The sequence below is a fragment of the Peromyscus leucopus genome, chromosome 3 (assembly GCF_004664715.2).
Source record: "Peromyscus leucopus breed LL Stock chromosome 3, UCI_PerLeu_2.1, whole genome shotgun sequence".
Lineage (NCBI taxonomy): Eukaryota > Metazoa > Chordata > Mammalia > Rodentia > Cricetidae > Peromyscus > Peromyscus leucopus.
The window spans coordinates 22,305,658-22,449,836 of NC_051065.1; the positions used below are offsets into that span (position 1 = coordinate 22,305,658).

A 144,179-nucleotide genomic window follows, 5' to 3' on the forward strand; every position below is an offset into this window, starting at 1 on the left:
TTATCCTTCTCTTACTAAAGAAAATGCAACAAAACACAATGAAGAGGAGATTTTTTTTCCTCACTTAAAACATTTTTTCTTGGAAAAACATTATGTGTAAGGTCAGTGCAAGGATTTATTGGCATGCCTTAGTTGATGTGATCCATTACCTAGCATTATGCATTATCTGTCTCCATATTATATTCTAGTATAAGGGGAAATAGAAGGATCACTTTTTAAGGCCACGTTATCTTATTCAAGCTTTGGAAGTGTTCATGCATATTGAAGAGAGAATTTAGAATCCCTAAAGTTTTAATGCACCCACATTAAATAAAGAAGAATCTCTATTTTTTCTAGTTGATTTAAAGTGGGAAGAAGAAAGACAAAAATACAAAGAAAGAAAATTCAATAACACACGCCACACTGACCTTAATACAGAACATGTCCACTTATTCTTAAAAAGCACATTTTGATACTGAAAAATTATATGCAACAAAGCACATATACAAATACTAGGATCATCTCACTGCAGCCCTATTTTCTTTTTTGACATAAAAGGAAATGTATAAAAAGGTATATATAAATATATAAAAAGGAATATGCCTTTATTACCAAGTAAAAGATAGTGACAGGTTATTTGCTGTTTTTGCCTTTGTACAGACTCAGATAGAAATATGACTTATTTTGGATTTAAACTTTTATATTTAATAAGACTAATTTGGTTAAATCTACTTAAATTTTACCTACTTATTTGGCAATTAACATTTACATCATTTCATGCCCCATTTGTATCATGCACTATAATGAAAGCTACTTTAAGTCATAAAAATACTAGGTAGGTTTTGCGTATAAGTAATCTGGGTAAAAAAAATAGTTTAACACAAACTGGGCTTTAAATGTCTATGCTACTGGAATATGGGTGCAAAAGCTTGTAGTAGCACTGGTTTGTTTTTTTATTTTGTTTTGTTTTTAGAATAAATTAAGCAAATTTAGTCAAAGATAGCATTAACAATTGTAATAGTGCTGAAGTTAAATACTCTCAAAAGAAAACCTGGGAGTCTGAGAGTGAGTTGGAAGCTGAAAAGGCTTAATTATTTCAGTCCTAAAAACAGGGGGGAGTTGAATGGCATGGTGAGGGGCTGTATTTGGACTAATATCATTATGATATTCACTCTAAATATGCATCAACTGTTGTGTGATAAACTTAGCAAGCAGCTACACACTCAGAAACAGATATTCAGAGAAAAGTTACCATATACACACAATCTGAGTAGGACGGAGCTTTTTGGTTTAAAAGTTTTAAATTAAGTACAACTTTTGACATTGAAAAGATTGGATATCCAAGTAATTCTTGGAGTTGAAGTTTAGAAGACCACTTAAAATTTTGTCAAATAGGGGCTGGAGAGATGATATGGAGGTTAGGAGAGTGTGCTGCCGCAGAGGATCTGAGTTCTGATCCCAGAACCCACACTGGGTGATTCACAACTACCAGCCTCAGGGGAATCTGATATGGTCTTTGGGCCTCTGTGACATCTGCATGTAGTGCATACCCATACACAAATACACCTAAGTAAAAATCAATAAATCTTTTAAAAGATTTGTTGAATGAATAAGTATTTCCTGTAGGCAAAGAAATCTAGCCATGTAAAACTATGATGTGTTTGGAGAACTATATAGAACTTATTTTTGAGTCTTCAACCAAGTGGCCTAAACCCTGCATGGAGCTGGAACAGCTTCCGCAGGTAAAATTATTAGTGAAAATCAAAGGCTAGTGTTTTCCAGAGTCAGAAAATCCTCAGTCGGGGGTCAGGGGCAAAGCATGACAGAACGGGGTGAGGTGACTGGGACATGAACATTGATAAGTATAATTTATTTCACTGTTATTTCTTTTTTTTTTTTTTTAAGTATCCCTAAGGAAGTTCATCTTCATGTTAGAAAAGGTTTTAGTAGCAAAAAACTAATGTATTCTACTAAATATTTTTCTGTGTATTCCACAAATATTTATTCAGCATCTATTATATTCTAAAGTTAGGATTTTCATTCAAAGCCCAGGAGCAGGATTCAGGGAGAGGTAAGGAGCAGGGACACAGAACGTGAGCCTTGCTCAGGGGACTGACTGATTTGTCCCCCAGGAAAGCTTTGGAGCACAGATACTGGCATCAGAGACATGACAGATTCCCTTAGGTGTCCAAAGCTTTATAAGGAAAACCAGGGGACAGTTTTTCTCATTGCTGTGATTAAGCATCTTGCAAAAAGCAACTGGAGGAAACAAGGCTTCCATTGTGTTTACAGATTGCAAAGGTACAGTGCATCTCCCTGGAGAAAGCATGACAGTGAGCGTGGAAAGCTGCTCTTACATCTGGTTATTCAGTCTGGGCTCCTAGTGCTGCAGTGGTCCCACCCACTTCAGGGAGGGATTTTCATATTCATTTAACCCTCTCGGGAAACATCTTCACAGACATGCCCAAAAAGGTATCTTACTAGTGTTTTAGGACTTATTTATCTAATTACAATTAACGAGCACAACTAGAAATTTCTCTCAACTATCTATTAAAATCTATGTGATTGGGTGACAACCTGAGAAAGCTAAAACCATCTGTCTCTGTCTCTCTCTATCCCTGTCCCTGTCTGTCTGTCTCTGTCTCTGTCGCTCTTTCTCTCCCTCTCTCATTTTCTCTATATTACTCCTTTCTGTATTATTTCTCCAACATGACTATTGCTCATTATTAATTTCAGTCTGGAGCTCAATTTTAGAATATGCTGATTAAAACACCTTCTTAGCTTGTAAATTATTTGCACAAGACAAGCAGCATTGAGAGCATAAGTTGCTGCTTTTATATTTGGTGATCTTGATCGATTCTACAGATATTTAGAGATCAGTTACATCACTTACATAGGTATTCTATCTCATGTTTATGCTGACATCTGAAACCACAAAACTTAGAATACATGAAACACTGCTCAAGTAGTTAATTATAGCTATAGGAAAAAACTCTCCAAGCATCTTTTAAATGTTGTGACACTGAGATTTGAAGAGTCAGGGCTAACTGGATGGCTTGTTTCTATCCCATGTGGCTATATGTAGTGGCATTTGGCTCTCCATGTGTTTGTGGTCAGCTGGCAGTTTGGCCAGGGTCTGTCCTGTTTTGGTGGCTTAATTCACATAGATGTAGCCGGCTAGGGCAGTTAGCAGAGGCACTAAGTCCAGCCTCATCCACTTGGTCATTGCACCACAGCCTGTATCATGGATTCTGGTGCTCAATGGGACAAAGTAAGTCAGGAAGACAACCCCAAAGTCAGTATGGAAAGGGACAAAGGGCACAGATGGTTAGGGTCATAGCTCTTTGGTTTTTATTAATGTAAAAATATGCCCCTGTGATGAAAATAATCTTTTTTGTGACAGTGAAGAATTTACAGCGGTCCAATGACTTTTAGTCAAAGACACATAAGCACATAATAAAATAACCTTGGTGAAGGAGGCTCTCATGAGCAGGAAAGAAAAAATGCTAAAGGAGTAAAACTTGCATTATAATTCTACTTTAAGGAAAGAATGATATATTTATGAGTAAAAAAGCCTACACCTAAGAAAGTTAGTTTGCCCTGTTCTGAGGAAATATGAACTTTCTTGATAATTAAAGGGGTTAATTGCATTAATTGGCCTGAAGTACCATCCATTTCAGTGTATTTCACTGACAGGTAATTATAATTTGACAGAAAGAAGCATTGTCAAGGTAGAAAAGGGACAATATGGCAAATCCTTGACTTGCAGTGGCCCTGGTATTAATGAATGTTTTATTTTACCTGCTGAAACTCCTAGAGAGGTTATTAAAATAATACAAAAGTATCGCAATCAAAGTGTGTCCACAAATTTTTTTATGGCACTTCTCTCACGTGGTGAAGTTCTACTTCCCTATCTTGAGAGTGAGCTGGATATACTGACTCACTTTTGAAGGGTAGTGGTGCATGGCAAGAGTGAAGGATTGTCGGAACATATGAGGCATCTTGTCTTAGCTTTGGCATTTCCTTTTGGGTTGCACACTCCAGCTGACAGCATCAGGACACTCAGGTTGTTGTAGAGGGTCTAGTGGATTGACCGAAGCCTCCATCCAGCAAACATCAACTGATTGTCATGAAGTTCAGCCCTCCATCCAGTTAAAGTTCACAGAGACCATGGAACTAACTTAAGAATAACCTTATGAAAAGCTCAAAACCACAACTATCCAGTCTTGCCATTCCAGCAAGAAATTGTGTGAGGAAATAAATGCTTTTGTTTGAAGTTTCTGTGCTCTATGACCATTTGTAACCCAATAATATACAATTAATATAGATGATAGCTGCCAGTATTATTAATACCAATTGCACAAAACAGAGCGCCAAAAACAAAACACCCTTAATGGTTCAGGTACAAATTACTGATGTTGCTAACATCTTCCCTAAAGAGCAGGTCCACTGATAACAAATGAGGGCTCTCATGGCCCAGAAGTAAGAGAAGAAAGATAAGCTGGAGCTGAAGTTCAGTGGTAGGGCACTTGCACGCTGGCGTCTCTGAAACCTAAGTTTAATCCCTGATACTACATGGATACCAAATAGAAAAAAGTACCTTTTCTGTTATGTTCATCCTACCTACTAGAGCTTTGCATGGGGTTCTCCATCAAATCACTGGAAAAGAAGAAACTATCATTTTTGCTACAAATGTGCTTTGCTTCTTTGCATGTCTATATAAGTGTGTGTGTGCGTGTGCATGTGTGTTTGTGTGTATGTGTGCACAAACATGTGGGTGTAAGTGTGTTCATTTATCTCTTGGCATGTGCAAGTTCCAGGACTCCCTATAAATATCAAAATTTGAGGATGTTCAAGTCCCTTTTATAAGATGGCATCATATTGTTATACAACATATGCATTATCCTCCTGTACCCTTGAAATCATTTTATGTTACTTATAATACTTAACACAACATAAATTATATATAAATAGTTATTATACTGTACTACTTAGGAACAATAAGAAAAAAGTCTGTGCATGTTCAAAATAACACAATTTTCTTTTTAAATAGTTTTAATTTAAGTTTTGAGTGAGCACTTAATAAAGGAACCACAACTACAGAGGGATTACTATATGCATGTGTCATACACAGAGCGACACACACACAGACACATGCCGCCACCACCACCAACACCACAACTTTACTGCTTCCAGAAGGTCTGAAAGATTATTGAGATGATAGCTTGTTCTAAGTGTCTTCTCATTTTATTGCTGCTAATATGCAAATATTATATAAAATGTTAGAAATGTTTCCTTGAATTAATTGATAGATCTAGTTAAGAAATAGATACATTGCCAACACCCTCACCTACCTGATTATCAAATTGTCAGTCAAGCTAATGCCCTATAAAATGTGAAGAAATGCAAGATTATTCCAAGAAAAAATGTGCTCTAATAGCAGGAAAATTATTTGGGCTCAAAGCAAGGCACATTGGAATAGCAATTCAGCATCCTTTGTTCCAGTTCTGCAGGTCTGTATCCACCTCCCTTTATTGGAGAAGGCAGTTTTGCCAGAGTATGAACGCTGGAATTGGATCACAGCTGATAAACTGTGAAATAATTTAACCACTTGGAAAATGAAGAATAAAAAAATAGTTATCATTCCCATGACAGCTTAACGAAGTCTAGTGTGTTGTGTGAAAATTACTTTAGAAAGCAAAACTGTAGCCAGCTTAATGTAGTGAGTATTACACAGCAAAAATATGCAATGATAGTCTGATCTATGCCAAATTCATTACATGATATTATTTGATTTTCACTTTAAATACCTGAAGGGGGCAGGTATTCAAAATTATTACTATTTATTAGCTAATAGATTCAAATCATTACTACTATCTCTATTTTATGTAGAAGGAAACTGAGGCTTATAGATCTTGAATCAGTCCTGATTACATGGAAATGTTCACTCTTTACTACCTTACTATAGTACCACTCACAAGACAGATGACTGAAAATACTAAATTATTACTAAAAACCACTACTAAATTCTTATGAAGGGTTGTGAGATTTCTCTCATAGAAATATTCAGGCTGTAATGATTTCAAAGGAGAAAGTCAGAGAACGTCGTTTATTTTACTTGTATTTTCTGAGTTATCATCCTGGTAATACTCATCATTTATTTTTTGTTTCTCTTCCCCCTCTCCTCCCCACACAATTTCCAGTCCTCTCTTTGTCCAAGTCCAGGGATGTAGAAGACATTCTTTGTGTAACCTTGAAGTGCTATTATTTCCATCTGAAATGCTATTATTCCCATTCAAAGCACCAGATTACAATGGTCTCATGTCTAAACAATAGTATTCAGCATCCTGGAGACCATAAACTGTGTCCATTATGCTTGCAAGGGAGGCCATTGTAAGTCCTCTCTTTTACCTGCCTCCCTGAACAGATGGTTTTCCCATCCACTTCAACTGCTCTGGTACAGATGGACAAAGACAGCAGTGCTCAGAGTCCTCAGTTGTGTACAGGAATATCAGCGACATCTGCTGTTTGCCTCTGTACAATCCCCCTTATGTACCGTTGACCAGTAGCCCGAGGGAGCTCCACTAGTCATCTGAGTATCATTTCACCTCAACAAAATGAAAATGTGCTCTGCTCTCCTGGGACCATGGACAAAATGCCATGGAGATATTTCCTATCCACGTTGTCATGATTACCAAGGGCAGGGATCAGGGCTGCTCCTCAGCCCCAGAGAGACCCCTGCTCTCTCCCCAATAGACTCTACAGCTCTTGATGAAAATAGCTTTTGGTAGGTCTTCTGTCACAAGATGTTATGGGATTTCTAAGGAGTCACTAATTCTAAACCTATATGCAGTATGCAGATGAACACGTATTTAAGGAATGAAGACTGAAAACTTCATGTGTAAATGGACCAGAAACTGATGGAAGCAGATTAGAAATGATGGTGAAAATCTAAAGGATAAAAGCACAAGTTGTGGTGGAAGTCAGATGAAGTGGGACAAGTCCTACCCAGTGAGAAATACAAGAACAGATGCCCGTGAGCGTGGGTGAAGCATGTGTTCAGGGGAGTCAGTAAAGGCAATGGACTTGAAAGATTCATAAGTGAGTAACGCATTTGGACAGAGGAGTTGTTTTTCTAAATGTCATGATAATGGCTCCTTAAACAATTGGGGACGTTTGCTATATTAAGTTCAATAAATGCTTTTATTTTCAATTAAATGGCCTTATAGCTTATGCTATACTGCATTTCTGCCATTGGTAAACTGAGACCTACTTGGTTAACAGATTTAAATCCAGAAGTATGAAGTTGCAGAAATTCCCATCAGTGGCTTGGAAAAGGACTTAGTTTACTGTTAAATACTTTATATTGAGACAGCAGTGGATCATGTACTGACTGTGGCAAGGTCAGTGATTTCCTCCCCCTGCAAATCCATCTTCTCTTGCTGTCAGTAACAGAACACAGTTGTATTTAAGTGAACAGTTCTAGCTAAAAGACCAAATTGTGCAAATTTTCTTACAAAAAGAAGGGACTCCTGTAACATGAAGTAAACAGAAGATTCATGTGAGACTCTGGGAAAGTATAGGTTGCCTCCAATAACTCTAATGACATCAGAGTAGACAGAAAGGGGAAGGCTGGGTTCCTAAGAGCCCAGTAGGTCATCACAACAGCAAAATCACCTTGCCTACCTCTGACTTCTCCATGAGGAAATTAAGACCTGCCTTGTGTATCTTACTTTGGGATTTTCTCTGCTTGTGTGGCAAAGCCTCAACATGCCCCAAATGGGGATGTTACATTGAATAATCATTAGCTTAGAATATTGTTTAATATTCAATAATACTGTTGGAGGTGAAGTGTAAATTGATGCAAATTATTCAAATACTTTTAAATTAATAGATGGAGTTTATCACTAAATTTGGTCTACAAATATCAAATACTTATTTTATAGCTGAACTAGGAAGAATGGACCAGGGTTAAGTGACAACAGATAAAAATTGCCATGAATTTCTCCATGTTTCCTGGATTTTGTACCAAAAAGACAAATGATGCTTTATAAAAAATGGAAGCATTCAAATGTAACAGAAATCTAGGAAGCCATTTTAATTTCTCATTTTCACTGACATGTATATAATTTTCTTTTAAATTACATTGCTAAGGAAAATATGCTACTCCCAAAAGTAGTATTCTTGAGAATAACTCTAATGGTAATCTGCTATATGTAAAATTAGTAAAGGGAATGCATTGTGAAAAGGCATATGTGTTTGTTAGAGATACTTTCCAAACTAATGTTCTATTTGGTCTTCTCTCCTTTCTGGTGACTGCTGGTCAGTGCCCATAGTACACTTTCTATGTGGGGCACCATGTAGCCTTTAAAAATTCTCTTGTGAACTAGGGAAAAAGCAAATGTGATCAGTGATAAAATGTAAGTTCAATTTCTGTCAGGGAATGGGAAAAAGAACCCCACACAGAAACTTCCTTGGCCTCCAAAAGAAATAAATCCATTTGAATGTCACTCCAGTCAGAAAGTGCCATTCATGCTCATTAGTCTGTATTGATAAGTATCAGCAATTTCCCTATCATTACCTATCTAGGATGAGTCCCTCGGGCTGGAGACTCCTCAGAAGTTTAGATCACGCACTTCCCTTCTAGAGAACCTAAGTTCTGTTCCTAGCACCAACACAAGGCAGCTTAGAACTGCCTAAAACTCCAGTTCCGACCAATCTGACACCTTCTTCTGGCTGCTTTGGACACAGACAGACATACACATACCCACACAAGACCCACACAATTACACATACATAAAAACAGATAAATGTTTTGAAAAGCGGATCACCATATCTATCTTCAGGCCCCATTATCCTCATGTGGGTGTCAAGTAGACATGAAGTATGAAATTAAATATAAAACATGACCTGAAAAATTAAATATGAAAAAGAATTTTTTTCCCCTGGCCAGTTTCCACCTCACAGACTCATGCCCTCTGACATGGAGATGCCATGATCAACTGTTACCCTGGTAACAATTATCTTCCTCTTTATTCTCTCTCTCCTCCTCTTCCTTCTCCTCTCCCACTCCCCACTCTTCACCATCCCCGATCACCAAATGGATTTATTTCTGCAAAGTAAACAAAAATTCACCTCCTCCTTTCAATGGTCTTTGCCAATAATTGAAATTAATCACTGCCACACACATGTCTACCCCAGCCACTGCATATCCTTTAACTGCATTTTGTTCTTCTGATCTCACTCCCTCTCAACTGAAGATAGCTAAAACCCAGGTCTGACAAAAATGACTTTCTCTCCTTTTAAAAGTCTTCAATGATAATCCCGCTCTGACGATCTTTTTATTTTCCCATCTTCTCACTTCTTTTCAATAACCTTATACTCTACCGACATGAAGAAATTCATTTTGTTTTCAAACAAGATGTCCACGAGGCTTTTGACTTGCCAGGGACTCTGCAAGGGGTGCACTCTCTACTTACCTTACCTGGTCATCGAAGTGCCATCTGTGCCTTTCTGGCACCTCCCATGTCTTGCACATCTGTCAGGACACTTGTATCTTTTGATAAACTTAACTTTTTACTTCTCTTCCTATCCCTACTAGTCTGTGAGTTATTTGAGAGACTGTGTTTTACATATTTTCACATCTTCGGTATGTAACACCTGCCTTTTACACAATAGATGCTTGATTTAAAGAGTTTGGAAAAAATTATCCCTTGTTTGTTTTATTCTCAAGATAATGACTTGGAATGAGTGAGTAGTCAAACCTGAGAGGTATTGATAATAATGTGAAATTTTTATATCACATATTAAGAACACTGCAGCCTTTAAGAGTCATCCTAAATTTTAATTAAAATGTAAACCTTTTTTTCAGTTAATTAAACTTGCAATTGGTAAAGTAATCCAATTTTGGCAGATAAACAGCTTTTACGCATATATATTATATGTGTATATATTGTTAAAAGACAATGATATAATTTTTAAAGCAATTGAGGTTTTGAAATTCCTTCTCTCTAAAGTATACAGCCACATTAATTTTCTAATATAGGAATGCTCCCTTAAAGGAACAATGAGGCTTTTCTTATTGTCACTAAAGTGGCAAGTCTTAAAAAATTTAGAGAGTTATTTTCCCCTTTACACATCAAGTTGTTTATAGATTACAAGCACCCTTTTGAAAAAGTTTAAATATTAAAAAAGTCTATCACACGGCTTTGGGTCTTCCTAAATAATTTACTCCACTATGAGTAAATGATCAAAATTGATGCCAAAAACAACAGTAGAAACTACAGAGCTCTTATTACTTCAGATGTTGTCCTCTCTGCTTTTGGATACAGGGGCTATTTTTGGAGTCCTCTAGCAGAGGCAGTCACAGTTTACAGATGTGCAGAGTCTCTGGAATTGCTGATATGATTCTGAAGGGTCAACCACAATAATCTCACACTGCAACAGGAGCAGCCTGTTCAGCACGCTATTCCAGAAGGAGCTTCCTTCCAGCATCCGAATTAGAATAGACTTGGATCTCTTTTGGTTTTAATTTTATTTTAATATTTTTGTTTTGAGAATTCCATACATGCATGCAATGTAATTTGATCACATTAATCTCTATTCCTCCCCTTAACTGCTCCCAGATCCAGCCCCATCCTCCCACCCCCTCCCAGTTGTCTTTTTTTTTTTTTTTTTTTTTGGTATGGTTCTCTTAATCTGGTTTGTGCTACCTACATACTCACAGGTGTAGGTGTAAGACCATCAACTGGAGCATACCAGGTGCCACACCCTTAAAGAAAACCCACATTTTCTCCCCAGGAAGCCAAGAGCTCCCCAGCAAGGCGTGGGGCTTCCTGAATCTCTCTCTGGTCCATGATGGAATGTTGAACAGCTCTATTCTGTGTAGGCAACCACAGCTTCTGGGAGTTCGTTGTGCATCACTTCTTTAATGTCCAGAAGGCTCTGTTTTCCTTCGCTCTAGTCCTCCCTAAACTCTGGCTCCTACAATCTTTCTGCCTCCTCTCCTATGTGTGTTCATATATGTGTATATGTGTGTGCTTGTTCAGTAAATGCATGTGTATATATGTAGAGGCCAGAGGTCAACTTTGGGTGTCATTCTTCAGGTATTGCCCACAGTGTCATTTAAAACAGGGTCATTCACTAGATTAGGCTGGGCCAACTGGTCAGAAAGCTACAGGCATTGGCCTGTCTCTGTCTCCCTGGCAATGGAGTTATAAGTTGTGCAGGGCAACACCCCATGGTTTCATGCATGATTTCTAGGGATTGAAATCTCATGTCTTCAAGCTTTCATGGTAAGCACGGTACCAACTGAGACATCTCATCTCCCCAGCACCATTTTTGGATTTTGATTCCACTTTTTTGAAATTATTTTTCAGAGAAGCCATGTATTTTTGTTTTAAATTCTTAAAAATCATTTAATTACAGAATATTTTTCAACTTCCCAAAGAAACAGAGAAAATAGTAGACTTTCATAAACCCATGACCTAGGTTTGACAGGTTCTTATATTTTTTTCAAAAACTCTTCCAATTTTAATAATTCAAACTCCATTTATATTTTTAGTCTTACATATTGGCTTTTCATCATTGTTCACCTAATTAGTAATACATAAAATGCTAGGATGTCTTATTATAGATGCATCTCAATGTAATAATAATTCATAAAGAACTTCTTTTAACTAGTGACTTGACATGTTCTAAAAGTGGATTAATTCATTATTTATGAAACTGTAGTGTTCAGAACAGGAGTCCATGAAGTTTTTTCTCTATAAGGTGAGTTGTAAATATTTGAATTCACTGCTGCAGCTACCTCACTCTGCTTCTGTGATGATGGAGCAGCCACAAACAACACACAAATGAGTGAGTGTGACCGTATCCCCACACAACCTTATTAACAGAACAGACGGCAGCTGGACCTGGCCCAAAGGCTGCAGTCTGCTGGCTTCTACACCAGCCATCTGAGATTGTACTATTTAGTTTCACTAAACAGCTACATACATAAACACAGATACATACAGAAGAAAAATAAAATATTATTTGTAGCAGCTTTTAATAATCTCTCTGGAAAAGATCAAGATTGCCTTCCATTGTATCTTTATTTTATAAGGGTATAATTTATATGCATGGTAACTCAGATAAAGATAAGATTTTCCCTATTCTTTTGCAAGTGAACATAACCATATGACTAGAGTCCAGGCATGTTTCTTTTTATTATCTTATTATATGTATGCCTGTGTGTGTGTGTGTATGCCTGTGTGTGTTTGTGTGTGTGTGTGTGTGTGTGTGTGTGTGTGTGTGTGTGTGTGTATCTAGTGAAAATCGAGGCCAGAAAAAGGTGTCATATCTCTTAGAACTGCAATTACAGACAGAGGTCAACCACCATGGGGGTGCTGATAATCAAACCTGGGTCCTCTGCAAGAACAGCCTCTGCAAGAACAGCCAGTACTCTTAACCTCTGAGCCATGTCTCCAACTCCATCTAACACATTTTAAGTAAAAGAGAAACTGGGTAGCTTCTGGAACTTTCTTTAAAAGAAAGTTACCGTGTACCCATTGATGCTTTTCCCTCTGACACCCATGTCCTTTAACTTGAAACGTGGCTTTTGGCACCAGAACTATCTTTTCACCCATATGGACCTGGACCTTACCCTAACAATGGAGAAGAAGTGAACTGGAAGCAGCTCAGATCTTTGGGGACTTTGTATAGGCAGACCCTACTAGCAAGATTTTCTCTTAAGTACCTATATCCATATCCTTCTTGAAGACAAAATTAAACCTTAATATTACTAGTCTATTATTATTTGTAGTTCTTCTGTTACTTGAAGCCATACTTAAATTCTTGCTAGCCCTTTAAGGGTTCACAGAGAAGGCAATAAGGCAAGACACTTAAAACCAGTTAGCTTCACTATTCTGGTCTAGCATGATTCCCCATCTTTTCAATAGATTCTGCATTCTCACTTTTTTTCATAATGAACATTCTGGGAAAGTAAACCACTATTTGTATAAATTAAGAAATGTATATAAAAATTTAAGGAAGTATTCCACTGTCTACACCTATTCAAAGCAAAGCCCTGAAGTAGCTATAGAAATGTACTTATTTGCAGTTTCCAAAATATGGCCAACATGAATGCCTATGAGCAGATTCATGCAAATACCAAGATTTCCTGTACGTTTTACTTTAAATGCTCATGCCTGTTACCCTGGAGAATGGCTCTCTTTCACTGTACTGGCAGAAGCGATCTGTGCACAGGTGTCTGTAGTTATTTGTGCTGCTGCGGTTCCAGCTGGAAAAAAAAGAGACTGCAGAGTGAGAAAAATCTGAAGAGTTACCAAATGCATGGGAACCTCGTATCGCACACCTCGTTGAGTGTCTCATCAAATATACAGATAGAGCAGTCTGGGTTCAGTGTAGGTCATTTCACACCATTTCATATAAAGCACTTTTATTTACTAGTTCCTGGACGATAACTGGGCTAGTTGCATTCTAAAGGGAATTGCAATCTCAATTTAAATGTAATTTAAGAAAAGAGAAAGATAAGCAGATACCATTAATATTTCTTACATGGAAAAAGTAATGGGAGAAAAGAAACAGAATGTTAATGTTGCTTATCACTGACTAGTGAGGTTACAAGCAATTCTTCCTTTTATTTTCCAAATACCCTGCAATGTGTATCATTCAATTTCCTAAAGCACTTGATTAAATAAACAAAATAGATACGAAAATGAAAAATATTAAGAAAATCACCACGGCAAAAAAAAAAAAAAAAATTCCCCAGTAATTCTCACTTATCTGCATTATAGGAAGAGAGAAGGGATACAGTTGCCTCAAAGATCAAGTGAGCTCACAGTCTATTTCTGCTGGTGGGCTTGGAAATAACTGGGTGTTTGAGGTTTCTTCCCCTCAGTTTCCTTCTCTGTGCAACTATACCTGGCCATCAGAGCTATGAGAAAACTGACCGCGGATGTGAGAGAACCTGGAACTCAGTTTCTAACTGATGAATAATCATTGCATATCGTTGTTATAGCAGATGTTCAATCAATGAATGTGCACTGTATCAGTGTGGTGTGTGGGGGGAGCAAAGATGAATGAGATAAGCCTCTGCCTCTACAGAGGTCACAACTCAGCTTGAGTGGTAAGAATCATATCAAAATAGTGACAATGCAATATTCTCCACTAAAGAGGTACAAGGGACTTCAATGGCAAGCTTTGAAGTTTTACAAGGCAGATTATTCCAATGTAATGAAATAAAAAATATTCTGATAAAGAAAATAAAAATGCTGAATTCCATAGATAACTGTCCCAACTATGTGACCCAAGATACAAATTTTCCCTGTGTTACAGATTCAACATTTTTCAACTAGAATTTTCCTAAGAAATCTGCTTCTATAAATTGATTTAACACTTTGTGCATGAACTGATCTAACTTCTTCATTAGCTCTAGATTGAAGCTTATAAGCATGATCGCATGCACACATATGAGCATGTGCTTACATGAGTATGGGATATAGCATAAAATAGAACATATTTAATTATAGATCATTTGTATAATACAAAAAAAACAGTTATTTTCTTTTCTGTTGAGGAATTGAGGCACAGAATGAAAAAAGAAGTTTCCTAAAGTCATATGAATATGGATTTGAGTGAAGCTTTGCATAGTTTTGTAGATTTTACATAAAACAATAAAGTATGTAGTTCATTTCAGAATGAGAGTCAACCATGAGCAAAAGTACAGAGGTAGATAAGCAAGAAAGTATAGGAGAGGCAGCATATGACCCTAGAAATAGAAAGTTCTACATACATGAGCTGAAGTTGCAATAGATTTCATGACATTGCTAAAAATTCTTAATTATTATAATTGTCTACAAAATAAGGCCAATAAAATATTCCTTTCAGGGTTGATACAGAGATCAAATAACATAAAGCATGAGACCTGCTCAACAGTGTCTGATAGGTAGCAGATCAATATTTAATGAATTGATGCTATTATTATTACTGTGTAAATGGCCTAGACTGGCCAAATAAAGTGTGTGAGGAGGTAAGAAGTGGACAATAACTGACAATAAGGGCATTTATAGCCCAATCTTGAAGAGTCCCAGGTACCTGGCCTGGAAGTTTGGAATCTTATAAATGTTGGAACATCTCAAGGAGACTTCATCTCCATCCAATATTAACTGTTGGAATTTCTTGAACATTCACTTGGTAATTAGGAGGAAAACAGTACCGCATGAGGATCATTGGCTAAGATATAAAAACATATAGAAACAATCCATATTCATATAAATGGATACTGACTACCCAGTTAGCAGACTACTGAAAATTCTAGAAGGAAAAAATGAATTATTAAATTCTAGAAGTGTCGATCTAGCACTGAAATTATGTATGAAGAAATTTTTAAGCAATAAATGTTCGAACTACCTTCACTCATTTAACATCTAAAGGCTAATATCATATCTATGACCTCTAGTTCTGAGCTACTGAAGATATGTCCAGAAAAGAAAAAGACAGAAAAATATGAACTAAATTTTTAAAAGTCTGAATTCAGCTCAGCTGGACACCTACAAGCTAAGAAAGGAAGTAGAGTCAAGCACTTTTGTCAATAAATTATCAGCATATGTTTAATATGGGACGTGTGTTTTCCATTTTCCTAAGAGCTTTACGAACTTTAGTTCATCTCTATAGCATAATCACATAATTATTATTCTTGTTGCATTTTCAAATGAATAAACTGAGGCTCCAAGAAACTGAGCAATTTGTCAGCATACACAAAGATAGCAAACAGCTTGACTCAAGAGTGGAAACTGATATGTGCTGCTCTGTTGTTTACTGAAAACTGACAATATAATCACCAGTACCGCTGCAGCGCCCTCTAAGCACAGCTCAGGAACCATGGCCACTATTGCCACCACTGAGCTGCCACTAACACCTATGATCAGCATGACCCGAGTCTCAAACTCTGTTACCATCACCACAGATGACAGTTACCACAAACACACACCACCTTCAAACTCCAGAAGTACCAAACCTACTCTACCACCTCTATCAATGCCTTGTCAGCATCATCTATCTTCTCTCCAGCAGGTGATTCTTCCCTCAGAAAGACTAGCTTCTTTAGAAACAAAGCTTCTTCTAAGAAAAAAAAAATTCTATTGATTAAAGCCCCAAGAATAAATTTCTTTCCCTGCTTCCTGTAACAGGAAGCTGCCTCTATTCAAAGCAATTGTCATCACTATTTTTTTTAAGATTAAACCAGAAAGAAAAAACAGAATTAATCCCATTTCATGGGGCCATACAACATTGAATCTCATAGAATAAAACATACTGAAAACCTAGGAATGCATGCAATCTACAAAACAATGCATATATCTGAGGGGAATAGGCAGAATCTGCACTGCCTAAAAGATGAGCTATAAACCAGCATCAGAAACATGTGACCTCGGTAGAAATTCAGAATCTTGTGTCTGTTGCACAGCATGAGGACCTGAGTTCAGATCCTTGGAACCCACATAAAAGCTTAGGTCTATTTGTGCACACAGGTGATCCCAGTACAGGGGGGTAATAGACCAGAGGATTCCTAAGGCTGGCTGGGTAGCCAGTATAGCAGATTCTGTGGGTTCTATATTCATCGAGAGAGACTATCTTAAATAATTAAGGTGGATAAGTACTAAAGAAGGGTCCAGTGTCATCCACTAGCCTTCATGAGCACACACACACACACACACACACACACACACACACACACAAAGAAAGAAATACAGAATCTCAGGGCCCAATCCTGAGGTATCCAGGAGAGTCCACCTTGCATCAAGATGCCCAAGTAGTTTAGCACTTCAAAATTTGAGCAGTACCACCATACATCCTTGAGTTAAATCTGACATTCTGTACATAACAGCAGGTGATTTTTGTCTAGCACCTCACATGACACCTTAATTCAGATTCATAAGAAACAAACATTTCCTTTCAAATAATATTTAGACTAGAGACAGTTTCAAGAAAGTGGGGATCTAGCTGGTCCATCACTGACAGACAACAGCACAGGAAAATGTGCTTTAAGAAAGGGGAAGACAGAATCCATCAAGTAAAGATTTTGAAACCTGAGGGGGAAAAATCATCTAAAAAGGTTTAGGCAACAAGGTGAAACGAGACAACAGATAGAACACGTTCTGTAAACAGAGAGGTAATGAAGAGGACGTGGGAAAACACTGCCCCCTTTGAAGTGGAGAAGGCAAAGCCGGAGAAGCTGCCACCGAAGTGGCAGAGGCAGGTAACGAGGTTCTGAAGGCATGATTTCGCTCTCCCGACACATACAGTCATCTGTAATCAATTTATTTCCTGTAATCAATCTTGAAGAACGGCACCCTGGGGACAAGATGAGCACAGGGTCACCCCAGGGAAGAAATGCATGCTCTCCCCTCGTCTCCTCTGCCATGCAATCCTCTCCGTATCCCCAGTCCTGTGCTTTCTTGTAACACTGGAGGTTTCTTTGCTTTTTGCAATTTCTGCCTTTGAAAGATCTGTACACCTTCGTCACCTTCTCTGAAAACGTCTATAATTAAAATCTATTTCTGAAATATTTATAGATGCCTACCATGAGCCTCTCCTGCTATTTAGAATCATAAGATTGTGTTTTTTGTTTTTTCCTAATTAGGGAAGCAAGCCTATGGGAAGCAAAGCAGTCTGACCCTGTGCCCTTACAGCCCTGTGTATTTCTCTCTCCCTCTGTTCTCCTACCAGCCAGGACTGGAATTGAGGGGACAGGTGATGCCCATTCTTGCCTTGATTGAAACACTGCCATCCAGTATATGTACGAATTAATCATCCTGCAATCGAGTCTTCATTATTTTGTCAAAACACATTTCGCATCTGCCTATGCACCTGCACAACCATAATGAAATATGCCTGCATCATAGAATTAAGATAAGATAATGCTATCGATGCTTGGTAAAATACAACAGTGCAGAGTAAGTTTTCAATAAGGAAGAGACGATAAAACTCTTGGTTTTTCACTATAAAACAGAGAGTTAGGAACCACAGCTATTACAGACAATTTAAGTTTTTGCTGTAACTCTAGAGGAAGTTGTATCTACCTCTTAGCAGTCTGACAAGAGACCCTGACAATTTAAGCTAAAAGGTTAGTACCATGTGCGAGTTTTCTCTACTAATATAACTTAATATGAAGCAGCCTCAGAAGTACAGAAAATCGTGGCTACTCATCCCACACCTCCTATCTTCCAAATTCCCGAGCACAGACCAAATACAACTAAATTACAGAGAGCCGTTTACAGAGACACACATGCCCACACATGCACAATCCCAAGATGAGTCGATTCCTGACCAAATGGCATCTCTAAGAGGGGGTGAGGGGCAAGCAAATCGTGAGGATTTTCCTGGTGAGTGTGAGGGTCTCAGCTCAGGGACAAGCTTCCCTGACATGTGGAGCAATATTGCCGTGCTTGTCTCTCCCCGATGCTGCCAGTGCCTGAAATTCACCACTGCTCACTCTGCGTGTCATTATTTGCCTCCCCCCACCCAACTAGGATGTAAACCCTCAGTGCCCAATTATTCATGTTTTTTTTTTTAAATGAATGAATGCATACATTTGTTTTTGCAGATTTCCCCCCCCTGGCTCCTGGGCTTCTCTCTGGAATTCTCTTTATAAAACAGGAAGTATATATTCCCAACTTCATCAGACATGGAATAATTAGTTTTCATTACTGCCCAGTAGGGTATGGCCTGCCACCATCTCCTACTCTGGGTTATTTATTCACGGGGTTAACAGTTAACCCAAGTAAAGTTTATACTAAGTATAATTAGGAAAGACATTTCCTAGTTCATGTGGAATTTGTTGTTGAGCTTTGCTTTAGTTTGGTGTTTTGTTTTCTGCTGCCAGGAGCTGCGTTCTTCTGAGAAATATCACTGTGCGGCCCCCTGTGAGATGTACCAGCCCCGTTTCAGAAACAGAGCCTGAAAATCAAAGCCGACTTTCTTCCAGAAAAGCATGATCTATCAGGTCAAAGTTCAAATTATTTCAAGGGAAAAAATTTATTTTTCACCAAGGTGAATTATTATTCTTGCTGTCATCCTGAGGTCTGTAAATCTGAAGGGTAATTACATACAGGATAACCACCAGCTGCTGTGTATGGAAGGCTAAAAAGAAAGAGATACATGTCCTTATAGAGACGGTGGGCTTCCTGGGGGTGGGAATTGCATATTATACTGTTCAGGTCCCACAGGGGTGGCTAACCTAGTAGTGTATTATAGACCCACGTAATATTAAATATGCTTTAAATGGTATATAACGGCCTGGAATGTATTTCAATGCCAGGAAGCTTAAAAGGAGAAGAAACTCAGGGCTAGAGAAATGACTCATGAGGACAGTGCTCGCAGTTAAGGATGAGGACTTAGTCCGGAGCCCAGTACCCACCTGCCCAGCACCTCATGCCTGTAACCCCAGTGCTGAAGGGCAGATGTGGGCAGATCCCAGGGTTTCACTATGCAGCCTAACAGCAACCTCTTTACCTCAAGCGTGGCAAGACTCCACACTCTGGGCAATGAAAATTGAAGAGTTTTAGACAGAGGTGGAGTTTGCTTCTAAAGCAGTTAGTTTTTCAGGCACCAAACAAGGGAGACAAGATTTATAACTGAGTCTCCCTAAACTCACAGCTGTCTGAAGGACAAAATGTTTAAAGAGGGACCAAAGAACGCAAAGCCTCCCATAAAGCTGCAGCATTTTGAAGTCAAAAGTAATTAGTGACAATTCCAGAAATGTAGGATTATCAGTTTTAAGGTGCTTATTTCCTGAATGCTCCCTTGACAAACTTCTTTTATTCAAAGGTTTGTTTACACATATGAGGCATCCAGTTTGAAAAGCAGCAGCTCGGCACAAATCAAATTTATGCCACCTTAGATTATGACCCCCAGGAAGAAATCTTTTTTTTTTTTTTTTTTTTTTTTTTTTGCAGTACAGTCCAGGCATAGGGAAGTGATACTGAACTTTAAAGAAACAGCATCCATACTTCCCAAACACACTCCATTCTGCCATTTTCTACTCCATTTCACTAAACTGATTGTAGGAAAAAGCAGTAACTCTCAAAAGGTCAACAAAACCATGCAAATCCTTCTTAATGGTCCCCACATCAACATCTGCCCTCTGGAGACCACACAGAAAATATTTTGGAAGCCTTAAGACAACAATAGAGTTACGCTTCTTATGACTCCAAGTGCCTCCAACAGGTGCATAGCAATTTTGGTATTAAAGGAGCAGGCAAAGTTAATTGAATCCCCCTGAGAGACATCCCAGATCTTACCCCAGCTTCCCTGAAATCTGGCTACAGTGACTTTTTGCTTCTCGAAGATTATTTCTGACACAATAAGCACTCCAATTAGTCGAGGTTGCCAGTGCTTACACCACACATGGTTTGAGACTGTCTAGCATACGTGTGCTGTTCTTTTTTTTTTTTTTAACTAATTCTTAGACATCCGAGTCAAGTGAACTTTACGGCTTTACAGAAACAAATCCAATATGCTCTTAAAATACTACTGTTTGTTACCAATACGGTGAGATGCCCAGGGGTCAGCCAACAGCAACAGCAGCCAATCCCTCTGCACTTGCTGCATCACTCAGTGCCAGAGCAGGGACACTATCGTTTCTCTAATTAATTGATATTTTGATGGTTTGAGCTAGGAAAAGGAGAATTCTCAACATTTGACCCCCAGCAGTTGCTGTAAGAGATATGTGAACAATTTTAATAATAATAATAAAACCCAAAGAAGGCAAATAAAGTTTCAAAAAGAATTTTTAAAGGCAGCTCTGATCAGATGTCAGATGGCCAGCAGCAACTGGGAAATCAGAGAGCTTTTGAGCCGAAGACAGATGTTAAAGCATACAGCCAAGAATTGCATCTAAAGCCTGAATTTAGAGGGTCACTTTTAATTTTTTACATTAGCACAAATTAATTGTATAAATAGACAGCTTCACCTACAGGTTTTGTTTCTGTTACTCGGCATGTTTCCTTGCAAACCCCCTCCTCACCCGAATTCCAGTCCCTCTCCTTGTCTCACTTTATACTCTTAACAATATTATTGCCACTTAGACCCGGGAAATGAAGAGGATGAAGACTCTCCCCCTGCACTGGGGTGGTGCTTTAGGTTTGAATGCATGATGGGTCACACTCAGCCCTCTGGGTCCCCAGACTGAAAGTGGCAGGGAGCTATACAAAAAAGGGAGCCTGCAAAGACGCCCCCCAAGGAAGAGCTGATTTGTCCCTGGACTCTGTCTTCCCCTAAGACAATAAAAGTCCCACACTACACAAATTAAGGACCCCTGTAGTCTCTCTCAGTTGAAGAGTCAGGGTTCAAATTAGGACAGAAGCACACACACTTTTGCCTAGTCACTAATCTCCAAGAATGGATGAGCAGCAAGGGGCTGTAGCCCCTTTCAAAGACACCTGCATCTCTGACACCCAGAACTGCCCAAGCGCTTAACCTCTGAGTGCCTAGGAAAGAGTTTTGCATTGCTCTCTGGCTTCCCCCCACCCCTATCCTATTATTACTATTGCTTTTGCTCAGGTATGTTAGTAACCTGGACGGCTACAGCCACCTTGCATTCCCGGGACAAACAGGTAGCTGCTTTTCCGAGCTTTTCCTTGAATAGGGAAAAAAAAAAAAAAAAAAAGTGTCCGCTGCGCGTCCGCTGCCGCCTGAGTGCACGCAGCTCCGGACACAAGGAGGTGGGGGGCAGCCCGCCCTTAGAAACAACTTGCCTGCCTCGCAGGGTGCGCCTGCCGTCCCCGCTGCGCCCCGCCTGGAATCGGATTGTCCCGGGCTCCTGCCGGCTTTCTGTGGGGAAGCGGAATTGTCCTCCACAAGTCAGGCACCTCAGACTCCGCTCCTTTCTAGCTATCCTCACTTCTGTCACTAAGATATCAGCAACGTCCTCTTATGTGAAGAGAATGTCCCTCCAAATCCGACCTGCCCCTTAGATTGCACCTGCCCAAATCCGGAGCGGTCCGGGGCTTGCAGGACCCTCTGTCTTCTTACCCTCTGCCTCCCGGCTCCTTACTCAGCACTCCCGATCTCCGTCTGCTGTTTTCTCACGCCCCCACCCCAATTTTACTACCGCGCCCCACTACAGAGCACACTCTCCGCCGCGTCGCTGGCGCGGTCCTCGGAGTGACCGCTTTCAGAACTACATACAGTACCACTCTCTCTGGGTTAGCGTTCTTTGGGAAACTCACCTCCCTATGGAATTTGCATCCTCGGGGAAGGGGCTGGATTCCCAGAAAGCTGCCTCCCGGGACCCGTTACGGATCTCTCTCTGCCCAGTCTGTCGACCCCCTAGTCCCTCCCACTCATAAGACTAACTAGGGACCCTCTCCGGCTTCCCGGGGCTCGGAGCGCAACGCAGGGGTTTCGGGACCCTCGGGGGGTAGAGGGGGGTGGGGTGGGGTGGGGTAGGTGGGGAGGGGTCGACCCTCTCCCGCCGGGGGCGAGGGGGTCTCGGGGGCACTTGGAGGGGCCCCCAGACCCCCCCTTGAAAGGCTGGAAGGCCTAGAGTGAAGGGAGGGGCCGAGCGGAGCGGGCTCTGCGAGCGTCCGCCCCGCCTCGACAGCGCGTCTCGCGAAGGGCGGGGGTGGAGCGCACCGAAAAGGACTTAAGTCGGAGAAGTTTGCGCACAGCCTCATCTCGGGGACGAGCAGAGGCAGGCTCCGCTTAGGTGAGCGTCCCGCGCTTCTGGGAGCAGAGAGCAACGGGAAAGGGACCCTTGCCTTCAGGCTAGCTTACAGCCTTGGACTTTGAACCTATCCTTTAAAGGAGGCTTAAAGTGCCTGGAAATTGGGAGGGGGGCAAGACAGCTTGCAAAAAGACTAACCCAGTTTGCTCTCACATTAAACTAGGAAAGCGAGCCACCCAAGCCCCTGGGTGGGCTGCGCCCAGCCGCTTGCAGACCCTCCTGGCTGGAGAGGTGCGCACCTCACCCTGAGGTTGGCATCCCCTTCCCGGGAGATGCCCAGTGAAGCCTGAGTTCCTGAGAACGCCTGAGCTGTGCCCAGACACTCAGAGAGAATTGCTGGTAAGAAGGGTTTGAGGGTGAGTGGGATTTAAAGATCTGGGGGTCTCAGAAATAGCTAGAGGTGGTGGTGAGATTGATACTTTGGGTTTTTATTGCAAAATTGTGATTTGATTGTGATGTTAGAGGTGCTGATGCAGTCTTGTTTCTTAGTCTCTCTTGCTTCACTTTACCATGATTAAAGAAAAAAATAGGCATCTTTGGAAGGTGTTACAGCTTACAATTTTGTGTTGAGGAGCTCTTCATAATATTATGCATATGAATTTTCTTTCAAAACTTTTAGTCTATATTTTATTGAGTATTAACTCTTAGACTTAAAGTTGTGGGGTTTTTTTCCTAATAGGTGTTTAGCAAATAGCTTGCAGAGAATATCAGCATCTAGATAATGTGTTGCCTTGTTCTTAGTCTTGGAATGGTCTTGGAATTGAGTACAGTAGTGAATGGGGTTGCTTGTTTGGTCATGTTTTACAAAGAATTATTTTCCAACAATCATTTATGCATAGCAGCCATTCTTCACACCTATTAGGAAAAATCTGTTGTGTGCATAGTTTCCAAAAGAGCCCTCTTTTTCATGATGCTCTTTCCAAGCCTGGGTGAAAGACATCAAGAAACATTTCAACAAATTAATTCCTCTTCTCAAAACAGTCATTTTCCCCGAGGTCCAAGGAAATCCAAAGTCAAAAATTAACAATGCAATTAAATTTGTCACCTATCATGCCAGCTTTGCTTCTGGAATCTGCCTAAAAGCTCTATATCTTTAAATCTTGATATCTTTAATCTAACAATATATAGTAAATCAGAAAAGGAAGAAGTGATCTGTAGGAGTCCATGACCACCTCTGTGGTTTAAGTGGCTCTGAGCAAGCCCATCTAGTCAAGGATATTTGTTGAAATTATCGGGCAACTGAGACTAAAATGTTCAAAATAAAATAAAGATTGACTATGTTCCTGAAGCTAATCTTAAATAGCCGAGTGTCCAAGTTTAAGTGTCTGAAATGATTGTAGAAGACAAGTATTTTATATAGTCAAGCCGGTTGACTTGCCATTAAGGATGAAGAGGGAATGCTTTTAATGCTATGATGTTTGTTAAATATAATTTGTAATAGCTTGTTGTTGGCCTAATACATGTTCAGTAATTAAATAATTAAGCTTTGGAAAGCTGGAATTGCTGGTTTCATATGCTTCTGTTATGAGAGGAACTAGGATGGCTGGGTTTGCAAAGTCCTCAGTTTGTCAGTATTCACATTCATTTCTATTCTGTTTTAAAAGAGCCCCAAACAACCCTCACCTGGGATTTGTTTTGGTTCAACAATGACTCTAAGCCTCCGCAGTTAATTTTAAGAACTAAAACCATGAGAATAATACTTACCATATTGTAAAATTGTTTTGTGTTGTTTATTGCTTATTGACCAACACATTGAAAATAGTAAACATGAACTCTTCATTATAACTGATCCACAGAAGCTTATGACTAATCTCAGAGTTGTTGCTTATATGGAAATCTCAGGTGCTTATATGGAAAAATTAATTTAATTATATTAATTAATTTAATATACATTGGTTATTTTGAGGGTAGCGGATTAATAAAGATAGCCTCTGTTTCAAGCAATTAAAGAAATGAAGCTATATATTAGTACAATCATGCCGTGGCATCTCTGTTCTCTGTGAAAACCCCCTAGACTTTTTCAATGTTGATTAGAATAAAAATGCTATCTCTTGTTGCTGTTTATTAAAGTAAAGGTAAAGTGAGGATAAAGGGCCAGTGATGTTTCATTGATAACTTGATCTGGTGTTCTCAACTTGAGCCACAAATTAGAATCCCTGAGATAATTTTTATTTAATGAAAGAACGGGGAAAAAAAGCTTGCCCGACCCTACCCAACCTAATTAAATGAGGATATCTGGGGAAGAGGTCTGTATATTGATGAACATCTTTAGGAGATTATAACATGTAACCATGACTGATAAGAATCAGCTGGTACAGTTTTCCATAATATTTGATAAAATCTATTAGTGTTGGAGGGTCTTGGTGAACATAAATGCCACTTATTGAATTGCTGGTCTGATCTTTGGATTTCATAGATTAATGAATGTTGAAGGATCATGGTGAAAATAAATGTCATTTGTTGTATTGCTGGTCTATCCTTTCATTCCATGTATGTGATGCATATAACTTGATTTTCTAATTGGAAGAAAGATTTTATTCCTTGATGTTTAAATCATAACAGATACCAAGAAAAGATTTTTCCCAGCAAACAAGCTATCTGACCATCCAGAAAATGATTTAGTACATGAACTCTATCTCCAAGAAATGTTAAAAAAAACAATGCCTTATGAAGCAAAGAATCTGATTTCCTTTTGCTAAGACCTATATGATATACAATGTGCAAACACGCACCTTTTGAAAGAGGAGAAGGAAAACAATTAAGAACCATTCTCCTTGGCATACCAAGTAACATTCTGGGTGCCAACTGTGTTCTGGTATCTTCATACAAATCAGTTTTGTAAAGCTCATAATAAGCTTTTGAGATTAAAAAAAAATACTGCCCTGATTTTATGTATGATAAAATTGAGGTTCCATTATGCTAATAAACTTGCTTAATGCCACAAATCAAGTAAACTAAAAATGTGCTCAAACCCATACCTTCTTATTGTGAGTTCAATTGCATCATTAAGAACATACATTGGATGGATATTTATGTCCTTAAAGTTTTAAAGACAGTGTCTATTTGCAAGTGATATAAGGTAAGAGCAAAGATTCTGACATAGCTGTGCTCGGGCAAGACTCCTGGCTCCATCACTTTCGACTGCGTGAATCAGGCAAGTAATTCAACCTTTCTGGGTTAAAAAGGCTAAATCTATTTAAAAGATTTTATTTAATGTGGATTAAATGAATTAATATTTGTAAAGAATTTGGGTAGTTACTTTGTGCATAGTAGGCTCTATGTGTTATATAATTAAATATCATTTATTCATAAACATTTTGATTATTTATTAAATGCCAACTATTGATTTAAGTCTGACAGTACATAAAAAGTCATATCCTTGTCCTCAAGGATTTCTACTAGATTTTCATCTAGTAGAAAATAAGCATAAATAAATAGAGTGATTACTTCACTCAGAAATTGGCATTTCTTCCATCTTAAGTATAATTAAAAGCATGGTTTGGTATGACAGCTATGTGTTATTCAATTGTTGATTTGATCTTCCAGAGTTCCAGCTGATGAAAACCCAAATGGTAATACTTTGTGTTGTTAAAATGGTTATAGGTTGTTTTAAAATTCATCAGTACACAAAAATCATGTGCTTCTGGCCTCATTGTATAAGGTTAGAAAACTGATCTATGACGAGGTTACAGATCTTGAAATTTGTATTTTTCAAGAAAATCATGGGATTGGAACATTAAGGACAAATCAGTAGAAATGCCATTGCTTTATGTTCCTTAATACTGTTCAGTGCAATTTTCATGACTCAGTTTCCCAAAGCAGTGTGGATGTGTGGGTTTAGAATGTAGTTCTGTCTTTATTCCTAAAGACAAAAAAAAACAATTTTTTAGAAAAGGAAATGTCTGTCAAAGAGCACAGCAAAAGTCCCTGGTCCCAGGCTGGTTTGGAAGCCCCCTTCCCTCAGACCCCCGCTGTGCTTGCTAGCCTGTGTCTGCAGCTCCCCTCAGCTGCCTGACACCGATGGGCACCTGTGGACACTTGAAACGTAAAGCTTTGCCTTGTTCCGAAGGAAGTTTCTCCTTATTTAAAGAAAGCATGTGCAACATTCTGTAAACATGGGTTAATTCTCCAAAAAAAAGTACGTGGTTCAGGGCAATGCAATCAATATTTCTGTAAACAATATTTAACTATGTTGTTGCACTAAAATTTCTTTATGGCAATATATGCCTCTTTTACATCTTATCAAGTCTCAAGAGTACTTTGAATTTCTAATGGATGCTATGCTTTCTTAGCAGCTCCACAGTCACCCCTTATTACTATTATCAAAATATTTTAATATTCAACCACATTCCAGTCCCTGTGTGTTGAATTCAAAACATAGCCAGAATAATTGCAAGCTCTGGTCTTGTCACCCTCTGTTCACAATTATTGAGTGCTTTCCAAGGGTATAGCCCCCCTCTTCAGAATGTTATTTAAGAAGTTTCATGATATAACCCATCTGACTTTTCCCCCATCAATGATAGGGTGAAAATCTCAGCAGCCCCTTAATTCCAGTTCTGGAGTTGCAGTTATACTAGAAAAATTGACTCCAAATTTAGAGTCCATCCTTCACTTTCAACCTTTTGCCCTTGCCTGTCAACCTCAGTTTACATTCTATTTCCTCAATACTGGTGTGTGTGTGTGTGTGTGTGTGTGTGTGTGTGTGTGTGTGTGTCCATGTCCATTTATAATGGTTCAGCTGATAGACTGCTTTGCTTTGGTTTATGTTTCTCCCAACAGCTCTTATCCCAGAAGCTGTGCATTATTTGTCTGGAGCCTCAAAATCCAGCATTTCAGACCTAACATGTCCATCCTTCAGAGAATGTTAATTATTCCCCCATAACATAACAAATTTTTGCCATGATTTCATCACTCAGATTTTAATACTAAATAAGATTTTACTAAATTTTTATTATGTTTTGGTCAGAGACTATTATGATAAATTTTAGTCCCTGGTTTGAGGAAACTAGAAAGACAACCCAACAATTACCCAACCAGGGGTATGCACTGCCATAGTGCTCTGAAGTGGGAAGCAGGAACAGCTTCTAGGGAGGTGATCCTTTTAAAGAGGACATGAGTTGGCATTAAAATGATAACACAGAAGAAGCTGAATAAAGAGAGGAAGACATGAGTTGTGTTACAGAAAGGAACTAGATTGTTTATTAAAAACAAATAAAAATATAAGGCTTCAAAGCTTGAAGCAATGTGGTGATTTGGGAAACTGAAGATGCATGGGCTGCACCCATCAGGTTGGCAGACCCCCAATAACTTACCAAGAAGCCCATGTGCCAGCTGAACTAAAGAGATTGCATTTTATCCTGAAGAAAAGGGTGGGGGTTGAAAGAACTAATGTAAGGGACAATGATCAAATTTCCCATTTGAATGAATCACGTTGAAAAAAATATTATGAAAACCAGTTTGAAAGTGGGGTGGATACAAATTAATGGAAAGCCAGGAGTCTTATTAAAGCAACAGAAAGAGAATCAATTAGGGCCACTTTGTTGGGGATAGAATAGGAAAAAACAGTCTGGAAATTATTTTAAAGATGATATTTTAAGGGTTTGATCAATGATAAAAATTGGAGGTGAGCTGAATGAAGGTACTGCCCAGTAGTATGAGGAATTCAAGGTTTCCTTCACAGATAGCACGAGACTTGCAGCATCAATCACCTAGCGTGGACGAGAAGTATTTTGAATCAGAAAGATTTAGAGTTAAATTTGGAAGAAAAAAAAGAAACATGATGTATTTTGTTTTATCTACATGGTGGTATTCCATAGAAGTAGATATAGACAGACATTCATGCCTCCAAAGACTTTGATACTAGATTTAAACATTAGAATAACTTCAGTGCGGTTTTAGCAGCTAACAGTACAAAGGAGTTAAAAGAAAGAGGAAAGAAAGAAATCAAAGATGGAAATTAAAATGGAAAGCTAATCATCTAAGACAGAGCCTTTGGGAACACCAAATTTTAAGGGACAAATGGAAAAGAAGCCTTCTGAAAACATGAGAGGCTAGTTGAACAGAAAAGTACAGAGCCAATAGCCCCTTGGAAGCCAGGAGGAAAGCCAAGAGGTCTGAAAGAGTAAGCAGAAGCTAGGGAAGGAAGAGAGCTGGCCACGGCTACAGCCTGGGGTGCCTGCTTCAAGGGATGGAAATGGAAGTGTGAGTTGTACAGTCATTTCAGTCAGTTTGAAAAGCACTTATCTCTCATTTTTAAAAACTGTACAACCTCAACTTCAGCTTAAGTGCTGCTTCCTTTTTTCAGTCTTCACTGACAGCCACTGACCCCTCAAACAAAATGCAGTCTCACAGCCTTATATCAGTCTTTTAAAGACTCCACAGGATCTGTGCATGGGAGACGGTGAGTGTATGTACATGTGTGTGTGCTGGTGTGTGTTCACACATTTAATATGTGTATAGTATGTTTCCTTTCATACAGTGCATTCATTCTCTTTTGACAATAATTAATCTCTTTATTACAATAACATATTGGGGAAAGACCAATAAAGGCTTTATAAACCCTACCCTTCTAGGAATTCTAGTATTTCAGCATATACAAACTATTCTCAGAATGATTATATCCTTGGAAGTTGTATAAAAAAGGTTTTAGAACAAATGTTCTATCTAATGGATGATTAGATGAAATCTTTTCTGGTTGTTTCATGACGTTTCCTTTTTAATTATGAATACATGTTAACTTCCCTTCTTTCCATTCAGGATTACACAGGACAGTCATCCATTTGTCCCATCTTCTCAGAAAATCCAGACAGCTTTCTATGCTCATAATGGGATGAGTTAAAACTTACTTCAGTTTAGCTATAGTGATGCTAACATTTTTTTTTCCTGAAGGGATTTTTGTTACTGCAAAGCTTAAAGTTTTATTTTGAAGCACTAATTTGTGATTGTCCCAAAACTTTCAGACACTTCTCTGTGATACTCTCTCCAAATCAATCATCTGTTTTCATTTTGAGGCTTATTCCACCCATTCTCCTGCTTCAGGCTTCAGTCCGTGTTTGCCAGTGCATATGTAGAGGAGCTTCTGGGCCACCACTCCGGCTAAATAGCAGAACCCCTGGAAATCACAGAGTGAAGCAGACAGTCTTTGCCTATGGGGTCTGCAGACTTGGATTTTTGCACCCATGCTGACAACAGCTTTTTGAAAAACTAAATCTTTACCGAATATGGGCAGGCTGCTTTTTCCTGTCACTGTCTCCTAAACAGTCCAGCCAAGCACACATTTAAATGGCGTCTACAGTAGCTGGAGAGATGGCTCAGCAGTTAAGACCAAACACTGCTCTTTCAGAGGACCAAGTTCAATTCCCAGCATACATGTCAGATGACTCACAGCTGCCTGTAACTCCAGCTCCAGGGGTAGCTGATGTCACTGGCCCCCATAGGCACCTGTACTCATATGTACAGACTACTGACATGTGCACATACACATAATTAAAAATAAAAACAAGTCTTCGAATAGCATTTACATTATAGCAGTTATTACATGTAGTCCAGAATAATTAAAAGTATACGAGAGCATGTGATTTGGATTACAATCCAATACCGCACCGTTTTCCATATAGAAATTAATTGTCCACAGTTTTTTGGTCCTGAAACCAATCTATCATTGATCTTGAAGAATAGTTATACCCCTGCTTCTTGCACTAGGATGAAGCTAACTGGGTGCTATTTATACATTTGTGGTCAAGGGTTTTCTTATTTCCCCAGTACAGACTAGAATCTGAAACAACTCATACTAAAGAAAAAAATCTATCTTCTTTAAGATAAGCCTTCTGACTTTGAGAGATACAACAAAATAGTAACATAAGCAATGACAATACATTGTAGCCTACTGTGTGTTGGATGCAAAAGTATTCAGTCACTTCTCAGGACACCCTTATAGTATCCTGTGTCCTTACAGGATATTATCAAGACCAATCCAGCAATGAGGAAGCAGGATTAAAAACTTGCTAAAATTCCTGGATTCCTAAATGTGGCAGAGCTACAACTCAAGTCTAATGTTGACTAGCATTGTTCTCTCTGCTACTCCAATTAATGACATTTGGTGGTGATTTCAAGACTTTAAAAAAAGTATAATTAGAATATTAATCATTGTCAGTGGTCAAGCTTTTGCAACAGATGGAATGAGGAGCCTCTCTCCACACACATGCTAACTTGTCTACCTGAAGACTTCAAGCCTAGCATTCCATCCAGTGGGGCTACAGGCACTATGACTGTAATTATCCCCAAATTCCAACTTTTTGACACAGCTAGGAATAGTCCAAGCCCCTCCTATATTGATAGAATGTTCTAGATGCCTAAATATATAAGCAGGACATTTCTTCACAGCACCCAAAATGTGAAATGTAATATTGATTTTGAATTTTAGGCTTTTATTATTTAACCAACTCCTTTTTAAAGCAGTAATCAAATGAATTTACTAATATTAACAGCAATTTGATGACCACAGAACATGAAAACTCTGTTTATACTTCCCTGAAGCTCTAAAACAAAAAAATACCTTACCCTATGAATATAATTAGGGAAATTCTCACTTTGTAGTAAATAATAGCAACTCCTAAAGAAAAGCCTGGTTATTTAAGGAGCTTTTTCTCTCTAGAATGATCCTTGTGAAGCCATCTCAGGCAACAAGGGTAAAAGAAAAGACAAATTGTATTGCTGTCAATTTTAATTTTAAATTGACTCAACTCATATATTAATTAACCCAACTTTCAGTGTAATGATTTTTCTATTCTTATGTGGGACAGGTAGAATTCTGGCAAGCATAAGGGTGTCCTGCAGAGAATATTGATGTTTAGGGGCATCTGGATGGAATCTCTTTAGTCCAAGATACAAGGAAGTTCATGGCACAGAGCACACAATAATGCAAATTGCTTCAGCACCTTCTTGCCTGGGCCTACGACAAGGTTAAAAGGTCAGGACAATATTAGAACACTTTTTCATCCCTAACATCACATAGACTGCAAAGATGGCATTAAGGCAAAACCCCAACCAAGCAAATGATCATAGCTCGGGGGCCAATTCAGGAAAAATAAGAATTTACTAGGTTGCTTCTTTTCCCATTGAAAATGAAAATAATTTTGTTGCATCCCATGAGGAAAATATATATTCTTACAAATTAGATATGTTATCTTAGTGAATAGCAGGTCAATGAGAAACCTGGCTTTTCTTTTTAGCTACTAAAATATTAATACCTAGGCACAATTGAGGAGTAGCAGCTTGATGTCCAATTTGATTGTTATAATATCATTGAGCTGCATTTTAATTTGTTAAAATGGCACTTCTGCCTTTAAGGTGGTGCCATATGTTTTCTTGGTAATTAATATTTGACCTTTATTAAGATCAGGAGTCCAATGCTTTCATTAGGGAGGAGACCACAGTAGAAGTGTCATAGTTCCCCCAGCAAAAGGCGAGATATCTGTGGGGAGAGTCCCATCCCCTGACTCCATGTCAGTGCTCTCTCTGAGGAGCTGACAAGGTGACTGGAAGCCATGAGCATTTGCAGGAATCCTCGGGCACCACTACCCTCAGGTGAACAGAGAATGAAACATGTGAACAAGACTGGGCTATCTTAGTTAATCTGTCTATTCTCCTGGTATGCCCAGTCCTTTCAACTCACTCAGTAAGCCTGTGTGGTCCGGATGTATAACTTCCCAAGGAAAAGCGCCTTTGCTTGAGCATCCCCACGTCTCTTTCTGTCTCTTTTGATACCCTCCCATGCTCAAATCAACTATATGTACCCTATTCCCACAAATCCTGCTTTCTGCATGCAGGGAAAACTGTGCTTAACTCCCTTCAGGAAAAATATATATATATTCAGCAATAATGATATTTCCTTTGTATATTAAGTCTGAGTGTTAATTCCAAAATGCTAATCTTTACACTATGGTTAAGAATATTAAGGACTTAAGAGCCAATGTAAAACTAACTAAAAGAAGAAGGTACTATATCATTATATCCAACTTGTAAATGATATGTTTTCAAACTTAAGAATGATTTTAGAACTAGTTAAGAGCTTGTAAGAAACCATGTATACAAAATGGAGATGTTTATTAAAAAATCTCAATAAAAAATAATAATGGTAAATATATCTACCACTTTATTAAAGCTCACTATGAGCCTATAACATTCTGTACTTTTTACTGATTTTAATGCATTTTATATTTGCAGTATCCACCTAAGGTAAGTGTCATTAGAGCGCCTTCCACACAAGAAGAAACTAGACATCACGGCTTCCACACACCAGATTTGAAAATGATTCCAAGGAGAGCCAGAGTGTAAGTAAATCAGAAAGGAGAAATGTACTTACTATTAAATTCATGACAGCCAAAGTTATCTTAATGTAAAATGTCTTTCACTTTTGCATTTTGTTTGTTTTTAAACAGCAGATCCATGAATTCCTGTCTTGGAAAATATATAGAAATAATAAAAGTTTTCCTTATTCTAAATATTTCCTCTGCAGCTGCCATGCTTATACCCAGGCTTATAGTATTCCACTGTGCACTGTGGTTTACCAGAAATGGAAATTGTACTTTTCCAAGGTGACAATTTCATTCATAAAAAAGCAAAATCAAATGGAAAAAAAAGTTGATTTATTATTTCAAAGATGCAATTTCTCTCAAAAATGTTAAACACAACTCAGTATAACAGGATTTTTAAAAGAATATTAAAACTATATTTTGCCTATTTCCATTAAAACTAGTCAGAAACCCATGGTATCTGTGGTTTTAATGATGTGGAGGGGAAAATAAATGTGTGGGCCCAAAATGGCAAATGAAAATACATTGAATTTTAATTAGTCTAAAAACAGTCAATTTTCCTATTCACTCAGAGATGATAAACTTTCCAGGCTCTATTTTGGAGTGTGACAGCTCTTTTCCATGTTCCCTGAACAGTCTCATTTCCCTATCTGATGACTGCCTGGGCACTCTGTGTACTTGGACCAAATGCGTGTCAGGAGGGGGGACAGGATGGGGATGGTCCATTCAGAAACTCAAAGAAAACTGTGTGTCCTTCAGGCATGGTCAGGCTACTTGGTCTCATGCAAGTGATTTTTATTTACTATGTCAGCTTTTGTTTATTTACCATATCTACATTCATATTAATTTCAACTCTTTCATTTATTTCTCTTACACATTTCTTATATTCTATTGTAAAAACACGTTTAATCTAAAGTTTTTTCCTCTAGTGTTACAGCTCAATTTTAGAATAGTAAAAGAAAAACTATTGAAGTAGAACTTACCTGCTTTACATCAAATTATTCAACTTCCTCAAGAATTAGGAAATTACTGGGTCATTATTAAGAAATTATTAAGATCACAATAATGCAGGAGGGTTTGCCTCTTTGTCTTACTCCATCATCAGAAATGTCTAGCTTGCAAGAGATAATCTTAATATGAAAAGGGTGTGGTTTCAGACTTAACCATAGTGCTGATGGTAGGCAGAAGGTGTGGGAGACAAGGGCACCTTGAGGAGACTGGGCAGGCAGCTGAAGTGCAGGGTGGGAGAGAAGCTGGGACTTGCATACTATATATTAAAGGTATTCATTAGTTTTATTTCTCCTTTCTCTCACAATATTTCTAGGCAGAGTTCCAGAACAGACAGTGTGTATTACAACTCAGTTTCAGATATATATTTGCCAAATAGTATATGAACATACATGGAGAGGGAAACCTTTGTTACCTCTAGTTCACAGACACTAGGACTGAAAAATTAAAGAATATAATAAGAAGAAATTAGAATTAAGATGTTAATTCTAATCATTAGTAGTGTGCCAATGCAATCATTTTTAACTAATATAAGGGCTTACTGTAATAGCTATTGGAAGAATTACCCTCATTTAATTCATGCAGTAGTCACAGGTGGTTTCATTTTTCTCAAATAAGTCCAGAGGGTAATGAAGCTTACAAATCTGAAGAAAGATCATATAACTAAAAGCAGAGGCAAGATTTGAACCTAGACTCAACCCACCACACTATGGTCTGAGTCACTATGCTGCACTCATACTGAAAGCAGAGCTTATATGCTTGATCACATCTGCTTGGTACTGAGTTTGTGGCTTTTCAGGGTTCCATGTGGCTTTTAATTGAAAACAATTGTTCTCAAATGTGATCTACTAATCCATGGCAGAGTTTCACTGTCTAGTAGCAAAATGAGAAGCTCAAAGACAATGTCAAGAGCTTCCCTAACTACTAGAACCTTTCCCTACAAAGGACTGCACTTTGTTCTGGGAACATAATCTTTCTTTTGCAGAGCAATAATATCCCTTTTTAATCTAATCATGGTCGGACTGGCTGATATTTACATTTGAACACATTCATTAAAAATTTGTCAGTCTTATGCCCTCTGCCTCATACTTGGGACATTTGGAGAGAATGGCACTAATTCATATACAATAAGATTCTGACCTCTAAAAATAAAAAGGCAAAAGAATGCAATAATGAAAGGGGTTACCAAAAATACATTTCACAGGTTTCCCCAAGACTTAAGCTTTATGCTTAAAATGCACATCACTTCTGACTCTTAAAGACATTGAAGAGACGCAGAATAGATGTGAATGAGAGTGACACTACCCCTATCCTTCGATAGGCACTCATCATTGCAGAGAGCAATGCTCCTCCAGCAGCCATGGTGTCATCCTGAGAACACACACACACACACACACACACACACACACACACACACACGCAGATTTATGAAGATTTGATTTAGATCTCTCTATCTCTATCTCTCTATCTCTATCTCTCTCTCAGGTTTTTTTTGTTCTATTGTGGTAAGTATCAAACCTATCGCCAAATACATATCAGGATAGCACTCTGTCACTGAATTACATCCCTGACCCCTTATATATTCTTGTTATTTAGTCTTCATTTTACAATTGAGAAAAGTACAGTTCAGATTAAAGTATGAGCTGAAACACCTCATCTAGTTAGGTGATGGAGTTAAGGCTCGACCCTTTCTCTTCTCATATTCCAGTTTCTTTCATTATCCTCTCCCACTTCTATATGCATCATGACCTTTGTTTTCATGGTAGCCCACTGCGCAGTTCTGCTGATGGCAATCTCAGACTCATGTGGTTTGAATGTGCCTTCATCATTCTGAAAGTGTGCACCTTATATGTCCTTGTACATATGGACACAGCATGAGAGCTTCTCAGTAGGAAAAGCAGAAGAAATCTAAAATGATTTATTGTACATATCAGGCCAGTGAGAGATGCTTTAAAGCAGACTCACAGAAATTGTATAAGATCATCAGACTACACAAGGAAGACCCTTCAGTGAATAAAGAAGGTTGTAGCCGAAGGTCATAGATTTAATGAGAAAATAGACTCGAATGTGAACCAAATGGTTGTGTATCTGTAAAAGAAGGTTCACTAGATGACCAGGGCATATCAACAGATCCCTTTTCCTAAAGTGCAGATCCTAAGTTTTGTCAGGAATCTTTGCTTTGTGGTTAAGTTACCTATACAGTGACCTGCTTTGTCTAGAGTACAGTATAACTTTAATTGTAAATAGGAGATTAAAATAGTTGCATACATGGATTTTTTTCTACCCTAATGCTAAAGAATAAGAGGTTTCTGTCTTTTTAGTAAGAAAGCAGAAGTGTGCTCTAGTTCAGTCCTCGGGAGAGACAAATGAGGAAGGAAACCAATTCCTTTTCCTTTCTTCCACGGGGCTTGTTTTTGTTTCTTAGTGAAGCATTCTACTTCTTGTTCAAGTCCCTCACACATCTGGAACTGAAATAGCGGCTTCTCATATATAGATGCAAGCCAATATCGAGTATACCCCATGTTGTGAGAATGAGTAGCTTAAGCTTTTTTTTTTTAACTGTTATCAATTAGGTTTCATACTTTCTTGTAATTTGGGTGCAAAATTGCAGCAGAGAAGTTGTCACATGGTGTGTCAATCACCAGATAGGGATGTAGCAAGACTGAGTCCCCGAGGACAGTTAGCATTATACTAGAGAAAGACACCAGTGCGAAGTGTGAGCAAGGCAATGGGAGATAATTCTGAAAATTTCAGTTGTTATACTAATTTATGAAAATGGCTTTAAAATATTTATGCTAAAAGACAAAAATATTCTTCAAAGATTAACTTTGTTCCATTAAAAATTAGTGAGTAGAAATATTCAAAATGCTTTTTCAAGTGCCTGGGTACTTTGCCAACGCCTCCCCACCACCACTCAAAGTGAAATAGAAGAGACATTATGGTATCTATCTTTGTAACTACAGGTTTGTTGCAGAGAGTGGGAATAATTTGTATCCAATAATAGTCTTGATTTTTAATATAAATCCTTTTGCTGGGCCACAAAAGGACAAAGGCCTTAGCCTGTATCCCAAAAGACTGTGGAAGACCCCTCCTGATAGACAATCTGGAAAAACGCAATCAACCCAGCTTTGCTGGAAGGGAATGATGAGGAACTGATTTATGCCTTAGCAGATGGGGGTGGAAATAGAAGAGTTTGTCTCATTGGTATCCAATTAAGAAGGTCTATCCTTAGGATATTATTCACTTGGGAATCCTTGTAAAAGATTCTATGGAAACTTGCCTAACTTTCACCAAATTTTAAAGTTACAATTTATTAACAGTCTTGCTAAGTTTTTCCCCCATGCTTTCAACTTCCTTTTTATCCTTTTGACATGGAGGTTGATGTTTGAGGCAAGGATTTTAATATATGTCTGATGTTTTAACCTCCCAAATAATTTCAGCCTACCCATCGCCTCGTTGAACCAAAGCAGTGTTTCTAAAACTTAAGTCCAGAAAAGCATCAGCTGAAGAGTCTGTCAAGTATCAGCATATGGGCCCCATTCCCAGAGTGTCTGATGTCGGCTAAGGTGGGCTGATAGTCACAGTTTTTGTATCTGACACACGACCAGGTCTTCTCGGTGCTCTTGGTCAAGTTATGACATTCACAAATAACCCCAGGCATGTGTTTTGACCTGCATGCCTCCCTGCCTTCCAATAGTCCCAGAAGTTTCAGGTTGGCTGCTGATGTCCAGTGCTGCTCAGCCTTCTCCAGACTCAGTATTTTTCTGCACAATGAGAAGGTCAGCAAAACACTGATAGAGCATGGTCACTTCTGAGGGAAGCCTGCCTGGAGTGGTTTGCTTTGCCATTACTCAGGCTTATAGTATTTCCTGTGCTTCCAATATTCCCAATTTCAATATTTCTCAATTCACATCAGGAAAAAAAATAGGTTAATTAAAAAAGAAATTGACACTTGTTCTACTTAAACATCGATTAATATAATTTAAAAGTTATATTTACAAGACTGTGAAGTGCAACAAGACACAGGAAACTGAACCGCTCACTGTCCACATCTTTCTGAGCTTCAGGGAGGTACAGAAGGAAAACAAAGCTCTGTTTACTTCAAACAGCATTCATCTAGATCTTGAAAGATGAAATTTTCAAGAAATAGTTACATTTTTCTCTCTAAAACAAATGGCAGTGTAAATGATTTTCTTTTAAATAGAAAAAAGAAAAAAATAAGCACTACCAAGCCACAGTGTGCAAAATAATCACAACCTAGCAATATGACTGCCTTTGAAACTAACTGCCACTGACAGAATACTTACATGAAAAGCAAGAATTACTTTATTTCCTGCTAAAATTAGAGGTAGGGCAGTAGTTACACGAGTTTCTGTGCCTTTTGCTTTGTTTATTCTCTTCGTGACTAGTTTAACAATGGATATATCTAAAGTAATAGCAGAAAAGTCCAAGTCTAAATTAGATTTCTTTTGTTTATTCAAGTTAGTCACTGTTTTAGGCAGTGTGGCCCAGTGATAAAGAAAATTGAGGCCAGGTATCCCTGCAAGTACATGAAAGCTGAAGATAGGCAGTGAGTAAATGCATAAACACATTACATAAATAAATAATAATTAAAATAAATTGTTTAAAAGTGAGGGCTTTGTTTTTGAAGGGCCAACATGCCCTGAAGCTGAGGAGAGAATACCAATGGTATTGATACAGAAAGGGACAAGTCAATAAAACAGAATAAGGGTCTAGCTACACATTGGAGTTTAGCTTGTGACAGGATTATCAAATAAAACCACTGAGAAAATAGCAGACAATTATCAAAGAAGTATACCTTCTACAGTATCACAAATCAATACTGGTATACTAGGAGAAATATAGAAAAATATTTTTTATAAACCAAGACCTAAGCATCCTAAGCAAAACACAAAAAATGATGACTGTATTCTACTAGTGATTGTTTCTTAAAATAAAAAGAGTATTACCTATACATAAAGCAGACAGATTTCATTTAAATGACACTCTACACACACAGATGTATAGACACACACACACACACACACACACACACACACACACCATTCTAAAACTTTACAATCATTGTCTTAATTTTAGCACTCAAGGGGGAAAAAGCTGATCCTTTCTTCCTACATTTTCATTAGCTTAACTTAACCATTCCGTAGTATATGTACACATTAAAACACCACTTTGTAAAACACTGGCATGTATAAGTCTTACTTGACAACTTTAATTTTTAAGGATATTAGTAAGTGTGTGTTTTTATCATCATTTGTATATACATGATCTGAGAATTAGCAACATCAGGGAACTCCCAAAATCGCTGTCAGAAATTAGGCAAACCGAAATCTGAACTCAGAACTCCTCGAATCATAGATAAATTATCAAACACGGGGGAAAGAAAGGTTCCTGTTCTTAGAAGAAAGAGGAACAAGCATTTTAAATGGAAAAGTTATAAGCAGGGAGTTGCAAAAGAAGAGAAAAACAGCCAAAGTTATTATCGTAAAGGGCTTGACCTCTGTAGTTATCAGGGAGAAGCAGAAAATATTATTACTAACCCAATATTTCTACTTACAGTCTCCTTAACAAAATTATAAATCTTTAGTCCCTGTCTCTTAGTGTCTCTAGAATGTTCTTTCTATTATTATCTGTAATTCTTCAAAAGTGGATGCTGCCTAAACACAGAGGACCCTTCAGTATGTTACAGCAGGCACTGAGCTGCACTGGAAAGATGCCCATTGCACATTAGGAAAAGAAATCCCCAGAAAAACACATCTAAATGGGTTAATGAGTCTGTTTACAGTGTTGTACATTCTATACACAAAAGTACAAGGAATGTTAGAGTTGTTGATTTGTTTTACTTCTGAGAAGTTATATTTAAGAACTGGTGTCAGCCTATTTAATGTGTTCAAGTACAAAGTAAAAGTTCCCTTTAACATACATTTAAAATGTAAATTTTTAAAATTCTGTTAAAAGAATTATAAAACAGTTAATAAGATATTTTAAAATAAAACCTCTTTAAAAGGTGATGAGCACATAGCCAGGTCTTGGGATGCAATTAGAACATCCTTTCTATCTCTCAGGTAGGGGCATTCATGCCCTACAGATTTAGACTCTGCTTTCATACTGAGAGCAAAGCACCCAGGAAAACTCCATCCTTATTTTCACTGTCCAGACCTACCTTGCTATTTTAAAGCAGTCTTGCCCTATTCTTGACAAATTCAAATACCTATAAGTATCTAGTTAACTTATAGCTAGCTAGTGGATTCAGCCGTCTGTGCCATGCCAAACCCCTTTTCTCTCTAGATTTCCTTTCCATTAAAGGTAAATTTTATCCTTTTTACACAGTTGAAAAAGACCACAGTGGATATGGAATGTTTTAACTAAAATTAAAATAGAGCACAAATATGATTTAAAAAACAAAACAAAACAAAAAACAAAACAAACAAAAAAAACACCTCAATCTACCAGCCAGGCCAAGTCTAGTTCTCTTGTCACCAAATTCTTGTATTCTAAAACTCACTTTTTAAAGATATGATTTGGGAATATATATTATTTCCATTTCTGCCTGTTTTAATAAACTTGGTAAGCACTATGCTGTGCTTCATCAATGATTCTTTGATATTGTTGCTTGCCTACATCAATAAACACTTTAAAAAGTTTGGAATTCAATATCTTCACTTGGACAACTGTTTGAAAGGATTTTCAAACAAGTTGAAGACAGGCACCATCCAAACTGTTGCTTTTAATTCTATTTCATAAACGACTTTTCCACATGAGAATCATATCCAATTTATTTGTACCAGCCCTGTGACCCCAGGAGTGTGAGGCCCTGCCATTTCCTCCATTGCCACTTCCTAATGAGTTAGCCTTCCACTAGCTTCTCCAGAGACCCCCAAAGGCCTGAGTTAAGTGGGCCTGCTCTGTTTTGCAGTACGAACATGGTGGGCCATAGCTGAAACCTGATTGCATCAAAATCCCCTTCTGACAGCTCAGACTCCTGACCACCTACTATTTCTCAAAGGGATTTTCCAGCCCCATGTGGGGTTCTGGCAAAGGAGCAGTAGTCCTGCTTGCTCTGGTCAGGACTGCTCATACAGAAATTCCTAACACCCATCAAGTCCTAGGGAGATGGAGCCTTGAAGTTCCCTGTAGCCAGCTTCGCCAGGCTGCTTCGTGCGGTAGTTAATTATGGGGACTGTGATGTCAGAGATTCTCAGATCAAACATTCCACCCTATTTACTGATGAAGTGGCCTAAAGCAAGCAGCTTCACATTTCGTGCCTCAGTTTCCTCTCGCTATGTAGGGCTGTTAGTTCCTGCCTCTCTAGGTTACTGTCACTGCTAAAGGGTGTGTGACGACAATGTGGGTAAATAACCGCGCATTCCTGATAGTGTGTACTATGTGAAAGTGCTCTGCAGGCCCATGTATTATACATGCGACTTGGCAAACGGGATATCCACTGACTCTGTTTTTATAATTTTGCATTTGTCTTATTCCTAAAGAGTAGACTTCCATTTGGATTGGCGCTTGGCTTAAACTAGGGACAATATTGCTGATGGGTCATAAATTTTCTTTCCAATCAGCTATTGATGCACTCTGTACCCCTATTATCCGGCTATATCACCCCTCACTTAAATTAAAAGTGGAATATGACATTAGGAGGTTCACCTTTAATCACGAGTCACTTGTACCATCTAGCTTCTCTCTCATTCACCCTCCTCCCACCTACACCCCTTCTTTTAGAAAAGCATGTATACCCAGTGTGCTTCTAAATCTACAAAGCGAAACACAAGCAGGTCCCCTTAAAGTGTTGAAAACTTCTGTCTCTTTCTAAGAAGTGTGACTTCATGATAAATATACTGTTGAGTAAATAGAGCTTCAAATAAAGGTTATATTTACAATAGAAGCATAATTTGTACACCAACTTTCATGATTTATTAAATATTTATTTATTGCTTATTTATTAAATAATTATTATATTTTTATATAATATATTATATTTTATATAATAAATTATTATATATTTATTAAAATATACACCCTCTCATACACCAAAACCAACAGGAAGCAGTGAAGCAAACTCATGGGAATTAATCAAACCCCACAAAAAGCTCACACTATGTAAAACACAGATCAACAGTATAAAGGTTTCTCTTTTGACCTCGGCAAGTTTCAAAGTTGATGTTAAGGTACAAACTTCTTGAACAAGCTAATATAACAAAAGCAAAAATGGTTGGCTCATGTTCTTATGATTTCTGATGTTTCCGCTCTATTTTGAGAAAGACACTAGTGCCACATCTAGGCACCGTGAGAGTAAGTGCCACACTAGAAGATTGGTTGTGACCATGGAAGGGTGGAGAGGTAGACTCTGCCCTGCGTGGTTGTCCTTCCTGCTTGATCTTGGATCTCAAATATGTCTCCTTGGCCCGTCATATATAATGTACATTTTGTTGAGAAGGGATTTTGCTAACCCTGATGGAAATCTCACTCCATACTTCTTCATTACCATTACCTTAAGCTTCTTCTAAAGTTTTTGGGGAAAATAAAAACCCACAAGAGTAATTCTACAAGATGAAGTTGTAAACCTAGCACCATAAAATGTTAATTCAGGAACAGACCCTGCTGGCAATCTTAATAAAACCTCTGCCTGCTCAGGCATCCTGTCCTTAATCCTTCCTCAGAACCTCCAGGTCTTTTCCTTATTGGCCAGCTCTTTAACAAAATCTGTCCTGCGATTCACACCTGTGGCCCTTCAGAAGCCAACCTACACTCTCTTCCACAGGGTCTCGGTGAACAACTTGTCCATGGTGTATCTCCACCATTTTGCTTTAAAACTTTCTAAAAATAATACAACACATGTCAAAAGAAAAAGAAAATCAAGGTTCTGGGTTCCATTGGATAAATATAAAAACATATTCTCTTGTCTTCTCCGTTCCACAGAAACAAATGTTGTATGCATATTTTCTAGTGGGAACGAACGTCTGTGGTTTGTTCCCAGGAGCTGTCAGACATGCTACACTGAACATGGCCTATCCTGTCCAAATGAGCAAAAGAAATTCCATTTTTACCATATCAGAGGCACATTACATAGGAGATAAGAGACTCCTATTCAGCCTCTTTCCCTGTCATTTCTTCTCATAGCCTGTTATTTGAAATTTACATCTATTTAATAATAATATATATATAAATTATTATAATATAATAAATATTATATATCTATTAATATAGCAACACTTCATGTATGGAGATAATGACAAAAGATAAATAAATGCAAATATCATTCATACAAAAGCTATAGAACAAACATGATTAAACTATGCTTCAAGCCAAGAGGTTAGAATAAACCCTGGTTTATTTTAAAGCGTGTATATGTGCATACCAGTCGTGTTTAATCTGTGCCACTCATAATCTCTTCTAAATACCTGCTATGTCTGAGGTCTTGAGAAGGGTGTGTTATCTTACTTAATTCCATAGCCACTTTGTAAGTCAAACAACTCACCTTGTAGAGGAAATTAAAAGTTTGGGAGGCAAATTAACAATGGCCAAGACCACTTAGCCTTAATGTACATCTTCGCAGAAGTCAGGGCTATATGCATTCTATTTTTTTGTAACACTGACTTTCTTTGTTTTCAGTATAAATATTTAAATTTAGTGGACTTTTTTAATTAGCACTGATAAATATTTTACTTACTGCTAGTTGATAACTTATGTTATCTGTGTGCATAGAGGGCTTATAACTGTCTATTTCCTCTATCCATGAGCTATAACCCCTTCCCTGCCAAAAAAATAAAAATAAAAAATTGTTCTAAGATGTGTTTTCCCAAAAGGTCAGGTGACAGTAGCTAAGACATTGCTATAACCTTTTGAAAAAATGCCCTTCATGTTTGCTCTAATGCCTACCAATAACCTGTGATTGTGGTTATGGGGTAGATCTACAACAGCTAACACTGAAAAAACCCATGAAGAAAGGTTGTATGCTGAATGTTCTTGTTTGAACATTTTAGTATTGTTCTGAATATGTGACTCATTAGCAAAAGAAAAAAGCCTTCAATAGTAAAAGAAACATAATTTGTTACCAAAGTTTTCAGAGAGTTTTGACTACATAGTTCAAACTTCATCTGGCTGAAGCCTTGTGGCTGAAATACACATTTCCAAACTGTTGAGTGCGTTCCCTAGGAGTAGACGTGATGTCCAGCAGGTGGCACAGTGCTAACATCAGTGCCCTTTGTGTTCAAAGAACTATCTTCTTAAACTTGGTTGCAAGTCTCAGGATGGGCTTGTTTTATACCTAGAGTGCTTAAACATATACCTCAGGGCATTTAGTTTATTTTTGAAAATATATTTTAGGATCAAATGAGTTTGAGTTCTGGTATTTTTGGGGGGTGGGGTTTATATGTTAATCTGAGATCCACTTAAGCCTTCTTGCTTCAAAGATTTATACTCTGTGTTTATTTTTATTTTTTCTTCCTGGGATATAAGAAAAAGCAATGAAACTTGAAAACGGGTCTTTAAACATTACAGACTTTTTAGTAAACTTCTTGGAAATTTGCACAGCCAAGATTACTGCTGTGGAATTGGGGGTCTCTAGAGCCACTGGTATCTCCTCTGCATCTGAATTGTACTCAAAGCTAGGCAGACAACAGGCAGCTCAGATCCAACAGTTCTTCAGGCAATTCAGATTAAAGACACAGTACATTGTAACTATTTGAATATGTCAGGTAGCACTTTGTCATCCTCCCCACACCCGAGTGTGTGTGTGTGTGTGTGTGTGTGTGTGTGTGTGTGTTTAATCCAAATGGAAACCTTGTTTAATTCTAAAGTCATTCCATTAGCTTTGATTACATTAGCAGCTTTGTCTACAAATTTACTTATAAAAGGAAAATAGCATCATATAGTAGTGAACTGTAAACAACAATTAAATGTCCTATACTGAGAAAAATCAAAAGGATCTCGCCTCACATTTTGACATCTGTGATATTTACTGAAAGCAGGGCAAAGTATGCTGAACCCTGTCACTGTTCTGGAGTAAATCACTGTATTTAACTGGGTTGCTGATCTGCCTCTTTGAAAGATAAGACACTGAGTGACCGGGACGATCATTCAGCTTAAAGGCCTCTTGCTATACCAGCATATGGCCATGTTGGAGAATATAGCTCCCTTTGAATATTTTTGCCCAAGCATTGTTTACTGCCCACACGCCACAGTTAGTTACAAACATAGGCCTTTGCTTTCCACCATCTCCACTTTGTAAGGACTCCATCAAGCCCTTGAGCTATACTTGGCTTCTATAACCAGCTGGCCTGGGCTCATTCTCAGATCAGACTCTTAGTTCTCATTTTGGTTCTTACCCTGACCATAATTCTTACCCTAAAATTGTTCTCTTGGGGAACTCTCTATGAAAAATAATAACCTCATTCCTAGCCCCAAGAGTAGTGTCCTTTTCCGAAACTGGATGGTTTACAAACTAAGCAGTTTACAAACTAAGAATGCTCAAAAAACAGCTGGAAATTCTAGTACAACAGGTCTTATTCTCTTTTTTCTACCCAATACCCTCTTCTCTCTCACTCGATTTCCCTAGTGGAAAAGTAGTACAAAATTAATAATCATGAGAATCACATGAAAAGTGAGATACTGCTCATAACTATCAAAAAAGAGGGCCTGGGAAAATGACTCAGTGGATAAAGCACAGCCCAAAGTTGAGGACCTGAGTTCAGATCCACAGCACCCACGCAGAAGCCTGGCTCAGTGAGATACATCTGTAACCCCAATAGGTTGGGGGAGGAAACTGGAGTGTCCCTGGGGCTCTCTGGCTCTCCACCCTAATGAGAATGCTAAGCTCCAGGTTCAATGGAAGATACTGTCTCAAAATATAAAGCCAAGAACACTAAAGGAAGATACTCATGTCCAGCACTGACCCCTGGCCTCTACTCAGACAGCATGGCTGTGTACATCTGCATACACACAGACACACACAGACACACACAGACACACACACACACACACACACACACACACACCACATAAAAATAGATAAGTAAATGAATAATGAAGCAAGCAACAGAGGCCTAAGTGTCCTTATTCACCGTTCAGTCTCTAAGATTCTATTTGATAGAAGACTTCACTGGTCAATAAAATGGACAGCTGCATTCAGGCCCCCCACTGTGAGCATCATGAAATGAAAACACAAACCTGACATGACTCTCTGTATATACAGCCTTCCTTGAATTATTGGCAGATGTCTATCAACTAAAACTTTTACATTTTACATATTGTATTTTGATCACATGCTTTAATTTATTTCTTTTCCTCTTTCTGAAAAATAAGGAAATAGCATACTCAATGAAGTACTTTTCTTACATGGAAATAATTTTTACTTGATTGCTTTTTAATCTTACCATGAAAAGTCTCTGGGAAAAAAAGAGTATGCAAATTGAAATCTTAAGAGACTCAAAAATAAAAATTTTAATTCCTCCACTCAGGTGTAGACACATTCATAAAAAATACCGTTGGACTAAATTAGCTTTATAATTATTAGAAATTTACAACTGGCCAACACAAATACATGGATTAGCATTTTAATAATCACTAAGAATAGGAAATAAAGTCTTATAAAATTTTATCTTAATGAGATTAAGTTTTTGTTTATGGACTTTTTAAAAATGTGTCTTATTTTAACTAGTTCATGTATCCTTGGGCAAAGATTATATAATGCTAGAATTACACAGAATTCAGTATTAATCCCATTCATAAATTTTTGTATTCTTTAACCTCAATGCTGAGAAAAATGTATTTTTGTTTTAAAGCAGATGATATGGAAGAGAAATATTATGAGTGTTATGTCCTTTGATTCTGTTTGTTTGATTGCTTATTTAATTTTTTATTGGTTTTTCTGAGAATTTTCCCTTGGTTCTTTTAACTCTTCCTTAGCTACAGGTCAAATAATTGCATCATAATTGATCATTAATTAGGAATAGTATCTAATTATTGTTTAACTTAACTTATTTATACTCCCCTCCAATAAAGAGTCAGAAACCGTAATTTGCAAAAGCACTCCTTAGTTATTAAAGCAAATCACTTTACCACCAATACAATTGATTCTTAAGACAAGGAAAAATGATTATACCAGATGCAGTATGTGAGTCTGAGGAAGGGTGAGAGGTGGACTTCCATGTTTACCTATTGTTGCATGGCATCTAAGAGGAGTTTTTATGAGAAGAGTTAGAGAATACAGGAGGTGTCATGTCCCTCAAAATTTCTGAAGGAGATGAATTTTCAGAAAGAACACATACAGAGTTGGAGCCTTACCATCAGGAACTGTCACTCAAAATTATTCCTATGCCCACATTACATAGCATTCATCGGCAGAGCTGGAGCTATGTGTGGGCTCATTTGAAGAACACAAGGGTAGGGACGTCCAGAGACACTAACATCCAGGACCCTGAGGATGTCTTGAATAGACACTTGTTGCTGGGCTTACACATTAGGACAGTTCCACAAATTTTTTTTTGAAGCAAAATCTCCTCGTTCATGTTCTGAGCACTTTGATAAGACGGCTTGTCTGAGAACCTCTGGTAGAAACCGGTCGAATGGGTACAGAAATGGCTGGCTCTGTCTCATTACTTTATCGCAACCAGCTGTTTTTCATGAAATTTCTAAGTGGTTAGAAACTTAGAAACTTAGAAAACATGGTTTTCTAAGTTTAATAAAAGCCCACTGGGGTTGAGTTCCGATGGGGTGCCTCTGCTCTAACCCAAACTCTACCTGGACAACCTGTGCGATGTCTAGAAGGCCACACAACTACTCTGCCTCTTTGTCCGGAAAACAGAACAGCTACTTCGACCCTTCTTCAAGTTCTTTATTCAAGGGTAGTTGGTATTAATGTGGTTTTGTGGGGAGGAAATATCACATAAAAATATCCAAATCCAACATTTTGCTCCTGAATTTTAAGGAGAAAAAAAAAAGTAAAATTGTTAGCATAATGACAATTAAAAATAAGATTTACTTAATACTCTCCATTCATTTCTTCAAATAACCAAAAAAGCTCTCTACATCCAACAGTTGGAATACAATAAGCTGAAGTACTAATAGAGCATAGCGAACACCTATAGACTTCAAAGAAAAGTGGGTTCTATTAAATGAACACATGATGTCTTTGGGTTGGATGTTCTGAATGCCAGCTAGAATATGCAGACTAAAGTTCTGGCTACCAGCTAGAACATGCAGGCTAAAGCAGGATCTGCCTCCTTACACTTGAATAACATTTCTAGAAATTTCTAGAAGCCCTACCACTCTTCTTGAACAGGCCAGCCCATGAGATAAGACCCAGGAGGGTCATCTAACATAAAAATCCTACCATGAAGAGTAGTCCTTGTTAGAGTTAGTGAGCTAATGATGTCCTGAGAATATAAAATTAACATCTCCAAAGGTGTTATGGGCAAAAGTTCCAGGTAACATAGCATTTACTTCAGTCCTCATACTCTATGTCTGTGCACTTACAGCATCTTATTTGATATAACAGGAAGTGAAATCGAATGTGTCTGTTTGATAGTGTGTGCATTTTACATACTTTAGCTGATGAGGAAAAACTCACTTTGGGTTTTCAAAACCAACACAGAGTGTATTAAGGGGGATTCTGGTTTTCACTCCAGCCCTCAACCTTGTCATCACCAGGGTCATGTGAGGTCAGTCTGGGAACAGCAACAAAACAAAAGAACAGTAACTTCAGGGAGTGGACAGTTATTTCTGTTTAGACTTTTTAAAAGTTAAAAACACTGTGTCAAAAAAACCCAGCAAAAATAATTGGTAATAAAAGCAAAGCAATTCTAGACTCAAAAGTCCCATGAAGTCATCTCTACTCCTCTTGCCAGCAAAGGGTCTTTTTTAAAACATGTTCCCAGGATCCTTGCCAGCCTCAGCATCAGCTGCCCCAACAATGGGGCGTCCATCATTTCACTGGCAAAAACCCCATCCAAGTCCAGCTGATGGTCTTTGACCTGAATTTCTCAGCAACTGTAATCCCAGCCCTAGGAATATACCATATTTGATTTCTATTAAATTCAGCCACTTAACGAATTTACTTTGTTGGATCTTCTACATCTGGAGGCATAATTTACATAGTCTAGTTTAAATACTTTTAATACACACTATTTAAATCATTTTTCCATTCTAAATCTTAATTTAACGAAACCAGCCCCCTCCAGTGAGCAGGAGGCTAGAAATGCTCCCAAAAGAGAGCCACATACATGAGAGTCATGTTTTATTAAAGAACCAAATAGGTTCTTTCAGTCCTTATAAAAATATCAACAGGAATGGCCTGTGCCCGCATGGGGTCTCCCGGTTACAAAGTACACCAAGAATCTCGTGTGTGTGTGTGTGTGTGTGTGTGTGTGTGTGTGTGTGTGTGTGTGTGTGTGTGTGTTCCATTCTACCAATTTAACACACAGCAGATCCAACTGTCCCTAAAGAGCATCATAAGGGAAAAAGTGCCGGCAACAGTGGCGTGTTTTCTGCCCTTCTTGAAGTCTGAGGGTAGTGTGGGACAGCTAGCAGGAAAGATGAGCTCATGTTCAGCCTGGGAAAGCCGCTGCAACGCCCTTCCTCCTGTTCTGCGTGAAATGAGCCCCAAGCCGCGTGAAATCCCTGACCGCAGGTGTGGAGACGCGCTGTGACATAAATATCTTTGCTGCTTAGCAGTTGGAGAACGGCTGTGGGAAGATTTGTCACAAGCTTCCCTAGCCAAGTCTAACTCCCTAAAGAAATGGTCAGTTAGGCTACAATGCTGCCAAGGCTCGAATCCCGCTCCAGCTTCCAAATAAAGGACCCATAAAGCAGAATTAGAGGAAGGTGCAGGTGAGGGCCCAGGTCTCCTTCTGGAAAGAAGAAAGGGTAGGGGGAAAGAGTATACAGCAAACTGGTCGACCACATGGTCGAAAACAACTCTTTTGTATGCTAAAATGAAAACACCTCCATCAATAAATGCATAGATGAAGGCTAAATTACATGTATAGGACAAACTATTGCCCATACCACACTACATAAGGTATTCTTAAGTGCTTTCCAAAAATGACCAAAATTAATAAGAGAATATGTGCACACACACACACACACACACACACACACACACACACACACACTATAAAGCAACTGACAACGGAGGGAGAGGTGTGCATAAAAATTTCCAACTCCCCTCAAAACGAGTGGGACACATAAATTAGTGTAATAAATATACTGTAATTGCTTATTGATCCAGAAAAGTTACTTTATTTTATTTTACTGTTTTTTAGTTGTACCAACCAGCCTTACCTCAGAAATGGAGATGCCATGCAATTTTAATTTTTTTAAACTTTCTTTCGGTTTGTTGGTATCAGATAATTTTTCTTATGTTGCTCAGTTCTGCTTCATTTTATTTTCTTATGAGGATAAGCAGGATTTGGTATTAGTTTTAAAAAAATGAAAAGTTACTGTGTATTGAGAGGAAAATATACTCCAAGCATGTTTACTGTTATAATTGACATTTTGCTCTTAGGATTTTTTGTAAATTTTCTGGATTCCATTTGTTCTCCTGTTTGTTTTTATTTGTTATTCCACATATTCTATGTGTTGTTTAATTTTAATTTTCTCAAAATATTAAAATCAGAAATCCTCTAGCAATTAGTAAGTGCTGTAAGTGTAAACAGGTTAATTTTAACAGGAAAAAATACAAATAATAATAACAAATATAGAGACAAATTGTACCCCTCTAGCTTCAAGCACTTAATTTCAATTCTCATGCTCTTTGACCTAAAAAAAAATTATTCAGTGCTCTTTTTGGTGTTTCATTCTAAAGCTATAATTTGATTTTGTTGCTCTGGAGTTTATAATCCAATTTGTATCTATTGTTCAACCCAGTGGAGTGAATTTACATGGAAATCATGTATTATAAGTTATAAAGTGAAAACACAACTGAATTCTTTCAGTTTTTATCAGATGACAGTGAGTTTTAATGTCAAAATAATTCTCATCTTTCTTAATGAAAGTGAATTTTTGATGCCAATATTGAAGAGGTTTCTATTGAATCTTTCCTGATCAATGATGAATAAGAAAAGTGATGTTTGTGTTAAATTGACTTATAGAAGTATCCGAATGCTTATTATTCTGATTCTTTTGTACCACTTCAGTATAATACAGAAGCACATCTTTTCCTTAGAGCTCTTCACATTTGGGTTTATTTTTAAAATTTTGAATACAAATTAAGTTGTTTTAAAATTTAAATGAACAAGAAAAGAGAGAGTTTAATATGTGTTTAAATAAATTGCTAGTAGATAATAAAATTGCCTTCAATTTTGTTTTAAACCAATGTTAAAAAGAAATAGATTGAGTTACAGTCAGATCAAAATAGGGGAAAATAGTGTATGGTTAAGAAGAGCTTTGCCCTGGATATCCACTCACCGCACCCCACACGTTATCCTTTATCTCACAGAGTGAGACATAGCACAAAAGACATCATTCTGGTTGTACAAAGGGAAATCAGCTGCAGTCATACCAGCCAATTGCTCTGCAACTGTCTGCTGTGCCCCCAGCAGGGCGGGGGCTGCATCCACAGCTACTAGGTCATACTCACCGACCTTCATGTTGTTTTATTGGACTGAAAACTCACCAACTCCAAAGTTGAACTACATGCTCCTCAAATCCTGTTAAACTAATTAGTATTCTTGATCTATACCAACAAAAACTAAATTTCAATTGCTGTAGCAGTTAAGGGTTTTGCTCAGATGACCCTTGAAGGACCCTTATGGAAAAGGAAGGCGACAACCCTGTTGCTTCTCTCAACCCCCGCTCCCCAAATCATGGCATTTAATGTGGCAATACTATAACTTAATTCAGAGTCCACACTTAAAAATCTCCCACCAGTTTCTCATATCAGAAGAAAATGATTGCAGAAGGACATGCTTAGCACTAAGGAGAACAAAGAGTTAAGACAGGACCATAGACCTAAGGAATTTAAGCAGGCATAGAGAGACATACCGTCCTAGTTAGAAATTGTTTAATATGAAGAATAAAATTTCATCTTGTTTGAGATCTATTCATGATGTGAAATAGCTTCTAGTTATCATGACTTTGGTCCAAAATAAATTAGGTTAGTATTACAAGAAATACTGGTTATACTTGAAGAAATAGAGGATATGTATGGAATGAAGAACCTTAACTCATTAAATTTTAATAGTAGTGAAATTTGCATTCATTTCTGTACATATTCACAGGAAAAAATATTGGAGGATAACTAATGACATAAAATGGTCTATAAATAATATTGAGTTTAGAGAGTTAGTATTATCATCATGACTTGATCACTCACTAATTTATTTTAATAAGAGTGATCAAGTGTTTAGTTTTCATAACCTCAGTCTTCCTATCTGAGAAATGAAGACAGTAATGATCCTCTGGTGGTTTCTAAATAGACTGAAGCATTCCATGAAATAGCCAATAGAAGTTGTTTCTTTATATAAATATTGAATGGTGCTATACAGAATTACCTGTATGTGTCACGGCACTGCAGGCACTATGGATTTGGGAAGGCTAGATGTTTCCAAAATCAATATGTATTTCTTCAGTATATAATTTTACCAAAAAAATATTGAAGGAAGGGAAAAACACAATAAAACTATCACTTCACAAGAGCAGTGTTTTCACAAGAATAATGCTAGTTCTCTCTGGCTCCTGGGCATACTGGAGAGGGCCATTTTCCTCAATGGTTTGACAGTACTGACCTTATAAAGCAATTAAGCCAAATGAGTTTAGCTCATGTCTAGTTTCCAAACATTACTGCATTGATCAGGATTTGGGAGCATATCTTTCACCCCAAAGATAGAATACTTATGATTTTTTTTTGAGATTATTCTGCTTTGGATGTGAGCAATCTGCTCTGTGGCATAGGTCTGTATTGGATTTCTACAGATAAACTCTTGGGTATTTGGATGAAGTCACCTCTGCCATTTATATCATGAAGAATTGTATCCAATAGACTACAATGTCCTTCCTCCCCAAAATCCAGCCAGATGGGCTGTTAGTACATCTGTTCTAACCGAGAGAATCATTCCAGCATCCGAAATCAAATGCTTTACTAATTCCATGTTTATCAGCCTCTGACTGAGGTTTTGGCTCACCAGGCAGAGCAACTACACAGCTTTCTTGTTTTAGTAGCACTACCCGTCTGTAACGATTCCTTCAAGTAACCGGCACCCCCTGAAAATTACCTTACTGTTACAGGGCAATAAAAGTGGGTCAGCTAACATCAGACCAAACAACAGGGCTTCTCAGGGTGAATTAGTGGTTAGTGGAGAGTGGAGGAAACCAACAAAAGTTGAACAGAGCTCCCACTCTGTCCTCAGACTGCTACCCTCTTCCAGCTCAACCGTATCAGCCTTGGGAGCTCTTCGAGACCTGTGGGCGTGGTCTTTGATTTACTCTTTGGAGGACTTCAATAGAAACTGTCTTTACATTTTTCCAAAATTTGAGAAGGAATTTTTGAAGAGGGCAAAAATTATGTTACCATTCTTTAAAATTACTACTGATTATTATTTCTTCATAGCTATCAATGGATGGCACTTTATAGAGTGTGTGGTAATGGTCCACTAGTAAAACTTTGTTCAGTAATGCTCAGGATGGGACATGTGGTATTATCAGAGCTTGGTAAGCATCCATCACTGTTCTACAACAGCCACATAGAACTCGTATTATCCTCACAGTGCATTTACATTGCTTTTTAACAATATATCAAAGAGATTATTTTCAATCTAGAGTATATGTTAACAACATATTCGAGCTTTGCTTATTGATTTATTCAGAACACTGAATACATTACAGCTATAATAACTAGAAATAGTTTCATGCTAATTCCTTTATGATGATTAGCATATTATTAAAGCTAGCCTCACAGTGAGTTTTGATTGGGAGTTTGTTAAGTATGTTTTTGAGATATCTCAACTATTTGACATTGTTGAACTGGAAACTGGCATGAGAATTGAATAAAATTAAATAATAGGGGGCTAAATGTAAATATAAGATCATGTATATTTGTACACCCATAGAGTTCTGGAGTTGACCTGATGAGTATGAAAAGATAAATTCAAGGGAGATTTAAAAATTGTATATTGTCTGTCTATATGGAAAGTTTGATAATTTTGTCATGTCTTAAGATAGTTTATGATATTCTGTACTATTTTGTGATATGTTAAGGTAATATGCAATTGAATGAAATATTCCTGAAATCTTAAAGCATAAAAGATGGATATGGAACATTAAAATAGTAATTTTGTACATGAATTATAAACTTTAAACCACATTCAGCCCAGCCCTCATTCTTAATGACCCACACATTTAAAAAATTCTTTACAGAATGAAGTTACACTTTTAACAACCTAATAATGTTATGTTAATGAAATCTTACTTCACCTACATTAATTCTAATTAATTCAAAATAAATACATGAAAGGTAAGAGTTAAGCATCCCACCTGTAACCAAACAATGCTAACTTAAATATAAATATAAAATAAGAATTTAATTTGTACATTTCCACTTTATTTTCAAGAGAAACTTTTCTTCAAACACATCCAATTAACTTTCAAGAAATTCGTGAGTTTTCTTTAATGAGAATCATCTGGGGAACCTATGGCCTCACCACCACAGTTTCTAGGTCAGCAGATCTCAAGCAAAGAATGCTGACATCTAAGAGGCTCGTGAGTGTTGCCTATGTGGCTGTCTATCCCAGAGACCACAGGAGAAACAGCCTCACTAAAGAACCTATTATTCTTCTAGGACCAAGGGATGTATGTACAGTATAGGAGGTTGTATAAGATGCTGTCAGTAGCATCCAATAAGCCTGTTTGTCTCTGTAGATTGAGAGGCTTTTTTTCCCATGGACTGTGCTAATTTCCTCAATCAGGAAAGCTAGCCAGCAGCACCTGTGTGACTAATTGCCATCTGTGTTCTCTGGAACCTTGCTAAGAGTAAAGCATGTCAAAGATCTCTAATGAATTTTAAAATGCGCCACTTGTGGATAATCTTAAGCATTTTGTATGTTAAGGAAATTATAGACCTCCTGCCCAATATGTTACATTAATCCACCAAAATAAATTTGAGCCAACACTTTTGTATGCTCGGCCATTAAAGTTAAGTTAAAAGGTGGAAATGGTTATGTAATGAATGCAGTTTCCAACAATGAAGACAAAACCCTGGTCAACCTGCTGAGTTTTCAGATAGTCTGGCACTCAGGACAGAAGATGTAGTCTTGATTATTTTTATTTATAAATCCAGTAAAGTGGAACTGTTTTGATTTATAAATTCAAAACCTCTGTCTGTCGGGGCTTCCTATTGGGACTCCCTTAGCCTCTCTGTGTGCTCCCTCGTTTTCATAAGACAACATGATTGTGTTGTCCTACCTCCTAATTGAGAGTAATATTGATGGAAATAGTTCTTGTCCAAACTTAACTTTTCTAAATAAAAATAATAGTCAAAATGCCTATTAGTATACACGTATTCCCTGTGGCAAACCAACTTGCTGAGAGATCCTGCTGTAAAAAGCATCACTGATAAAAAGCCCTGGGAACAAGGACTCTGTTTAGCATGTAAAGATACAGAAATACTTATTTGTGAGTCAAAGTGGAACACAAATTCAACTGCTATCTGAAACACAAAGGGGAAATGTGCACCTTATTGTGCCAGCTTCCCAGGGACTGTTCAAAATGAAATTGTAATCACTGATGTGTCCCAGACCATTGTCTACTTTCTGTTCACCCATTTATCCAGTGTGCAAACACTAACACCTAGTGTTCTACATTCTTAAAACTGTGCCTTGGACGTGCATTTTAATAAGCATCATATACCTCCCAGATACAGGATGTTTAAACATGAAATTAGGAGACAAATTAAAACATCCCTGATACACATCAGATAAATGTTTTAAAATTAAATGAAACAAAATTACAATAATAAGCACACAGCTTTTGTGGATCTTCAGATTGTGGCTTTATTTTGCAACTATAAGAAAGATTTATGTATTTATTTATTTATTTATTTATTTATTTATTTATTTATTTATTTATTTATTTTTTGAGATGAGATTTCTCTTTATGGCCCTGGTTGTCCTGGAACTTGCTTTGAAGACCAGGCTGTCCTCGAATTCATAGAGATCTGCCTTCCTCTCCCTCCTTAGTGCTGGGATTAAAGGCATGAGTCACCACTGCCCTATTAATATATGTGTTTATCACATGTCCAAATATCCACCCATTCATGCATGAATACCTCCACAGGTTAAAACCCTAAGTTTGCGGTAATCAGATGCTTATGGCTACCAAGCACAGTACAGTTATAGTTGAAACTTCAGGTTAAGAGTTTCCTGTGGAAACAAGGGCAGTCTCTCTCAACACTTAGATAAAGCAGTCGTTTAAGTGCTCTACCAGTGTCGGTCCAACAGAGAGAATTCTTTCCTCCTTTAAAGCACATAGGAGGCATATGGAACTATGTTAAATGTATTTCCAAAGCCCCTGCAGCTATATGTAACACATGACACAATTATCTATCTACTGAATTAATGCATGAGGAATATTAGTTTGTCTCTTCCTGTTTCAATTGCATTACCTGCTTGATGGAATAAAATTTTGAAAAAAAAATCTTACTTTATATTATTTAAAGTATTATATTTAATATAACATTTAAAGTATTCTATTAAAATACCATGAAATATTCTTGTAAACAGCCACCTAAACACACATAGGCAACTCAAGTGCGGTAGTCTGCAATGCTGATCTAAATGTATACTATAAATCACAACCTATCCTTTTCCCTTTATATTGTCTGTAATTCAGAATCAGTGACACACTTCCTCACTTCTCTATTGCTGTGTTTTGGAGCAGGTAATGGGTATTCATCTTGAAAGGACAACGATGGATTGGTAAGATGGATGCCACAGGCAATGGCATCTCATCCAAGCTATGCCATTGTGGGCAACATCACCTTGGAGAAAATTACAACATCATCCAGAGCCCAGGTTTCCTCACTTAAGTAAATAAAAACAGTCCAACCAGAACTAAACATGAAATTCATACACACACACACACACACACACACACACAGACATGGTTGCGCGCACACACCAATTCTTCCCCAAAGAGTACTCACTTTTAAATTAACTTAATATTAATTACTCTATAATCCCTATAAATAATAGTAATCAAAAAATATTTAAAGACATATTGAAATAATTTATTTTTAAAAAATAATAACTTAAGGATGAATATTGATGGCTGCTGTCCATCTATTTCCTAATATCTGAAAACATTTAAATTGACAAGCTTCCATGTCTAGATTAAATTATTTACTCTTGATTTCATGGAATAAAAGAACAATAATACTTATGGCCATAAAAAATAAGATGATCTCAGTAAAAGTGAGGTACTGGCTCCTCTTGCTTTGGGCTAGCTGATACGCTGTGGCTTGCTTCTCATTCATCTTCTGTTCTTTCCTTTAATTTGGAAGGCCCTCTCCTCCCCCTGGGATAATTGCCATAATGTTAGTATAAACATAGTTATAAGAAATTCTCCCATATTTTTTTCTTAACTTGCAAGCAAGTCATTGAGGGGGATATGCTTCCTCAAAAAGTACAGTAGACTGCAATAGAGGAAGACATTTGTTGTCAGCCTCTGGCCGCCATGTGCATGGGCTCGTGCACATACACAACACACACCATCTATTCAAATGAAGGGGCTAGGAGACATCTTAGCTGTTAGGAGCACTTGCTGCACAATCGTGAGGACTGGAACTTAAATCCTAGCACTCATGTAACAAGTCTGTTAGCCTTCAAACACCTGTCAACCCTGCTCTAAGGGGCCTGATGTCCTCTTCTGGCTTCTGCACAACCATCTACACACACCCACATACGTGCACACTGATGAGCATATGCTAATGCATGCATACACATAGACAAGTAAACAAAAGCTTGAAAAATATGTGAGCCTTATATTTTTAAAGATAAAGAGACGGGCTTTTACAAATACGCTGTGACCTAAACTGCAGACCAGATTCATACTGAAAGCAGGCCCAGGTGCAAAGTATACTACATTATTTACTCTGTTGTCTTATGAATTGATTTTCTAGAATGGTTGCAAAATCTTATCTACATAGGGACAAAGGATTAGAGTACAGATATTTGGGGAAATCACACACACACACACACACACACACACACTTCCATCTTTGTGAAACTAGTTTTACATGTGTGATTATCATGAGAGAACATGATGAATAAACAGGGAAAAACTGGAATCATATTTGCTTCCTTTGAACAAGAAAGTATTTCCCCCTTGGCACACACAAAAATGAAACATATGAGGTATAAAAATATAATTAAAATTTGATTATAACATTGTATACAGTGAAAAGTCACAGATACATATTTTCAAAACTGTAAAGAGATAAAATATTGAAGATAGTTATTCTAGAATGGTGAGATTTGAGCCACGTTGCTTTCTTTGAAAACATGTTTTTTTCATTTTATTTAATAAGGGATTATTATCTCTACAATAAAAAATTAACTATGGTAACTAGAAATATAATGTGTTATAAGTAGAGTCCTAGAGTCATAAATACATCATATAATAAATTTTTATAAAATATGAGAACCCATTATAAAAACTTCTACTTGTTTGATTTTTAATATCAGAATCTTGCTACTTCAAAAAGGGAAGTGACGACATTATCAAACTATCAGATTTAGATTAGACACTAGGTTTCTACCAGCTAATGACTGGAAACACTTTCTGACTTATACTTCAATATTGTGGCTCAGATTTGCAAAAATAAGATCAATTTCTGGGTTTTAAGAAGTAGTCTATAGGATTTCGGGGTTTTGCTCAGTGGTGGAGCACCATTGTAAGAAGTATAACATTCTCTGTTCAATTCCCAGCCCTGAAAAATACATAAATAAGTCACTGGTAAAAGAAAAATTAAAAAGGAAATCTGTTTCCCCGGACTTACTGTTTTAGTTTGCTGAGCCAGTGTATGATGTTGCCCTCTGGTCTCAGACTTACTAAGGAGACACTTAAATGATTTTTTAAGACCCTCTGTGTGCCTGCTCAATAATGGGGGTGAATATGGATTAGGTAAACACATGTGTGTCACAGTTCTTGTGAAGAGAAACATCTAGAAAAGACATGGGCATTTGCATTATATTATTGGAAAGAAAATTCAAAGCAATTTTCAAGGCCATACATGGCTGAAAAGGATATACATTAGCAGCTTGATTAATAGTTTAACTTACTATATTCTGTTATATGTCAAAGTGATCAGTACTGTGAAACAACATGATTAGCATATTCATTTAAAACATTCGGGTTTGTAACATGCAGTTATATGGCAGAATCATCTACATCTTCCCAGCCATCTGTCTGTAAACCAAACAAAAAGGCAGGAAACTAACTGAAAAGAAATTGATTTTTCTCCATCTTTGCTATTCTTTTCTTCTGAAAGTTTTGCCATCGACATAAGAGAATATAACTGTTTTTACATGTTAATTATTTAGATACTTGTCTCTTTACTTAATTACATATATTTTCATAGCAGCATGAGAGGGTTTATAGAAAATGAGATAAGGTGAATGAGTTAAAGCTTGGGTCACAGATGACAAACTGAATTGCTCCTGGCTATGCCTTAAATGAACTTTGTACTCTGTATAAACCTCTTGAGTCCTTCGTGATCTGGTTTATCTACTCAAACGTGAAAATTTGAAGGGAGTTGTAGAAGTAATTAACTTTAGTTATAAAATACTTCGCCATTATAAGTTAAATTCTTCACACTTTAAAGTTTCTGCAAATGGACCAGTGAGACGGCTCAGCAGGTAAATGCTCTTGCAGCTGAACCTGAGACCTGAGTTGTCCCCAGGACCCACACGGTAGATTTTTGCTGCCATGAACAGTCTAAGGCTAGTGTTCTTTCAGCCAAATCTATGCCCACATAGGATTTCCTTACAGTATGTTCTGAGCAGTAAATTCCTGAATTAGGGTGTACACAAAACTTTAAAGCTCTGTAAATGGATGTTAGCCAAAAACACAGAGCTCCTGAGTGGAACTTTCTAATGACTTCACAGTGGAGTTTGGGGGTCACATAAATGCCGGCTACTTATTTTTATTACAAACTTGGAATTCACAACATTTTAAAGGATTAAATTCAAACCATTTTACATTTTAACAGGAGGCAATGTTCCAAATCTCAAATTGATTTCAACAAAAATTTTAAGTAAGACTAATAAGTAAAAATGTTAGGCAAACTGTTACCCTAAGTATGCTAATGATGGAAATTATAAGCGTCCCCTTATTCACATGCCATTACTTTGTGTCTTTATGGAAATTAGACCTTTCAATTATAATAAAACCCCACAGTCTTAGTTTATAAATTTTATGCATACTGAAAGAATTCTTTCAGACTTATTTAGATGGATTTTTATAACATGCTAATCTGTGGTTAAATTAAAATAAAAAATAAATGAAAGAAAAATTTTTTAATGCATCCTAAAACATCATATTCAGATTGACATTTCCTGAACCACTTTTCAACTCAAAACTGCCTGTGGTACATTTTTCCACTTAACATTGAACTCAGATTGTAAGATCCACCTCTATTTTAGAGATTTTTCAGTTATGGAAAACATGTCAATAGAGTGTATATATATATTATTTCATTAGAATCAAGCACTGTAATCAATGTTTGAAAATAATATATGCAAATAAAGCATACACACATAAGGAAATGCTGGACACATATCAATGTAATGACACCTATAAATAATTATCCATATGGTGTATTGTATAGATATTATCCATCATTACCAGTCAAGTGACATTTTGCAACTTGGCTCTTAGACTTCTATTCAGCCTTAAGCATATGATAAGCCATGAGCAAGCTCTTTCTTATTCTGATGTCATTTTCTTTTTCTATAAAGTAAGCTGGTTCATATCTGCTGTCCCTATTCATGTTTCTCATGAGATACAATATAAAAACAGAGGAAGTAGCCAATTGTTCTGTACTGTTACTGTTAAGAGTGGATGCTATGACAAAAACTTAATTAGTTTAAACATTTGTTAACATAAATCATCACATTGATCTTTTTTGGAAATGGAAATTGTTTTCACATCCTCACTGGAACATTTGAATATATTAAGTGTCATTTGGTATTTCTTATATTCCAATTTTCTTTTAATTCAGTACATTTAAGACTTTCCTAGGAGTGCATTGAGAGAAGTCAGATTCATCTGCCAGTGACAAGCAATGCAAATGTATCAGGAGAGCATTGGTAGTCAACTCTGGTGTTCTCGGAGTCTCCAATTTGTGTAAAATGTTTTGTTATGTTATGTAGCAGGCTCTACTGTGACAGTGAGATAACAGCTCCTAGGAACCGTAATTATTTGCTGGGGTGGGGGAAGGAGCTTATCATAAATCATTTGTGTTGTCACTCATAAGGAAAAAGGTTTCATAAGGACAATTTAAGACCATGTAATTTTCTCTAGAATCCTGATACCCTTGTGTGTGTAAGGGGCAGGTGCAGGCCCTTCAAGAACAGCCCAAGAGTATCACAATTACCTTTTAATTAGACATTTTAGGTTGTCAACACAAGTCATAATAATTCGTGTCATCAAAAGAAACATAATTACCTCAAATATTGTAAGATATCCAGCTGAATTTAATTCAGCAAGAGTGTATCCCCCATGTGTGTACTTACCACATGGTTGCTGAGTCCATGTAATTTTACCAAGGTCTCCTGAAAGTTTCTAAGGCTCTGGATCACTTGTATTTCATACTGTAGCAATCAAACAGAGGACTTTTCTAACAAGAAGAAACTAATATGGTGTACTTGGAAACATAAGAGCATGGGCTGGAGAGTCAGAAAGTCTTGGGCTTGAAAGTTCCCCGATGAGTGTCTCCATCTCTCTGGAATGTGGTGACTTCCTCTAGAAACTGAAAACACCATGTACCAAGCAGCATAGTGGCAAAAGAAGGCAAATAGCATGAGACCTGGTCTCTCCACCCAAGCTTTTAGTTCCCTTTACCCACAAAGCATACTCAGCTGAGACCATAGAAAGATTAACCATCATTCAGACTGTATCCTAGCCATCACTGTAAAGGCTGTGACTCATGGGTCTATATTTCAGCAGGGCTCCTACAGAACATTAAGCATGGCTTGTTCTAAGACAAAGAACTGTTTCAACTAGAAGACATTTAAAATAGAGATATATACAGCTGGTCTTAACTAGGGGGTTCTGTTGGTACCCTCCCCTACATTGCTTTGATATGAGCAATGCATGCCTGTCCCCCAAACAGATCTCTTTCATTTGCTGAGATCAATCTGTTGTTTATTCTACCTGGTATTTTATTTTATTCCAGATATTTGATATTCATTCCTAAAATTTTCATTTAGTACTTCATTAATTTTTCAATGTCTCCTAAAACTCCCTGTCACTTCATTTGCAATAGCTACCATTCATAACTATGTTACTAGTTCATCTACATTAAATAAGAACTTTAAAGTACTGGCTAGTGAAGCCCAACAATTGGTCTGTGAATGGGTTTACTTCTAAATATTCTTCCCAACTTTAAAGTATAAGTTATATTTCCCACTTTTTTTGGGGGGTGGTTATCGAGATGGGATTTCTCTGTGTAGTTTTGGTGCCTGTTCTGGATCTTGCTCTGTAGACCAGGCTGGCCTCGAACTCACAGAGATCTTCCTGACTCTGCCTTCCAAGTGGTGGGATTAAAGGTGTGAGCCACCACTGCCCAGCTATTTCCCACTTCTTAATGTCTAGTAATTTCTTTATTTTGAATGATTCTTACCTAAGAGTCAATGTCAGTATGCTCAATAAATTCTTGGCAAATTACTCCTTATAAAAATACATGTAATCCTAAAACCATAAGCTACCCATTTCCAAGGATTGGAAATTTAATTAAAAACTCTCCTAAATATTAATTTACCCTACTCTCTAGTATATATCTTAAGGAATTTATATTACACCTTGAGTATACTGAACATTTGTCATATATATATATATGTATGTACATATATACATATGTACATACATATATGCTACAAAAATTATTATGAAGCAAGCATCATGATCAGACTTCACTGGGTAGATAAGCTAAATCAGTTTCCTTAGGAGAAACAATGGTCATGTTCTGCTCTTTATTAACAGAAACATAAATTACTTTGTTGTACTAAACGGGAAAACAACGAGGTTTTTCCTAAGGGGGGGAAGAAAGGGGTGACAGTTAAGGACACTAAACACTTGGGAATCTGACATAAAAGTAGGACATAGAATGAGGCATTAGATAATCATGAAGATAGACATAAGTTATCACTGACTCTATGAGTGTCTGCCCAATATGGCAGGTCATGGATTTTATAGAGTGGAGGGGAAAGACATTACTGATTAGAGGTAATATTTGGTTAAATAATTTCTGTTATCAATTGAGTACCAAATATTGCTTACATTTGACAATACAACTAACTATCTTGTGTTCTATTAGTGAGCAGCCATGGGTTTATTTCAAGTACATATGTTGCAAAATGTATTATTTTGGTCTACACTTAAATCTTGTAATAGTGATAATATGTACTAGGTGAGGCAAATATGAGATGGGAAGAGGTAGTTTTGTTTTTTTTTTTCTTTGTTCTGTTTGTTTTTTGGTTTTCCCCATTAGAGGAAATTTCTAATGGATCTAACCAGTGACGAGAATCTAAAGGGGAAATTTGGACCATTTTCTGTTATATTACTGAACGTGATCTGTCTTCATTCATGTTTTATTGAGAGATATTTTTAGGCATCATAATTATCTTTCATTGCCACTGAGATTCTTTCTCCTTTATGGTTTTGCAATTACATTTGCAAACTACATTTTTAACACCTAATCACCATCAGGGCTCTCCTAAGGAATGCAATTAGAAAGCTAATCCAATATTCCTTCTTAAATATTGATAATTAATACTAATTCAATTTTTATATCAGGATGCTCATGATGGTAGGAATAAAGCTTTTGTTGTAGAGAAAGGCCCTCACTAAAATGGATTCCCATTGACTTAAGTGTTTTCTTTTAATGTATGAGTTATCCTTACAGGGGACTGTTGTCAAATAGATTGTATATCTTTCACAAAACATAGATTTTGTTTGCTCATGCCCAGTGAAATGACTTCTTCCTTATGTCCCCATTGCAATACTCATCAATTTCCATTGATAACATATATTATTAAAATCAGCATGATTGCTCTTGATTGCTTAGAATTCCTTTATTTCAGTTATGTAAATTTAAGTAGCTATGTAAATTTAATTTTCATATTTATTGTTATATTTAAGCCTCAAATAAAATATAAGAAAATATGTTGTATATGCAATGTTTTATGTATAGATCAACTGTAATACTTAGCCTTTCAGATCAGTAATAAAAAATAGTGAAATTGTCATAGTGAAAATAGGTTTTAATGGGCTGATTTGAATATCTGGTAAACATTCTAGTAGGTGTTGTTTCCTCTTGTTTGTTTTATAGCATAGTACACATGGCTTGCTAAACTTGAGAAATAATAATAAATTATACTAATTCTAAAGTTAGTGTTAAATTGTACCTATGTACTTCTTGATAATTAAAATATATTTCATGACCTCATTATCTTATTCATACACATTTCACTTGGCTCCCCACCACCCTGTTCAAATACATATCTTTCCTTCTTTCTTATAACCTGTATTAAACTGTATTATTCAACTTAAAACCTTTTAAAGCCAGGAGATCTCATTTTAGCTGACAAAAAATGTTAATATATATGATCAGAAAATTTTAATAGTGCCTTAAGGACAACATTCTAGTTAACAGAAGGGACAATGGAACATGTACCTGCAAGTATGTTACAGGCATAATAGTCATGTTTTCATGTATTATATTTAGTGGGTCTGGAGAGAACAATAATAAAGTATCAGAGCTATATTATTTTAAATCTTTGTTACTTTTATATTTTTCTAGGAGAAGGGGGAATCTTCGCAAACCGAAGATGAGGTTCCATTTGCTGAACAAGTTCACTCTGATGTTCCTGCTTCTGATCGTAAGTGGAGACAATTATTCTACTCCATGTTAATAAGCATGCAGAGCAGAGAGGAGTGTCTGAGTGTGAGTGAACTGACAATTGCAAGGAAACCAAAACTGAGTTTCTTCAAACTGTCATTTTTCTTCACATTTTGTTAACAAGTCTTTCCTTTGAACTTTTGCTCGTTTTAATTATTGTCATAGTTTATCTAGACAATTGAATTCCATTTGTTTGGAAAAGTTAGCAATAATTTGATTCATCTCTGTAGTACAGAAAGTTGAAAATTTTCTGGATAAGGTTTTTTTTGTGTGTTTTTGAAATGCGAATTTGAATCATGGCTTCTGAACTCTTCCTATACTTTTAAAATATCTAAATCCCACCAGTTTAATGATTGATTTCTGATATATTTCTGTTCAAAACTCAGAATGTTCAGTACTTGAGGAACCATTGGCACTCTGTAACTTTTCTGCAGCTTTTCCATATCAGGTTCATATTACATAACTTCATGTTTCGTTATTCATAAAGATGTAGCTAGTTAAAAGCATAACTGCTTTAGGAGACACTATCAGCACCTGTTTGCATCAACACACTGTTACATCACCTTCAGTAGTGTGTAAAAGGGAAATGAGCAAAAAGGGATGTCTGAATCCTTGTTCTATCACCAAACTGAATTACAGCTGTCAATACATATCATTTAAAAATCTCACACTATATACCAAAGCAAGGATTGCAACGGGGTCCAGGACATCATTTATTCATTCTCTACCATGCAGTGGCAGGTTTGCAAGTACACCTAAATTTCTTCACCTGTATAAATAAAGAAAAAAAAGTACTGGCTTTCTGTAGATATGAAGCTAATTTGAAAGGGAATGTCCATAGACCAAGTAAATGTTTATGGGAATGTCTAGCAGTCATTTTTATCTCTTAGTTTATTCTGCCAAACTAGCATATGATTTGAAACTGTGAAAATTTCTTTAGCAAAATATAATTTTATAGAATTAACCCAATATTTGGAAATTCAGGTTACTTCATATCATAACTCTAAACAAAATACCTCAACGAGAATGTTGTAGAAGTAGACAGTTTTATTTTGCTTATAAATGCCTAACCCTTACATAACATTTGTAAATGTAGAAGTATGGTATTTATTGATCATATATAATACTGTTATTTTTCATTCCTCAGGTTAAATCCTGATAAAATATACATAAACACCTCTTAACTTTGTGCCATAAAACACATAATATTGGGCATGATTTTTTTTAATATTTTTTATTATTTAAAGCAATTTTTAAACTTAAATATATTTTGATAATATTCATCCCCTCTCTGGAAGGACTTGGGAGAGAGATATGCATGATTTTAAAAAACTACTAAAGATTATCAAGATAAATTAGGCTACATATCATTTTAGTATGTTACAAAGCCAACACAGGTCATATTTATTCAAAGCTTTTGCTAATGTATTTTATAATATTGAAAAGAAAATGCATGTATTTACATGAGTTATAGGCTTTAATAACCATGCTTTACAGACATATCTTGTCTACCAAACATGTTTGAATAGGGTATACAAATGGCTCCATGGGGCCAGGCGGTGGTGGCGCACGCCTTTAATCCCAGCACTCAGGAGGCAGAGGCAGGCGGATCTCTGTGAGTTCGAGGCCAGCCTGGGCTACCAAGTGAGTCCCAGGAAAGGCGCAAAGCTACACAGAGAAACCCTGTCTTGAAAAACCAAAAAAAAAAAAAAAAAAAAATGGCTCCATGGTTTCTACTTTAACAGAAATAAATTGTGTTCTTTGTATTAATTATGTATTTCTTTTGGAGGACTTTTCCATCACATAAAATTTGACACACCATTTTTTTCAAAACAGCTTATTTCATATTGATATATTTCAGAAAAATTGAAGTAAAATGCTCTTAATAAACCCAAACCATCAATTTTATATAACATATTGATGTGAAAAACCACCCCCAGTATATTTATTAAATTCTACCAACTCATTTCCCTATTTGTCCTTAAAGTAATTTTATTTTGTCTTTGGGCCACCTCCTTCCTGTGGTCTTGCCTACGATAATCACACACTGACGGCCACTCCCTGAGGGCTTAGGACAGTGGTGAGGACATAGTGAAGACTTACACCGTGCTGTGAGTCTGATGATGTAATGGTGGTGATGCCAGTGATGGAAAGGACAACACTGAGGAAAACATAGAAAAAGAAACAAGATTCTTCTAGAAGTATTTTGATTTTTGTTATCATTTGTCTACTAAGTTGTGTTCCCCCAGAAAATACTTAGGACACCAAACAGGCATAGGATCATAGTAGGAAAACAGGGTGAATACTTTAGAGCACTATCTCTTCTCCTTAGATGTTGAGAAAGGTATAACTAAAAACCACAAACAATCATAACCTATACATTCAGTGCTAAGGACAGTGACCTGGAAAGCTTATTCATCATGCCAATTTCTAAATCTAGCTAATATTCTGTCTTACAATTATTTTACTCTAATTGTTTTAATTTATGGGTTATAGTGGGATCATTTGACAACTTACAGTGAGTAATGAACAGAATAGGTTATTTACTACTTCCCTCTCGTTCAATGTTTAAGAAGTTGATGAACATGTACTCTTTTGTGAGCAATTGTGCCTGATACAATCCCAAGCAGCACTGCCCACAGCACAGTAGCATGGATCCAGTAAGCTGGAACCAAACAGAAGAAAGACATATTGTCTCCTATCCAAGTAGGAGTTACCTTAGCATATACTCATTTCATTTGAGATGATTTTCTTCTGTCCTTCATGTTTAGTATGAATGAAACCTAGAATATATGCTCCTTGAGGGCAGAAACCATGCTAGCAAGTTCACTGCTGAGTTTTCAGGACCTACAACAGGACCTGGCATATGGGAGATATTTGGAGTATTTACTGAAAAAAAAACAAAAGACCTTGTGATGCCTCACCTGCCAACTGCCGCTGTGGCAGCTTGGTTGTCATATGTGTGATGCCACTTTCTACGATTTTCCAAAATGACACCACATATATGGTAGCTAAACTGCTACATGGAACAGCAATTAAGATGTAGATAGATAGGTAGGTAGATAGGTAGGTTGGTTGGTTTTTGAAGATTCATGTAACATGCTCATGTCCCATTGCCACCTTTATTAGCACGGTATCATATATTTGTTGAATCGCTCATAGCATAAACACAATACTTAAAATTAGTAGAATCTTGTGGCATCTTCCATATTGCTTGACTGTCTCATGATATCACTGCTGGCTTTACTTTTCCTTTTTATTGTTGAAAATAATATTATCTCATTAGCAAATTTATTTGTATGTAATTATTAGAAAAGTTTATTTAACAATGTAAAAGTTTTATATATATGTTGTTCTTAAGCAGTACTAATTTTATGATTAGAAATATATTATATATTTCTATCTGCATTTACATATTTCTGTCTGCCTATCTATCCATCCATCCATCTGTAAATGGAGTACCCCAAGGTGCATGTAATTTTAGGAAGAAATTCATTGAGAGATTCAGGAACCACTGGGAACATCTCACCTTCAATGTTCAAGCAAGGACCAGACCAGGAGCAGGCCCAGAATGCTGTGGCTCATCTGACAACAGAGGTTCCGATTTTTCATTCTTTCAGTGTTGAAACAATCTCTATTGAGCCAAGCTCCAAAGCCAGTTCACTGGAGTTTGTTTCAATATTGCAAGAATGGTAAGTATGAAGTTCCTCCAATCAGCAGAAACATGCCTACTCTCACTCACATGTTATTCCCACTCCTACTAATGTTACAATGTGTGAAACCTAATAAAGATGTCACTGAAAACACAAGTGTAGAATTTTTCTGTTTAGCATCCTTAACACATAATATTCCCCCCAGGCTCCCTTGAATTTCCAGTTAATGAAAGAACATTTCTTAATGAGCTGCCAAGCATATAAGGACAGAGTTCAGAATGTGGTTTGGAAAGACCCATACCTAAGAAAAAATAACTCCTAATGTCTAAAATTTCTAGTATAAAGTATGTATCCATATATATGAAATTCCAGCTTCTAATTTAATTAGAAGACAATGAGAAGATGTCTCACAATTAAACATATCAAGTGAACATCTCTCCTGCATGGGACAGTAATCTTCCCTTCTTTGGTGGTTTAGTCATATTAGTTTGGATTTTAAAATACACTCACATACATTTATACACATGTGAGCAAATAAGATACAAAAAGCAAGCAAAAATAAGGAAACCCTTCAAAAATCTTTTTAAGCTGAACAAAAACACATTCTATCTCCCAATGGGATATCTGAGAATGTCCTGATGGGAGATTATTGTTCTCAGTGTCTGGTGTCAGGAACATGCACAGTGCTTGTGTTTCTAGACTGTAAGCTCCACGGGAGCAGGATTCACACCTGTTTGCTTCAGTACTGGTTCCTCAGTAATGTTTGGCTTCTCAATTTCGGTAAACAATTACACACATACACACGTGGACAAACACACAACTTACAAGAAGCCAAGACCTATGGCAGTGATTAAATGGGAAAACAATGGCAACTTGTTCTGAAAACTGATGCACCAATATAAATATTTAAGAATTACATTTGCCTTCCTCATTGAAAATGAATTACTATGTGTAGGTCAAGTGCTAATGGAACCAATATGAAGAGCTTAAAATCAATTATTTTGTTTGTTCTGAGGGATAAACGAGGCAAATTTTGTCAGAGCATATAACCCATACCTGAGCAAAACTTAGCTGAAACTATTCACTAAAGAAGCATATTTATTTCACAGTTTCTATTTTTTGTATGTGAGCCATGATTCTTAAGATTTCCAAAAATGAGCCGGGTGGTGGTGGCACACGCCTTTAATCCCAACACTTGGGAGGCAGAGCCAACCTGAGTTTGAGGCCAACCTGGTCTACAGAGTGAGATCCGGGACAGGCACCAAAACTACACAGAGAAACCCTGTCTCAAAAAACCAAAAAAAAAAAAATTCCAAAGATAGAAATGTTGACTATAATGGAGATGTTTTGGAAATCAAATTATTTGCTTTGCTTATGTGTAAACTTTCTAAAGACAATAAAATTAAAACAATAGGAGATGATCAAGATGTGTGTGAGTGTGTATGGTTGCTCTACATTCTCAATAGCAAATGGATATTGTTACAAATATAAATGTGAAATGTAATCATTTTAGTATAGAATATTTTATTGGAATCTTGCATAAATGTTGCCTATAAAATGAAAAAAAGTTTTCATACATTTAATTAAAATCATCACATTTATTTATGTGTTGATTTATGACCTACTTGTAAGTACTGATTTTACCTTTCATACAGACCCCAACTCCAGTTCTTCAGGCTCCTTCCAACGACAGTGAGCCCACCCATGATCACGAGCCGTTCGTCTACTTAGTTGGACGCAAGAAGCTGCTCAAAGCCCAGTACGGTTGCTATGACAGGATCCAGGAGATGCCCCCTTATGATGGAGAAGGTAAGAGAAGTCATGCGAACCTTTGGGTGAAACATCATTTCAGACTATGTCATCCTAAGGTATATAGCGATGAAGAGCTAAAATGGAATAGGTCCACAGTTCTCACATTATGGTGTGCTTGTGCATTTTGTGCAGCAGATATTATGATTTTCCCCTACTTCATCTAACATCATATTGGCTGACAATTGCCCTTCTGACAAAATTACCACAATAACTCAGGATTCACACCTAATAAGCAGGAACAATACAGGACTGAATGATGGCAGGAAAATGGAAAGCAATGAGCAGAGAATCTGCCTGAGGCAGAACCTGTGCAAACCCTGTCTTGTTTGGATTAATTAGGCATATCTTTCCTTCCATGTCAATTCATTGACAACTCTGCTATTTCTTCTCTCTTGCTACCCCACCCCCAGTTCTATGGGGACTAAGAGGGGAAAAGAAGTTGCCACAGTAAGTGTTGTTAATCTATGTCCTTCTTTAGAGTAACAGCCATAATATTTTCAGGGCTGAGCATAGTCTACTGGCTATAGAAGTCCCAGAGAAAAATAAAAAGGAAGAATGTTGCCCGCCAAGCTCTAACACAGCTTTTTAATTCTCTTCCATGTCTCTGAAACTCTTGAAAAGATTCAATTAAGACTTTTGTATAACCTTGAACATTCTAAGACAAAGCTACTTAGCAAGAGGAAAATGATTAAATATACTGCCCTAATACTCTGCATTAAGTAATGACTAAACAAAAAGGTTTATTGGATGCATCATACTGATAGGCTTTATTAAATTAGAAAATATCCTCACCTCTATGTCAATTGATTTCAGATTTTTGAGGAATTCATTTGTGCCATGAATTTTGATAAATAATGCCTTCCCTAAATTTTTCTTCAAATTGTTATGTGGGCAACAGTAGTAGAGCATGCCTTGCCTTACAGGTTACAAATTAAATTCAACTTCTTGGTTGAATACTTTTCAAAAGGTAAAATTTCTATAAGTAAAAACTTATAAACATACCTTAGAGCCTATTTGATTAATTTCTGACCTGCACTTTAGATTCCCTCCACGAATAAATAGACAGAAACACAGTATTGGGGGCGGCTTGTTTTATGGGAAGCCTAACTTTAGAACCTCTTACAAAGCAGAGCAAGAACCCTGCCTCTCATCCAGTGAGATATTCTTCCCAGATACACTAAAAGCTTTTGAAAGTTGATTTCCAAAAAGACGAATGCTCATTTGAAGTCTGATTAGTCTTGATTGCAGCAGTAGGATTAACCTTCTGAGATATCTTCAGATAAGCAGTCTTTTAGATAGGTCGAATCTTCCGATGTCAAGTTCTTTCTGAATTCCCAGGCCCATATTGCAACCGTACCTGGGACGGATGGCTATGCTGGGACGATACTCCCGCCGGAGTCACAGCCTATCAGCACTGCCCAGACTACTTCCCGGACTTCGACACAGCAGGTAAGATCTTTAGTTTTGTTTTCTGGTTTTGTTCCGAATAAAAAAAAACTTGTTAAGTGGACAAGTGGAACCATATACATTTGAGCTCTGGAAGTTACACAGCCCTGTTTCACTTGGAACATTACTTTTCACATTGTAACATGTTTTCATATTTAATATCTCCTTTTATCTTCCCAGTATGTCACACAAAACCACAAGCAACTCCACCTCGACACATGATGTTGAGACTTCTCTATTTAGAATTAAGTATTCCTTAATCTTCATGCAAACTTGCATAAGTTGTACATTCATAACTTTTAGAAGACAGGTTGCTTTTTCAGGCCTTGATCCTGTCAACATATGTATTGTTAGATGCCAACATAGAATGCTCAAGCAGAATAATGGTCTCAGAGGATCAGTTTCTAAGTGTCATGAGAGATTATGTCACTTATTTTAGGATTGTCATGTATCCAAACGTAGGGATCTGGAATTGAGGTAGTTCCATGATTAATACTTAAGAGTAGTGCAGTAGCATGTGGGTAGTATGTCCCAGGCTCAATCCAGAAATAAGGCAGAAAGATGTGAATAGACAATGGGATTGGGTAAATTGAATCTAATAAAAGATGAAAAAAATCCAGGAACAGAGGTGATGAGGGTTTGGAAGGCTCAAATAAATGTACTGAACAGCTGTGCCTTAGACTCAGTGCACCCCAGATGAGCCTGGTACCAAAGGATTAGTGGTGATAGTCACACAACTACAGGATCTGTCTGGTCAGAACAAGGAAAAATCATATCCAGCCACCCCAGAAAAAGAAAGATCTCTCCCATTGGATTAAATTTAGAAGACACTGAAAAGGATATAGAAACCTTAGTTATAAAAGAGGTCCTGATGATACAACTAAATGGAATAAGCTAGACACAACATGTCAGTCTCTAGAAAAAGATGAGATATGAGTCAAATGATTTTGTTCCAGCCAAAGGTTATTTAAGTGTCTCTGGATCTCCATAAGAGCAAATAGGAGCCCTTCTCTGAGACAAGATCTGGAAAACACTTTGAGGGCTTTCCTTAAGGGGAGATCTCACTTATCACTGAAGCCAGAACAATGGATATAATCAAAGTATAATTACAGGGGCTACTTTTAAAACCAATGTGAAGCAAAATAAAAACCAGTGCAGGCCAGACACTTCTAGGAATCTCCTTTAAAGGATGTTATATGAAGAAAGGGCTCTGTCCAGAGCCCTAACTCTGAGCTGCATTCCTGTAAACTGGAACCAAAATGCTGCATGACGAGAACCCTTCAGGCCCTTATTATCTCTGCCCAACACATTGATGCTTCATGTGTCTTGATCTGCAGCTTTGTTTAAGGTGACTTGACTGGAACAGAAAAGCTGCTCTGCAGTGAGGCTAGGGGGCCAGTTCAAAAGCAGCAACGGGCTCTTGCCAAAGTGGCTCTAAATATTGACTTAGAGGCGAGGTTTTGATAAGCAAAATGGAGATTCCAGTCATAGATCCATCTTTTTGCTCTAGTTTTTGGATGGAGACATATTAGCTAAGAGACAAATTCACTTCTAAAGAAAAACAGATCTTCAATAAATCTGTCTACAACACATTTTAATTTTTTTATGATTTCATTGTTGACATAGGGCTACATCTTAGCATCACAAAAAGACTCCAACAAAATGTCAGAAGTTTCATTGGGGGGTAGGCTGAGAAATCTCAGTCAACAAGTTTATGAAAGCAGGAAGATATAAGTTTGTTCCCCAACACCCACATTCAAATCTGTGCCCAGAGGTACACCTTTTAAATCCCTATGCTGGGAAGGCAGAGACAGAAGGATCCATTCAGGTTATCCAAATTGGTGAGCTCAGGTTCATTGGAAGATCCTTTCTCAAAGCATAAGATGGAGAACAACTGGGGAAAATCCCTAACACATCTACCTCTAACATTTACACACACACACACACACACACACACACACACACACACACACACACACGAACATATACACATATGTATACCACACAAAAACAAATAGTGAAAGAGTGAATTCAGTATTGGAATTCTGAAGAGGGTGTAGTGCACAGGAATATGCCAAAGTTTAAACAGGAACATTTACCAAGGAGACATATGATGCCCTATACTTGGACTCACTCTATCGCATCAAATGTCAAAGTGGCAAGATGGTCCATGTTATTTCTATAGTTACGTTCTACAATGTTGTTCACTCTTAAGAATGGCTGTAAGCTTTAGTTTTCTTCTTGGGATTTGAGATACTAATGCACCACCATTCTGTTCCATTAATAGAAATGGTTTCCAAATACTGTGATGAAAATGGAGAATGGTTTAGACACCCTGACAGCAATCGAACCTGGTCCAACTATACTCTGTGTAATGCTTTCACTAATGATAAACTGAACGTAAGTTCTCTTTAGAATTTCAGTATTAGATGAGAGTACCATTGTTTGTACATGGAAATGGATGTAAAACTATGAAATATCTGCTACCAAAAGCCACAAAAACAAACAAGCAAACAAAAAAACCCACCAGATTTCTATATAAGGAAATAGGGTTTCTGAAGGACACTAGAGAAACTAGCATTTACCTTCTTGTTGGTATTCAGTATCAATACTTCTGCTTGAATGGGGAATCAGGTCAGTTATGACAATGATGATGCTGTACATGGAGCAGATGATGGAATTTCCTCTGGTGCCAGAAGTTAGGGAGCATTTTAAGGAACTCACTAATATCTTTCTCATCGTGAGAGTGTTTCAGAACCTCCAATTTTCGGAAAGCAACAGGCTAAACTTACTTCTCTTAGCACACATGTTAGATATGACCTAAATTTTACAACTGGGTATGGTGGAGCTTCCCATCAACCCACCGATACAGTGAGGGCAGTTCAGACAATTTTCAGAGGTGTCAACTAGGATTCATTAATACTCATGCCTTACAGGCTATGAAATACTTTTAATAATAACTTGGTGTTAAAACTTCTATTTAAGTCCATTGAGGAGAGAAACAGGTTCTATTTTGCCTTTAGCCACATTAAACATCTGAAAATATTATTAAATTTATCCCCAGCTCCTTTACTTTTGATAGCTGGGAGAAATAACATCAATATTTAGCTATAAAGAGAATCTCTGAAGGGTCCAACTAGTGAACCACCTTCAAGATAAGATGAAGTCACCAAGGCCCCTTTACAAATTGCTTAGCTATTCTACATCACAGATATATGTCTATAGCCTAATGGAGAACTAGTCACTTGATGAAGTGTGATGGAAGTGATGTGACCATGTAAGGAATTTCATGAGTGCATGCTAATTGGGTTCCTATAGAAAAGTATAACTATGTTAATTAGAGCGTTAGGAGCAATGCAAATCTAAATAAATTACTCTCAGTGTTGCTGTGTTTGACCTCCTCAAACACTATGGCCACATATGAGAAGAAATACTCTCCTTCAGGTACCAGATATGAAAAAGCACACTAATGTTATGAATTTACTAAGGAAGATATTCTTTTGAGTCAACTAACATAGCAGCATAAGAACAGAAATAAGTTAATTGTCATTTAAAAAGAATAGAATTAAGCCGGGCGGTGGTGGCACACGCCTTTAATCCCAGCACTCGGGAGGCAGAGCCAGGTGGATCTCTGTGAGTTCGAGGCCAGCCTGGGCTACCAAGTGAGTCCCAGGAAAGGCGCAAAGCTACACAGAGAAACCCTGTTTCGAAAAAACAAAAAACAAAAAACAATCAAAAAAAAGAATAGAATTAGCAAATTGCTTTCAAGAAGAATGCTGGCTTCTTTGGCTAAGAAAATACTAATGGGAATTTTCAATTTTATTTAAATTGATATACAAAGTTATATCTCCTTGAATTTTGAGTTAAATAAAAGTGAAAAAACCCTGCCATAAGCCTCCCTAATCTCTCTAAGTGTCTTTCTAAGTGTCAGGGGTCAGAAGATTCTAGAAGGATTATGCATCAACACTTCAGTGAATTAGACATACCTGTTGCTGATAACAGGACCCAAGGACTGGAAATCTGCCTTGATTGCTTACTAAGATTAGGGATATCAACTTTTAATTCATTTAAAATCACTTCTGCAATATTTTGAATGATATTTATCTCAAGGAATTTTGGTCTTTGAAAGTGGCTCAGTTTGTTTCTATGTACACCTTTAATATAGAAAAAATAATTTCATCCTCTGAAATATTTGTTATAACTTTGATACATTTAAGGGGTAAACCTTTGTTGATTTATACTTACACTTAGAAATAGAAACTACTGTTGCTTTCCATAGTCGCAGTTCATCTACTTAGATGTTTTTCCAATTCTTTCTGCTCTAGAATGCATATGTCCTGTACTACCTGGCTCTTGTGGGACACTCTCTGTCAATTGCTGCTTTGGTTGCTTCCATGGGGATCTTCCTGTATTTCAAGTAAGTACATATAAAATACCACTTCCTTTTTATTCTAGTGTCAGCTTTATTTTGTGTCTTTGTTCCCAGCAAAACAATATCATAAGAAAAGTTCTTGAAGTTCCATCCTCCATTTATATTATTATTATTATTATTATTATTATTATTATTATTATTATTGTCTTATTTTCAGTTTACATAAATAATAGTAACTCTTGAAAGAGTAGGGTTATGGCGAATGTATGAACATGTGCCATTAGGCATGATGAATTAGCAAGAAAACTGAAATGAGCTAAATATATTTTGAACTTTAAATAGAGTAAGATCTATTCCTTATCACCTTCACAGGCAATGTGCCTCCTTCCCATATTAATTCTGCAAACCCATAAGGACCCTGTGGTCATACAGTAAACGTTTCTTTGCCACAGTAAAGGTTCCATCATGGACAGACAAGAATGTATCCCCCATTTCTTTCATTCACAAATCTTCCAGTTCAAACACAGCTACCTAGTTATGACTTGTATGATAGTGGATTTAACTAGAACATGAGTGGGGCTGGTGAAGCCGTGAGAGCATCTCATGGAGCAAGAAGGGTGAATCCTAACTCTCTCTGTGACTTTGACTCATTCAAGTAAGATTAAAGAAAACTTCTGAAAGAATTTAGTTCATTATCCAGTGTCACTTCATTGACTCTGTTAGTTGTTGTTCAGGACAGTAACTTTCTAAGATACCTGGGAACAAAAGTCCAGTGAAGGGTTTCATCTAAAGTTGAATCTCTATACTTGGTTGTATTACCTGTGTAATGAGTTCCAAATCCAAATAATCCTCCATACTTAAAGTATGTTACATGTAAATAAATATATAGTGACTCATAGATAGAACAATAGAATACTAATTTGAATTTTATTAAAATATTACCTTGATAATACTAAAGATAACTAACCCAGGGATAGAATAATCACCTATAAGCACATCCTTAGCAAGATACCTTTCCTGGGTCCCTTTTAAATTTTCACCTCTATCATACTCACAATTTATTAAATATTACACCTAAGCAATTTTTAGTGATTAGTAAATGACATAAGCAAATCATCAATAAGCTCCTTCAATAAGAGGTTTAGCAGAAGAAGGACTGTTAAAGCAACAAGACATAGAGAATTAATTACTAGAATTAGAAGAGTGTTTTCAATTATAATCATGAGAACACAGCAGAGTAATCACAACACATGATTAATTTTGGAATGTCTCTTCATTTCTCAATTGCTCTTTACCATGGTAAATAAATAAATCATCATGACTCACAACAGCTTTCATTAAAAAACATGATACTAAAAGTCCACCTTTGAGTTCTTTTCTAATAAAATCACAAAAAAGTAAAAGAATGAAAGAATATTTGAAACTCTAATCACACAACAATAATAAATGTAGCCATGGCTCAAGCAGAGATCACACTCTGAGTCCTTGTTTCACTAGTCACTTAAATGTGTGATGAGGTGTGAGAGTCAAATAAAAAAAGAAACTAAGAATGCTCTTGGAGCCATCATTTCTATATTAAGCCACTCAAGATGAATGTCTATAAATTCAGTACATGGGCAAAGTGAAATATTTCTCAACTTAGTCCCAAAGGAAAATGATTCTTGTCATACCCTTCACATAGCACCAGGCAGTTCATCTGGGAATAACAGAATATGGTCCACTGCTTCTCAGTTCCCAGAGCCTACCAAACAGAAACTTAAACCCAGGAAGGAGAAACACATATACCTGATTTATAATCTTCTCTTTTCATGTGTACATCAACATTTGCTCATATGTACAAGTTAATAAACTAGAGGGGAAACCTAGAAACTTGCTTAGTACACACAAAGTAGGAAAGGATTATGCCAAGCTGGAGCAGCTGCTGTCCATCTCCTCAGATCTAAAGCGTAGCTGACCTCACCACGAGAGCGAATCTGATCTCATTGAGAATTCTTTACTGGTGTCTGAGCCCCACCAGCAGGAAATGATGGAAGAGAAATGGTGGGAAGCACTGGAATGGCTTTAGGACATGGATCCTGTGCCTTGTCACAGCGGTTGTGACCACACACTCTCCCTTCATTTGCTGATGTCTTCAGCTTGCTCACAGCAGTGGACAGTAGACTTTGGATTGGGAGCACATACCAAACCTTCATTGTTTCTTCACTAACAACCTTTCTCTTAATTAACTCTATAGCATTTATTATCATTAAAAGGAATTTTCCCACTCAATCTTCCAGCTGCTGTAGGAAGCCACTTTGAGCAAAGAAAGTCATGAAATGCCACTGGAAACTAGATTTTTATGGCTTCCTCTGAAAACCTGAATTTATGAATATTCTCATCACAAAAATTTCAGCAATTTACAACACTTAATGCTTTTATATTGTTTTTCTCCCAGGAACCTTGCATGCCATAGGGTGACACTGCACAAGCATATGTTTGTCACTTACATTCTGAACTCAATTGTTATCATCATCCACCTGGTTGAGGTTGTGCCCAATGGCGATCTGGTGCGACGGGATCCGGTAAGCAGTATGAGCCTTTGATTCTAATTTTATTGTAAAGAACACAGTACTTATTCATATTGAACATGATACTAATGGTTGACTTAATCAGTTGTTTAAAGTATAATCATATTTGCTTCTATAGTTGAGTTTTATATTAAGCAAGCCTATTAGTGGTTCATGAAAGTAATTGTTACAAGTTAAAGGGATGGGAATCATTGAAACATAGGTAAATAATTATGCAACAAATCATATGTTTTATGACTACCCAACGATTGACCAATGTTAATGATCTCTTAACATCTATGGGAAGAATACTGAGCACTTCTTGGGAATACAAAAGATACTAGGCACACCATACTAGTGCTTCCCAGTAAACCCAGTTTGCCACTGATTATTATACACGGGCCACGATAGTAATTATTTCATTGTTATGATGCTAGGATGGGCTCTTGCAGTCACCTCAGCTGTAAGCACTTGTGCATTTACTAATATGAATCACACAGATATGGTCAAGTTCTACATCTACATGCTTGGAAAAGATCCATATGGACATAAATACAAAAGCCTAAGGTCAACCCGACAGACATTCATGAAATACATGCCATGAGCACCGTCATCTTGTGCATCATTGAGAAGAACTCAAGTCATTTGTCTCTATTGCCAGCAACTACCATGGATTCCTTTTACCACAGTTTTCCGCAGGGTTGTTCACAGTAATTCACACTTGTCTTTAACATTCTTTCTTTTTCTCTAAGATTGTACTCTTCATAATAGTTTCTGAATGTGGCTATACTTTAGTCAATGGGGGGGGAAAGAAATATGAGCTAGCTGCTATTCACATGATGCTGAAGTTCAGATGCTGTAAAATCAATTCAGAAAAACAGTTTAATGATGTAATTATTACATTGCATGTGAAATTGCCAGTATTTGATCATTTCTGTTCTGAAACATTGACAGATGCATATGTTTCATCATAATACACATATGTGGACAATGCAGTGGGAACTGTCACCACTCTTACCCCTGAGTGCAAAGATGGACTCTAATGACACTCGAGTGGTATGATGAGGACTGACCTTCAGAAACTCGTGACTTCTGTCTCCAGACACAGCCTGGGACAAAACAACAAAGGGTGGTGTGGGTGGGGGTTTGCTTTCTCCTAATTCATTTTCATCTACTAGTTTGTGTACAGGGTCCCATTAACTGAGTTGAATCTAGAAACTGGAGATCAGGGAAGCCCTACTACATGTGGACAGATGTTTGTATGTGCCCAGGGCAGTGGGAATGGGGAGGAGAGGGAACCCTGGAAGCAGAAACTGAAGCCATCTAGCACACAGGACTGGCCAGGGCATATTTTAACTTTTGTTTCTCTGCTTAACTGTATTATGCAAGCATCTGTAGATAGCCTCATCTTTCAAATCTGGCATTTGACAGTTCTTCCAACCCAATGACAAAAATGCGTGAAATCTGCCCAGAGCATGCATCCTGCATAACAGTGGCATATCATGGGAAAGAAGCTTAATTTGGCTTCTAATGAAATCCACAGTGTTAATCACTTGTCATTTGAATATATTCAGAAAAGCATTATGTTTCTTCTTTAAAATCCCTGCCATCTGCTAATGGACACAAAGTCCTGTCTTACCTGAAGAATTATGTAACCAAATGAGTTTCCTTGATGACTTTTCTTTTTAAATTCCAACTGATTGAAATAAAATTAATCTCATTTAATTTAATGCTAACAACGTCTCCAGTGAGAAGTGGACATTACTCTATTTTTAAAGTTAGGAAAATAAAGTTCTATGAAGGCAAATTTCTTTCAAGTTATGAATACTTGGAGATAGGATTCAAAGATAGCCCTATCTCATTCAATTCTATCCCTCTTTCCTATACTCTTGACTGTCTGTTATATCCTTATGTTCTTGAAAAAAATAAGTCTCATCCATTGCAGTGATTCTCTGTAATTAGCCATGCATTGTATGGTTAATTAATGAGCCAACCCTATCAAAGTAGAAGTGATGCTCTAAGCATCTCTCCAGACTATCAGAGTTCTGGCTTTTTCATTTCTCATTAAAGGGTGGCACTTCAGTTATTGAATAACCAACCACACTGACCTGGGATTGGTGCTCAGTCACATTGTGAAGTACTTATGCTCACAAATAGATTTTCTCCCATCTGCTCAGCTTGCTCCCCTGCTGTTACTAGCAAGGAGGACCCTCACAGTTTGTGAGATCTTGCTGACCTTGTTATCATCTTGAAATAGTCTAAAAAACTAGTCTCTACTCTATTACCAAGTTTACTACTCAATTGTGGAAACTGGTACAAACTTATCCATCATATGAGAATAACAAAAAAAAAAAAAAAAAAAAAAAAAACCACTCTGCTTGGTTTTAAGGAGTTGTCCTAGAACACAAAAGAAACATAAAGGTTTTTTGTTTTGTTTTGTTTTGTTTTGTTTTGTTTATGATCCCTGAGAGCTTAATACTGTAAACTCACAAGGTTTTTGTTAACTGTTACCTTGTAGCTCAGTCCATGCATCTCTGTGCTAGGCATTTCTAATGAATTTGTTACACAACTTCTTACTCATAATAGTCTCATTAGCTATCTTTGCTAAAAGCTTTTACTTTCATAGGCTGTCTTAACAGAAGACATGCCAAAGCACTCTTCCAGTTGAGCTGTTCTTAACCATCACCAAATCATCCTGCATCTATCCTGTGGCTCCTCCATTGCCTAGAACCTTTATTGAAGCTGGTGAGCAGATGTCTGGAGGGCTGGCTTGGCCATTGCGCTGCTGACTTCCTGGGAAAATGTCAGTGAGATCTTAGGAGAGACAGAGAAATAAACAGAAAGCTTTTCTCTAGTGTTCAGGAATGAGGTTGGTTCTCTCACAAGTGTTAGAACACAAGGAAAAAGTTTGTCCTGGTGACATGAAACACAAAAAGCTGCTTCTCCCATCAGTACATTTCCAATCTAACAAACTCATTAGTTTTGATATATAAGAGCAAATCTCTTAATGAAAAACCATGGAACACTATAACAATTTTATCCAATCAATTAAGTGTTTACTGTGCACTCAAGATTCAAATGTTAGTCCTCAGCCTAGACAGAAGTGATACTATTAGGTGACAATATTTCTTTCTGCCATCATCTCCACTGTCTCTTGGAATGAGCCCAGGCTCACACGGCATACTGTGTTTTACAGTCACACTTGTGAGAGTCTATAATATTTTGGCCTGTTTTGATATATGGCTGTTTTTATCATGAAAAATAAAAGAACACAAATCTGAATATATTTCTCTATGAGTCTAAAAATGAAGCTTCCTTTTGTCGAAGGCTACACAAAATGAGAATGGGCTGCCAGTACCAGCTCAGTTACATGGTAAATAAGTGATATCATGATGTGTTCTTTCACAATTCCAAATGCCTGCTTCATCCCTGAGAGAATGTGTGGAAACTCAACTCTCTCAACAAATCATTTAAATAGTATAGGCTAAAAGTAAATGATTAGAATCTAAAAGTTAACTCAGGCCTGTAAACCCCACAGCCTACCCTTCTCCCAGAAGAAAGAAATGAGATGATTTTCTTCAGGTACTTTCTCTATTTAAATAGTTACTGCTTCCCAATGAGACTTGGTTAAATCGAACCCTCCATAAACAAGCAGCATAGGACAACTCACTCCATCTAGGGAAGCAAAATTGCTTCAGGAAATTTCTTAAACAGGCGTATTTGAAATGTTTCTGGTCCTTGAAGCTATTACCATCTATAGAGGATGCAAGGTAAAATTTGTATTCTCTCACCTTGCAAATAGATAGTCATCACAAGTATATTTATGAAAGCCCAATTTCTTGGGAATCTTTTCCCATCCAGAACATTATTCCCTTGGTTATAATAGATCCCATCATTTTAGTAGGAGGAATGAAGACATTCTCCCTATTGTCAGAGAACTGTGTATAGAAGGAACAGATAATAACAAGGAAGACTCAACTGCTTTTCCCAAACTCCATTTTTCTTGGAAGTAAAGTTCTCCTGTCTAATGAGACAGCCATGCAAGCATCTAAAGCCTAAGGACCATGTTCTCAATCCTATTAAGTCATATGCAGAATCATGCATTTAACATTACTTTAAGGCAGTGATTTGAAGTATCTCTCTTTAAAAAAAATAAAAGCAGCAATCCAAATAGTATTAAATCAAGGTTCTCTCACACCAGTAAAAATGGAGACAAGGAAGAAGAAAAGTGCAAATAAGTAAATAGGAAAAAATGCAAAAGAAAAAAATCTTTTGTAAAGGGAATGTTATCAGGCATTGTCAATCAACAGATATTTATTGAAATATAATGTGAACAGTATAGTCATAGTCATAAATTCAAGAAAAGCTAATTCACCTGCATACTTTGCATTTCTAAATATTACATGGACATCTATCTCCTTCAAAGAAAAGCACAATACTTAATTTTCAATGACATTTTTTTCTCTCCTAAGCAGACTAAATCAGAGAAGGGACAATTTTTCCACTCTGTCCCAATTCTCAAGCCACTGAGTCAGTACTCAAGAGGCACCAAACTTTTTCTATCCAAAGACTAAAGGAATTATTAAAACTGAGAAATTCATTCTCAATGAGAGAGGTCACCTCATCTTGTATGTACCAAATGTGGTGGTACTCCTCTGTGATCTTTTATTTAGTTGTGAAGGAAAGAAAGGACATGGGACATCCCACTCAGCAGTGGTGTATCTCTGTGGCTCTGTGCCTCCTTCTCTGTCAAGGTAGTCACTCTCTCCCTCAAATATTTTTGAAAGGTTTATTCTTTTCTGTATTACCCAAGATAAGATTCTTATTCCTTCACTTTCTTCTATTTTGGTTTTTTTTAAGTTAAATTCAAAATAACTCATGCCATAAATAAGGGCTGAACAGATCCTCAGTTTCCTGAGTGATGTGAAAATTGCCCACTGTCATTTAGGCATTTCATTTCCATATCTAAATTTTCACTTTTCTTGTTCTATCTGTTCGTTTAATGATCTCCATGTAGAGTCAAGAGGCAGCTTTTAAAGCATTGTTCTTTTTGCATCTGAACAAAGCTGCCAGGATACTTTTCATTTTCTAGAAAGAAATATCTGTCTGAACTTTCTATCTGGCTCTAAAGGGGACAATATGGGGAGATTGGTTTTTACTGGGAACCAGAGAGCATTTTGCAGCTCAAAAGCTGAGACAATCTGATTAAATTTTTTTTGTAGCATCTTACCTAAGTAAAGGCAAAAGAGTCCCAAGCTCAAAAATGGCATGATTTTCTTCTAACTATCACTTGCTCAGAACAATTGAGCCATCAGACTGTACAGAGCATCACCCTATGATTTTATAAAAAGGTCAACTTGAGAGAGTCCTCAGCATCTAGACACTGGGGGTTGTAAGGTCCAGGGTGGAAAAGTCTGCTCCTGCCCAGTCAAGGGCTGCTGCTGCAATGCAGAACACATAAACAAGGGAGAGATGACTGAGAGCACAGACTGGAATGGAGAGTCCACAGTAGGTTAAACTAGATGGGGGCTACCTATTTCAATATCCCGTGGACAAGTAGGCTGGATATAAACATCTGTGATGGATTTCCTTGGGTGATATAGGAGAATAATGCCATGATGTGGTCCTATTATGGGCAGCCTACTCTGGACTACTATATACTTCATTTTACTTAAAGAGTAAAACGAGTTTTGTGGGGGAAAATGCTTCTTTAAAATTTGGTTTATGCTTAGTCAGCCATTATAATCATCACAAAGTGTTATCGATTATATATATGTCTGATTTAAGAGAAAATGGTTATGGCTGAGTAGCTCCTGTATTGCATATTATTAGATATAGGGCAATTACAGTGCCCTAAAAGTAAAGGGTATTCCTCTCAGAAAGGTGAGGCGCTTAGGCTCTCTCTCTTTATACATAAATATGTGTTTATGTTTAGATCCCATCTGACCGTATATGTTCAAAGGAATCCAAGAGTATGATTAAATTGAAGGAACTCAGCTGAGATTCAAGATAACAACAGTCCAACTGGGAACTTGTGCTTTGGCTTTAGCTATGTAAAGCACCTATTCAAACAAACAAAATCAAAAAACTTCAAAGGAATATAACAGAATCTAGACTCTAAACCAGAGAGTCTACATCATCCTAATGTTTATTATATCTAGAAGTAGTTCAAAGCTACCAGATTAAAAAAACGATTTTAGAAACTATGACCTACTCTCAAGAGAAAGTACAACTGGATTTGGTAGCTCACATCTGTAATCCCAACGTTGAGGAGGCTGAGAGAGAAAAGTTGCCATGTGTGTTAGGCCTGCTCAGGCTACAACAAGAAAGAAAATAGAATTAAGATCAACTGTTATTTAACCCAGATGTTAAAAATATCGAACTATGTAGTAGTCACATAACCATGCTAAAAGTTGTGAATGAATCAAAAGACAAGAAATCGTAACCAGAAAAGTTGAAATTACTAAAAATAACTACGTGGAAATACTAGAACCAAAGAACTACATGGAAATTCCAGAACCAAAGAGAAGAGGAACCTAAATTTAAATATGTTTACATTAGATTAGCTCATTTCCAGAATGGAGACCACAAAGGAAGGATTCAGCAAAATCAGTGCTTAACCAAGAATAACAATCCAATTTGAAGAATACATGTAAAATACCAGGGTGATGAGTAGTCCCAAGAATATGTAAGACAAATACATACAAATTTAAAATACAGATATCATGAATACCATGAAGAGACAACAAAGACTGACTGGAAACAAAATGAAGCTAAAAATGCCCCAAATGCCTCAATCTTTATGAAGGATAAAGTGTCATAACCAAAATTCACTTCTTGAACAAGGAGTTCAGATTATTAGATTAAAAAATGGTCATAATTCTCACTGCACATACTCTAATTTCAGAAGCTACCAACAAGTGAAAATATACCATGTCCACTTTATTTACTTCAGAAAGTCAATGCATTTATCAGGGAAAACCAGAATATCCTAAATTAGGTTTTAGACACCTTTATTAATTTAATCATAAATATTTTCAAATTGTCAATTTGACACCTGAAAGTTGTTTTGCAAGTTTGTGGAAAAACAAGCCATAGAAGAACAGTATATACTTTTACTTAGTAAAGGAAACTAGAAATTTGGGTTAATGGAAGTTAAAAGTTGACCACTAGAGAATTTCTGCATACCCCCAATGGAACCTACGCATACCACTTTTTTTTTAAAAAATGCTGTGCAAAGTCAAACAGCTCTTCTAGGGGAGACACAGGAGAAAAATAACAGGATTTATCTGGGTGTTTTATTTAGGGAGTGCTGTCATTAAAGGATACCCTTTCTGGACACTTAGAAAAACATGACAAAGATCAAAAATGCAACTAATATAAAAACTCAGTTTAGGAGAGTTTGCTCCAACATTATACATTTTCTATGGATGTCAGCAGCCTGACCTTTTCAGATACGTCCTGATCTCTACAAATATTACCAAGAATTTCAGTACTCTTTCACTAAAATTAAAGGCCCAGAAAATTGTGCTCATTCTTGATAAGCAATTCTGGTTTAGGTATTAAATAATAATATTAATTAAGTGTTGAACACTCAGCTGAGCAACATACAAAGCCATACTCATTCAAATTGACTAAGAATCTGTTGCTCACCTCTATCTGAATATTATTGGATGTAAGTAGTGGAGGAGTCAGGTGTATTAAAGTGAACTTATGAGAAAACATTTTCAGAAGTTCCAGAGAAACGTAAATAAACATGCTGTATCACTGGAGATCACTTGAATGAGTAACAAAGTTTACTTCTTTTTAAAAACAAGACTTCACAGTAGTACAATTGGAAGCTTTAGTTCAGGAAAAAGCATTTAGGAGTTAGCACATTAGCCCGTTTCAAACTAATGTTGAAACTCTTTTGATTTTTTATAATAAGCAATGTAGTCTTCAATATTTGCCATATTTCCTTAGGAATTTGTTTATCCCTCAATAACTAAAGAAAGAGGAGATTCTTTTTATTCTCTCCATTTTGCTGCAATATTTTCACAAGAAATTAAAAATCAAATTTATAGACAGTCACCTCTCTTCGTATAAAATAGTCCACATTGTAGCCCCTGTGCCCTCAAAAGTGGAAGGCTAGAGTGTGAGCAGAGTGCTTTACAGTACCAAGCAATGTGTTTGCTTTGTCACAGTCTAATACTCCACTCCTTGCTGGTTGTCCACAAATTGAGTAGAGAATTTAATGTTCTCAAAACAAGCCCCTCTAGTTGGCTTCATTGATTTTTCTAAATGCCAGACTTTGTTATGTACCTGAGAAAACAATTGTTAAAATAATTTAATAATCAGATTAACTAGAAAATATATATTTCTAGAAGTCATCGTGCATGATTACATTTATTTGTTTACTTGTCTGTCTTGCCACCAGAAGGCCACCCCCTTGACCATAAGCATTGAACTCTGCAAGAATAGAACCTTTAAGGAATATATGACTATTATTTTTAATTTTCCCTTGATAAATTTGTTTTAAGACAAAACAAAAAGTCTTGATATACTTACGAAGAAAGTAAGTATTAAATATATTTCTTTCAAAAAGTGGCTATTGTGCTGTGGGCCAAACATTCAGTATCAATAAATTAATAATATATATCAAATAAGGTGTCTGTACACAAAACATATAAAACAAAAGCTATGTATTGGTTGCTTGATGAAAATGTTGTGACTAGGGTCTCAAAGAACTCTCACCTTGATTTATGCCTAAATGCATGACTTAGTGCTTGCTAATTCAGTTTTTATGATGATTTCTCAGAATGCAACTACCAAGAATAACAAGAACGAGCTTGATTGAACATGAAACCTCAACTACTCTGGATCACATAGGCAAAAGGCCATCTCCACCTACTTGTCTCTTCTCCCACAAGAGAAAAATCACCACAGCCTATGGGAATCAAAGGGAAGCTGGGATTTCAAAGAGTAATCTACAAAAGGAATCTTGAATCTCAACTGAATTCCTCATTTTACTGATGTTTGGGTGTCTTGGAGTCATCGTAGCAAGTATTTACTTAGTATATACAAAACTGATATACTAGTCAATCAACTAATCCTGATTAAGGAAGACAATCTGATGGCAAGGACTGCAGGGCCAGAAATATTCTTTCCCAAGGCTTATATAGATAATGCTTTAGATTTCCTGATGTTGTGGATTTTCAACATTTCTATTCCTCCTTGTCTGAACCAGAGTTTGATTCTACCTTTGAAAACATAGTAACTACTTTTCATGAGCCAAGCTGGGTTTCTCCTATGAATCCTGAAGGGAAAAGGGACATACTAGAATTGGCTCAGCTATCGTTTCCCACCCAATGAATTAGAACTCTTATGCATTCAGTAGAAATTTACAATCCCAGAAAAGTGCTTGGATGAGAGTCACTTCATTGTTACATTGCTTTGTGAAAGGAAAATTGAAATCCAAGTAGACTCAAAGATACCCCAAGGAGGAGCAACGTGATAGAATACATATCATTTGGTAAAATAATTACTGGGCAAACAACCACTTCTTTTTATCTAGAGTCAGAATGCTGAGTCTTGTTATTGTCTTGTGGTTGTTGGAAGTTAATCAATGCTAGGTGTTCCCAGGTAGGGGTTCTTAACTGGAGACATTTTGCTCCACCAAGAACATTTGGAAGTATCTGGAGACATGTTTCATTACAGGTGGGTGAAGGATGCTGTAGACATCACCTAGCTAGAGGGCAGAAACACCATTAACTGCCAACAAGCCTAGGGCAACCACTCACAACAGCAACAGTTATCTAGCCCAAAACGTCAGTGATGTCAAGATGAGGAACCCTACTCTAGAAAGACTAGGGAATAACAGAATATTCTGTTACGTGGTTTGTGGTTTTCCCATACAGGTGGTTAAGAGATCTGTGATTAAGTCTACAGTGGTATGCTTCCTAAGTCTTCTCTGAGAAGTCATTCAGGACACGATCCTAATATACAGGGAGGGTCTGGCAAATGTTTGGTTCTTTATATAGAAAACAGGGCTACCTATGAAACAGAAGCTGAGATCAGCATGGGCTCTGTGTCCATACAAGAGAACTTGTATGGTTCCCCCAGTCATCTCCCCTTTATGGTTAAAAAAGCATTGCTAACAGATCAATCAGCTTCAGAAGCAGCACTTAACATGTCTAGGGTTATTTGCCTCCTGGACCACAGGAGGAGGAAAGAGTACAGAAGCCCTATGGCAAACGCTTGGATGCTGTTTACCATTACTAGTCTCAGACACCTTGTAGGAAAATGAACTTCTCTAGTCTAGGTAAGTCTACAGAATTTAATGGAGGAAAAAGATATTCTGTGGCCTCAGCTTCCATTGGCCCACGCAGCTATTTACATACCATACTTGTGACTTACACACTGTCCCTTTGATTTATAAATCTAGAGGGCACACATTAACAAATATTCAGGGTAATTCTTGAGAGTTCAATGCAGATACTTTGGCTCATAATTGCGCTCCTCCCTTTACCATTAGATCTATAACCATGCCTTCCTTCCACTAAGAATCTTCATTTTTTCTAACAGATAAGTTGCAAGATTCTACACTTCATCCACCAGTACATGATGGCTTGTAACTATTTCTGGATGCTCTGTGAGGGGATCTACCTTCACACTCTCATCGTCATGTCTGTGTTCGCTGAGGATCATCGCCTGTGGTGGTATTACCTGCTTGGCTGGGGTACGTATTTCGTACAATTGGGTTTTGAGCTAGATCCACCTGGATTCGCATGTTTATAACCTTCTTCCAGTCTTGGTTTCAGAAAACATAGTCAGCATTCCAGTCTTCTGCTGCAGAGCTTCCCTCACATATTTCTGTCAGATCTATTTTACTTATTTCATTTGAAACCCAGTTGGAATTTTCTCCATAAGTGTTTCAGAACTTCTGAGTTCTCTCAAACTCAGAAAACATTCCATGAAAAAAACGCTGGCTATAAATTTGTCCTCACCTATGACATTCAGCTGAGACAAGGGTACCTTGGAAGGAACATTTACATGTTTCATTCCATACTAGTACCTGCAAGTTAATTATAAAGCTTGTTGGCATCTTTGTGTACAGATCGATACAGATCTCTACTTAGCACATAACCGATACAAAAGAAGAAAGAAATGAGTTGTTTACCCGTATCAAAAAAAGGAAGGAATGATAACAAAGTATTTATACAATACCTTAACCTTCTTTGATCAGCAAATATTTAAAACTTCATTAGCATGATCCAAGTAGAATCAAAGAATATTAAACTCACAGTAGCCATTGAAGAGGACACTGCTAATCAGTGCTGGCTAAGGCAGTAGATAGATCTCTTGTTCAGTATTCTAGCCACAGAAAATAGAAAGTTTCAAAATGGAGGATTTTCTCCTTATTGATATGTATTTAGAAAGACAAAAAGTTAACTATTGGGACGTGTCAAAGTCTATGCTCCACTTTTAGCTAACACACACACACACACATGAGTAAAGAAAAAACTAAAATCCACCACTTTCCTTACCATTAAGAAACTTGCAATGCCAAATACAACTACCCCCAAACAAATATGAGGCCATTTGAGAGGCACATTTTTAAAACAGTAGCCTTTGCTTAGAACCTGACACAGCGTTGTCTTTGTGTGGAAGGGAGACAAGTAAAGGGAAACCCTAATAACGTCTCAAGAAAAGTGTTTCCCGGGAACATTAAAAGATGTAATGGAACAGAGAAAACTTTCTATTGGTTAATACAGTTTCCTTTTGAAAATACTGAAACAGTAACATAGGTTATAGAATTTACAATTTTAATAAAATAATGCACAACCAATATTTGAAAATACTCTTCAAAGTTGGGTTGCAGAACATCTGCTATTTTCTGGGAACTTATCTTTAGGGGACATCAAGGCCATCTGTGTGAAAAATGTTTCCAAATCCAGGATCTAAACTGGAATGGAACTCTGAGATTTGTGAGCAGCATAATAAACCCATCCTTGGGTGAACAACTATCTGGTGCTCAAATTCTCTGCACCACAAAAATGAAAGATTGAGTCTACCCTGGCTGCTTTTTTTCTCATCTGTATCGCATCACTTAGTGTTCATCATCTCTCGTATCCAGGGAATGCCATGTCTCCAGGGTCCTTCCTGCCTTACTGGTTCCCCTTGCTATAAACTGAAGGAAGGATAAATCTTCCTGTGGATTTTCACTTTGAACAAGGAGGATTTCTTTGATTTCCTGTTTTTAGAAAAGGAATCCTATGGACTAAGTATCACTCTTATTTTCACGATCTTCGGTAGAAAGGTTGTTCCAAGTCTTGGGGACTAGAAGAACAGGGATAGATAGGAAAACCAAGACTGTACGTAACAACAACCACACTAGTCGTAGGGAGGTGTCAAGCCCCAGGAGTTAGAGGTAGGGTCTACCCCATTAGCTAAGAAACATGCTGGTCTTCAAGTGAAGTAGAGAGGTAGACTCAGGTTCCTAAATACCTATTTTTGTTGTTGTTGTTATTGTCTTATCCTAAAATGTGTTCTTCAGAATAAATCCAGAGAATACATGAGTCTTTGAATTCAAATGAGGAAATAATCTGTTAGAGCTGCTGTGAATAGCACAATCATATGTTGTGTAAGTAGTTCAAGTTAAAATTATTTCAAGCCCAATATGTAATCAATGGTATTATTGAATTATTTCATTTATGCATTTAAAAACCAACATGATTTTATGTGAAAACCTAATAGTTTGAGACCTTCTCTTTTTTCATCTCACTCACTGAAATTTAAAATATACCAGCTTAATCCTTTCCTGAGACGTATTTCCTAACCTGACTATAACAACAAACCTCTTTCTACAGATGCTTCAATCAAATCAACGGTATTATCATGTACTAGGTACATCTGAGTAAAAAGACAATCTTTTTAAAAGGAAAATTACAACTTCAGAATACATTCTTGGAAAGAAAAATTATTTTAAAAACATGTAATTTGACTGTCTGAATAGATAGCATCTGAATTTTTCTGAAGATAAACTCAAAGGAGTTTTGTTTATCTTTACTAGTACTTCAATTTAGTCAAGGAAGAGGATACTCCATTTCCTCTATAAGCCACAGCCAGAACTTAGAAGGACAGGAATACACTGATTTCTCCAAAATACTTGTCTTAAAAGGATCAATGTACATGAAGTAAACAGGAAAACGAAATACCCAAAAGAAATCATAGGAATATCAAAGAAGGCTTTCACAGCAAATAATTGACCCAAGTCACATCCCTTAAAGGTGATCCAGAATCTTACTACATGAGAGTCTAATTCACACAATGAAAGACTTTCTTGTCCCAGTTCACAGTATCAGCAAAAGCATCTTCAAAAATGTAACAATGTTAGGAAGGGTCACAATGCAAGTTGCAAGATACTGACTACAGCTGGGAGTTGGCAAAAGGCTTTTAATTGTCTGGATGCTCTTAGCCAAACTCCCCAAGTCTGGCTTGATGAAATAATTTGTATACCAACATATCAGGGGAATGTCTTGATAGGCACTCTCAATCTGCCACCATCTTTACAAAATTGCTACCAGTATCCATGCAATTGCGGTTAAGCCATGGCATGGGATCCAAGTTTGATTTGTACTTTTCCCAATTTTAGGGTTCCCAATTGTGCCAACCATTATCCATGCCGTTACTCGTGTTATCTACTACAATGACAAGTAAGTATCACATTGACTTTTAAGCTAATGTATTCCAAAGTGAAAGCATATTTGTAATGATGTATACCCTCACTTTTTGCAGCTGCTGGCTGAGTGTGAATACCAACTTGCTTTACATCATCCATGGACCTATCATGATGGCTCTGGTGGTAAGAATTGATTTTTTAATATATTGGTATTGGTGTCATTGCTCAGCTTTGTGAATATATTTCTATGTGGCACATGTACTGTAAACTACAAAATAAAGCTCATTTAATGGCATTCTATCACATAGGAACCAATTATATTCTTCAAAAAGTGTCTATTTCTTTATATGTGGAGAAGCTCATTTGCATACATAGGAGAGAGGCAATATAGCATTTTAATCTCTAAGACAATGTTTTCTTTTTCTCATAGTAAGAAAAGTAACAACAGATTCCAATACTCATGCCCACATTCTGTTCTTCCACTAAGGAGGCATCCGTTAGTAAGTGAGCAACTTGGATTGCCATCCAGGCTGCTTCTCAGTCTCTCCAGTTGTATTAGCAACTTCCCTTGTTTACTATGACAAAAGCAACTTAAGAAAGAGATTATTTGGCTCCTAGTTTGAGGGGAGACAGACTATCATGACAGAGAATGCACGACAGAGTATGAGGCAATGTCGCATCGTCTTGTCTACAGACAACAGACAGAGAAGGCTGAGTGCTGGTGCTCATCTCCTTTTGTTCCTCTTATTCAGTTGAGGACCCAGGTCCATAGAATTCAACTGCCATCAAAAGTCTTGTTCTTCTCTTACATGTTTTGCACAATGGCCATTTCTATCCCGGGTTTTAAAAACTCACTCTAAGCACTTACAATTAATTTATCTTAAGGCTTTATTTTCAAAACTAAGCTTCAGAGCCAGAAAGTCTGTGGTTCAAAGATGCCAACTTCTTGTATTTGAAAAGTTCTCTACTCATTGATCTGACATGTAGCATATTTCACACGACAGTAACGGATTATTTGCTCATATGAATCTTGCAGGTCAATTTCTTCTTTCTGCTCAACATCATCCGAGTGCTTGTGAACAAGATGAGGCAAACTCATGAGCCAGAAACCTACATGTACCTGAAGGCTGTGAAGGCTACCATGGTCCTTGTGCCCCTGCTGGGCGCCCAGTTTGTTGTGTTTCCCTGGAGGCCTTCCCACAAGGTGTTTGGGATGATCTATGATTATGTCATGCACACTCTGATTCATTTCCAGGTAAGAAAAGCAACTACAGGTTTACTTGGTGTCTTGTTCTCCTGGTAAGTCCATCTGATTAAAGCCCATAATCTTCTTTCTAAGTTTATGATCTTAAAACTCACAGCCTTCAACTCAGCAGGCCCAACCAGAACTTTTGAAGGAAGTGAGGTTGTATACGGAGTTTGTTTCCACTTTATTGCTACTCAGGGCCTTTTACTGGTCCCACTCAGGCAACTGATTGCATAACAAGTAGGTGCTGAGCATTTCTTTCTCTGGAGTGATGAGAGGAATGCATTTATACAGAGCTGCCCATGCCTCCTGCTCCTTTGACCTTTCATTGTCAGAATCTATCCATGAGAGTTTGGGGGCTGTATGGGGACACTGTCCCTGGCTTTCTCAGGTTTCTCATGTAGGAGAGCACAGAGTTACCCGAGTGGGCTGCATAGTTAACCACACTAGAGAAAAGAATGGATTCCTTTCTTCCATTCACACCAGAGCTTTGGCCCAGGTCAAAAACTCTAATAAAGGCAACTTCTAGGTATTGTGAGAGTCTATCTGGGCATAAAGAGGTTCTCAGAGAGAGGTTCTAACACAGGATCCTAGACCAGAATTTTTCCTTCTCAATTATAAATTTCAAATCTACTGCATTTTTTTCCAACTGTCAAGACCTAATGTGAGGAGAAGGCCAAAGTCAATTAGGATAAAAATAGATCCCGTGTGTTTCTCTAATAACCTAAGGTATTGGGATCATAGTGAAAAAATCAGCACAAGGCATCATACAAAGATTAGGCAAAGCTCCAAAGGCAACTGAGTTTGGGTTTCTGAAAGACATACTTTGGATATTCCTGCACTAATTCACAGCCCACAGCTTCATACTCACTTTCAAAAGATTTCTCTGATGATCACAGCCTCTAACTTTATAAAGTACAAAGACTTTCCAAATCTACCATAGCCAGCATGTTCACCAAAAATCTCCATGTTAAATGGAGCAATACATAAGCAAATTCACTAGAACCCTTCTAGTTGCTGAATCTTTACAAGAAACATATTTCTCTACTGATAGAATGATTTTGAAACTTTTGGTGCTGAAGATTTGTCCCTGGTTTCCTATGTGGTAGGTAAATGCTCTACCACTGAGCAGAAAATAGACTTCTAATGGAAATATTTTTGTGGCATAGCACTGAAGAGAAGTAGGTCATTCTTTTTCCTGAATTTCTGTTTTATCAAACAATGACATGCTGTTGAAATAGTGGAATATTCCTCCCTAGACTATGTGTGTTGATTTTATGAAATGACATCATGCAAACATAAGTAACTTCAAATGTATTTTTTTCTTTTCTTTTTAGGGATTCTTTGTTGCGACTATCTACTGCTTCTGCAACCATGAGGTAAGCATGCATTTCACGTAATACTATCACTAATTTATATAATGCCAACATTTTGCAGTTTGGAAGGACAACAATGCAATTTCTTCAGATCTCATTTCTGCATGATCTCATAGGGGTTTGTGAGTAATGGGACAGTGGGTTTTTTTTTTGGGGGGGGGTGCACGCACGCTACCTCAGGCTGAGTCTCACCTATGAATTCGTGGTGCAATTACACATAGGACCCAAAGAGCATGCTAAGTTCATACTTCCTTGGGTTGCATAGTGAGCAGGTCAGCATGCTCAGCAGAATTAGCAAAAACTATTTTGGGTTCCCACAGAATAAGAAGTCATATACATATTCTTTTTCGAAACCCACACCCAGGCCACAACAGTCAGTGTTCTGCCTATTTTCTAGTTGATTATGCCACTGTAAGACCATGTATTCAAATATTTTGAAAAATTACCCTGAAGTTAAGACTAAAAGAGGATTCTCAAAAATGACAGTGATTGCTGTCATAGAGTAAAGACTTACATAAATAATCTGAATATCTGGTTCAGTGTTCTGCAGAAACTTACACAACCAGGCTACTCAGGTAGTTTCAACCAGAGTCCATTGTCCTCTAACAAAAGCTTTCCTGAGAGCTTAATTATAAAATGTGAAAGGAGAGCTGCTATAGCCCTAGCGGTTCTTCCAGTGAACCTCCATGATCTCAAGGAATACAACTTGAAAGTTTCCCTCAAGTTTTAGGTGATAAGTCTAAGTAAGCTCCAGGAAAATGGTGTCACTCACCCAGTGTCACAAATACAGCTGTGACAGCCAGAACCATAGTCCAAACTTTCTGACTCTCAATTAAATCAACTAAATTGCAATACATTATCTATATATGCAATCCTTCCCTAGAAAATATACTCTGCTTTCTCAAGACCACATGATTTTAATGCACAGGTATTCTTATCATTGTAAATTAATTCCTACTAAAAATAATTCTATTCAATAGTTTGTTAAGATAGGACCATATATTATCCTGTTAGTATTGAGGAACATTTTCTAATCTTTAACAATTGATACCTTATACCTGCTTTATTATTTCTTTAGATAGTATTCAGTGAGTATCTAAAATACTTGCCTGCTTTGTTACCTGATGCCCATCTCCAAATCCAACTTAGAAAGAATTTTATTATTTCCTTTCCAACTGGTACATCTTATTCTTTCATCCAAAAACGTATTCCTCCATTCAACAAAATGCATGTGTGTACTCATGATTGCTAAGGTAAAACTAGCCTGGGATAAAAAGGAGATATCCTTTGGTTGTTAGCTGACAGAGTAATTTCTAGCCCTCCTTTTATTCTTTAACAGTAAAAGCTACAAAATGAAGAGGGCTTATTATCATCCCATGTAGAATACTGCACCAGTGAGAACACTCTGCAAATGTAGACTCTTGCATTTTGAGTGTGTTTTTAGTACACAAAATAAACTCTTTCATATAAAACAATGTCAAAATAGGGCTAATAGAAAAATAAGACTCAGAATGGCTAAACCTTGTAAAGCACCAGAGGTTTGCATGAATTTGTAAAAATGCTACAATATTTATTGTGTCATAACTACAATGTCACTGGGAGTCTCAAACACAGAAAGTGAACCCAAGGGGTATTCTTAACAGTTGAAATATCTGGAGTTTATTGCATATGTTTTCTCTGTTTTTTGAAACATTTCTGTTTTCATTAAGATCATGTAGCTAGAGGCATGACATTTCTAATAATACGAAAATGGTATGCTATGCCAAACGTATTATCACAGCCCCATGGATATCAGGCATCTGGCTCTCAGCTGGACATTCTGCATCTATTTCCCATTCTGTCATTGAACTCAAGCAAGGCACTCACACTCATAGGAAGTTATTTCCAGCTACGTGCGAGATAGGTACGTCATGAGTCTTTGCCTGGCTGGGTATTGAGTTTCAGCAAAGATCCAAGGGACTAATAGGTGAGCAATGCAATGATGCAAGTTGGAATTTTAACTCTGATTAATTATCAACATGTTGCTGTCAGTGATTGCCATCATGAAAATAAAGCCTTATGTAGAGGGTCCGTGGATAGACTAAGAGCAGCAGGTATGTTAGACTGGGGTGGCAGAGTGACAAATGGAGAGGAGGACTTAACTCTTCCCATTATGGGAGGAAAGCCCCACCTTACATGCATCAGTACATAACTACAGGTGCCTATGATAAGCTTAACGGGAAAAGAGATACACCCCAAAGCATTCAAACCTAACCAAGAAGATATTAGTATCATGTTTGTCTCCACAAGTATGGGAACCAAGACCTAAATACACCAGCCTTCCATGACTTCATACTATACAATAGAGCCAGCGAGAACAACTGTATCTTTAGACCATCAGACCAAGCTTTCATACTTCAAATTCAACAATAAATATATTGATAAAAATCAAGGGGGAAATTAAAGTTATTTGTGTTTCTTGCTTTTTCAAAATGAGCAATAAACCTATATAATCCAGAATGTTGTGTGTTATACTTACCCCTTGACCTCTCTGAACATTTCTTCTGCTTTCCAGAAGCAAAAAAAAAGTCTCTGGGTTGGTTTGTTTTGTTTTGTTCTCAAGGTCACAGATTTAATGCCCTTATTCATCAAAGCAGCATCTAGTCCATGTATTGTATCCACCTCCTACTGTCAGAGATAATCACCCTTCTTAGACTATAACCATTGCAGTATCTTTTGCATGCTGCTGAGGGCCTGTTTCTAAATATATACTTTATAAATGGAAGCAGATTGCCATCACCACACAAAAGGATGGCTCATAAATTTGGGATGCAATTAGAGAAGGTTGCTAACTTCCTGTAATAATAATTTTAAATATTAAAATTGACTTCACACCCGTTAGCCTCATGTTGGACTGGGTATTCAGTATATGTGGATACTCGGGTGGAGATTGTAAAAAGACAGGTGAGGCAAAAGCAAGGTGAGTTTTCTGTGGGGCACCTATACCAACTAACACTATTTGTAACTATCGGAAATGTATACCTCTGCAATTCTAAGTAAGGTTTAACTGTAAGGACAACTTCGGTTTTAAGAGATGCTGAATCCATGGAAACTATTGGTTTCCTTTATCTACAAACACTGCATCTCCAAAGACACCGAACTGGAGCCTTTCCTAGTTTCTCAAGAGTACATCGATGGTTTCTAGACTATAACCCTGACATCAAAGGGCTTATCTATAATCCAAATAAAGGCAGGCTTCACATGGAACTCAAGTTCTGCCACACTGCAGCTCCCTGACTGTGCATACATGCTGTAGTCTCAGACCTCCCGTCTGTAAGTGAACACAACAGTAGTGTCCTTACAAGAAGACTGTTGTGAGGATTAAATAAATTAATGCAAATCAAGTGATTATAATGTGGCCTATGGCAATCAGTCAGTAAGTGGTAACTAAATGGTTTACACCATCCCTTGTCCCTGTATGACTTTTATCAAGGCAAAATGCAGCTGCATGGCTCACTGCAGCCCTTAGCACTTCAAGATCTTGCTTCTTTATCTGTTTAATATATAATTGAATCTAAAATGCTACACCCAAAAAACATATATCCGTAGTTTGTTTGAAAAGTTCACTATTTCAAATGATCAGATTGCCAAATTATTCTGACTGTTTTTCTACTGAAAGAGACTGAAGTCTCATTCTTAAAAGGTTTTGGCTGCCTTAGTCAGATTTTTATCTGCAACACCTCACTTGGAGCCTCGTTTGGTAAGGGTAAATCCACAACATGGGTCCATTATCATAAAATTTAGGACTATGTTGCCGTTTATGGATATATTTTCATGATCCATGAGTTCAGATTTGGATAAAATCATGTCTTAGCATGAATGGCAGCAAGTAAAAATTTTCCTAACTCCTTCCCTCTAATGAGACATGTCTGCTACATTATGAAACAAATCAACCTTCCTTCACAGGCTGTGAGAGCCAAGACAGAAAGCTTTGCTCAAAACTGGCAAATAGCTTGCCCGTTGTTACCCAGACAAGTAACTCACTTCTTCGATTGGCATATTGTTATTCCAGGGTGGTATATTTCATAAGCACGGTATAAACTCAGTTCTTAGAGCAGATCTACAATTTAGCTTCTTCTAGCCTATGATAAGCCCCAGGAGTCAAGTATATAAGCTGACAGTTATTGACACCAGTCTCCCTTTGCTCTTCAAGGTGCAAGTTGCCCTGAAGCGCCAGTGGGCCAAGCTCAAGATCCAGTGGAGACAGCGCTGGGGGAGGCGCCGCCGCCGCCGTACTACCAACCGCAACCGCAACCGCGTAGTTGCGGCTCCTCGCCCAGCGGCGTTTGTCGAGCAAGGTGATCTCCCCATTTACATCTGCCATCAGGAACCAAGGAATCCTCCCATCAACAACAATCAAGGTGAAGAGAGTACCGAAATGATCCCCATGAACGTCATCCAGCAAGAACCATCAGATCCATCCGCCGTCCCGGAAGACACATCTGCTTGAACGTGAAGCTACCCCACGCATTGTGAACCGCTGAGCCTTCATTTCCCGGGGGAAAGATAGACCATGTATTTCAAGTGATCCCCACCCTCCCAGGAGCTCAGCATTCATTCGTGAAGAATTATTAAGTGAATTTGTCCATAGTGATTTTGAAGAAAGTTATTCTTGGTACTATTGCTTTGGGAGACAGTCTAGGAATAGAGTCCCCCACTGCAACTTGTGAACTCCATCATTCATCTAGGATTGCGATGACAGTGTCATAGAAAGAAGGCAAGGTATCCAAAAAATGCCACTAAATTGTCCTAGTTCAGATACAGGGTGCTCCTTGTTAATATTGAGCCATTTGTACCTTTGAGAAATCAAAATCACTCAATATTTTTGATTTTAGCACTCGACTTTGAATTGGACTATTTCTGTATTTGGCTATGGATCTGACTTTTAATTTTTTTATTTCAACCAATTCCCTATTACATATTTTACCATCCATACAATTAAACTGCACAAATAATATGACCTCTGGAAGATGGTGTGGCTTTTAAACATACAAACAGATAAGATTATAGGAGTCAATCTGGGCATTGGGCAGGAAAACATTTACAGTAAATTTGCTGGAACAGTACCATACTCAGATTGCTTTTGGATAATCCTGTCCACCAGGAAGACCCAAATGCTGTAAGGAATTGATCTTAATGTTGAATGTGCTTTAGTCACTGACATTTATAAATTGGGAGGTCAACAAGAATCTATCACCAAATTTTTCACAACACTGCCAAAAATGTAATTCTCTGTGAAAGAGAACACTCTTTAAAGAGTTTTCCACTTTCCTAAACCACAAGATTTATAAAGCAAATCACTCCAAGGTTTCTAAAGCAGATTACCTCTTGCCCTCGGGTGCTATCTAGCAGTGAGAGATAGATTTGTTTACGGCTGGTAATTAAAAGACTCCATACAAGTCCATTAACTTCCTACCACCCAGCTTCAAAGCTTAACAAGGTCTCTGTGTTTGCCAGGAAGACTCAGTGCGGCTAATTACAAATCAGTTTCTAGTTGACCTCTTGTTTGCTGCTATTAGCAAAAGAGGGGAAAAAATACAACACAGAGACTTCGTTTAACCATATATTAATTCATCTTAAAATACAAACGAGCTTCTCATCAAAACCCAGTATTTATATTTCCACATCTCTCTTTACTCCCCAGTATAAGATCTTCAAAGATCCATGAATAAACCAATATCATTACTGATTTCTGAATCTGTAACAGCAGAGTTATCATTATTTAATTTATATGCTAAATGAGGAGTTTCATGGAAATCCTCCAAATCGGGGCCCATCTATGACATATCACTGCCTTTCAGAAGGGATTTAGTTGTATAAAGGCAAAAAATAACTGGTTCTGGTTACATATTTAGTGCACCCACAGAAAACTGTATTTTCCAAGTGACCATGGACTTTGGATACTGAAAGTATGTCTCCTTTACAAAATGTAAGGGAAGAATTAAAACGAAGGTGTTTTGTTCCAATCACAGTGTTACATAGTGATGTTCCTATTTGTTTACAAACATCAAAAACAGTGTATTTCAGGCAGCTCTAGTACAAATGTGATAATATTTGAGATGTTATTGTGCTGATGTAGTAGGAGCTGATGAAATCAAACTAGCTTATCATAGCATTGCATGTAATACCTAAATTGTGTGAAACGCTTCTGCTATGTACATGTATAAATTAATATAGAGCATATTAAAAAGGCCAGGATGTGTGTTTGCTTACTTTTCTAGAGAAATATATTTTCATCTTTCATTCATTCATCTTGTCTCTGCTCATTCCATGCTTTCTTCATGTCGGCCATAAACTGCCAACAGCCCACCTTGTCAGTCATGTGGGAGGGAGAAAGATCTGAAAGCATAGGTGAAATGATTGACATGTATCACACAATCCTTATCTTTATTGATATAACCACTTTTCAATCTAACCTAGTGACACAGCCCTCATACTCTTGGTAATATGAAATCATCCATAACTGTCAGTCTGCTATTAGATACATATGGGGATTATAGCAAAGAAATCCAGGACAGGGAATTACACAATCATTTTGTTGTGTTTTAGTTTTCATTATTCTAGAACCAGGCTTGATCTGTCCAGCATCACCTCAGGTCATTAGAATTGTTATAATTACAAGTTTCTAATATAATTTGGAAGAGAGACTAAGACTTAATAAAAGGTAACCAATTAAATATCACTAGGGTGCATAAAGGCCACTATTAGAAAGATTTTTCAGATCCAGAAAGCATGAAATAGAAAACCTGAGGATTAAATGAGAACTACTAAACTAATAAAGGGGAACAAGAGTGATTTGTAGATGTAACACCCTAAATTGCTGCCTCCTGATACCTGATAATTTTTTGAGAAGGGATACACAGAGATGCATCTTTCCCTGTATGTTCCAGAGAGCAGAAATAACAGACTGTTACACCCTTGAGATTTTGAAGAACAAAAAATAATTTCCCACACCATCAATGTAATTCTTCAAGAGGGTGACTTATGCAGAGGTAGCTGCCCATCTCTTTAGATTTTCTAATATAAAATTGCTCAAAATGGGCCTTTGTGTACAACTGGATACTATAATCCCAAGGGAAGTGAGGCATTAGAAAAGATATGATAAAATGTTTATCACCATGAAGCAACACCTCATTCATTACTCATTGGTACAGATGTTTCATATATGTCCCATCGAACCATAAGTCTAACATTTATTAATAGTGATGACTGCTTATTTTCTGTGTCATGGGTACAAATCAAAACCTTCTGGGTGAAAACTTAACCACTGATATTCTGAGGGTGGGAAAATAAAATGGTATGTATTGTTGGAAATGGTGGTGGCCAAATGTGAGGTCTCCTTCCAAGTAGCATCAAAGAGTTCCAAGCACCAGAAATGTTCTCAGAACAACATCTGCACCATGTTTTATCTAGGACTCATTCCCTAGATAACATGGAAAAACTTCAGTCCTTCCGTAAGTATACTATGGCTCACTACTTGTCATGTGACTTAACACCTTAGGGTTTAATGAGGTGGTTCATAAAAAGTAGAGATCAAATACCACATTTGAAAACTAATCAAGTAAATAAAGAAAAACTGGATTTGTTCTATTGAAAGAAAAAACCAGTAGTCATACTCCTACCTCAGGTTTAGGTAAAATTGATGTAATAGATTGATAACAAGTGTGGAGCATGGGAAAATGACATGGAAACATAAAGAAAAATAATAATGTTATTGTAATGGCAAAGGGAGTTAGGAAGCATTTTCTTTTTTTAAATTCTGAAATTTATTTATTTGTTTGTTTGCTTGTTTATTTATTTATTTATTTATTTATTTATTTATTTATTTACTAATGTATAGAGGTGATTTATATGCATGTATGCTGGCAGACCAGAAGAGGGCATCAGATTGTAAGTTAGGAAGCATTTTCTTTTTTTAAAGATTTTGAAATTTATTTATTTATTTATTTACTAGTGTATAGAGATGTTTTATCAGCATGTATGCTGGCAGACCAGAAGAGGGCATTAGATTGTGAACGTGAACGTCCATGTGGATGCTGGGAATTGAACTCGGTAACTCTGGAAGAGCAGCCAGTGCTCTTAACCACTGACCATTTCTCCAACCCCACATTTTTAAGCTAAGAACTTTAAAAATATTTTTTGTTTGCAATATGGAGTTAATTTCCTTTCAATATCTCCAAATAATCACATGAAGTGTTGAATAAAAGCACCGTTGAAACTATAGCAAAGTTTTATCTGAAAACCTTTCTAATGTTATATCTTCCTTCACTTAGATTAACAATGTCTTTGAGGATTTCAGATTTTATTTTAAATGTTGGCCAGCCAGTCCCTTGTGGTCCTGATCAATGCCTATTTTCCACTTAAAGAAATTCAATACATTCTATCTACCTTTCCCAGAAACCCTTCCACTGAAACTCAAACTGAGCCATCCTTTTTTCCCTATTGACCAGTGATGCCACCTAATGTCACTGCAGTCTCCATTGCTGAAATGATCTATTATCTTTTAATTAGGAAAATTTGCCTCCAAATCTCAGACTGTTAGTTACGTGTTCAATAGAAATTCAATAAAGCTAGTTGAAATGTCTTTTATTTAAAAAAAAAAAAGTCACAAATAGACCACTATGTTTCAATTCAATCCTGCCAGTCAGGCTAACCAAAGCTAATACACAGACCTCTCACATGTGTGCCACACTCCTAGGCACAGACTCAGCTACAAAGTCCAAAAATACTTATGGAGCCAAGGGGGTAGTTAGTCTATGTGAATGCAGCAAGAATTTTGCTAGACATGACTTATCCCTGTGCCAAAACACTGTGACCTCTGTGTACTATCATGGACAGCTAGGTCTTAAAGAGATAATGTATGTAGACACAGAGAAGATAAGCATAATTCAAGGAAACATTGAACTTTATAAAACAGACCAATAACCACTAGCTCTTCTACATTTTATAACAACTGGTCCACTCTTTATTCCCATTTTATTGATGAGAACACTGCTTAAAGGAAAGTTGAAGAACTTGTCCACACATCACAGTTAGTGGTTTTACTAGTTACTTTCCTTGATACTGTAATCAAATGCCTGATAAGAGCAACCTTAGGGAGGAAGGATCACTCTGGCTAATAGTTTAATAATGAATACAGTCATTGGATTTAATGATTTAAAAAAGGACACAAAGTTGGGAGAGTTGTGTGTTTGGAGACTGGAGGAGTTGGACGGGGAGGGTGTGGATATGATCTAAATAGGAGAATCTCAAAGAATACATTGAAAATGTTATAATTTCTATTTTTAAAAAAGGGATATTGTCTGTGGAGCGTACATGAGCTCCAAAGATGGTGCTTAGAGGAAGTTATCTCAGGTTGTTTAAGCTGAGACAAGATACAAAGATCAGGAGATGATGTCAGTGCAAAAACAACTTGTAAACAAGGAAATGAGTATAGGGTAACCTTTAAAATGATTGGTTGGTTCCTTCCACCCACTCCTAGGGTTCTGAGGTTTTTGCTATAAAAGAGGCTTACTGCCTAACAATAAATGAGTTCTTGCTTTGTCCGCTTCATCTGATTTTCTCCGGTAAGAGGAAGGCTGAGGAACGGGAGAGCAGCACACTTACCTTTCCTTGGTTCCAGGCCACTTCTTCAGAGATGACCTAAGTTCCTGGGAGGTCAAGACCCCATGCCTGGCCTTTTATAAAAGACTTAAAAGTATGATCGGCAGAGGCCAGGTGGTCTTCAAAGGTAAGTGAACCCCTCAATATGGGTAATGCAACTTCTTCAAGTGATAAGCCAGCCCCCAAGGCTCTGTATTATATGCTTAAGTCTAGAGGGTTCGCTGGGTGGTGGGAGTGCATGCCTTTAATCCCAGCAGTTGGGAGGCAGAGCCAGGCAAATCTCTGTGAGTTCGAGGCCAGCCTGGCCTACAGAGCAAGGTCCAGGACAGGCACCATAGTGCCACCCCTGGGCTTCTACCCTACTATCACAGCTCTTAAGGTGGCTTTTCACCTGGATTCTCTGCCACCCCTTCTCAGGAGTCAGAGAGGGAGAATGATTCTCCCCAAGGGTTAGAAAAGGAAAAACTAAAAACAGGGGGGCCCAGGGGGCCAAAAAGGACAGGGAAGGTTCTGAGAGTAAAGAAAAAAATAATTGGGCCAAATTAGGTGAGGAGCATGAGAGATGCGCAGAGATATATACAGTAGAGGTTAAAGCAAAAGTAAGTCTCTGCGCCCGAGCCCTGCACCCCAAGGGATTCTGGCCCTCAGCCTTGCAACCCTGGGGGCAGCATATGAGAGGGCATTCTGGGCTCCCAGGATTTCTGTCCGAGGGAAACCACCGAGCTGATGAGCTGGCATCATGATTTAGGATATTGACCTTAAAAGATAGTCCATGCCTGGAAGGCATGTCAGCCCTTCCTAAAGGTACCCCCTTTATAAATGCAGAGAGTTAACCCCAGAGGCCTAGAGCCAAATATCCTCTGACAGATAGATGTTAAACTTAAATGTATTTTTGTTTCAATAGAACAAAAGGGGGAAATAGAGCCCACAATCAGTTGCTCTGCACCCCACAGCCATCACGCTCTGGCCTCGGGGCTACAAGGACACCTGCATCAGGGCCTTCTGCTCCCCAGCCACTCCTTCGTGCCCCTTGTGGGGTAGGAGCTCCTGGAGTGACAGTCCCTATAGAATCGATGACAGAATACAGGCTTGTGGTTGTGGGTACTGGAGGCGTGGGAAAGAGTGCCCTGACCACCCAGCTGATCCAGAACTATTTTGTGGATGAGTATGTTCCCACCATAGAGGACTTCTATCGGAAACAGGTGGTCATTGATGGGGAGGCATGTCTGCTGGACATCTTAGACACAGCAGGTTGGGAGGAATGTGCTACTCTGCGGGACCAATGCATGCAGACAGGGGAGGGTTTCCTCTGTGTGTTTGCCATCAACAACACCAAGTCCTTTGAAGACATCCATCAGTACAGAGAGCAGATCAAGCGAATAAAGGACTCAGATGATGTGCCAATGGTGCTGGTGGGGAACAAGTGTGACCTGGCTGCTCGTGCTATTGAGTCTCAGCAGGCCCAAGACCTTGCCCACAGCTATGGCATCCCCTACATTGAAACATCAGCCAAGACCCGGCAGGGTGTGGAGGAGGCCTTCTTCACACTTGTCCGTGAGATTCGGCAGCACAAACTGCAGAAGCTGAACCCTCCCGATGAGAGTGATCCTGACTGCGCTAACTGCAAGTGTGTGCTATCCTGACTCCAGCTGATGGTCGTCCTGCTCTTCCTGGCTCCACCTGCGCCTCAGAGGGACCCACACCAACCTCAGAGGGTGACCTGGGCAATGATCAATACTGGCAATGGACCTGGCCAGAGGATCCTGGGACATAGGGGATTGGACTCCCCTTTCATAAAGGACTTCAGTTCTCCCAAGTCCTCTAAGCCTGGCACCCGTTGTGAGGACACAGTGGGCTCCATGGATGGCCTTCTCTCCCCAGAGATCTCATCCCCATACCCACCGCTGCCCCCATGTCTTTCAGCCCCCCCCCCCTCTTCCCTGCAGCAGCCTCTGACACCTGCCCCAGGAGAGCTCTACCGCCTGCCTCCAGCAACTGCTACCACTTCCCAGAGCCCCACTGCAAGCTCCTCAATGTCCTTGGAGCCTGGGGACAATGATGACTAAATGGAGATGGCCTTTAGTGTGGCCACACCCCACCTCTGAGACCCACCCACTCTTTCACTGCAGCCCTTGCATGCACAGCTGATGGTGAAAGTGACTTCTGGTACCCTGGGGCCTGGGTTAAAGCTGTCTTTGCTGCTTCCACTGCTGGGCGAAGCCCTCCTGGACATCGACTTCTCAAGGGATGCTTACTGATAGATGCTGTATGTGGACCAGCCAGCTGGCACACCTCTGCCATGCTCTACAGCATGCCCCTGAAGAAGTCCCCAGCTTTCGCCTGGGCCAGCATCTCTCTCTATCACCTTTTGCACATGGCTGCATGAGAATGATTAGATCTGCATCCATGAGGACACTGGCTTCTACTTCAATCAGAGCCCACAGTTCCTGGGAACAGATCAACATTCACAATGGTGGCTTCCCCTTGCTCACCATCTTCCTTCAGGTCTTCCTGGGGTCCACAACCCAGCTGGAGGACAAATGTCATTGGTCAGGCTGTGCCCATATGTGCTTCTCCTTCATCAATGACTCCTTCCCAGCATGCAGCTCCCTCAAATCCCAGGACCTCTGGGCTCTTGAAAGGTGAGAGTCTGCCCTTCCGTTGCAACCCAGACAGCTTGGAGGTGAGCACTCACTGGGCCCCTGACCAGGAGCTTCAGGAGAAGTATGTGCTGGAGACTGAGTGCATAATAGTGCATAATGGACACTGGTGCCAGCGAAGAGAAGGTCACTGTGTCCTTCCCGGTGACCATGTATAATGAGGACAACTCAGCACCCACCTTCTCCGGAGGTGTGGGGATGACAATTCTCCATGGGACTGGACTCAAAGATGGATTGATTCTAGTAACTTCTAAATGTGACTGGAACAGCCTCCTTTGGGAAATTATCAGCTGTCTTTGGGGGGAAGGGGAGGGAAGGATAACCCTCTCTTTGTTCCTTTACCGGGTTTCTTAACTCTTCTCTCTGTAGATGTTCATGTCAGTACTTCAGATAGTAAAAACCTTTTCTCCTGCCCACGACATTAGTAAAAAGAGACTTTTTAGAGAAATCCCCTAAAACTTTTGTGTTTGCTTCGTAACTAAATCCCTCAGAAACAGTAGTGCTGATCTGCTAACTGCTTTTCTGTGTTTTCAATAAATGTTGGGTTTGACTTAAAAAAGGGGGGTGCCAAACAGGTAAACTTCGTAAAGAAGTGTCCTGAGCTTGAACCTTAAAATAAGGTGGGCTTGTTTAAAAACAAAAAGGGGGAATCTGTGAAGCACACAAGATGACATAAACTACAAGATGGTGCTGAGAGGAAGTTAGCCCAAGTTGTTTAGCAGAGATTAGATACAAATGGTGCCTAGAGGAAGTTAGCTCAAGTTGTTTAAGCTGAGACAAGATACAAAGATCAGGAGACGATGTCAGTGCAAAGGCAACTTGTAAACAAGGAAATGAATATAGGGTAACCTTTAAAATGATTGGTTGGTTCCTTCCACCCCCTCCTAGGGTTCTGAGGTTTTTTGCTATAAAAGATGCTTACTGCCTAACAATAAATGAGTTCTTGCTTGACTTGACTCCTCGCTGTGTCTGATTGACTCTGGGTAAGAGGAAGGCTGTGAAATGGGTGAGCGGCGCACTTACCTTTCTTTGGTTCCAGGCCACCTCTTCAGAGGTGACCTAAGTTCCCGGTGGGGCAAGACCCCACAACTGTCCATCTTGACAGGGAAGGCACCACTGCAGAACCATGAGGAGGGTGGTCACATTGTGTCTACAGTCTGGAACAGAAAATATACAGGATGTAGGGCAGATTATAAAACCTTAAGTCATGCCCCCATTGCCTGACTCCTTCCAGCAAAGCTCCACCTCCTAAAGATTCTACAGCTTTCATGACAATTCCAGGAAACCAAGAGTTAAAACCTACGAGCTCATAAAACATTCCATATTCAGTCCACAATAGTGGCTGAGCTAGGATTTGACAAAACTCCTTAAACCAAGATTTTTAACTTGGCATTCTTGCCTCTTAAGTATAGCTGTCCTCTTTCTTCATTTTTTAACTTTAAAGGACACCAAAAGACCATCTCCTACTGGTTGAAAGGACAGAAGGGATTGTTTGCAACATATATGGCTTGGGTCCAAAATTATCTTAATTTCTGGTCTGTAAATTTTATTCAAATATAAGAACTCTTTGGATGAAATGCATTTGCAGATTCAAAGTTTGCATCTAAGACTAAGAAGATCCCTTGGTGGGTAAACATGTACTTTATATAAATACGAGGAAGTGAGTTAGAATCCCTAGCGCCAATGTCAAAAGCCATTCATGACCATAAATGTCTGTCATCTCAACACTGGCTTGAGAGGGGTGGGGACAATATTTATGGAGCTCACTGACCAATTAATCTAACTGGAATATAGTGAGTTCCAAGTTCAGTAAGAGACCCTGTCTCAAGGGAATAAGGTGGAGAGTGATAAAGCAGGGCATCCAGTACACACCTCTAATTTCCAAAATGTTGTGCATGCATGGACAAATGTGAGTGCACACACACACAAATACACACAAGTGTGCACACATACATTTTAGGTTTTCTTCTGTTCTCACACAGTGTTTGGTTGCAGCTTCTCCATTTTGAATGTGGCTTTTATACACATATTTGGTGTCTTAGTTAGGGTTTCTATTGTTGTGAAGAGATGCCATGACCATGTCAACTCTTATAAAGGAAAGCATTTATTTGGGGCTAGCTTTTAAAATTAGCTTCAGGAAGATTCTTAGGACATGACAAAAGGCAGATGCTTTCTTTGCCAGAATATCAGAATAATGGATCTGGTTGCTAATATTGTTACCCACTGAACCCCCTTGAGATGGGCCTTCATAGGCCTCATTGCTCTCAGCACTTTTGTCTTGCAAGCTCCAACTAGGATGACCCACTAAACCATGCTTAGAGTGTTTAACCTCTTCCCTAATCCAAAGTCCCCAAGTCTTCCATGCTCCTTCCCAAAACAGCATGGTCAGGCCTGCCACAAGCAATAGCCTATTCCCTGTTAGCAACTTCTGTTTTAGTTGCTTTCCTATTGCTGTGAAGAGACACCATGAGCAACTCACAGAATGAAAAGTTGCTTTAGGACTTACAGTCTCAGAGGATTGAAGTCCATGACCATCACAGCAAAAAGCATGGCAGCAGGAAGGCAGGCATGGCACCAAAGTAGTAGCTGAGAGCTCACATCTCCACTCACAATTGGGTGGCAGAGAGTTAACTGGGAGTAGCATGGGCTTTTAAACCTCAAATGTTACCCCCAGTGACAACCTCCTCCAGCAAGAACATGCTTCCTAATCCTTCCCAAACAGTTCCACCAATTGGGGACCAAGTATTCAAATACATGAGCCTATGGGGGCCATTTTTTTCAACATAACATTTTTATTGATTCTCTGAGAAGTTCACATCATGCAGCCCAATCACACTCACTTGCTAGTTCTTCCATGTCATCCCCCACCCTTATGACCTCCCCCTCCAAAAAATGTAAAAATAAAAATAAGAATTAAAAATAACAAGAAAAACTACCACAGTGATGAATAAAGGTATTCTGAGGAATGATATGGAAGGGCTAGCCAAGATGGCAAACTGGTTAGAAGACACCCTTTGGGGTGTCAAACCCAAAGAAACTACAGAACCTGATAAAGCACATTCATTTCAATAATTACCTCACTAGTAATAAAAGAGATCAACTAGTGGGAGAAAAGCAACACAGATGAGAAAATATTAAAGCAAAGCTTCACGAGTCAGTGTGTGTTTGAGGAGCGGAAGGCCAGCTAAAGAAAACAGGAAGAAACCATGTTCAGTAAAGGGCAGGATAGAAGACAGAGACTCACTGTGTCTTGTACTTCAACTCCCTCCAGTTCTTGGGAACTTTCCTTTGTACCAAATCTGATTGTTGCTCCCAGTGTTCTTAGGATACTCTCAAAGCAGTTCAAAAGCCTCGAAGACGCAAGGAATTCATACAAACAAGTATTCACTGAGTAGCTATCCAGGACATTCATGACTCTTCTTCTCAACTCCCAAAGAACTGGTGGTGTTTAAGCCATGATGGTTTTCCCCATGCTAATGTCTTTCTTCACCAAGTTTCCTAAGTGTTCATCTTGCAGTTGTCCTGATAGAATAGCAGTGGAAGGGAAGACCCGGTGTACGTGCATGGCAACTGCATCTCCACCCTTTGACTCACCTCCTTTATTTGCCTTAAGTTACCAGAACTCAAAAAGTTAAACTGGCCTTCAGTCATTCCCCCATAGATGTTAGAGCTTCCCAAAAAAGGAGCTTTCAGGACAAGGCCACTAGAAGGCTCAAAAGATAGCTAGAAGACAACAAAGTATACCCTCTGCCAGTGATCAAGAAACACTGATGAATCCAGAAAGCTATAAAATATATGTTGAAGGACTTAAATGGCACTGCTTGCAACACAGAGGGAAAACAAGGGATCATATAAAAGAGCCCAGTGGGATGACAGGTTCTAGAAACGCAATCACTGGAGTGATACTAGGCACAAGAGTAGAAGTAAATACTGTTGAGTTAATTACATGGACACAACTTTCAAATGAATTAATGAAATAGAAAATCAAATTTTAAATCTCTACAGAAAGAAATTATATTTAAAAAGCAGAATATCTTCAAGGCCAGCCTGGGCTACCAAGTGAGTTCCAGGAAAGGCGCAAAGCTACACAGAGAAACCCTGTCTCGAAAAACCAAAAAAAAAAAAAAAAAAAGCAGAATATCAGAACTGAGAGGCAGAGATGGAAGCCTCAGTATCTGGGCAAAAGAAGTCCCAAAAATAACACAAAAGTGAAAATAGAGAATTGAATACACAATTATTAAAATGTGGTTTAAAATCCCCACAACTTGATTAAAAGAAAAGGTAGGGGAAAGGAAGTTAGTAGAGAAGAGAAAACAAAAATATCTCATGTTTTCCCTCATATGCAGAATTTAGATTTAAATATATAAAACCAAAAAGCTAGTTGTAGAGAAGAGAGACTGACAGGGAGTTAGGAGATACAGTCAGTAATGGAGGGGTGAATATGGGCAAATTAAGAAGTAATTTAAAGGTCACAGTGAAATCTATTATTTTGCACACCAAAATTTTTAATGCAAAAGGTGAAAGACTCTAAAAAGGAATCACTCAAATATTCCCAAATAACTGCACAAAACTAAAACTCTTCTTAATGTTAATAAGATTGAAGTGAGAAGAGATCAATGTGACAGACACACAAAACTTTCTCTTGAAAAGTAAAGGCAGAAAAGCAAGTGATTTAGGAAGGAATATGAGTACATAGATGAATGAGTCCTTTGTCACGTGAGACCATACTAATTATAAGAAGATAGTTATGGTCACCAACTAACAAGAGAGAAAGTTGCATTTCAAAAACAAAATAAAGTTTTAAAGGCAACAAGAGACTAGAAAACACAAAAAGAAAACTGAAAACCAAACAGAAATGAGGAAGGTTGTAGCAGAAAAATAAATAAAAGATGGTGTGGTAGTTTGCGTGCAATTGGTTCCTATAATCCCAAAGGAAGTGGCACTATTAGGAGGTGTGGCCTTGTTGAAGTAGATGTGGCCTTGTTGGAGGAAATGTGTCACCATGGGGGTGGGCTTTGAGGTCTCTTTTGTTCAAGCTTCACTCAGTGTGGGTCTCAGTTTACTTCCTGTTGCCTACATATCAACATGTAGCAGATACCTCTTCAGCACCATGTCTGCCTGCACACCACCATGTCTCATGATGATAATGGACGGAACCACTGAACTGTAAGCAAGCCACCACAATTGAATATTTTCCTTTGTAAGAGTTGCCATGGTCATGGTGTCTCTTCACAGCAATAGAAACCCTAAGACAGAGGCTGTCTTCAGATAATATCAGAGTACATGTACCATTAGGCAAAAAATCATGAAGGGCAATGTGTTAATTCCACTCAAGCAGGTATAATAAAATACTATGGGCTATATAGGCTAAAAGTAAAAAAAAAAAAAAATGAATTGCTCATAGTTATAGAAACTTGATTTCCAACATCAAGATACTCAGCAAAGTCAATGTCTTCTAAAGTCTGCTCCTCACAGATGGTAGCATTTCCAATTCTTGACATAGAGGAAAGGAGTGACAGAACTCTCTCAGGCTTCCTTTCATGAACACACTAACCTGGTTGATGAGGTAGGTGCTTCCATGACTCAGTCACTTCCCACTTCTTGGCATTGTGACATTAGGGATTCTGCCTTAATACATGGAATCTGAGAGGGCACAAAAATTCAGACAACATCACATAAAAATGTAAATTATATCCTAGCAAAAGTAATAAGTATATAGAAAATTGATAACTACAATAAACTCATGTATGCCCTAAACTAATACTTCAAATTACATCAAGCAGTATTAAGGGAACAATAGATGAAATCAGTGCTGTGACAAGGTGCTAATATGGCTGTCTCAGAATATCAAGCAGATATGAGCAGTGTTACAAAATACCTGGGAAAAAGGTGTCAATCTTGAGAAATTATAAATATATTAAGCAGTATGCTCAACATATAGAAAACGGCATTCCTCTTGAATATGTAGAGTTATAACACACCCATGTTTAAGAAAAAGATGTAAGTTGCAAACGATTGGAATCACACCATAGATTTCTAGCCATTACACAACAGAACTTAAAATCAACTACAAAATTATAGTTTAAATAATCAAATGTTGGAAACAGTATTTCTGAATAATGCTCATTTCCAAGGATATCAGTAAATATTGTGTGTGTGTGTGTGTGTGTGTGTGTGTGTGTGTGTGACTTATTTGTATTACTACCACATAGATTTTCCTATTCTATTAATTTGTGGGTGTGCATGTGTGTGTGTGTGTTTGTGTGTTTGAGAGTGAGGGAGGAGAATGATTTACACATCCATACAAGCACAATACAGCGCACATATGGAGGTAAAATGTCAACAATATTGGGTCAGTTCTCCTTTTCACTCTTATGAGTGTTTTGAGGATAGAACACAGAGAGTTAGCCATCTCTCAGGTCCTTTTGTCTTTAAAAAATGTACAGGTCCAGCCTTTTTTCTAAATTTTATTTATTTATTTATTGTGTTTGTGTGAGTATATGCATTCTTGTGTAGGAGCAGGCACATAGGCCCAAAGAAGGCATTGGATGCCTCAGAGCTGGAATTACAGGACTTAGTGGGGTGGCTGGCTTGTTAAGTGAGTTCTGGAATCAGAATTCTGGACCTTAGGATTGAACGAGTGCTCTTAACATCTGAACCAGCTGTGATATTTTTAAAGCATTATTATTATTTCAATGCATGCAGTGTTGCAGTTTTAAATGTTCGTGCCATGCTTAAAATACAGAAAGAAACTCAAACATTGGGTATATTTAGAAGAAACAAGAAGTTGATCAACAGAGTCAAACAAAAGAATCAAACATGTTGTTGATTTTGAATTTTTAAGGAGAAATTGATCGGGGGAACAACAAAACAAAGACCAATAAAATATTAAAATAATATGATACCTAGGGCTGGAGAAATGGCTCCAAGTGTTAGACTGCTTGTCACTCTTTCAGAGGACCTGTGTTCGGTTCTCATCACCCATGTGGTGGCTCACAACCATTCCTAACTCCAGTTCTAAGTGCCCCGAGCCCCCTTCTGACCTCCACAACATTAGGCATGAATGTGGGGCACATATGCTCATGCAGAAAAAATATTTCTACACATAAAAATGAAATAAAATTAATATGATACTAAAATAGGAGAAAGTACTATTCTACAATCCTGAATCTCATTTTAAAGCAGGAGATATTCATAAACATGCTTTCAGTATCAGACTGTTCAGAAGTAATGCCAATTTGAACTTTGGAAAAAATATTGAGAAAGAAGATCTCTAATGAGATTGATCAAAGAACAGAAAAACTACTATTTTAAGAATATATAATAAGAAGATGAAAAATTAATATACCACAAAGAGTACAAAACAATGTGGTCCCAGTGGTATTTGCATACTCATTGGTAACTATATTTAAAAAAAAATTAAAGTTTGCATCCAAAATTAGATTTTAAACTTAAAATTTAGATTAAAAAACTAATTTTTAAATATGTATAGAAAAATAAACAGAAATTATAAATCTTGTGTAGAATAGTAAATAACTTCTGTCTTATATGATGTGACTTTACAGATATATCCTATCAAATATACTGAGGAATAATTCATATCAATCTTAAAATTTTTATATATATTCCAAATATTCTACTTGTATAATTAAGGGGGCAGCACAAGTCAGAGAGGCAACATTTGCCAGTAGTTTTAGAAAAATAGACCAACATAATGGGGCATGTGATGTCTAATCCACACAGACAGAAGACTTCAGGGCTATGAATATCTAACTGTAAAAGGTGAATCTGTACATTTAGAATGTATAAAGAAATGCTTTAGGCAGAGAAGTAGATCTTGAACACGTCATAAGTCAAATCCATCTTTCTAGTGTCTACAATAAAATCACCTTACCTTCAAAGATAGGAACCCCCTCAAAGTGAGAGGATATTCCAAACAAATATAGCCAGGAAGCAAGCAGGTGTTACTAACCTAATATCAGACAACATAGACTTCAAAATAAGATAAATCATAAGAGATAAAGACAGACTTCATTTTAATGAAGAAAACAATTAATCAAGTAGACACTGTAATCCTAAGCATATATGCACATTTATGGGTAGAGACAATTTTACAAAGTACACTACCTACTGGACTTAAATACATATATTAATTTCAACTAAGTAGGTGATTTCAGTATCTCACTTTCTCCAATAGACAAGTCACATCTGGATTAAAAAATAAACAGGAGCTTGAAAATTAAATTATAAAATGCAGCAAATTGATGTAACAGTTATCTACAGAGTAGTCCACCTGAGCATCAAAAGACACTTGCTATTCAGCAGCCAATGGACATTTCTCTAAAAATAGACCACACACTTGGAAACAAAGCAAACTTAGTGAATTCAAAAACATTAAAATAACTTCATTTATTCTGACAACAACATAGTAAAGTTTAAAAATCAGCAGTAATTATACAAACTCATGGAGATTAAATGACAGTACAGAGTGATGAATGAGTCAAAGAAGAAATCAAGAAATAAATAAAAAGAAAATTCCAGAATTAAACAAAAATTAAAACACAACAAAACAAAATCTCTGGGACACATTAAAATCAGTCCCATGAGGGAAATTAGCTGTAAGTACCTACATTTTAAAAACAGAAAGAAAAATATCAAAGGAAAAATAAAAACCAACTGCTTCCATCTTCCAGAATTTAGGGTAACCTAAATCTGTGTTCCTGGGCCATGTTCTTTCATGTTTGGCTTTAGAACAAATGGTCTCTTATTCCGCTTGAGAATAAAGAAAAACATAATTTCATCAATTAAAAGCAAAAAGGACACCATGCTAAAGACTCCATTCTTCTAAACCACTCATGGACTATAAAATTAAGGTGATTTTAAACTGCTCCACATGAAACATATGCCAATTTTGTCTGAGGATATGCTGGTGTAGCCTTCAGAAATGTTGAGTCTTTAACACCATTGACAAGTGAGTACCCAAAGCAACTGAACATTTCTCTCACTTTTCATGTTTCCTAAATACTTTTTAATTAGACTTTTGAAAATCATTTTATAATATTTGCTATTACACTTGGTTCTAAAGGATAAAATAATGCTAATTTTGGCTTAATAAAGTTATAAAGGAAGATAGTGACCACGTTTTATTAACCATGATTTTATTATGATTGTTTAACACAAACACTTACCTTACTCAAAACTAGTTTTCATATTGAAAAAAGTCAACTATTTTCACTGTCTTGATTTTTAAAACATATTTCCCATTATTCCATATAATTTGGATTTGTTTTTTGTTGAAATCCAGTTTTTCAATTGAACTTTAATTTCATTTCCTCTAGCTAGAGGTACCCAAAAATTTTGGGTTAACTCTTCATAAATGTCTAATAACAGCATCCCTGATGTTTTGTACCATAAGTACTGATGTTTCCTAAATTAGAATCTACTTTGTCTAATCTACAATTGTCCTGTAGTGCAATTAGCTGGGATTTTTTTAGAAACTAGTTAATGTTCAATTTTGCTAATTAAAATAAAAGGAAGTACTTTATTTTACAAGTCACAACACCACAGTGACTCCTTCTATAGTCCCATTTCCATTTCTAACTATTAAAAAAAGTAGGACTTAGTTATGCCTGCAAGGACTATAATATTCTGATGTCTAGCATATCTGACCTCTTGTTTTTATCACTGTTACTGATATTTAGCGCATAAAAAAATCTTAATTTTTAAAAGTTTAAAAACTACTATATTGTTATCTAATTTCTTCTATAATGTGACTTTACATTTGTCTTTCAAACTAGATCTAGTACAATACCAATATAGCAAAACTGTTCAATACAGCATCCACAGATAAAAATTATGATAATATGGGGTTATAAAAATCAAACTTTCCTAAAATTAGAGTTATCCACATGAGGCAATAGCTATGGAATCAAATCAGCAAGAAGAAAGACTGGAGTGAAAAAGATAATAAACTATTGCAAGTGTTGCAAATCTCAAATGAAATGTTCCATAAGGTGCAAATGGCTGTAGATATCACAAGAAACACAGATCATCAGTCTGGTTAAGGAATACTATGATCCATATGAGAGATTTTTTTTTTCATTGTGTAGGATGTATATTTCCTTCATCTGTTACTTTCAGTTTATTGAGCAAAATGGTGTTCTTGGTTATTTTAATTTTAAATATAATAACCCCACCATATGTCAAATGTAAAGCTATGTCAAATACAGAAGACACGTTTTTTTAAAAGTCAGAACCAGGTCATGATAGCTAGAAGTTTAGATATGTCCAGGAGTTTCTTTATTAATATCTTTACCAGTCATACTCTCTCATGAAAACTACCATCTTGCCTGCTACTCAGACTCCTCTACATCAGGTCCTAGGAATGATCCTTCTTAGCCATGTGGGACATTATACTATTTAATAAGTAATGTGTGTTTACCCCTTCGCTGCCCACATGCACAAAATGTGATGCTTAGTCAACAGGGGGAGCTGTGAAAATGGAAGGAAACTCTGTTTACAAAGGATAATTTACTGGTTGAAATTTCAGTGACTGTGGAGAATTTTGCATGTTGTAGCTCCAGAGCCTGATTACAATTTGTTTTGGGCTATCTCTGGCCCAATTGTCATCCCTTGCCGACCTATGTGTCAGACCTATTACCTTTGAACTATATTAACTTTTGTTTGTTTTCTGAGACTGCCTTGACTGACTTGAAGCTCACTGTGTAAACCAGACTTGCCTCAAATTAAGAGAGATCTGTCTGCTTCTTCCTTTTAGGTGCCATGATCAAAGGTGTGCACCACCATGCCCAGTCCTGAAATGTATCAACTTAACAAACCCCTATCCTCCAGCATTCAAAGGGCAAAGAATGCTATCAGATAGCATCTGAGGTCTGTAGTTGAGGGTATTCCACCTACCTGTAACTTGCTTCTATGATGCTTCCACCAACATATATTTTAAATGCCTTGATGTATTACTCTTTGTATGTTTTAAGAGACTTCCAGGCTGCTGCCTTTGCCATTGGTTGCCTCACACAACTTGCCATGTAAGACCCTATTGCTGAAGACACCACACACTTCAGAAAAAGGACTTGAAGGAATCAAGCTGAAACTGACCTAGAAGCTGTCTGCCTGAGAACTAACTCTTAGAGTATCAGAAGGTGCTATGAGGCTAAGGGAGAAAAACAATCAGTAGTCCTGCCCAGCTATGATGCCTACAACCTACAACAATGACCAGCATGGCAAGATATCCCCAAAGGTACAAGAGTAGCACATAATCAGCAGCCATCTAACTAAGGCCCACATAGTAGAGAATCCATGCCTGGTACTGCAAACTCAGCCAGCATCCATTGGCCGGTGAACTCATGGAGTCTAGTAAAGAATTTACAAATGCCACTTTCCTAAACCAGTACAACTCCTAACCATGTTCTAAATATTTATCCTTATTCTCCCAGATAAGTGTAGATCTTGCCACTCATCATATAATCTTATTTTGTAGTAGATGGAAACGATTACAAAATTCACAAATAGTCAGACTACAGAGAACCTGTGGGTTGTGGGTTGTCAAACCCAGTTGGTACATCTAAACACAATCCATCTGCACAAGGCTCAGGTAGTATCATAGAAGAGTGGACAGAAAGATTGTAAGAGCCAGAGCATTAAGGCGTCTGTTATGAGATAGTATCTTCTATAGATTATAGGAAAGCTGCACGCATGAGATCTCAAGATATGATCACCTAAACAAATCCTGCAAAATGACAACACCAGATGATATGCCAATGTAGATGCAGAAAAATTCACAAGACCCTAAGCCCTAGATGAAAAGGTACAAAGGACTCACTGATGTGGAGAAAAGGGAAATCAGTCTTTTCCAGGGTGTATCCTCAGATAGATTATCCAATCCCAAACAACCAGCCCTAAACATATATACATGTGAGCAATGCTAAATGTACACAGCAGACTGTGTGAGTTGTGTGTGTGTGTAGGGGGAATAACTACAATAATTAAAGAAGAGGTGATGGATTTGAGAGGTAGTAGTTAGGACAGGGGAAATTTTGTAAATATAGTACTCATGTATGTAATTCTCAAAATATTTAAATTTTAAAAAAAAATGATAGAGTATCCATGCAGTAGAATGCCCCGTATTTCTTAAATAAATGAATGTGTGTGCTTCTATATGATTTTCTTCAACAAATAGTATTAAATGAAAAGCAAGTGTGCAAACAACATTGTGATTCAAATGTGAAACATTTGCATAGGCTCACATTTGGTTCCCAGCTGGCTGCAATGTTTGAGAAAGCTGTGGAACTTTTAGGGTGTAGGGCTTTGCTGAAAGCAGCAGGTCACTGAAGGGAGGCCTTGAGGCCTTCCAGCCTGGCCCTGCTTTGCTTTCACCTGTGCTTTCTGGGCACAGGTGCGAATTAACCAGGCAGCTTCCTGCTCCCTCCTGCCACTGGGCCTTCACTGTCTGCTGCCATGTCTTCCCTGCTGTGACAGACTGGATCCCTGAGGAACTGTAAGCCAAAATAAACACTTCTTTTTGAAAAGGAAAGAACAAAATAAAAGTAAACCAAGAATGTAGATGAAAGAAATCCACCCGTAGTCAGGCAGAGAGTGCAGAAATCAAAATATAAGAACTCTGAAAGAGCAACCAAAATTCACCAGATGGCTTAATTGGGTCAACAAGAGAACCTAAACACTAGTAACAGAAACCAAAAGTGGAAAATGATAGTACCCATAGTACAAAATGAAGTGAAAAATCAAGCTAGAGTGTGAGTTACCTGGAAGTATGTTGTAAAACTGAGGGAGAAATAGAAGCATACCCAGAATGACAGAACAGACCTTCCAAAACTCGGCTCCTCCATAAAGCAACAAGAAGATAGGCCACAAATATAGCCCAAAATCAACATTTTTAGAAATCTGGAAATGAACCAAACGCTGAAAGTAACCTCTAGTAGTGAATGGCAGACCAAAATTCGAAATCTAACTTGTAGCCTCTGTTCTTTACCCTCTGGTGTCTCTCAGTATGTGCTGGCATGACATGATCACTAATGCATTTATTTAATGTTCTGATTCCTGGGCTCTATTTGGGTCTTTGGAATTGGAATAACTCTGGAGAATAATATAAATATAAACTTCAGCTTCTTGCTTCTCAAATGATAATGGGCTGGGGAATCATCAAGACCTGGCTGAAGGGGTAAGGAGGCTGGGGCCTGGGATTCCACTTCTCCTAAAGTCCTCGGATGCTGCAAGTGCACTAAGTGGTTATAAAAATGCACATGCCTGCAAAGAAGTCTCTGCATCAGCAGTATGAGCAGGATATTATCTACAGCTAAATATTCATTGTTTTCCAGACAATGACAAATAACTTTTCACAAAATCACAAAAATGCTTTGATAAATTTTCACTATTGACTTTATCCAAATCTTTATATCATCAAAGCATACTGTTGGGTTGATGGGGTGTTTATAATTCATAGAAACTTCATGAAAAGAAGTTCATTTTATTTTATCCACATTGCATTTGCAATCAGCCCCTAAATTCTTACCTTGTCTCTTTACAATGGTAAACAACATTCACATTGTTCGTGATGAAAAATGATAGTATTTACTCCTCAGAACTGATGTCAGAAAGAGTTTGCTTTATGGAAGTTTTTTCATAGAAAGGGGAATAAAGCCACATTTTGAAATTCTTCAGACAAACCCATTCATTTTAGGGTTTATAATTTATGAAAGAAGTGTAATCTGGTCTGTGAGTAAATCTCAGCTGTTCCTTCAACATGCAGGAAGCCCTGTGTTTGATTTCCAGCTTTGTGCAAAATGGGCATGGTGGTCCACTTCTGTACTCTTGGCACTCAGGGAGGTAGAGAGAGATGGACAGCCTGTTCATCAGCAGCTACATAGAAAGTTTGAGACCACTCTAGATTACATGAAACACTTCCTGCTGAGAAAGAATCCAGTATTTAGAAACAGGGGTACTGTTTGTAGTTGGAAACATCCCATTAAAATAAGGTAAAACACTTGGAACAAGACACTGTATTTTAGCACAGGACTTTCACCACAACAATGCCACAGATTGCTCTACCAGATGGCTCTAAAGTGTGGTTACAGTATCTGTTGGCAACACTCCCATAACCAGGTGTAAATTTATATATGGCATACTAAGAGTTTCTAAAAGTATATTTTGTTATGACCACCAGCCTACAGTTGTAGTTCTGTGTGTTGTTACAATTGACAAAGGCCATTTCTGAGTTCTTTAGAAAGAACAATTTTTAAGAGTTTTAATTTCTACTTGTTGTAGAAATTGCTAGATTCATCATATCTAGTTCTTTGAGTCATGGGCAGATTGGACATTTTCTTGGTCCCTGTGGATAAATGTGCTATTTCTTGCCTAAGAATGGAAAATAATACCTGTCATATTCAGTGCAGAGGAGTAAAAGGCTTTCTCTCCTGCTCTTCCTACTATGGAAATTATAAAAGTCACAGCGATGTGATAAAGATGGCTGTCTTAGGGTTTCTGTTGCTGTGAAGAGACACCATGACCATGGCAGCTCTTATACAGGAAAACATTTAACTGGGGTGGCTTACAGTTTCAGAGGTTTAGTCCATTTTCATCATGGTGAGACATGGCACTGTGCAGGCAGACATTGTGTTGGATAAGGAGATGAGAGTACTACATTCTGATCCACAGACCACAAGAAGTGAACTGTCTACCACACTTATTTTTTGTGTTTTGTTTTGAGACAGTCTCACTCCTGTAGCCCAGGCTGGCCTGGAACTCATTATGTAGCCCAGGCTAATCTCACACAGCAATCTTCTTTCCTGAGCCTCCCAAGTACTGGGATTACAGACATGAACTCCTACATCTGGCTAAATCTACATTTTTTTTATAAACTTCATACACCAAAGTAGAAAATAAAAAGAATGTCATGGCTTGATATCCTCCATTTTATCTTTGTCCAGCTACATCAGTTCTCTGAATATAACTTTTCATATTTGTAACACAGGGGATGTAGAATATGCTGAATTCAACACATGCTTTTGAAATGCATGATATTCTGAGATGAAAGGCACTGTGCTAATTGCTAGACATTGGATGACCATAATCATTCCTGTCTCTAATCTCAAACTCAAACCTTTCACTCTATCACTAACTGTCACACCAGCTACACTTTGGTGAGTGTTATGAGAAGCAACAGCTGGCCCACACTTTGGACAGACACTAATAATAAATCCCTTGTGTGGTTTATTGATACTCATAGGAGACCTGCCCTTTCCTGGATGGAGACAGAAGAGGAGGGGATGAGGAAGAGGGACTGAGAGGATAGGATGAGGGGGATACTTCGGCAGGGATGTAAAACAAACAAACAAGCAAATAAATAAATAAATAAATAAATAAATAAATAAATAAATAAATAAATAAATAAATAAATAAAGTGACTGAATAGCACATAGAATCACCGTTGGCATTCTCGTAATCCTCCAAAATAGATTTGAGTAAGATGGAGGTCAAAATATGAAATAAACTGTGAGTTATACATGCTTAAAAACATGTAATTCAAAAGAAAAAAATCTGTTGTATGAATAAACATGCCTCGGGAGTGAAACCACAAGGACTTTCATTTCCCCCAACTACTTTCTTTAAATTCACTTTGTAAATGGGGTTTTCTCCTATGTTGTGTAATATTTGAAATGGTTCCCTCTCATTCACAAGAATGATGTCATTTTGTGAATTAAATACTCACAAAAATATATTAATCATAAATGCCACATTTCAACATAAAATCCCTCCTCTCCATAGTGCCCTCAGGGCTAGACCGAGCAGAGAGCAAGGCAGCCACAGGATGTGGGGTCTGATTGGCTTTCTCTCCTCCTAACCCTAACTGTTATCTCTGCCCCTCAAGTGTTGGTCTTTGGGAAGACAAAGAGTAAGAGAGACAGTAGAATCTTGCCTGGGTTACTTCTCTGGCCTCCCTACCTCTGGGTTTGCAGAATCTACCATTTCCTGTGAGGTTCTTGGAAGTCATTCCCCGGGAATTCCTACCCCATCACAGGATCCTTTCCAAAGAAAGGCATAGCTCCCTTACCCGCTGACATTTTCTTACCTGGAGTATCTGACAAGATCCACCTCCAGTGCCTCCTCACTTCAGTGTCTCTTTCAATGGGCCAACATTAGTTTCATAGAGAGCATTCGTTTCTACCATGCTTAATGGAAACTCTTTCCACCCGCTGTCAGGCAAAGGTAACTCGGGTTAGTCTCAAAGTCACAGGCTTCTTGATGAAGGTCACAATCAGCCTTTTCTTAAGCTTCTTTAGGCATTTCAAGTTTTCTCTAAGGGTGCTCTTTCTTTCCACTTCTATAAGCCAAAGCATGTCCACTTTGGATTGTAACTGGAAGGAAGCCATCATCTTCATTCTGCCATTGATAAGAGCAGAGGAGAACTGTAGAGTCCTTAGCACTGGTCCAAAAAAAAAAAAAAAAAAAAAAAAAAAAAAAAAAAAAAAAAAAAAAAAAAAAAAAAAAACCACCTCTTTACCTCCATTTTTATCCCCTCAAATAGAACAATATTGGGAAACTTGGTTTATAAGTTTTGGAGACCTCCAGAATAAATCTTAATTTATGTGTTCACTGGCTATGTAGGATATCAGACACTTAACATTGTTTTACCCATTGTAGTGTCTGATAAAGAATATTATTTTGACATTCTAAACATATGTGTATTTGAGTTACATAGCCTTATTATTGAGAGAGAAATTGATATAAGAAAAATACAACATCCAGATTTGAATATAACTTAGTTCACATGTACCTCACCAGTTAGTAACTGATCATCACACTATTCATCTGTCTAACTTAGACAATGCCTAATTCAACAGCAATTTTAAATTTAAATTAGGTAAAGTGTTTACATAACACATCTACATATTAATTACATAATTAACTTTATTGACTCATTGAGGGAAGTCAACAAATCAATTTCATTTTCTCTCCTATCAGATGGATACGCTTATTGTCAACTTTCCAACAGCATTAGTTATGAATACATTGACAGTGGTCAGACCTACACAAACTTTCTACCTCAAATTTTTGCAATACCACGTTGTTTTTATGTGACAGAGCTTGAGACATAAATAGATAATTCAAATGGACATTCTTCTCTATTGATCATTCCTAGCTTTTAAAACTAAGTAGAGATGGTAGAAAATGCATTATACTGCACTCAGGTACTTTCCTGGTGGTAAGATATGTAACATATATCCTGAGTAAAATAATCTGTGTTTAGAATATTGATTAGTTAGCAAATTAACAATTAGAGATCATTTAAGATTCAATTCAAAGCTCTAAGGACAGATGTTGATGACTAAATTTATAGAGATTGGTGTGCTGAAAACAAGATGAGTATTTGTCAGGTTCCAAATACCACTGTTAAAATGTATAAATTATTCTTGTCCCCAGTGTTCAAAATTCTCATGTTTGTAGACATTTTCAGTCAACAAAATAAAAGAAACATTGATTTCAAAGGCTGATTTATTTATGCTGTGTGCCCATAGTTTTGCAGATTATTTTTGTCATACATATAGCCATAATTATACGATTAAAAAGAAGTAGAAGAGGATTGAGACTGCAGCAGAAATGAGAACATTGCTTTGTCTCTCCTTTAAGAAAGAACTGGCTGTCTAAGTGTGTGGTTAGTGAACAACCAAAATTGCCTTAAAGAAGTCTAATGGCTAACTCACAGATGAGAAAAACTCAAAAGAGCATAAAAACCCTTATAGATTTTAGCATTATTCCAAGCTTTACAGCCATCTCACATTTAATGCAGTAATATCTCTGCATATTTCATGCACCATCACATGACAGTTACTGAGTATTGTAATTACAATAGCAAAGGTATCAAATGACTCAAGAGTAAATACTTCTTAGACAGGTGTACTCATCCAAGTGCTTCTTAAACATGGGCATGCTGATGAACCATCTAGATGCTGTGCAAATGCAAGTTCTTCATGAGCCAATCTGGAGCAGGCATTCTATCACCAGGGGATCATCGAGGTCATGCTAAAGCTGGTGTTCCTTGACCAAATCTTCTCGGCTATATTTTAGCATGTCATGAGTATTGAAAGCACTTTACAGAGAGAAAGAGGAACATGGCTTCACAGACAAGTCAATCATGACAAATGGAGCTCTTACTTTGTTCAGAAGCTATGCTAAGCACTCTAGAGCTATCATTTCATTAGATCCTCTGAAAAACTACATCAAAGGAAGCAATGTTTCTTTTTTTGTGTGTAACAAAATTAAGCTAACTTGACTGATGTTCAACAACCACTAAGTGGCATGAGGTGCTGTGACTAGAGGAGAGGCAATTATTTGTTTGTTTTTTGCTGTGTGATGTTTTGATTCTATTCTGACAAATAAAGTTTGCTTGGAGTCAGAGGGCAGAGCTAGCGACTAGCTGACAAAAATTAACCATAGAGATTTGGAGGACTGTAGACAGATAGGAGACAGGAAGTAGTAAAGTGGGACTGGGAGAGGATCTCAGCCCTTTTTGGAGAAAGGGATGGAAGTGGTAGAAAGTCACTATTGGCTGCTCCCCGGCTTCTCTGATCTTTCAGGTACTTACCCTGATATTTAACTCCCATTTTTTTTTTTTGTTTGTTTGTTTGTTTTGCTATCGTGATAAAGAATACTTAGATAAGGCATCATTTGGCATCCAACTTGGGGCACAAATTCACAAGATAACGGCTTTTCCCTAGCTTTGCAGTCATTGGCAGGCACCAGAGCTGTACCTTCTAGAGCCTCCACACTGCCAGATGGCTTTTGCTTTTCTTTCTCCAAGCCCTCTGAACAAGTCTGGGATTTTCTTGTTTCAGTCTCTCTACAATAGTCTCTGGCTGCCACTCAAACTCCACAGACCCCAAATTCCAGAGGCACCTTGGCTCCAAATGCTGCCAGACTTACCCTCCCATAGCTGGTTGGCTCCTGCCACACATGCTTCTTCTGCATCCATTTTCCAGACAGCTGTCTCCCTCTCACCATGGGTTTTAGGCTTCCCCTGGCCCCCCTCCTCAGGCTGTTGCCACACTAGGTAGCTGCCTTGACAGCCGCTCAGGCTTCTATTGTTGTTGCAATCACCACACACTCTCAGCTCACAGTCAGGTTGTGCACCGTCTGTGTTCTCTACCCAACTGTGCTACTCAAAGACAGCCACCCTCACACTTCACTGTCATCATCAGCAGATTTAATGAGACAACTGGGAAATCTTAAAGAAGGAAATTAGTTTAAAAAAAAAAAAAAACAAAGAAAAGAAAAGAGGTTTTTTCCCCCACATTAAAAATGGGAGACAAGCCGGGCGGTGGTGGCGCACGCCTTTAATCCCAGCACTCGGGAGGCAGAGGCAGGCGGATCTCTGTGAGTTCGAGGCCAGCCTGGGCTACCAAGTGAGTCCCAGGAAAGGCGCAAAACTACACAGAGAAACCCTGTCTCGAAAATCAAAAAAAAAAAAAAAAAAAAAAAAAAAAAAAAAAAATGGGAGACAATACTATGATGGAAGCTCTTAGGTCTCTATATGATTCTGCAATGGATGGTTTGAAAATGAAATTAAATGAGGGGATAATTAACTTAGGTGGGATTTATGTAATGTCAATTATAATCATTATCACTTTGTTGGTTCTTGTTTTATCCCTAAAAAAGTTGGTTGACCTCAGTGCCAAATACAATAAATTGATGGATAAGTTATAAACCTTAAAAAAACTTGCTATTCATAAGATACATGTCTTAGAAAATGTTACTACTGGTAATATGCAATCCCTACATGTAGATAGAGTTTTTCTGGTCCTGCCTGGCACACAGTCAGGACAAATCTCTCTAACCCACCAGTCCCTCAGCAGCTCAGACCCAACCAAGTAAACACACAGAGACTTAAACTGCTTACAGCCTGTATGGCCGTGGCAGGCTTCTTGCTAGCTGTTCTTATATCTTATATTAATTCATTTCTATAAATCTATACCTTGTTACATGGCTTGTGGCTTACCAGCATCTTCACATGCTGCTTGTCATGGCAGTGGCTGGCAGTGTCTCCCTTCCTCATCCTTCTGCTTCCCAGAATTCTCTTCTCTGCTTGTCCTGCCTATACTTCCTGCCTGGCCACTGGCCAATCAGTGTTTTATTTATACAGAACGATATCCACAGCACCTACAACTAATTACTAAAAAAAAAAAAAAATGCAATTTTGACTGATAAGTTACAAGCCTTAGAAAATACTTACTAGAACAGATAGTTGAGATATTCAGACACAGACAGAGGAATTTAAATGAGAACCAACCTCACCATTACATTATGAAACTAGAGAGGATTATCTCAAGGATATTAAAACACCAACCTTAATTTATAAAGTCGTCATTTAGGAACAACCACCAAATGGCAGGTATCCCCAAGGCTATGGAAAAGCTCACTGAATTCCTGTGGAAATGTTAGATTTGAGGAGATTTAAGGAAGAGATAGTCTCATATGGTATGCATTCACCTTTTGTGAGGCACATGTTAAATCCATGGTCAACTAGTAACAGAATTATCCCACAAGATTAGGAAAACTTGGTTACAGCAGTATTGGAACCTGGTCCCCAATTACAGTGGAAAACCTGATAGAAAGATGAGGCTAAGACCATTGGACAACAAAGTAGGCCTAGACGTATTGAAATTTCCCAAGACCAACTTCTTGGAAAGGGCGATTACACTAATATACAAAGATAGTCTATATATGATGAACACACATTGCCTCTATGCAATACAGCAGCTTTGAGTGCTTGGGGCAGAGTTGAAGTTGGAAACAGAACTGAGTCATTTACCAAAGTTATACAGGGCCCAAAAGAAAACTTCACTGATTTTTTTTTTTACAAAGATTGACCTCAGCTTTAAATAGAATGATACAAAATCCAAAAGCTAGACAAATACTGATTGAATTTTTGACCTTTGAAAATGCTAATTCACAATGCAAAAGGGTAATTGGGCCTTTAAAGGCAAGATCAGCACCCATAGAAGAATGGATCTGAGATGCAGTCAACATTGAATCTCATAACCATGATGATACTTAGATAGGAGAGGTGATTTCCAAAGGCTTGAAGAAAAATCAAAATTTCAGATATTTTAATTGTGGTAAACAAGGTCATCTAGAAAGGGATTGTAGGCAGGTCATTCCTAGAAACAATGTTTTTTTCTAGAGATAATCCAAACAGAAGGCTCCTGCCTTCTGAAATATGCAGAAGGTGCTGCAAAAGCAGACATTGGACCAGTAAATGCAGATCTACAAGGAACAGACAAGGTAACTCTTTTCCATTGGAAAATGCCTTAGGGGGCCTCTCACAGGTCCCCATGTCAAATTTGGTTCAATCATTCCCTGTCACCATGGGAGAAACTCCTCCACAGAGCAATAAAAGGACCTAATTCCTATTGTTAAAACAAACAAACAAACAAACAAACAAAAAACATACTGCTCTGGATGATAGAACAACTTTAGAAAACAAAACAAAAATTTCAGGAGAAACTATAAAGCAAATATTTTGGCAAACTTCTACAAATGATCAAAGACCAAAGCTAAAAATGTAAATAAATGGCATTGTATTGAGGAGTCAGTAGACACAGGGGCAGATGTAATAATAATAGCACCAAAATCTTGGCATCCAAATTGGCCTTTTCATGAGGTAAATGTTCAGCTTATAGGGACGGGAGCTTTGTCTCAGATAAAACAAAGTACGATATGGGTCAAATATATAGGGCCAGAAAGACAGAGAGGAAAACTAAAGCTGTGTGTGACTAACATAGCAAGGAATTTATGGGGACGTGATTTGTAATAGCAATGGAATACCTAGATTAACATTCCTCCAATCTCAGAAACAAACTATAGGCTAATGTATGCTTCTGAGAAAAATATTAAAAGGCATTATAAAGAACAGCCATCAATGATTCAAGTTGTACATAAGCAAGACACAACAGCTCTTGATCTTTCATAGGCACCAACAGCCCTACCTTTAAGATGATTAACTGACAAATCTATCTGGGTGGAACAATGGCCTTTAACAAAAGAGAAACTGCAGGCCTTAGAACATCTGGTACAGGAGCAGCTAATGCTCAACATATTGAAGAATCGACCAGTCCTTAGAATTCTTCTGTATTTGTTATTAAAAGAAATCTGGAAAATGGAGGATGGTTAGAGATCTAAGAGCTATTAATAAGATGATTCAGCCAGTGGGCTCTTTACAGCCTGGAATTCCCTTGCCTTTTCTATTACCTAAATAATGGTCTATTATAGTGATTGATTTAAAAACTTGCTTTTTTACTATACCTTTGAAAGAACAGGATAGAGAAAACTTTGCCTTCACAGTGCCTACTTATAATTCCCAGGCTATTAGATGATATTGGTGGAAAGTTCTTCCACAAGGAATGTTAAACAGCCCTACATTGTGTCAATATTTTGTACAACAGCCATTGGAAATAATTTCTGATCAGTTTCCTCAATCTATAATTTACCATTATATGTATGGTATCTTACTAGCAGATTTAGCTGCAGATACCTTAGAGAAATGTTTGAAAAAGTAAAGAAAAATTTGTCTTTTAGGGGATGACAATTGCTCCTGAAAATATACAAAGAGAGATTCTATTAATTACCTAGAATATAAGATAGGTTTACAAAAGATTCAACCACAGAAAGTACAAATCAGAAGAGATCAATTACAAACTCTTCATGATTTTCAAAAATATCTGGGAGATATTAACTAGCTGTGGACCACATTTGGATTGACAACTCAAGAAATAAGAAATTTACTTCAGACCTTACAAGGTGATAAGGACTTAAATAGTCCAAGAAAATTATCAGCTGAGGCTGAGAGAGAATTGGCTTTAGTAGAAAAGAAATTACAGAATGCTAATGTGAATTGTTTGGATCCAAAGCTTGGTTGTATTTTGGTTATTTTACCTTTTACTCATTCTCCCACAGGAATTTCAATGCAGAGAGAAAATAATATCTTAGAATGGATATTTTTGCCACACAAACAAAGCAAAAAAAAAAACATTAAATACCTATGTAGAAAAGGTTTCTGAGTTGATTTTAAAAGGAAAATTGAGACTTCTTCCATTAAGCAGGAATGGACACAACAGAAATTGTAGTACCTTTTACTAATGATGAAATTTCCTCTTTATGAGCAGAAAATGAACATTGGCAAAGATCTTGCAGTAATTTTGGAGGAGATATTAACAACAAATATCCCAAAGGCAAGAGACTTCAATTTATAAAAAGAACCAATTGAGTAAGTTCTTCCTCACATCGTATGGGGAACACCAATATCTAGAGGCCCTACATTCAATACTGATTCTAATAAATCAGGAAAAGCAGATTATAAATCAGGAAATTTAAGTAAAGTGGCTCAAAGCCCTAATGATTCTGTTCTAAAATCAGAATTATATGCTATTCTCATGGTATTATTATATTTTCTGGAAGCACTTAATATAGTCACTGACTCTCAATATGCAGAAAGAGTTGTTTTACATAGTGAAACTGCTGAACTTATTCCAGATGATTCAGAATTGATTTTGGTATTTATTTAATTACAAGAAATAATCAGAAATAGAAATCATCCCTTATATATAAACCATATCAGATCCCATACAGGTCTACCAGGCCCTCTAGCACAAGATAATGATGAAATTGATCAACTATTGGTAGGAAATGTGCTAGAAGCCTCAGAATTTCATAAGAAATGCCATGTTAATAGCAAGGGTTTGAAAAAAGATTTTCCATCACTTGACAACAAGCCAAGGAAATGTTCTACTTGTTCAGGATATGTGTTACATTAGGGAAGAGGTTTTGCTTTTGTTTCCACAGGAGAAGAAAAGCTATGAATACCATCAAAATTGATAAAAGATTATATTCAAACAAGAGAGACCTCTTGATTAGAGGAGGCAATAGTTCATCAAACAGCATGACCATTCAATCTGAACTAACTTACAAGACTAACAAAATCTTTTCATTTGATCAGATATAACTTGTCAAAAGGGAACCTCCCCAAAGTTAGGGGTAGGGTGGTTTTTGTTGTTTTGTTTTGTTTTGTTTTGTTTGTTTGCTTTTTTTTTTTTTTTTTTGTCTTTCCAGGAGCATGAAGACCACTGGACAAATGGCACATCTGAACAGAAATGACAAATCATCCGGAGAAAATGTCCCAAGAAGAAGATTAAATTGGCCCATTGGAATCTCACATTTTCAACAGGATAAAATTTCATATATCTTCCCAAATGTTTGTTTCTGTGGTTTTCTACAGACACACAATGCAAATGGTCTTTTTGTAGTTCCAGTTCAATTAAAAATTAAAGCTGGCTTTGGAGTTAGAATATGACTCTCTCCTCTAAACCCAAGCATGCTTGTTAAAGGAAAATCCAAAATCTGTTTCATGTCAGAAGAGCTACCTGATATGGGACAAAAGAAAAACCAAAATTAAGGGACTATTCTATTGCTACTAATCTCATAATTCTTTGGTTTTATTTTGACTCTTTAAAACTTTTCTTAAGGTATAAAAATTAACTCAAAATTTATAAAATTAATAGATACTTTCAACTTTTTGTCATGATACTAATGGTGATATAGAATAATAAATAATTCTAGAAAAAGACTTCATCTAGCTTCTTGTACATGATTTCAGGTTTGTAGTAGAAGTTTTTCAGGTCCTGCCCAGCCCCAGTGGTCCAGACAAATCTCTCTCACCCACAGTCCTGCAGTCACTTGGACCCAAATAAACACACAGAGGCTTATATTATTTATAAACTGTATGGCCTAATGTCTCAGGCTTTTTACTAGCTAGCTCTTATAACTTAGCCCATTTCTATTAATCTATAAGTTGCCACATAGCCATGGCATTACCAGTCTGCTGACATCTTACTTCTTGGGCAGCAAGCTGGCATCTCTCTGCCTTTCTTCTTTCCTGTCTCTTTCCTTGGATTTCCCACATGCCTCTAAGCTGCCATGCCATAGGCCAAAGCAGCTTATGTATTAACCAATGGGAACAACATATATTCACAGTGTACAGAAAGACATCCCCTGCACTTCCCCTTTTCTATCTAATCTGAAAGAAATGTTTTAGTTTTTTTTTCTTTCTTTTTTTATTATTTTACAACACCATTCAGTTCCACATAATAGCCACAGATTCCCCTGTTCTCCCCCTCTCGCCCCCCTCCCCCCAGCCCACCCTCCCCGTTCCCACCTCCTCCAGATCAAGGTCTCCCCCGAGGACCGGGATCGACCTGGTAGACTCAGTCCAGGCAGGTCCATTCCCCACCTCTCAGACCGAGCCAAGTGTCCCTGCATAAGTCCCAGGATTCAAACAGCCAACTCATGCAACAAGCCCAGGACCCGGCACCAATGCACAGCTGCCTCCCAAACAGATCAAGCCAAATGAGTGTCTCACGCATTCAGGGGGCCTGATCCAGTTGGGGGCCCCTCAGCTTTTGGTTCATAGATCCTGTGCTTCCATTCATTTGGTTATTTATCCCGGTGCTTTATCCAACCTTGGCTTCAACAATTCTTGCTCATATAAACCCTCTTCTTTCTCACTAATTAGACTCCCAGTGCTCCACCAGGGGCCCAGCCGTGGGTGTCTGCATTCAGATTCCTCAGTCCTTGGATGGGGTTTAGGGCACAACTATCAGGGTGTCTGGCCATCCCATCACCAGAGTAGGTCAGTTCCTGCCGTCTCTCGACCATTGCCAGCAGTCTTTTGCGGGGGTATCTTTGTGGATCTCCGTGGGCCTCCCTAGCTCTCTGCTTCCTCCCCTTCTCACCTTCTCATGTGGTCTTCATTTACCATGGTCTCCTATTCCTTTTTCTCCCTCTCTTTTCTTGATCCAGCTAGGATCTCCCACTCTCTTTCCCTCGACCGTCGCCCTTCATTGTTCCCACTCATGACCAGGCTGTTCATGTAGATCTTGTCCATTTCTCCGTGTCTTTTTTGGGGTCCCGTTTTCCAGGTAGCCTCACTGGTGATGTGAGTAGCAGTCCAGTCATCCTTGTTCCACATCTAGCATCTTCCTATGAGTGAGTACATACCATATTTGTCTTTCTGAGTCTGGGTTACCTCACTCAGGATGATTTTTTCTAGATCCATCCATTTGCCTGCAAGCCGTATGATGTCATTGTTTTTCTCTGCTGAGTAGTATTCCATTGTGTATATGTGCCACAATTTATTTATCCATTCTACAGATGAAGGGCATCTAGGTTGTTTCCACGTTTTGGATATTACAAACAATGCTGATATGAACATAGCTGAGCAAGTGCTCTTGTGGTATGATTGAGCATTTCTTGGGTATATGCCCAGGAGTGGTATAGCTGGATCTTGGGGGAGATTGATTCCCAATTTTCTAAGAAAGCGCCATATTAATTTCCAAAGTGGTTGTACAAGCTTGCATTCCCACCAACAGTGGAGGAGAGTTCCCCTAGTTCCACATCCTCTCCAGCATAAAGTGTCTTCAGTGTTTTTGATCTTAGCCACTCTGACAGGCGTAAGGTGGTATCTCAGAGTTGTTTTGATTTGCATTTCCCTGATGATTAGGGATGTTGAGCAATTCCTTAAATGTCTTTCAGCCATTTGGGTTTCCTCTGTTGAGAATTCTCTGTTTAATTCTAAAGCCCATTTCTCAATTGGACTGTTGGTCGTTTTGATGTCTAATTTCTTGAGTTCCTTATATATTCTGGAAATCTGTCCTCTGTCACATGTGGGGTTGGTGAAGATCTTTTCCCATTCTGTAGGCTGTCGCTTTGCCTTGTTGACCGTATCATTTGCTCTACAAAAGCTTCTCAGTTTCAAGAGGTCCCATTGATTGATTGTTTGTCTCAGTATCTGAGCTACTGGTGTTATATTTAGGAAGTGATCTCCTATGCCAATGCGTTCAAGACTACTTCCTACTTTCTCTTCTAGCAGGTTCAGAGTAGCTGGATTTATGTTGAGGTCTTTGATCCACTTGGACTTAAGTTTTGTGCATGGTGACAGATATGGATCTATTTGCAGCCTTCTACATGTTGATATCCAGTTATGCCAGCACCATTTGTTGAAGATGCTTTCTTTTTTCCATTGTACACTTTTGGCTTCTTTGTCAAAAATTATATGTCCATAGGTGTGTGGGTTAATGTCAGGGTCTTCAATTCAATTCCATTGGTCCACATGTCACTTTTTATGCCAATACCAAGCTGTTTTTATTACTGTAGCTCTATAGTAGAGCTTGAATCAGGGATTGTGATGCCTCCAGAAGTTGTTTTATTGTACAGGTTTCTTTTAGCTATCCTGGGTTTTTTGTTTTTCCATATGAAGTTGAGTATTATTCTTTCCAGGTCTGTGAAGAATTGTGTTGGTATTTTGATGGGGATTGCATTGAATCTGTAAATTGCTTTTGGTAAGATTGCCATTTTTACTATGTTAACCCTGCCTATCCATGAGCATGGGAGATCTTTCCATTTTCTGACATCTTCTTCAATTTCTTTTTTCAGGGACTTAAAGTTCTTGTCATATAGGTCCTTCACTTGCTTGGTTAGTGTTACCCCAAGGTATTTTATGTCATTTTTGGCTATTGTAAAGGGTGATGTATCTCTAATTGCCTTCTCAGCTTCTTTGTCCATTGTATATAGGAGGGCTACTGATTTTTTTGAGTTGATCTTGTATCCTACTATGTTGCTGAAGGTGTTTATAAGCTTTATCAATTCCTGGATGGAATCTTTGGGGTCACTCAAATATACTATCATGTCATCTGCAAATAGGGAAAGCTTGACTTCTTCCTTTCCAGTTTGAATCCCCTTAATCTCCTTATGTTGTCTTATTGCTCTGGCTAGAACTTCAAGTACTATATTGAATAAGTACGGGGAGAGTGGACAGCCTTGTCTCGTTCCTGATTTTAGTGGAATTGCTTTGAGTTTCTCTCCATTTAATTTGATGTTGGCTGTTGGTTTGCTATATATTGCCTTTATTATGTTTAGGTATGTTCCCTGTATTCCTGATCGCTCTAAGACTTTTATCATGAAGGGGTGTTGGATTTTGTCAAATGCCTTTTCTGCATCTAGTGAGATGATCGTGTGGTTTTTTTCTTTGAGTTTGTTTATATGGTGTATTACATTGATGGACTTTCGTATGTTGAACCACCCTTGCATCCCTGGGATGAAGCCTACTTGATCATAGTGGATAATTGTTCTGATGTGTTCTTGGAGTCTGTTTGCCAGTATTTTATTGAGTATTTTTGCATCAATGTTCATGAGGGAGATTGGTCTCTAGTTCTCTTTCTTTGTTGCATCCTTGTTTTGTTTAGGAATCAGGGTAATTGTAGACTCATAGAAGGAGTTTGGTAATGTTCCTTCTGTTTCTATTATGTGGAACAATTTAGAGAGTATTGGTATTAACTCTTCTTTGAAGATCTGGTAGAATTCTGCGCTGAAACCATCTGGTCCTGGGCTTTTTTTGGTTGGGAGACTTTTAATGACTGTTTCTATTTCCTTAGGGGTTATTGGACTATTTAAATAGTTTATCTGGTCTTGATTTAACTTAGGTATGTGGTACCTATCCAGAAAAATGTCCATTTCTTTTAGGTTTTCCAGTTTTGTGGAGTAGAGGTTTTTGAAATATGACCTTATAATTCTCTGGATTTTCTCAATGTCTGTTGTTATGTTCCCCTTTTCATTTCTGATTTTGTTGATTTGGATTCTCTCTCTCTCTGTCTTTTGGTTAGTTTGGATAAGGGCTTGTCTATCTTGTTGATTTTCTCAAAGAACCAACTCTTTGTTTCATTAATTTTTTGTATTATTCTCTTAGTTTCTAATTTATTAATTTCACCTCTCACTTTGATAATTTCCTGGCGTCTATTCTTCCTGGGAGACTTTGCTTCTTCTTGTTCTAGAGCTTTCAGATGTGCTGTTAAGTCACTAGTGTGGGATTTCTCCAACTTCTTTATGTGGGCATTTAGTGCTATGAATTTCCCTCTTAGCACTGCTTTCATAGTGTCCCATAAGTTTAGGTATGTGGTGTCTTCATTTTCATTGATCTCTAGGAAGTCTTTAATTTCTTTCTTTATTTCTTCCTTAACCCATTGGTAATTCAGTTGAGCATTATTCAGTTTCCATGAGATTGTAGGTTTTCTGTAGTTTTTGTTGTTGTTGAAATCTAGCTTTAAACCATGGTGGTCTGATAGAACACAGGAGGTTATTCTGATTGTTTTGTATCTGTTGAGATTTGCTTTGTGGCCAAGTATGTGGTCGATTTTAGAGAAAGTTCCATGGGGTGCTGAGAAGAAGGTATATTCTTTCTTGTTAGGATGGAATGTTCTGTAGATATCTATTAGGTCCAATTGGGTCATGACATCAGTTAAGTCCTTTATTTCTCTGTTAAGTTTCAATTTGGGAGATCTGTCCAGTGGTGAAAGTGGGGTGTTGAGATCTCCCACTATTAATGTGTGGGGTTTTATATATGATTTAAGCTTTAGTAATGTTTCTTTTACATATGTGGGTGCCCTTGTGTTTGGGGCATATATGTTCAGAATTGAAACTTCATCTTGGTCGATCTTTCCTGTGACGAGGATGTAATGTCCTTCTTGATCTCTTTTGATTGATTTTAGTTTGAAGTCTATTTTGTTGGATATCAGGATGGCTACCCCTGCTTGTTTCTTAAGACCATTTGATTGAAAAGTCTTTTCCCAGCCTTTTATTCTTAGGTAGTATCTGTCTTTGAATTTGAGATGTGTTTCTTGTATGCAGCAGAAAGATGGGTCCTGCTTTCGTATCCATTCTGTAAGTCTATGTCTTTTTATAGGTGAATTAAGTCCGTTGATATTAAGGGATATTAATGACCAGTGATTCTTCATCCCTGTTATTTTTGGTGGTAGTGTGTGTGTACTTCTCTTCTTTGGGGTTTACTGTTGTGGCTTTATCTATTGCCTGTGTTTTCGAGTGTGTATCTGACTTCCCTCGGTTGGAATTTTCCTTCTAGTGCTTTCTGTAGGGCTGGGTTTGTGGATAGGTATTGTTTAAATCTGGCTTTGTCTTGGAATGTCTTGTTCCTTCTGTCTATGATGACTGAAAGTTTTGCTGGATATATTAGTCTGGGCTGACATCCATGGTCTCTTAGTGTCTGCATTACATCTGTCCAGGTCCTTCTGGCTTTCAAAGTCTCCATTGAGAAATCGGGTGTTATTCTGATGGGTTTACCTTTATAGGTCACTTGGCCTTTTTCCTTGGCTGCTCTTAATATTCTTTCTTTATTCTGTACATTTAGTTGTTTAATTATTATGTGTCGAGGGGACTTTCTTTGGGGGTCTAGTCTGTTTGGTGTTCTATAGGCTTCTTGTATCTTCATAGGCATTTCCTTCTTTAAGTTGGGAAAGTTTTCTTCTATAATTTTTTTGAATGTATTTTCTGTGCCTTTGAGTTGGTATTCTTCACCTTCTTCTATCCCTATAATTCGTAGGTTTGGTCTTTTCATGGTGTCCCAAATTTCTTGGACATTTTGGTTCATGACTTTGTTGGCTTTAGTGTTTCCTTCGACTGATGAAACTATTTCTTCTACTGTGTCTTCAATGCCAGAAATCCTCTCTTCCATCTCTTGCATTCTGTTGGTTATACTTGCATCTGAAGTTCCCGATCTTTTACTCAGGTTTTCTATTTCCAGCATTCCCTCTGTTTGTGTCTTCTTTATTTTTTCAATTTCCCTTTTCAGTTCTTGGACTGTTTCCTTTGTCTGTTTCATTACTTTTTCATGATTTTCTTTCAGTGCTTTATTGTTTTCTTGCAGGACTTTATTGTTTTCTTCCAGGAGTTTATTGTTTTCTTGGAGGGCTTTATTGTTTTCTTGGAGGGCTTTATTGTTTTCTTCTAATTTGTTTGCCCTTTCCTCTAGTTGTTTACAGCGTTCTTCCAATTTTCTTGTCTTTTCCTCTACACAAGCCTCTACCTTCTTCATGAAGTTACTCATAAGGCTACTTTCTTCTGCTTCTTCCAATTTTTGGTGTTCAGGTCTAGATGTTGGAGGGGGGCTAGGTTCTGGTGATGCTGTATTGCTCTTCATTTTGTTGTATGTACTTCTGCCTTGACGTCTGCCCATCTCCTCGTGGTTCCTTCTTGGTCTTATCAGTGTACTTGTTTCAGAAAGAGCTGACAGATTCAGGAAGTCTCTCTCTCTTATCCAAAAGGGAGTTCTCTTGTCCAACTCTCTCTGGTCCAGAAGGGAAGTCGGGGGCAGCGAAATGTTTTAGTTTTAATATAGTAAAATTATATATAATAAATAATTATCAAGGAAGAATTACAGTTACAATATCTAGTCTATTTGCATTTGGGAAAATTAAAGAAAATATTCTATCATCTATCCTATATTTGTGAGTCTAATGCTTCATAGGCTGACATCTTTTTGATTCTTTGGCAGTGGCCTAGAGTCTCTTTGCCTCTGCCTTTCTTCTTTTGTCATAATATTAATACTCATATAGAGCACTAACTAAATCTAGAAAACAGGCTTCATCTAGCTGACTGTACATGTTTTTTATGTTTGAGTCTATATCAGTTTTATGCAGGGAATCATGGCCATGCCTAACAGCAAATTTGAAGTCTCCAAAAAGATGATGGGACCCCACAACAACAATTCCATCAGGACAATGATAATACCACTAAGCTGACAAACACCACCCAAAGATCAGCTGTTGACTACAAACTGCTCAGGAAAATTTTGAGATGGCTAGCTGAGATGATCCAGCCTCACAGACTACTCGAGCAAGGACTTGATATAAGCCCTGCACTTTCAAAATTATGCAGAGACTGGACAACAAGTGATACTGCTACCTCTCCCAGGACTTAACAATTAACTCATTTTTTTTTCTTTTCACGGTCCCCTAAAGATGCCTTCACCCCAGACAGCAGAAAATTATTTTAAGAACATGACACCTACATTCCCAATAGGTGGGGTGGGTGGTTTTTGGTCACTCAATGGGTTATGGATAATTATCATTGTTTAGGATGGTTGGTCACATGTTGTTAAATTGTTAATGGTCAGGAAAAAGGTAAATAAAGGAAATTACATTCATGGCTCTTGTTTGAAAAAAAGGAGGATATAGATAAGTAGATTATTGAATCTACTTTAAAAAATGTAGAAATGATTGATAAAGGGTAGATTATTGAATCGACTTTTAAAAAGCAACAACTTGTTTAAAATGTTTTACATTGCTATGGATTTTAGTTTATTGATACAGATTTAAAGTTAATTTTGTTATACTGTCTGTATATTTCTACTCTTGTTTAATCTATTATGTTTGTGCAGCTCATTAGAAATTGTAATGTATAATTAAGAAATACAGATTAATAATTAGTCATCTATGGAAATCAAACCTATAGTCATGTTAGTTAAGCTTTCTAGGTATACATAGATATATTTCAATTAGATAGGTAATCTTCAAACACTTCAAAAACCTACAGAATATGGCATTTAAAATGTTTTCAAAACCTAGATTTTCTTGGACAATGAGACATGTCTGCTCCTGGCAGCACTGATTTACTTCAAAGAGGAGGATGAGCATTGAAGATACTCCATATGAATTTTATCTTCTTGGCAAAAATAGCCACTTGGGCAAGAAACTGTTCTTGCCTGGACTGATTGACAAAATGTTATATAGACTGGACATACAGGGCCCAAGGAAAAATGACCACTAAATTTTGCCAAAACAAGGCAAGATGGTTCTTCAGTATCCTTCTTCACAGAAGAAACTGCCAGATTGTCTACAGGACACAGGGAGAAATGACTAAAAAACTCTAGGCCTATAGGCTGAAGATGGATGCCCTAACATTGCAGAGGAACTTCAGATGGCTTTCCAGGCAGCCAACTATCTCTGTTATTCTAGATTTTTGGAAGTTGCTTACAGCGCACTTCCTGTTTACTTAGGTGATACGATATCTTTCTGGGGTCTTTGATGTAGTTGAAGACTAAATAGTATAATTATAATTCTCCTTGGTTATGATAAAAGATAAATTAGATATGAAATTTTAGATTCACAAATAGTTAGCTAGCGAGAAGTCTGAGCCATTAGCTCATACAGTTTGTAAATAATTTAGACCTCTGAATGATTATTTTATAAGCAGCTGCAGGATCACAGGGCTGGGTGGGACTGGAGAAACCTTCTGGCTACACAGGTTTGAGTCTCTGTCATGTAACTAAAAATTAAGTTTTTGTACTCTGGGGTGATGTAATGAATTATGGTCCTTTAATCTCTTCAAGATCTGCTGCATATGACGTTTAAAATGTTTACGTTTTCTGCAGTGAACCATGACCATGCCTAACAGCAACTTTTGATGTCTCCAAAAGGATAAAGGGACCCTACAACAATGATTCCACACAGATTGTGGTAATACCACTAAGCTGGCAAACACCACCCAAAGATCAGCTTTGGACTACGAACTGCTCAGAACAATTTCAAGTTGGCTAGCTGAGATGGTCCAGCCTCATAGACTACTCTAGCCAGGACTTGAGATAAGCCCTGCAGTTTCCCATTACACAGAGACTGGACAACAAATGATACAGCTAGCTATTTCAGGATGTGAAAATTATCCTAATTTTTTTCAGGATCCACTAAAGATATCATCACCCCCAGACAATAGGAAATAATTTTAAGAACATAGGTCTATATTCTCAAGAGATAGGGTGAGCAGTTTTTGGTCATTCAGTGGGTTAGGGCTAGTTGTCATTGTTTAGAGGGGTTGGTTACAAGTTGTTATTGGTAATGGTCAGGAAAAAGGAGATTAGATTCAGGGATCCTGGCTTGAAAAGAAAAAGGGGGATATGGAAATGATAGTATAAAAGGGTAGATTATTGAATCTACTTTTAAACCAAAAAAACAACTAATAGTCTTAAACCTTTAAAATGGTATGTATTTTTGTATATTAATACAAATTTTAGTTATACTGTCTATATGTTTCTAACCTTGTTTAAGATATTTTTGTATATTGATACAAATTTAAGATTATTTTTGTTAGAACCTACTATACATATGTTTCTACTCTTGTTCAATGTATTGTACTTATACAGCTCATCTAAGAATGTAATGTAAATTTCTAGTCCTTGAAAGTTATTATTGCAGACTATTAGGATAATGAAGAAATGCAGGTTAATAGTTAGTCACCTATTACAATCAAACTTATAGTCATGTTAGGTATATTTTCAAGGTCAGAGATGTATTTTAGATAGACAGGTGGTTTTCAAACACTTCAGAAATCTACAGAATATGGCATTTAAGATATTTTAATAGCATAAGGCAATGGGACATGAATGCTCCTGGCAACACCAATCTACTTCAAAGGAGATAATGGCATCAGAGAAACTCCATATGGAGTTTATTTTCTTTGTGGTAAAAGTTAGACTCCCTGGCAAGAAACTGCCTTTGCCTTGACTGCTGGCAGTATGCTGTCCAAATTGGACAAGCAGGACACAAAAGAAAGTGACTGCCGAACTTTGCCAAGACAAGTCAAAAATATCCTGCTTCACAGATATTCTAGACCTGCAGACCAAAGATGGTTGCCCCCAATGTTACAGAAGAACCTTGGGTGACTGTCTAGGCAGCCAGCTGTTTCTGTCATTTCTTAGTTTTTGAAGTTGTTTGATCTGTATTAATTGTTTACTCAGGTAATACTATATCCTTCTCAGATCTCTGATGTAGTTGAAGACTAGATAGTTATAATTATAGTTTTTCTTGTCACCATATTCAGAAAAGAAACTCACTAAAGAAATATGAAATATATAAGGTTGAGAGACATAAAAGGATGGTTTGGGGTTGGTAATGCAAGTTAGGATAGAAAGTGAAATAAGTACAAAAACTTTGGACTCACCAAGTTAGGATAGATAATGGAGTATTTTCTCTGAATTTGCCAAATACAAATGGGCTGGACATTGTTAATGTAATTCTTACCAATATATATATTTGTATATGGTTATTATATTTATTGTATATCATTTTATTATATTAGTTAAAACCTTTACTTTTTATTTAGATGGAGAAGGGGAAATGTTGTGTGATGTTTTGATTGTGTTCTGACAAAATTTGCTTGGAGTCAAAGGGCAGAGCTAGCCACTAACTGACCAAAATTAACCATAGAGGTTTGAGGACGGCAGACAAATAGGAGACAAGAAGTAGTAAATTGGGGCTGGGAGATGATCTCAGCCCTTTTTGGAGGAAAGGATAGAAGAGGTAGGAAGTCATGGATGCTCCCCTGCTTCTCTGATCTTTCAGGTTCTTAACTTGATATTTGACTCCCAATTTTTTATTGATAAAGAATAATTAGATAAAGCATCAGTTTCTAATTAAGATTTTGAGAACAGACTAAATAGAAGGAAGCTTCATGAGGACTATGCAACTCTGGGATGTTTCCGCCAAAAGGAATGAAAACAACAGAATGAGCAGTGTTTAAATTCTTAGTCTTCTCAGTGGATTCTTGTTGAGGTAAACCTGTGACACACTTCAGTTACTAAAGGCATATTGTTATCCTTCTTAATAGAAATACTTTTCATGTGTGAGGTTCTGTCATGTTAATCTATAATGTTGTAAGATTTTGAATGTTCATGAGTAAAGTACACATATTACATTAGCCACAAGTTGCAACATCAAAAGTGTTACTGGGATGAATGCTATTGTTGGTTTTTTTCTTACTCTTTGTTCTTTGGGGGGCCTGCCACCCAGCTCCCGAATAAATACATGGAGTCTTATTCTTACTTATATATGCCTGACCTTAGTTTGGCTTATTTCTAGCCATCTTTTCTTAACTTAAATTAGCCTATCTACCTTTTGCCTCTGGGCTTTTATCTTTCTCTATTCTATATGCCTTTCTTTACTTCTTATTCCATGGCTTGCTGTGTAGCTGGGTGGCTGGCCCTGATGTCCTCTCTCCTTCTTTTCTTGCTCCTGGATTTTTCTCTTCCCGGATTTCTCCTCCTTTTACTCTCTCTGTCTTCCAGCCCTGTCTATCCTTTCTCCTGCCTAGCTATCCACTGGTCAGCTCTTTATTAGACCAATCAGGCAAAGTAACATAGCTTCATAGAGATAAGCAAATGCAACATAAAAGAATGGAACACATCCTTGCATCTTTAAACAAATGTTCCACAGCATAAACAAGTGCAACACATTTTCAACTAATATTACACAAAAGAACCCTAAACATTTACATAGTTGCTGAGTAAGTCAGCCTTTACAAAAAATCTTGTAAATTCTCTTTTCTTTTAGTAAGTATGGAAAATGGAGAGTCACTTTTACATTTCATCCTATTTAAATCACTATCTTTTCATCTACAAAAAGAAAAAAGCAACATAATAAACTAGGACCATGAGCTAAGAAAGCAGAATCCAGATGTTTTCAAATCATTTTTCTTAAACAATAGTACAACTAAAAGTAATTTTCATTTTAACAAAAAACTTCTACTTCAGTTACATTAATTATTAGTTGGCAAACAGTTAAGGAATGCATTTAACTTTATAATGTACTCTCACAGAAAAACATCTTGAATATGGTAATTTCAGTATTCATGGCAACTCTTACTGAAACTGGCAAATTAATTGAGTGTCTGCTATTAACTTA

The 144,179-nt window shown here is 37.6% G+C and overlaps 2 protein-coding genes across 3 annotated transcripts; both read left to right on the top strand.

Annotated features, from left to right (window-relative positions):
* The first annotated feature begins 22,604 nt into the window (after positions 1 to 22,604).
* Calcr (calcitonin receptor) lies at positions 22,605 to 101,519 on the top strand. Of its 2 annotated transcripts, XM_028869791.2 has the most exons (16): positions 22,605 to 22,690; positions 22,872 to 23,047; positions 32,933 to 33,039; positions 65,069 to 65,147; positions 70,476 to 70,629; positions 71,971 to 72,081; positions 74,366 to 74,478; positions 76,404 to 76,495; positions 78,885 to 79,011; positions 79,951 to 80,052; positions 89,560 to 89,713; positions 92,630 to 92,690; positions 92,773 to 92,839; positions 93,693 to 93,911; positions 95,240 to 95,281; positions 99,471 to 101,519. In XM_028869791.2, exons 3-16 carry the CDS (start codon positions 33,017 to 33,019, stop codon positions 99,765 to 99,767), a joined length of 1,641 nt encoding a protein of 546 aa, XP_028725624.1. In that variant the 5' UTR covers positions 22,605 to 22,690; positions 22,872 to 23,047; positions 32,933 to 33,016; the 3' UTR covers positions 99,768 to 101,519. The 2 variants fall into 2 exon arrangements, with proteins under 2 accessions (XP_028725624.1, XP_028725626.1); XM_028869793.2 differs by lacking the exon at positions 79,951 to 80,052.
* A 4,447-nt stretch (positions 101,520 to 105,966) lies between these two features.
* Positions 105,967 to 106,563, top strand: LOC114693493 (GTPase HRas-like). Its single transcript, XM_037203422.1, has one exon. The coding sequence runs from the start codon at positions 105,994 to 105,996 to the stop codon at positions 106,561 to 106,563; it is 570 nt and encodes a 189-aa protein (XP_037059317.1). The 5' UTR covers positions 105,967 to 105,993.
* The last annotated feature ends 37,616 nt before the right edge of the window (positions 106,564 to 144,179 follow it).

What these genes read in the sequence shown, in the direction of transcription:
- Calcr (XM_028869791.2), top strand. Translation starts at nt 33,017, where the DNA reads ATGATTCCAAGGAGAGCCAGAGT. An exon ending in GCCCCCTTATGATGGAGAAG is followed by an intron (nt 70,630 to 71,970) that starts GTAAGAGAAGTC and finishes CTGAATTCCCAG; the next exon opens with GCCCATATTGCAACCGTACC. An exon ending in GTTATCTACTACAATGACAA is followed by an intron (nt 92,691 to 92,772) that starts GTAAGTATCACA and finishes CACTTTTTGCAG; the next exon opens with CTGCTGGCTGAGTGTGAATA.
- LOC114693493 (XM_037203422.1), top strand. Translation starts at nt 105,994, where the DNA reads ATGACAGAATACAGGCTTGTGGTTGTGGGTACTGGAGGCGTGGGAAAG.